Genomic DNA, 135,614 nt, shown 5'->3' on the forward strand with positions numbered 1-135,614 from the left:
TATTCTTTGAAATCCTGTACTGCAAATAAAATTTTCTTTATATTAATTCCTATAACTTTTTTTCTTGATATCCAGAATATCTGTCCCTTTAGGAAGCCTTCAATTTACTCTAGGAATGTCTCATTTTTGAGATGAGAACAGATGAATGATTCACTTCCACTTCAGCAATCCATATCTCCTACCTCTGCCATCTGGAGGCCTCTCCACTGCAGATTTGCTGGCACTCCCTTTGTGGGTTAAAAATAAGGGCTGAAGCTTTGGGTCTGCTCCTGTCTTCCACACTGCAAAAAGGCATGCATCTGTATTCTTTACAGAGGAAGTATGATATAGTGGTTGGAAGAGGTGACTGGGTCACTGACTGGTCCTGGAGTCTATTTCCAAGTCTGTAACGGAGTTGACATGGGGAATTCTCTTCACCTATGTGTCCTCCTGCTCTTCTGTAGCATGAGCATAACAAAACATACATGCTTCCCAGGTGTATTGGGAGTCTTTTTAATTAATATCCCAGTGCTTGGAAATGCTCAGAAGAAAGCACCTAGAGAATTGCCAAGTATTCATACTGAAAAGGGGTATAAAACTGTCAATGACTTTTAAAGCTCTTTATTGGCATTGCTGATGTGCATGTTGGACCAGTTATCAGGGCTCTTCTATAATAGTCACACGCACCCAGGAGCTAGATCTCAAGAGCTAATGAATGTTGCAATGGAGCAATGATTTAAACCTTAACCAGGGTGCCAGAAGTGTTTCATAGGGCTCCTATATATACAAATATAGATTCTCTTCTCATTTACACATATGTTAATTTGTGGACTCCACTCTTTGGTTGGGGTAAACTGTCCTTATTCTGTTTAAAAGCATGGTCTTCAGGCCATGACTCCTGACTTAAGCAATGTAAATAAGAAGAGAATCAAGCCCCTACCCATCTTTACTAATTTGTTTGATATTGTACTGCATTTTATCTCTTTAGGATAAAAGCCTTTTTCAAATCCATTTTCTTCCATGCTTCCTATATAAAACTTTGATTTTTATTTTAGTAGTACCTGATGTCATGATCCCTGCCCCAAGGAGCTGGCAATCTAGCTAGTGTCTGCAGTCCCACTCAGAAACGTGGAGAAATAAAGCCACAGTAAAATAAATGTACCTTCATCTCACTTCAATGTGCTATTCTCAGCTGGTCACTTAACAATCACTTCTCTAGATGAAGGATCTTTTTACTTGCTTCAGTATTCTGGACTACATGGTATACAGTCTTTGCAACCCAGCAGGGGATGGAAAGCACTACATAGCCAAGCAGTTACAACAGAGGACTGAAAGAGACTTTCCTAAGTGCCTTTTGCTAATGAGCTCCTGTGGAGCTAATGCAAGGAACAGAGGCCCTCCTGAAATGTTGACCTATGGTTGCCAGGCTCCAATCTTAAGTAGTTGAATTAAGTACATAGTCCTGAACAAATGAATAAAATAAAATCCTTAAAGGAAGTCATTGCAGAATCAGTGAATTCTTCAAGCACATGCAGTGACAGGAATCTGGAATTCTTTTTTGCTGCATACCGTGTATGTCCTTTGAAGAACAGATGGGTTTGCTGTCCCCAGTTTTCAAGAACAACCAATATGTGCATGTACTAGAAATCGTGGAAGAAAAAAACCCTCCAGTCTTCTTCCTTTAAGATTGGCAACTTGCATAACTATTCCTGAAGAAAAACATCATGACACAAGTTCTAAATTGAATTGTTGCTTTTCTTCATTTTTGTGTGTGTATTTAAAATTTGGATTCCTTCTGCAGTATGCTGTTAAGCAACATTCCTGCCCTGGTTGCCTTCCTGCATCTTTGAAGCACAGCTGACTTTAGCCCTTAGAGGGAGCCACAGACTTGACTATGGCTGTTTGAAGTAAAAATAGGGTTGAATAACCAGTCTATCCATAATTAAGGAGGAAAAAATTGTTCAGGACTGTCTCTTTCCATTTTTCTAATTGACAGTGATGTCTGTGCACATCAGACACAGCAATGGTTTGTTTTGGTGAGTGCTCTAATCCACTTCCTTCTCCTGATGAGAATATTTTGTGAAGAACGCCTTGAACAAAATGTGAATTTTAGCTCTTTCTTTCACATTTTCACCCTCACCAATCACCCCCCCAAATCATTTTATTCTAGATTCCACTAAATTGCTCTGATTCTGACGAGCAGTTACACTCCAGGACTTGCCAAATTATAAACACTGTACATACCACTGCCCACCCCTTCAACCCCACCTGGGGGCGAGAGGGTTAGGCTGTCGAGTTCACTGCATGGAGAAACATTCATGAATGCCTGGTTTTATGTTTGCTCTGTCATTCTTTTCTCTGACCCCCTATTGCTAGGGGAAGGGTTATTTGCTATCTTTGTTTACCATCTGTGGATTATAACCAAACATTTATGTAAATTACATGACTGAGGTAGGTTTATATGGGTATGTCATAAAAACTGACTGGCAATCCTATTCTGCCGCATCAGCACTTGTCCTGTCAGAATGCTAGTCAGCTCTGGGGCTGGGACAGTGCACACTTCATAAAGAAAATGGATGAGGAAACAAGCATGACTTATCCAGTTAAACACATTCTAAAACCCCCACCCTACACCAGCTTTGTGTCAATTTAGTATTCTCAAAAGGTGCTGAAGTGACAGCGCCATGGACTCACATTCTCTCTTTAGCCACATGACATCTACAGCTTAAGGAGGCAGCAGCAGCCTGACACATCCATGCTGCCACGCAGAGGGACACCTTTAGGGATAAAAGGGTACTTCAGTCTCCAATCAGCCCCAGTTTTGGGACTGCCAATTAGTGGTGGCAGTTTCTTGATAAGAACAGCTGTCTGCTAGACACCGGTATAATATTATTCGCTCTGCATGGGCAAGGAAGTAGGGGTCTGACGGTAATGACTTTCAGCCATGACTCTAGCTTGATTTGAACTCGTAAACTAAGTGTATGTCTACACTGCAATAAAACACCAACCCAGGTCCGCTGACTTGGGCTGCAGGGCTATACAACTGTGGTGTAAATGTTCAGGCTCAGGCAGGAGCTTGGGATCTGGGACCCTTCCCCCTCATTGGGTATCAGAGCCTGGGCTCCAGCCTGACCTCAAATGTCTACATACAACATCCCTCTTCTCTCCTAGTCCTGGCTTTGATGGGGAACTCCTCTTTACAAAGGAAGGAGAGCCGTGCTTGCCCATGGTCCCCTGTTTCTCTTCTGAATTATTCTCCTGCTCAGTAGATGTTCTATTCCAGCATAGGGATGTGGCTGGAATCCAGTATTGGCAAACACAAGCATTCAAAAATCATGACTCAGGCCCTAAAAATCATATTTTTAAAAATAATAATAATTTGGAGTTCTTTTTATTTGCCTTCTGGCTTTTGAACCTTTATGGGTCATGTTTTCAAGCTTTTCTCCATAACCATTAAGATTAGAAACTTTTCTTTTCTCTTTTTTTTTTAAATGAAAGCACAGAATCTATTGTAGTTGCATGATGCCAGGGTCCAGGGCACTAAGAAAAACATCAACTATAGTGAGATTGATGACAAAATTGCAAGAATTGGCAACACTGAGAATCCATTTTGGGGATTTTGTCAGAGGTTTGCTTGGACAGCATTGGGAGCACTTTATGTACTGTCCGCAGAATGACTTTGATGGCATAACTAAGAGATGTGCAATACTTCTGTCTCCTTCTCAATGTCACATCCTTCATGATGTCGGCCCATGCTCTATTAGGTTGGTCCCTTTATCACAGCATAAACAAGGAAACCCTCCTAATGCCACTGCTGGAGAAAGCAGCTGACCAGATAAGTCTAGTTAGGAACAATTCTTAGCTATGCAAGGAAGTCAGTTACTTCTCCTCATTCATTTTGACTTAAAGCATGATGGGTTTAGATCAGTTTAATTGACTTCTCCAAACATTTAGCTGCTAGCTGTCACTTTCACATCAGTGTCTGTCAATTCTTTTCTGAATTTGTTATATAGTCTTTATAGAAGACTGTATTCTTGTGGCCCAATGAAGGGAGAGGACAGTGTGTGTGTGTGTGTGTGTGTGTATGTGTACATGTATATATCTATATCTATATCTATCTATTTAAACATCTCTGTTGGCACAACTTCATTATAGCATAAGGCAGTGTAGCCAAGTTAACATATTCCTGATGCTCCATTGTGCATTTGTGGCTTAAACATACATGTAAAACTAAATATCAAGTGTGAGCGAAGCATTATTATCCAAAAGGATGTTTCCTATAAGAAACAGAAGCAATGTGTGAAGCCTAGTGCTTTTTCTAAAATTATCCTCCCCCAGCTGGACTAGGGTGACCAGATAGTAAGTATGAAAAATCGGGACGGGGGTGGGGGATAATAGGTACCTATATAAGACAAAGCCCCAAATATCGCGACTGTCCCTATAAAATCAGGACATCTGGTCACCCTAGGCTGAACAAAGAATTATAACTATGCAGGAAGGTTTTTGCATTTGACCTGCCAACTGAGGAAATCGGTGTCTGAGGAAAGTGCATCTGAGAGGGTAGCAAAGCGAAAGGGGAAGCTTTGTGTGAACTGGCCTGGCAAAGAGAGCTGGCATACAGAGGTGGAGGGAAAACTTTCCTACACTCCAGCTTCCATATGATGCTTATTACTACATGGTAGAACAATTAAAATCTGATAGTCAGATCTCCTCATCCTTGCTGGAAAAATTAGCAGTGGAGGAACTAGATCATTCCTCAGGGTGACAGCTATAATAATGTGACACACTGGAGCACTGGTAAGAGATTGAACTTCACTGCCTGGCCTGAGTCACATGCCCTGACTCAAGGCTACAAAAGTTTATACTCCTGCCACATGACTGGTCAGTGGCTAATGTTATATCACCCATCCTTAGCACTGCTAGTTTGGTGTGTGGAAGGGAGCTGCTCTTTCATTCCTAGTAATACAAGCCTTTGTCCTGCAATACTCCCTGGAAGAGAAGGCTGGGTCCCATTGACTCCTATGGAAGTCATTAGGGTTTGGAGTACCGAGTTCCCTTCAGGAGGTACTCAGGTTTGGATCCGCAAAATGTCACTGGGCCAGAGAGAGAGTAAGAATGTCTTGGTAGCCTGGTAGTTAGGGCACCCACATGGAGACTCAGGGTCCGGTACCGTGCTCCAATTACTCTGATTATTCACAGTGGAACAGCTTCAACATGAGAGATTGAGGGAACCTCACACCAGAAAACCCCATAGCTCAGTGGTTAGCGCGCGCTCTTGTGAGTGGTGAGAGATCCCCTAGTCAATTTTTTTTCTCTCCCTATACATGAGGGGGAGGAGTGAACCTAGGTCTTCCACTTCCCAGGAGAGTGCTCTAACCACTAGGCTAAAAATCATAATGTGGACAACAAACAACCTCTTCCCCCAATTCTGAATAGAACCCAATCTGATAGGCGGCCTCTCCACTTGCCTGCCGAATCTACCCTGCATGTTAGTTAGGTGGCTCAACACCTAAGGCTCTGGTGGGAGGTGCCTGCATGCCTACAGCAAGGCAGCAGTGCATTTGCTCGGAGGCAGAAACTTAAGCACTGAGGGGAATTTTTACCCGAAAATTTAGTCACTGATAGAGGTTAGGTGCCTACAGGCTATAGTGGGAGTTATGAGGATTGCAATGGAGTCTAAAACAGTGACTTAAATACTTCACAGGCCTATATTCTTCAAAGGTTCTGTCTTTTTGGGAGTTGCATCCAAATCCAAACCCTTGCTGGTAGGCTGGGCCTTATCAGGATATCCAGAAGCACTTCCACTGTTACCCAAAAGAACAGAAAATCTCAGTCAGATAGGTATCCTGGATCCTACAACTAGGTGGGTGGGGAAAAGTTGTGAATGGAATGTCACTGAACAACAGAAAGCTAAGGCTGGTGAAAGCAACTTCCACCTCCTACTAGTCCTTCTGGGTTACCCTGTGCCATCCCTTCCATAAACAAACATGCAACCCTGCAGAACAAACCAACCAGTTCCCATGTTCCAGCTGGCAGTAAAAGCATATTGGAGGGTTGGAAAGTTGAAAACAATACATCAAGAGGGAGCTGGAAGAACTGCTACCTAAAGTACACCGTCATTACCTGGACAAGAAAGCCAATGGCAAGTTCGATATTGTCTCATTACTTTTGTCAGATGCTGTTGTTTGACTTATACTTCAGAGGACTGTTGTTCTCTTCCATCCCTCTCATTTTTTAAGGTGTTTTACGCTTCAAATCTTAAGAAAAGGCAGCTAAAAGAGAGCGGATCAAACACTTTGTTGTGAATAATATTTGTTACAAATGTAATCTTTTGCTGTCTTCTTCCCCATCCCAAATAACAAACCAATCTTGATTCATCATTTGTTTCTAGGGTGACCAGATGTCTTGATTTTATAGGGACAGTCGCAATATTTGGGGCTTTTTTTTATATGGGCTCCTATTACCCCTGACCCCATCCTGACTTTTCTCTCTTGCTATCTGGTCACTCTATTTGTTTCTCAAATAGTTTGGATGAATGATTTTCAGGCCATGAACTATTTGTTTCAACTCTTCACTACTCATTTTTCTTACTATGTCACTGGTCATCCAAGAGACCTGGCATTTTCAGGAATACTTAGTGATTGTCTCAATACTTGGGTATATATTGCCTTGTACTTCGGTTCATCTTCCTGCAAAATACCTGGAGCTTTTCCAGCAGTTGGATGTATTATGCAACTCAGAGATGCCTCTCTCTCCTTATCACACTTAAATGCACATACTCCTTGATGAAGAGTTTGTTCTTCACATTGTGGTAGCTTGTGATAAGGATTTGACTTCTGGTCTGTGAAGTCAAATAAAATCAAATCAAATAAAAAATATGAAGCCTGGGAACAGCAGAAAAATCACCTGCCCTGAAGCCTTTGCAAGCGTGAGTCTCTTTCACTTAGAACCAAAATGTGAAGCCATAATTGTAATATAAGTGAGTAAAACCAGAGAAACTAAGACCAGATCCACCAGGGTTTCTCCTTCAATACACGAGCAAGTAACAGAGGAGAAAGAAGTGGCAATATATTCCTCTTTCCCCTAGGTGCTTCCTTGCCAAACTGCATTTTTCTTTCTCCCCACTCCTTTCCCCCAAAAACATTGTTTTATGAGACAAAATTCCTATATTGCAACATAAGAGAGGCTCTGAACTGCAAATCATGGGGGTGGTTCTGAACTTCTGCAAAGCTCCGGTCCTTTGGGACTTGGGGTTTTGGTTTGATCCAGAGAGAGGTGGCTATAGCTACTCAAGTTCAGATATGAATCTGTATCCAGATCCAAACTCCCATCTGCTTGAGATAGTCTGTTTTGATTCTGGGTTTTGGTTCAGGCTCATCTCTAAAAATGAGAGTACAGATGTTTTCTGTTTAGCTGTAATCTATTATTCACTCAGAAGCAATAGATTCCTTTTAAATTGAAGAGTGGGTGTTTATGCTTTTATATGAAAGAAGGCTGGTCCCTGTGAATAGGGTTCTAGCCTGATACTTGAGAAACCAGATTAAACTCACTTAGTCTGTCTCTAGGCCTCAGTTCCTCATACCTCAATTTCCTGTCTGTAAAATGGGGATAATAGCACTTTGCTACTTCAGATGGGTTTTTTGAGGGTAAATATACCTTAAAATGTTCAGCTACTATGGTAATGATGAGCCATATCAGTACCTACGCTATGTCCTTCAAGGCCAGAATCCTGTGGAAAAAATAGTAGGTGGCTATGTAATTAAAGACATCATCATAATACTGACATACCAAGGGGGCAGAATTAACATTGCACAGGCAATTATAAATCTGGAATTTCCTAACTTTCAAGTGCTTGACTTTGCAACCTAACGAATGTTCTTTTAACAAAGTTTTTTGTATTTAATTCCTTAGATCCTTTTTTAAAGGAAAAAAGTGAAGAAAATTCTATTAGGTGCAGTAACAGCCTCCCTCTTCCCAATCATGCATCACCAGCCGGGTCTGCCCCTTGAGAATTATAGCTCAATGTTAGCAGTCCATGATACAGAACTAACTAAATCAGCAGGCACTAGGAGAAACTGGTTATCTCAGAAGTGGGAGTGAGCCTCTGGAGCCGTGTTTGTGTGATTGGGGAGCATGGCCTGGTGCTCCCTCTATCTCTCCCAGAAAGTGGAAGGACCACACAGTCCTGGGAGGGGAGGAGAACTATCAATGCAACCCAGCTCATTGGGGGACTGGGGGTGGGGGCTGGGTGGGAGGGAGGAATATTAGAGGGGAAGGAGAGGGACAATAAATGTGGGGAGCTCCAGTCCCATGTGGTGGCCCCAAACTGGGGAAGGAAGAAGTGGGTTGTTGGAACCAGGAGCTGAGGTCCAGGGATATTAGGGACAGTCCTGGCAAGTATAAGGCATCTTGCCTGACATGTATTCCTGCAGTTTGGCCTGTATGTCGTGTCTCGCTCAGCTGCACTTCCTCCTGTAGCTGCTAGAGCCTGCTGGGGAGCCTGACTCAAATCAGTCAGGCTGAGTTTCTGCTTCTCCAATGGCCTGTGTGCATTCAGCCCTATTTTTAGACTGACGAGTGCTAAAACAGAGGCCTGTGAAATACACGCAAAGTGAGGGGAAACAGCGCAAAATGTGAGTTTATTTGCCTTTTGCTACAAAATGCAGAAATGGCCGTATTTTGGTTTTGCTCAAAAAAAGGCCTCTTTTCAACTAAAAATGAACTAGTTCCCCAGAGAAAATAGGCACACTCAAAGGAAAATTGGCTTTGGAATTTGATTGGATTTAAAAATAAAAAAATAAAAAAATGAAAACATTAAACTGCTGTTGGACCGATTGCTAAAATACTAGTGTTTTATTGAGATCAGTGAAGTGATTTTTACTATGTAATAGCATAACTTGCTTGATCAGTAAACATATCTTTCTCCAGTCAAAGTGGACAAATGAATTAACACGAGTGTTGCATAGGCTACCTGAACTGTGGAGAACTGCCTCTTGTCTAGTCAATATTAATTCGCTACTTATAAAGTGATAAGAATCTCATGGCTTCTGTTGCCTCTATTTTCCCTTTAAATCCTCTATAGTCAGTTTGCTGAATCCTCATGTCTGTTGGCTCTAAATAAACATGAGAGGCGATGATGATGATGATAATAGGGGTGGCACACCCTACTGAGACTGGTTAGGGAGATTATACTAGGAAATATAGTGCAAACTAGTTTTCTCTCTTATCGGAGATCAATTCCCCAAGGGAGCTGGAATGACATAGATAGTGCCAGTGTAACTGTTACTTTTAGCCATGACATCGATCTGAACCCAACAACACTACACCACTGCTGCAGAATGGGAACCGGTTCAGCAGAAATAGTGCTGTAACCTGTGCCTCCCTTTGCACTGAGGTTTCTCTGCTTATTCATGCCCATTCTGGAATTTGCTGTTGTGTTTTGTTTTTTATCTTTTTGCAGTAAAGTTCACACAAGTGGCCTCTCATTGTTCACCTGCCTTGTCATTCCCCCCACCTTTCTTCACTTGACACCTGTTGCTGTCTTCAGTGGGTGAGATGCCCAGGGAATTCTGTCATCATTCAGGGAAGGAGAGGAGAGCATGTGTATGAAAGAGGGACAGAAGAAGAATTGGAATCTCCCCCGGGGAAGGCAGCCGTTGGAAGAGTTCTCTTGGTTTGGGTTACTTTGTGGAGTGCTGCAGGTGTGATTTTGGGGGGCTGTCGCGAGTGCTGTGGGAGGTTTTGTGAATCGCCATGCTGCAACAAATTTTGCATGATATGTACATTGACCCTGAGCTCCTAGCAGAACTGAATGACGAGCAGAAGCACATCCTGTTCTACAAAATGAGGGAAGAGCAGCTGAGGCGTTGGAGGGAAAGGGAGGAAAAAGAACAAAGAGAGGAAGCTGCGCTGAAAAGGACAGCGAGATTCAAGCAAAGTAAGCTTTTGTGGATGTGGGCTGAGATGGGCTTATGTGATATAGAGGAATAAGATGGGATGTAAGGCACCCTGTAGATGGACGAGACCACTTGGGGTAGTGTTGCCAAGTGGCTAAAGCAGGGGAATGGGTGGAAGCTTGGCTCCAATGCTCTGCCCTCCGTTCACTGACCAGAGAACCAGCACTACCCTAGGGTGGGTAGTCCTATTGCTGCTATAAACCAACAGTAATTTACTAATCCGGAAAGGCAGAACCAATGGAGGAAATTTCCATTTAGATGCTGCCCTGAAGCACAAAGCCTCCCAGTGCTATTGCCATGGCAGGGCAGTTTAAGCACTACCCGCTGTGTGGTGCCTATAGTCATAACCTAGCCTTTAATGTCTGCCCAAAATTTTCAGAAGTTCCTAATGATGATTGGATGTCTGGTTTCCAGAAACTGATGGGTGTTGAGAGAATTCATGTTTGTAACCTTAGATGGAAAATGTTATAGGATTGCAGAATCCTGGACTTACCCCCAAAAGTTCTTGTGTGTGGAGCCAAAGGATACAGCATTGTCATTTCTGTGCAAAGGTGTGATCGAGGGTTACATGTAATTTTTTCAATGTGCATGAACAATGATCATTTGCTGAGCTCAATCTTTTTCTCCACAACCCCTTGCTAGTATGGCAGGTTTATCCATCATTTCAGGGATTCAGAAAATATGTTAAGGCTCACAATTAATTGGACAAAGCCAAAGCTCAGAATAAGTCTTTTCTTCAGTCACTAATTAGCCAGCTCTGTGCTTTGCTATTGCAGAATTCCAAGATGAGCATATATGTGCTGCTTACATTAAGACGCAACTGGGGTACAAATCTTGGTTCTGGGTACTAGATATAAGTGTAGGTTTCAGGGCTTAACTGAGCGTGTTTGTGCTTTAAGTAGTGTATGGCCTGTTCTTGCACGGTGCTGAGTACATCCCTATGGATGTTTTACACCTTTCAGGCTGCGTCTTTACCCTGATTGTATGCTTTACTCGTAACTGATCCTGTAGACTCATTGAAACAATTGCAGGATCAGGCCCTCTAAAAATGACAGGATGTTAATGTACAAAGGTATTCTTAAAGCAAAATCCAGTGGGGAGTGCAGATACACAAATATCCTATGGATTAGCAGCAAATAGGTTAAAATTGTCCCTACACTGTTATCAACATGAGGGCCTGGAGGATCCTATTTTACTTAATTTTCTATTTGCCTGCCGAACATGTTCTTAAACACACTGTAAAGGGGCTTCTCCTACAAAAGATCACCTCTATACTGCTTCTTTCATATGGTACACAAAGCTTGTTTACTTTGATTTGTAGCTGAGGAAAAAATTAGAAATGCAATTCAGACCCACAGACCAAAACAATATTATAGTGTCAAGATAATCTGCATTACACTCATTCTCTGAGGAAGACAGATGCAGAAAAATCTAACGGCAAAACTATTTATATGACAATTTGTCAAGCTGACATCTAAATTTTCATATATAAAGTATATATTAATCCTATTCAGCATTGTAGTGCAGTGTAGTGTAGTTTCTATGTAACTAATTTTCTTATTTACAAAGAAAGAGGGAGAAAAGCAACAAGGAACCTATAGATCATGTCTGTGCATGGGTGTGCACATGCACATACAGAGTAAAGCAATACAGTGACCCAGCTCCATTTTACACGCCTTGTCCCAAATTACCCCTATAAGATATCCTGACGGTTTTCCAGAAAATGTTCTTTCACCTTTCGTTCAACTCCTATTCCACTGGCCAATCAGTTTTGCTAGTTCCTTGAGTATTGTAATAAATGTCTGGCATGCAGGAGTGCTGGACTTTCAAAAGGAAGGAAGGAAGGAAGGGGAATGAGACTGAATGGGAGGTAGGTGCTTAACTCCCTTAAATTCCTCTGAAAATGTGTGTGTGGGGGGTTGTTTTTTGTTTTTTTGCCTCAGTCAGCTGATATAGGTAAGGACTACAAAAAGTTTGTAGTCCTTGAATATGCTAGTCTCTCTGTTAACTGTTCAACCTCACATGAATTGGGTTTATTAGGAGGCAGTGCAAACTAGAGTCTAGGGCTCTGGAGACCTGGATTTTATTCCTGGCTCTGCTGCTGGTTGACCTTGGGCAGGTCATTTTCTCTAAGCCTTATTTTCCCTATCTGTAAAATGGGGATAATAATACAGACCTGCTTGGAGGTTTTTGGATTAAAAAGCGCTAAGTAGTAGTATTATGCAGATCTGTAATATAATGTCAATGGTCTCTCCTAGAAGCTGGCTTCCTGCAAGGAAAAAGTGTTGCAGTTCAACCAGAAACGATGGACCTGATGCAGGAATTACTGGGTGGAATTCTATAGTCTGTGTTTATGCAGGAGCTCAGACTAGTGGTCCTTTCTGGCCTTAAAATCTATGCATGTATGAATCTTTCCCAACACGCATTCTGGAACATATTGAACTCTTTGGATCACATTGCGTAGCAATTTGAAGTCCTCTTCATGCTCCCGATGGAATGTAAAGGAGGTTTCCTATGCTTGGGACCTGCTCCATATAGTAGTATGAGGGATTTCTCCCTTTTTGAACAGCTTCTAGGAAACTTGGAAGTGCCAGACCACCTCCTGGGTGGCTTCATCTGCTTCCTTTGCCAAAAGTCTGATTCTCTATACTATGACACTGGTTTTATGCTGGTGTTAATCTGTTGAAGTCAGCGGCACTATACTGGTATAAAGCCAGTGTAACAGAGCTGAGAATCAAGCCCTAGCTTTTCTCAGATGCCATGTAGTTAGTTTGACACCTAGAAGAGATGTGAGAAATAGGTCTTGAATTCCCTGGCCTTTTGGCCTGACATGAGTCAGGATTACAAAGGTTTACACTGTACACACATTAAAACCATGTAGGAACAAAATTAGAAAGGCCAAAGCAGAAACAAGATTAAACTAACCAGGGACCTAAAGGGTATCAGGAAAACATTTTAGATACATTAGAAGCAAGAGGAAGACCAACAAGAAGGTTGGTCAATAGCTCAATGAGGAGGGAAAGACAATAACAGAAAATATAGAAACAGATGAAGTGTTTTTGTTTCAGTTTTTTATTTGTTTTCACCGAAAAGGTTAGCAGTGATTGGAGGACAAACCTAGTAGTGAACATTAGTGTAAATGGCGTAGGATCAGAGACAAAAGTAGGGAAAGAACAAGTTAATAATTACTTAGACGAGTTAGATGTTTTCAAGTTGGCAGGGCCTGACCTAAATACAGCCTAGAATACTTAAGGAGCTGGCTGAAGAGATCTGTGAGCCATTAGTGATTCTCTTTGAGATCTCGTAAAACACAGGAGAGATCACAGAGGACTGGAAAAGGGCAAATATGGTACCTGCCTATAAAAGGGGAATAAGGACAACCCAGGGAATTATAGACTAGTCAGTTTAATTTTGGCACCTAAAAAGGTAATGGAGCATATAATCAAACAATCAATTTGAAAACACATAGAGGATAACAAGGTGTTAGTAAATCGGCACCAATTTGTCAAGAATAAATCATATCAAACCAACCTAACAGCCTTCTTTGAATTAGAATTCAAAATGATCTTGACCAACTGGAGAAATGGTCTGAAATAAATACCCCAGGAAGTTGTGGAATCTCCATTATTCAAGATTTTTAAGAACAATTAGCTAGACAAACTCTTGTCAGGGATGGTTTAGATCAGGCCTGCACAACATACAGCCCGCGGCCCGCATGCCGCCCGCGAAGCCTCACTGTGCGGCCCACGGGAGAATTCTAAATCCCGCACACACACGGTGCTCTGCAGGCAGCCTAGAGCCCTTTTAAATCTCAGCCGCTGCAGTGATTCAAAGGGCTCTGGGCTGCCCGCTGAGACCAGAGCCCAGAGCTCTTTTAAATCTCAGCCGCAGCCGGGATTCAGAAGGCTCTGGGCTGCCCGCCGTGGCGAGGAGCCGAGAGTCCTTTAAATCTCAGCTGCAGCCGGGATTCAAAGGAGATCCCATGGGGAGCCCAGAGCCCTTTAAATCTCAGCCATGGCCGGGAATCAAAGGGCTCTGGGCTGCCCCCAACCTCTTGAGCTGGAAGCCCCTGGTTGATTTAAAATCAAGTATCACCTCCCCACCCCCAACCTTCCTTTTTGGCCCACAGCTGTTTTGGTGGGGCGGTGCTGGGGAAGGAGGGTTTGTTTCTGCAAGGCCGGGAGGTGCTGGGGGGGATGCTTCCGTGGGGCTGGGGGATTTCAGCCCTCAGCTGTTTTCTTTGGAGTAATGTGGCCCTTGCCACTTTACGAGTTGTGCAGGCCTGGTCTAGATAACATTTAGGTTCACCTCTGTGGAGAACTGGCCTAGATGACTTATCAAGATCCCTTCCAGGCCTACATTTCTATGCTTTCTGTAAGTATTTTTAGCTGTATTACCAATACAGAAGCTAATCCTGGCATTTTTTTACAATTTGGATTGTTATTTAGGAACTCAGTTTCTTGATAACTATCTAATGGTGGGGGAAGGGAGGGAAAGATGAAATATATAAACACAAGCTAGCCTTAGCTAGCGGCATTACATCGTTGGGCTGGAAAGTTGTAAGAGATTGTAGGACAAACAAGCTTGGGCCTATTAATCAGTGCCTATACTGAAAGCAGCACCCCAGAATGTGCTCTTGGTGACTTGTGGGCTTGTACCTTCTAAGCTAAGCAACCAGACACTTGGGAAATAGTTCACTGTAGTAATTCAGAGCCCTCCCCATCTAGTGTCCCTTCTCTCGCCATTGGAGATATTTGCTAATAGCAGTTGCAGATGGGCCATATGCCATTGTAGGCAACTTCTTCATACCATCCCCCCCATAAACTTATCATGCACAGTCCTAAAATAAGATAAGGTGTTGGGTTGTGTGGGTTTTTTTTTGCCCCTACTGCTCCTCTGGAAAGCTGTTCCAGAGCTTCGCTTCCCTGTGGTTAAAAATCTTAGTGTAATTTCAAATCTAAACTTATTGAAGTTTATAGCCATTTGTTCTTGTGCCAACATTGGCACTTAACTTAAATAACTCCACTCCCTCTCTGATGTTTATCCTTCTGACCTATTTACAGAGCAAAATACTATCTCCCCGCAGCCTTAATTTGATTAGGTGAAACAAGCCAAGCTCTTTAAGTCTCCTCTCATAAGGTAGGTTCTCTATTCCTCTGATCATCCTGGTAGTTCTTCTCTGCACCTGTTCCAGTTTGAATTAATCTTTCTTAACCATGGGAGATCAGAATTGCATGCAGTGTTCCTGATAAGGTCTTGCCAGTACCTTGAATAATGGTAATAATGCTTCACTACCTGTACTGGAAATATCTCATCTGATGCATCCTAGGATTGCATTAGACTTTTTCGTGGTTCCATCACTTTGGCAACTCATCGTCATCCTGTGATAGATCTGACTATATTGGTCATTCTCCTCTTCTGTTGCTTCCAACTGATATGTCCCCAGCTTCTAGCAAATATTCTTGTGGTTAGTCCTGAAGTTCATGACTTTTTAGATTTCATCCCATTTCTGTAGCTCTACTTCTCAAGGTTGTCCAGATTTTCTTGTGTGATATCAAATCACCAACTAAGAAACCCAGGTTTTATGCAGTTCCCTCAAAGCTTGAAAGAAACTGTCTCCACTTCTAGGAGCCATAATTACAGAATTACAAAAGAAAAATACATTCAATATCAAGGAATAGGAAATGATTTTTCTCTAAAAACATCCACTGGTGTATGGAAAATGGCTAAGTTACAGCTTTTCCACAACAAAAAATGTTGAATTTGTTAGAGAACCAGAGTGGCTTTTTCTTGAAGTTTTAGTGTAGTGTTGAATGCAGTTTGGACCATCTGATCTCCACTTGGTACAATGGACAAAGCCAACTGGATGGTCTGTTAAATGATGTTTTTAAAGGTAAAAAAAGGGGTACAATGCTTAGGCCACCAAGCAACCTGACTGACTGGCTTAATTGTCTTATATGCTTTCTAATGAATGTTATAGGATTTTCTGTAGGGCTGGAGGAGATTATATTAGTTATCTTTAGTAGCTATAACAGGACTACTCTAATACTCTGATGGCTTCCGTCTTAGCAGTCTTTGCTCAAGGAAGTCCCAAGACTGCAATAGCAGGGTACATTACAGTGCAGGATTGCAGTATTTCTAGCTGTGTGACTGAAGCTTGCACTATGCCAGTCACAACTGTGCCTGATGCAGGCCAGCATCAGGCACTTTCCTTTCATGGGCACTACATTCATGAACTAGCTGATATTTATTTTAAATATAATTCTGTATAATATGTATTTTATTAGGTGAGTGATGGATGGCATGGACTTCTAATGAGAGGTCTTCTAATAAGAATGTAGCCATTTTCTGAGAGGTTAATGTTCTGGATCCAATTTATTTACAAACTACTCCTTGGGTGGTTCCTGCAGGGGCATCTTTCCTTCCATTGCAATATACAAAGCGTACAGTGCCAGGTTTCCTTTTTGCTGAGTGCTAATAGCACTAAAAGAAGTCACCTTGAAACTTCAAGATCCCTTTGGGATTTGCTCAGGTCGACTGACAGCTGTGCCATTTGCACCAGAAACATATTTATTTGATTAGGCAGTAGTCCTTTAACCATCTTGTCTGAACTGGGACTAAGTGAAGGACCCTGCCACTTTTGATGTAGACTTCTCTGCAGTATCCAGAATCAAGGTGGCTTGGAGCTGTCTGAATACCAGCAATGAGATTTCAAAAACTCTTGAATTAAGCAGCTGAAGGACAGGCTTGTGGGAGAGGAGAGAATATTGGTTTGCTGCTACTTTATTCTGATATTTATTTGTTGTGAGCTGCAATTCATGAGGGTCAGTCAAGAATGGTTTGTAACAGCTGCATTGCTATTCTCCTAGCCTTAACCAGTATAGCTGGGAATAGATTAGCTGGGCTTATTACAGTATGGATGGAAAATAACTCCTTTATCTAAAAGCTATTAATGTTAGAAAGTCATTGGATGATGGATGAAAGCTCTTCACAGTAAACAAAAATCCCTAGTATTGCAAGCTGGTAGTTGGAGGATACAACATCGTAACTGGTGTGTATGTGTGTGTGTGTGTATGTGTAAGAGAGAGAGTGTTAGCAGTACTCCCTTCTACTTCCCAATGATTGCTATAGAAAATACCTCGGACACTACATTATGCACTGAACTCTCGTTTATCTGTATGCACCTAACTCCCATCTTTGAGGATCCTCGCTGAAGAGCCTGATTTTCATTTTACTAAGGCTGCTTTGTATAAACTACTTAGGCTACTTTGGAAGTGTAAAGGGGCTTGAAAGTGTCATACATGTAATGATCTAAGATCAGATCTACCAGTAAGGCAACTGCTTTGAATTAAAGATCAGACTTGAGCCCTTTCAAATTTTTTAGCAGCATTCAGAACCAAAGTCAGCCGAGAACGATTTCAATTTTCAGTTGAGATACAACAGAAATTTCACTACATTTCTCAATAGGAACCAGTTCCAACCCACATTGAAGTCAATGGCAAGACTTCCTTTGGCTTCAATGGAAGTTGGATCAGCCCTTAGATTTCCATCATAAGGGGTTGAAATCTCATGAGACTAGTTTGAGATTTTGATGCAGTCAGATTTTAACCTGAACACTTATTCACCCTTGAATTCAAATCCTTATCTGAACCTAACTCCAATCCTGAACTGAACCGTTATGTCTTAGCATGTATTTAATACATGCATGCCATAGATACTAACTTGTTGCAAAACACACAACTTGTTAAATACATAAGAAATTAAATTCAAATCTCTTCAGCAATGTCAAAAACAAAGAACTTGCTGAGGTCAGGCTTGCTTTAAGAAGAAATAAGCCCATCCGAGTTCACAGTACTACTGAATTATTGGGTTGCTAATTGATGTTCAGTGATTGCTGGGTATTTGTCATGCATTTAACATAAGGCATTTCTAGAGCTGGGTTTTAATTTAGCCTTTAACCCCAAAAGATTGGCTGCCGTTCATAGAATAAATGTATCCTCGGATATTTACCAGCATGTGATATTATGGATTTTTGTACTTTGGAGACATAATCTCAGTGCAGCTGTGAGTTGGGAAGGGATTAAAGAGAGGCTTTTAAAAACATCTTTTGACTTCTCTGATCCTGTGATCACCAGGATCTATAGTAGCCTACAATAGAACCTAGATATGTGTCAGCTGGAGCAGTTCCACAGGGACTGCTCTGGCAGCCAAGGATCAGCCAAAATACTGTGCTCCTCGGTCTCAACCCTTCCTTCCCAACATGTCCACAGCGCAGAGTGGGAGTGACCTAGTGCCAGCTGCACTGCCTTTATTCCACCAGAGGATTCTCCTACATCTGGGGAATCCTTAGTCGTCCCTTTCTCTGAAGCATCTGACATTGGCTGCTGTCAGAAACAGGATTTTGCACTAGATGAACCATGGTTATGTTTATGGAAATTGGTATGTACTCGTGTCTCTGTTTGCTGCAGTCTGTTGCTAGGACTAACTGGACACTGCAATGTTCAGGCAGGTTTTCTTATAAATGTGAACAATCTGGCTATTAACACTCTGGAAACAAGATGAGGCTATAACTGTCTGAGCTCATGAATACTTGATGTGGAAAGAGAACAATACTGCAACCAAGCACAGAATTTACTAAAGCAAATTCTGTATTTCTCCCTGATTTTTTCCTTTTCTTATATAAATGACTATTTATGGCCTGAAAGGGACTGCATTTAGTTACAAAAGGATTCTAGGGGTTAGTAGGTATGGAGAAGCTGTGTTCATTAGTGTAAATTATCCAGCATCAAATCGGATAGGTAAGATCTTTGATACCTTCTGATGGCTCCAAGTCACAAACCGCCTCATTCTGTCATTCATTTTCCATAGGGGCAGCTTCTACTCACCTTCAAAGAGGGGTGGAATTGGGACCAGAAACCACATTGGTATTTATTTATTTATTTTTAAGAAGATGAAAGTGAAGGATCAACTGGATAATACTTGTTATGGATGAATTCACAACAATCCACTTTGTACTTTCAAATATTCTTAAATGACTTCTACCGACAGGTCCAAATATAGTGGATGGACAAACTAATTTCTTTCTAAAGCACAGGCATTAAGTTCTGGATATAATCTCCCAGTTGAAAGTATATGTGTAACTAATGTGAAAATGATATTACAATGAACCACAGCCAGAGCGCAAGTAAGATGTCTGAGTCACGTTGGAGACCAAATTAAAAATACTATGCACTTTCTGTGTTTCCTTCAGAGAGTATATTTGTAGTGTAGAAAACATGAAAATGTGTCATGTGAACAACCTTCCCACCCCCTTTTTGCCTTTTTGTGTGCATTATATACCTACTTTACAGTAAAGTAGCAAACACTCTAACTCATCTCATTTGATCCTGCAGGGATGTACCACAGCATAATTATTTCCATGGTAACAGGCAGTAATTCCATAAATAAAGGATTATGAGTTCATTACATGATCAGGACACAGCAGAAGAATCTGAGCTATAAAGATCTGAGAGACAATAATTCCACTGATGTATTAATATGACACATTTAAATTCCCTCCTTTTTCAAAAAAGAAGCAAAACTGCACAGCACTGAATGGGAGTTAGAATTTTTTTCCTGTTAAGTTGATTTTCAAAAAGCCTGTGTTTGAAGCTGCTCCAAGCTTTGGAATGTAATCTTGGCAGAGATGGATTAATTAATGGTCAGCATGCAGGTGTGGAAGACAAGTGGAATTTATCCCAGTGGCTCCATAATTTATTGCATGGCTATGTTTTTTCACAAGAATATTGCAGTCAGATAATTAGGTTGTACATTTTAACAGAAGCAACTGCTGGAATTCATGTTGTAAAAGTGTTTCCATATCACTCCCTCAGTCACTCAGAACTGTCTGTCTAAAAGTGAATGTTGCCGACAACGTTTTCTAGGTGTATTTCCTCCTTGAGAGTTCGCCAGCTCCTGAGAGGCTGGTCTGAGCCTACAAGAGCTAAAACAGTAATGGCTCCAGAGCCTCTGGGTATCATTTCCCAGCCTGCTTAGAGCCTGGGCTGGGACAGACTAGAAGGAAACTCCTGCAAAAGCCAATAGGGAAACTTCTGATGGGGTGATTTATACAGACAGTTTGCTGGCCCAGTGATGAACCAGAACTGTTCACGCGCTTTCTCATGTACTCACAAACACTAGTGGGAGGGGACAACCTGACCCATTTACAAAGCGGCTAGGTTTAGTTTCACTTTTGCAGCTTCTGAGTTTGGGAGGTGAGAGCATAGGTGAACAGCCCAGGGAGTCTCTGCTTAGCTCCCAATTTCCACAAAAAGAGACTTTTAGAACTTCTGTGAGATCTAATACCCGGGTCAGGTAGCTCCAGCTATGCAAACACCAGTGGTTGGAAAGGCAGAAAACCAACCTGGTGCTAGCTACCTAAAGCCAGCCAGTACCTCCACAGGACTCTGGACCAGGGGGACGGGAAAGGACCCTGTCCTACCCATGGATGAAAACACTCTAAGGGAGTCCCCTTATGTTTTTTTTCAAGCCAATGAATGTTTGCAGTGTTGCTATACCATTCTCCAGACTCATCCTAGGCAATCCATCTTCCTGGGAAGGAGTCGGGGAACAAGCTGGGTGCCGGGGTGTACTTGTGACTATTGGGAGATGGGGAATTTGTTATATTGTTGATGTGTTAGCTTTTTAGTTACGCTTCACCCTTTCCTTCTCTGGAGCCTTTTCCTTCTCCTGTCCCCAGTAAAGTCCCCCTTTGTATACTATTGTTTTTGGGTGTGGCATTTCATTGGCTGGGCTTTATTATTGTATTCCATTTCTTGAGTACTGGGTTATACTCCTCGGGGAAAATAACTAATACCACTAACAAGGGACAGCACCCCTTGTGTCCCAGGTACAGGGAAGAGTCACCTTAGGTGGAGGCACCGGGCGTCACAACGCAGGACCCAACATATGTGAGGGGGATAGTTGCCCTGTTATTTTCATTCCCTTTGGAGTGTCTGGCACTGGCCACTGGACTAGATGAACTGTTGGTCTGATGCAGTATGGCCGTTATATTATATTAAGATGATGTTGCATGTGTCTCAGGAGCAAACTTAGTTGTGTCCTTCAAAAAGTACTGATATTTATTGGCTATAAAAAGAGCTCTGGAGTCACTAAGGTGCATGGTTCCTTCCAGTGGTAAATGGCCAAATTGGTTCACACTGAATTTAATTCAGTTGCATGTACCACTTCAATTCTACCCCCTTGTGCACAGGCATTGTAATAAAGCCTTCAATTATAGATCACATATTTTGTTGCCTTACTTGAGATGCACACGCTATTCCCCCCCCCCCTCCATATTAGAAACAAGATAGGCTATAACCATATTAAAAACACTTTGAGACACTTATAGGTAGAGGTGGGTGAATAATATTCACTGAAGTGCCTTTTTCATAACCAAAAACCCAAAGTCTAATAATGTATACCTGCTCAGTTCTAGTTATAAGCCCTAGTATGGCGCGGGACTAAGAGAATGCAAAACAACCTGGCTAGCAAAAATATTTTCACTCTTGGACAGATTTGTAAAAATATAGAAGCCCTATATCTACTTGATTAAAATAAGTGAGGAAATGAAAAGTGAGAAAATTCTCTTTATTCCTTCTCCGTGTTCCACTTACATCCTCTCAACCTTTGTGGACAAACCATGCCTATTTGCTTGTGTTTATAGTGTTATTGAAAGTTGTCTGTTAATCTGAATGTATAAGCAGTTAAGAAAAATGCTTATAATCAGCTGTGTTGCAATTCTTTGTGGAAGCTGAGCTTCTTTCTTTCTTTCTTTCTCCCCCACCAACTGGAATAATTACTTTGAGTTGTGGCCTATAGATTAAACCCATGCTATTAAACAAAACATTACATGGTGCCAATAAATTAGAGCACTTTAGGCTACATCTGTGCTACACACCACCAATGATGGCAGGTAGAGTACGTGTAGCTACATGGCTAAGTGAAGAGCAGGCTGCAGCGATGTTGTGGCATGTAGCTATACGTGTCTGTGACAGGCTCTGGTAGTGGGGAAAGACTTCAACAGCAGGGAGCTGGCAGAGACTTTTCCTGTAGCAGGAGCCTTTCCTTGCTGTGGGGGAAGGACTCCAGTAGCAGGACACTACACTGCTAAAAATAGCAATGTAGGTTGGGAGGCATGCCTTGGGTGAGTAGAGAGCCATGTAGGTGTAACCTCCTTTCCTTCCTGGTTACTTGGGAGCAGGCAACACTCACCTATGTGTGTGGGCACCTGATATTGTTGACACGAAAGGGGATCCTGGGGATCCCAGTGATGATGTTGGATAGGTGGGAATACCCCTCTGATGCCGTCCCTTTACTCCTAAAGGAATTTAAAATTGGTGGTGCCTCCACCTAGCTGGCCCCTGTACACATTCAATAGCATGCCTTGGGAACCTCCAGGAATACACCTATTCTAATAATAATCTGTGGCAGGGGGTCTAACTCAAAAATACCAGTTACAGATAATATACATCCAATATGCTTAAATTAAATTAGTTAACATACCTTTACTTAACAACTTAAAGAAACAGGTATAACAGACTAAGGTTAATTGTCACTACTAATTTAATTCCACAGGGGCAGCTGAATAAAATCAATTAACAAATATAGTATACAGTAATAAATGAAACGTATCTAACTGGTATTTACACTGTCATCATTTACTCCAGCCTAGAGAGTACACTTCTCTGGATTTCTTAGTCCTAGGTACTTGCTTGCATGGGTGCGCTTGAAGATGTGAAGCTGGAGAGAGCACTCTGTTGGTTCTGTGTATCAGTCCAGCCAAGGCAACAAACTGCACAACCCTTGGCAATTGGAGCTGGCTCCACCAAATGTCAGCAACTCTGGGTTCTAGTTCAATGGGAAGATCACCCTGCCTCTCCTCAGACAAGGCCTGGTCTACACTACAGAGTTAGATCGACGGAAGCTGCCTTAAGTCAACCTATTAATGTATATGTCTACACTACTGGGTCCTTTATGTTGACCTAAGCTGCCTCCGATGTCGACTTCTGTAATCCACCTCTGCGAGAGGCATAGTGCTTAGTTTGATTTTCATGGGCTGACTGCGAGGTAGTACAGATGCAGCTTTATGTAATTCAACTTAATTGGCCTCCATGTGGTGTCCCACAATGGTCATCTGTGACCACTCTGGAGATCATTCTCAACTCTGCTGCACTGCATCCAGGTACACAGGAAATAGCCCCTTCCCTGCTAAAGCCCTGGGAACTTTTGAATTCCCATTTTCTGTTTGATCAGCATTGATAGCATGCCAGCTTGAGCACAGCTGATCATGGAGACTACATGCTCCAAATGTGCTCCAGCCTGGAAGTGGTGGATCTCGTTGTACAGGGAGAAATGTCTGTGCAGGCAGAGTTCTGATCCAGCAGAAGAAACTCTAACATTTATGCAAAGATCACTCATGGAATGCGGGAGAAGGGCTACACGAAGGACACACAGCAGTGCCATATAAAAATAAGAAGGCAAGGGAGGTGAATAGTCATTCTGATGTTGAACTCCACACATGCCAGTATGACAACGAGCTGCATGTGACTCTTGGGTGGTGACCCTACCAGCACCCCCACAAGCAATGTGGACACCTCACAGGTGTGTGAGTCTAGGGCCAACAAGGAGGATTATATGGTGGATGGGAAGGAGGATAATGGGAAGCAGATGAGTGGTGGATCCTTTCTCCCCAAGAACCAGGAAATATTTTTAACCCTGGAGCCCTGTGGATCACAGGACATCACGGTGGCCAACTGTGATGCTGGGGAAGGCACCTCTGGTGAGTATACAGTTAAAATGAAAGTCCAGTTAAACTTTAGTGGGCACACACGTTTGGTGATATTGCATATTTACTGTGAGAAAAAGTGAGGTGCTGTGGCTCTCTGCTTACAAGAGGCTGCTCCAGCTATGCAGAGGGTGGCCCATGGAAAAACTGTTTATGTGAACTGGAATAGCCTGGTAATCCTCCATGGATATCACTAGGAAACTGTCAGGGAGGTACTGCGCAATTCTTTGCAGAAGGTTTCTGGGCAGGGCAGTCTTATTTCTTCCACCATGGCAGGACACTTTCCCATACAACTCTTGAATTAATTCAGAATTAATTCATCATTGTGGTTCACAGCATAGCAGCACAAAGACAAGGCCTATACCCAGACCCTTTCAGCATCTCCTTCCTTTCTGACTCTATTACCCCCAGGAGACTGATATCAGATAGGGACACCTAAGAGAAACAGGGGAAATTCTCATTAAAAGAAAGGGGGGAAGGGCATGTAGACTCCCCCCGCCCCAGCCCCTCACATTCCAGATTGTCAAACCATGCAGCCGCTAAGGTGCCTTTACGGTGCTCAGCATGGGTGGGCAAATAGTTTTAAAGTGGCTGATAGGGGACTGGGACCCCACATCAGAGAGTTCACAATTTGGGAGTGAAAACGTTCCCCCTTTCCCCCTCCGGTCCCATTCATAAACAGCTATGGAGAAAGGCCATTGTTCAACTAGCTACCTGTGCTCCTGACATAAGCCTGCCATAAGCTTTATTAAAGGTGCGGTCAACCATGACTCCGGGGGGCCTACTCATCATAGCTGGAGCAGCAAAACAACAGTAAATGGTTATGGATTCTGATTATGTTATGGCTTGCACCTAGTGTAAACATTTTATTCATGTACAATGGCTCCTTTATTTTTTATTTTTTCCCCTGACTGACAGCTGGAAATGTGTCCTGCAGCGGGTGATTAGGAGCAGGAGAAAGAGAGAACGTGGGAGGACATGTTCACTGAGATAATGAACGCCTCTGGGACAGCTGACACGGAGCTGAGAGCAAGGAGGATTTCCACTGTCCGAGAGCGTACGGTGCAGGATGAGATGCTTTGGATTATGAGGGACTAAGCAGACATATTGAGGCTGCTTGAACTGCAGGAACAGAAGCAGGAAGGTAGAGTCTCTCTGCAGCCAGCCATGCAGAATCATCCTCCCCAAAGTGTTCCATGAGGTGTGGGCGAAAAGTCCATTATCCCTTTCACTTAACTTGAGGGAGAGGGTACAAGGAACAGAAGGCACCCGTTCCCAGACCTTTAATGGTCTGGAATGAGGTGTTATGTTACATAGCTGAAAATGTTTCTCCCATTCCAACTGTATAACCCTGTTTCCCCAAGGTTACTTTTTTTCTGTTCTCCCTCTTTACTTATGTTTTTTAAATAAAGTAAATGGATTTGAGAAATAAATGTTCTTTGAGTAGAAGCGATGGACTTGGGCAGGGGGTTGGCTTTACAAGGACAGTGGTACAAGCCAGGTGAAGGTTTGGGAAAGCATAATGCAGACAAGCTGCTCACATTAGTGTGACTCATTATTGAAATGTCTTTTCAAAGCCTCGTGGATATGCAGTGCCCATTGCTGAGCACTTCTTATTGCCCTGGTGTCTGGCTACTCAAAAATGGCTGACATAAGATCTGTCTCAACTGCCCATCCCTGCAGAAAATTTCCCCCCTTTTTTCCACAGATATTATGGAGCACACAACAGGCAGCTATGACCATGGGGATGTTCTCCTCACTAAGGTCCAACTTTCTTAGTAGACTTCTCTAGTGCCCTTTCAAATAACCAAAGGCACATTCAACCACCATTCTACACTTGATGAGCCTATAGCTGAACGGTTCCTAACTGCTGTCCAGATGGCCGGTGTATGGCTTCATGAGCCATGGGAGCAAGGGGTAGGCTGGGTCTCCCAGGATAAATATAGGCATCTAAACATCGTCAATGTTAATTTTGTGATCTGGAAAGAAAGTCCCAGATTGAAGCAGTTTGAACAGACCCGAGTTCCTAAAGATGCGTGTCATGAACTTTTTCCAACCATCCTACGTTGATGTCAGTGAAACGTACCCTGTGATCCACCAGTGCTTGCAACACTATTGAAAAGTATCCATTTTAGTTTATATACTCTTTGGCAAGGTGAACTGGTGCCAAGATGGGGATATGTGTGCCATCTATCTCCTCACCACAATTAGGGAACCACATCGCATCAAAGCCATCCAGTATGTCCTGCATATTTCCCAGACTCACTACCCTTCAGAGCAGAAGTTGATTAATGGCCCTGAACACAGCACAGCACAGCAGTTCCCACAGTTGATTTACCTACTCTAAATTGATTCCCCACTGACCGGTAACTGTCTGCTGTTGCAAGCTTCCAAACAGTGATTGTCACTCACTTCTCCATTTTCAGAGCAGCTCTCATTTTTGTGTTGCTCAGCTGCAGGGGAGGGGAGAGCTCTGCACAAAGTTCCTGGAAGGTGGCCTTCTGCATTCAAAAGTTCTGCAGCCACTGCTCATCATCCCATACCTACAAACCAATGCAGTCCCACCAGTCAGTCTTTGTTTCATGGGACCAGAAATGGTGCTCAACAGAATGCGGCTGCTCTGTGACTGCCATCAGTAACTGTGAAATTCCCCCCACTCCCTATTGGCTTGCAGCAGGACTGCTTGCAGGACATCTCTCTGTTCCATGTGGCAGTCCCTACTTTGGCTCTGGAAATACTGCAGGAGAAGGCATGAGGTGTTTGAGATGCTCACAGCAAAAGTGCACAGCTAAGCAGGTGCCATGCTTCTGGGGTTAAGTCGTATGCACGGTGGTTTTAAGGTGCGAAAACCACCAGGTTGTTTGCCACTGATGTGAGGAGGGAGCACAGTGCATCATGGGATGCCGAGACAATGTTCCCATTCTCTCCAGCGACAATGTTTTGGTCCTATGAGACCCTGCACAAACTTCCCAAAACTTTGGGATAGCTACCCACGATGCACTACTTTGCGCATTGAAGCAGGTGCTGCTAGTGAGGACGCACTTCATCAAGACAATGAGCATGGTGTGGCCATGCACAATCAACTTTGTTAATTCAGGGGCTCAAGGTCAAATTAAAGTCAACTTAATTTTGTAGCGTACACGTTCCTCAGACTCTTTGCTGCCCCTTCCCTTGCAAGTACTTTCCCAAACAACAGTGGGGGGTTACTTGCATTGCCTTCACTGCAGGCCCAGTCTTTGCCCTGGTTCCAGCAGCTCTCAGCAGCAGCTTCTGGCTTCCAAGCAGCAGCTCCTGGTATGGGCAGAGCTCCACACCAGCCATCTCACTTCTTTTCCCAAAATGGAGTCCACTGCCTCCTCTCCCTGCACTGCCTGGAAAGCAAGTCTCTCACTCTTCCCCAAGGCATCATGGGAGTTGTAGTCTCTAAGGCTAGATTGCAGCACACAGGATCTTCCCAACTGGAACTCTCCCAATAAAGTTCAGAGGCCCCTCTAGCAAAGGGTGCCTACATAGGGTATGTAATCTGGTGTACCCACCCTTCAGAGGTGACTTTACTCGCCTAAGCCATGGCCCGCTATCTACATTGCTTTTTATACTCATGCAAGGGGGGGCTATGCATGTATGTACATGCTGCCAAAAGATGCATTTATCCTGGGGTGTGCGTGGCAGCTCATGTAGGTGTAACAGTGCTAGCTGTACTCTAGCTAGCTTGCTAAAAATAGAAGTAAGAATGGGTGTGACAGGGTGCTCAGCAGGAACAGCTGAGCCAGCCCTCTGTCACTCCAGCTCCAATTAAAGGAGATAAATAGTGGCTGGTTTGGTGATCCTGTGGCTGATTGGCAAAGGAGAAACAGTTGCCAGCCTGATGAGCTTGGGGCTATACACAGGCCCTGAGAGAGGAGGTAAAAGGGGGAAGCCAGGGAAGGGAAGGGAAAGAAAGGAAGGAAGGAGTAGAGTAGAGCAGAGTAGAGCAGAGCAGAGTAGAGTAGTGTAGTGTAGTGTAGTGCTGCCTTCCTGGCCCCAGAGACTAAGAAGTCCTCAAGGCTGGAACACCCAAGCTTTATTAGTGCCATCCCACCACCTTCTCACCATGTCAATAAACTACCTTAGAGGATCTTTATTGTCCTGCTCAAGTACACTTCAGTTAATAGCTTGTGCAATGAACTTGGAGGGTGGGTATATAAGGGAGTGAGTCCAACCCACAATTCCCTGCATCTTTATTTCTGTCCTAAAACCTTATTCCGTGTGTGTGCTGGGCAGAACTGCAACCAGTGAAATTTGGAATGGAATACCATTTACCCAGCAGATTTTTGATATCCAAGCAGAAACCTTTGAAGAAGATGTAAAAGTCATTAGTTCTGAACAGAGTGTGGTGATTAAATCTTATGGAAAACGCAGACTGTGCTTTAAAATATATCACGTATCTAAATTCAGAAGGAACAAAAACAATCCCCCAGAAGCTATAGTATGTTTTGAAACTACAAAGGGAAATCAGGCTGTTTGGCCCTATGCTAGAGAGCTGAATGCTGCTACAGTCTGTTTCAAATGCTGAATAGGTTTCAGGAGAATTTAACTTCCTCACAGTAACTATAGACAAGAGAGGGGGTGTCATAAACAGATGGTTAAGGGTTAATGCCTCTTTTACCTGTAAAGGATTAAAAAGTTCACCTAGCCTAGCTAACACCTGACCAGAGGAACCAATGGGGGAACAAGATGTTTCAAAAGGAAGGAGGGAAGTTTTTCCTTTGTTGAGAGTTTCAGTTTCTGTCCGAGTGAAAAAGATCAAGGAACCAGCCTCTTAACAAGTAAGTTTTAGAAAGGAATAAATAGGTTTATGTTTATTTCTTTGTAACCTGTCTTATGCAATTAGAGGTAGAATCAAATTGGGTATTTTTTTGTGTAACTAAATTTGTGCCTAAGGGAACATCCTCTGTGTTTTGAATCTGTTGTCTGTGAGAGTAGCTGGTATGCTAATCTCTCCCAGAGGGTTTTCTTTTACCTTTCTTTTCTTTAATTAAAAGCCTTTCTCTTAATACCTGATTGATTTTTCCTTGTTTTTAGATCCAAAGGGATAGGATCTGAACTCACCAGGGATTGGTGGGAGAAAGGAGGGGGGATGGTTAATTTCTCCTTGTTTTAAGATCCAAGGGATTGGATCTGGACTCACCAGGGAATTGATGAAGGAGTCTCTCAAGGCTACCCAGGGAGGGGAAGGTTTTAGGGGGAAAGGGAGTGATCCAGACACTGAAAATACTGGATGGTGGCAGCGATACCAAATCTAAGCTGGTAATTAAGCTTAGAAGTGTCCATGCAGGTCCCCACATCTGTACACTAAAGTTCAGAGTGGGGAAGGAACCTTGACAGGGTGGAAAAGAAAAGAAATACTTTATGCAGAGATGAGGGCCATAGAGTGGTTTTATGAACACAAGGCTTCCAAATGGCAAAAGAGGGGGAGTTATTTTGCTGTTGTGTGACATCTGCAGCCATCCAGGGTAGGAATGGTGGTAGGAAGCCAAACCACAAAGAAGTTAGACTTTGTCAGTGGAAACACAGGGCTTTATTTTAAAAGGTTATTAAGCAGAGTTTAAATTTCATTTCATGTGTCCGGGATTCTAAATCAGAGGTGCTCTAACATTTTAAAACTATAATTTTAATTAGTCTGTTGCACTCCATGTAATACAAGGCAGCAGGGTTACGTGCACGCTCCTGCTTTCTTTGCTAGGCGAAGCACGTGGCTTGTGGCTCATGAGTAACAGCATAGCTGGGAGACTTGACTCCAAAGCAGGCTTTGAATGAACTTTGGCTTAGGTCCCTCACAAAAACTGGAGATAGATAACAAATGGGAATTGTCAGGGATGCCATAATTGTTAGAACAATGATAAATGAGCCTGCATAAAGGAAGCTGACTCCAGCAATATTCCATCAACTGCTGCCTCTGTTTTAAACTGCCTTTAATTAGCAGCACAAATGCAAATGAATCCAGATTATAAACCAGAACTTCTATAAAAAGAAAACTAAGCTTCTGCCCACCTGTCCTACTTACTAGAGACAGTGTAAGACTATTATTTTTCATATATTTCAGTGCATGCTAAATCTTATTTGCAGTGTGAATGTTATAGCTGTCTTAAAATTTAAGACAGATATCTCTTTCTTTGCAAATCAGGTTGCCTCCCTCCCAATACTTTTCAAATGGTGCTTATGTTTTTCTTGTAGGGAAACTGATAGGAAATATGGAAACTTCTATCACTACTCAGCCATAATATTGTCTCTCATCTGCCATAGGGATACCCAAATAACAGTTTGAAGGCCAAGTGCAGCCTACAGTAGCCGAAAAAGCACACAATGGCTGTCCGCTAGCGTTGTGTGTGTGTGTGTGTGTGTGTGTGTGTGTGTGTGTGTATGTATGTGTATATATAAATATATGGCAGCATGGTCAATGGAGATTGACTTTTATACACAAGAGCCTTGTTCTCTAGGGCCTTGTTTTGTGTTTTCCTTGCTGTGAACTCAACCCAGAAACAGACTCTGTTAATTTATCACACAAACTACTGCATAAGCACAAGCAAACACTATCATTCAAAATGACATGATTCTGTATGTTTGTGATCAGTGTATATATATATTTCCCATGCATATTAAGTGTAGTCTTGTATCTCCTGGAAATTTACCGTGGTGCTGCAAATTTTGGATGCTGGTGTGCTATGCCAAGAGCTGCTAGGAAAAATTTCACTGCCCTGTAAGCAGTTTAGATCTTGCAGTAGGTGGAGGGCTGAACTCCATGAACGATACTCCTTCATAGATCTGCTGCAAGTAGAGAACTGTACATCAGTAGACACAATTTTGCTTTACAGCTGTTTTTTGGGGTGCTATGATAAGAATGGTTGCCTTAAATGAACAACCAGTAGAAGACTAACTTTGTTTAAATCAAAGCGTCTAAAAGCCAGAGATGGAATAAACCTATAAGTTATCCAGTCCTCTTCCCTTCTCATGCAGGTTTGTTTCTAATAGTATATTTATTTCAAGTGTTCTGTCAAGACTAATTTATATGCGTTAAGCAATAGGGTTCCCCCACCTCCTCCTGTGGCGGATGAAGAGTGGGTTTACTTTGTTGTTAAGGTAGTAGACTGGGACTCAGACTTGAGTTGAATTCCTGATTCTTCCCCAGAATTCCTATATGAATTTGGGCTAGTCCTTTAATGTCTCTGTGCCTTAGATCCACAGCTGTAAAATAAGAATAGTAATACTCCCCCTTTCAGTCATTCTCTATTGTGTTGGTTTAGATTTTGAGCTCTTTTAGATAGGGACTCTCTTTTGCTGGTTGAAAATTTTCAACTGAAAAATTCTCATGTGAAAAAAAGGGGATTTGTTGAAAACAATTTTTTTGGTGGGGGGCAGGAAAAGTGTCCTAACTGATGGGAAATCTCAAAACAAAAATTAAAAAAAAAATCATTTATTTTTTTTGAACTATAACCAGACCTTACAGGCAACTATTTCTTGATTGCCAAAGCAGGCAAACTCAGCCTGTGTAGGTAAAGTAGTGAAGGAAATTTCTCTTCTGGAATCCCTGTTCAGTTCTTAAGTTCTTACATGGCCCCTCTGTCGTATCTGAGCACCTCCTCACAGTGTCTAATGTAGTTTACATCACAAGAGTGTTGTGAAATTAGGAAGAACTTAATTTATCTGACTCTGTTCCCCATCTGTTAAATAGAAGGTAAAGTGACTTCGCCAGGATCACACAGGAGAGTGGACCAAGGAATTGAACCCAGTCCTGAGAGCCTCACCATTGGCCAAGCTTTCCTCTCTTGGTCTTAGAATTGATCTTATTTTTGGGTCTAAAAGACAGCAGCCTTCTCTTAACTTGACTTGCAGGCTGCAAGTACTTTGAGGCAAGAATTCCATTTTCATAGTGTCAGGCTTTCTGAGTTACTTATTTCTTTTGCTGCCCACTCATCACATTGTCTTTTTGGATGCTGCTCTTGGAGAAACTACAAAGCTTTCTGATCAGATTGCACGGTGAAACCCATCTCCAGCTTTATGAAGAGTATTACTGATGTTGGTTTGGGGCAGATTTGCAGGGGAGGCACTTCTACCTACAGTCTAAATTTTACCTCTAGAAGTGAAAAAGCTGTATTGCTTGTTATAAAGAAAAAATAAACTAAAGGCATATGGTGTTCAAGCTGAATTGGCTTAAAATTGGACATGCTGTGGAGGGGCTGTCCAGCTATTGCTGATGCATAAAACTGTGAAATTGGTAGATTATGCTATAGTCTTTCAGCCTGATAGATGGATGTGTGTACCATTATTAGTGCTGCGCCAACTGATAAATTATACTGATCTGTTTGAGAGAGTTTAAATATCTGGTGCGTGTGGGGCTGGAAAAGACCTACAGCTTTGAAAAAAGAGAGCAATTTCTAAAGACATCCTCTAGAGATGAAGATTTTGATTCATATGGCTGTGTATTAAAGTTGTGCCTATGAGAAATATATCAATAGGCCAGAGACGCAGGAAGAGTATGCACACTCCAAAGGGGTCTATTTTGTGCTGTGAACCTGCTAAATTCACAAATAAGCAGCATTAGTCTCAGAACAGCAGTGAGATTTGACTTCTCCCAGCTACCACACTAATTAGGTGCTAGGTTACTAATCAGGATGGTGCCAGTTTACAACATTTTTTTAAATGAGGTTACCTTTTATTTGCTCTCACAGATGTATGAGATTGATAGCACTGTTGAAAGCCAGGTATAATGCACGCAGCCTACCCCTATTTATCATCACAGCTCTGTCAGGAAAGCCTCCATCATGCTCTGCAACATTCTACAACAAATCACACAGTGATTCTGGGATTATTTCTATTACATTAGCATCTAGAGGCACAAACTGAGCACTATAGAAAATGCTATCCCTGCCGCATAATACATACAGTAGAGCATGCCAAGTATGAGGGCTCAGTCCTACCTTTTAGCTCTCCTTTACTTTGTGGGTTTAACTTTCTAGCACAGTTTCATCTATATTGGTTTCTGAACCTGAGCAAGTTGCTTAATAAGCCCTTTCCATGTTTGTTTTGGTGGCTATTACAGGTAATGACAGACGTGTGCAGTGGCTGCATGGAAGTGATGGTGAGATCTGGGTCTGGATTATGGGAGACTCTCCAGGTGACAAGCCATATGAACAGATTTCTGAGGAACTAATGGCAGAACGAGCCAGGCAACAAGCACAGAAGGAGGCAGAAGAACTATGGTGAGATTTTATGACTCAGCATTGATGGCCCATTTGACATAACTACTGGAAAAACCAAATTAAAAAAATCCATATTTTTTTCATTCATTTTGAATTCTTTAGTGAAAAATGCCCCTTTCAAACCAATGTCAACTACTTCTGGTGGTAGGAATGATGTTGAGATTAGGCTGGGTCTAATCATGGTCTAAACTATTTACCTGCTCAGTTGGCTTATTTTATTTGTTTGCAATCTGCTTTTGGATGACAAATCAGAAATAGCAGCTGTAGTCAGGGATACAAATTTCTGACTGAAGTTTGGCACATAAAGCCTATTACTGAGTGGCTTATTTGCATGTTAGTATAATTGACCCAAGAAAGTGCCATTAACTGTATTTCCAATGGCGCCTATGACAGCTTTGGAATTGGTCAGAGGGTGTGCTGGTGCCCAATGGCATTGAGAGATGAGGCTCCATGCAGATCTTGCTCTGTGGTAATACTCTGAACAGAGATTGGACCAATGTGATGGTGTTTCATATTTATTGTTTTCATTAGATTTTCTTAGTTAAAGTCAAAATATGCTGCTTCTGAATGTGGATGCTGCATATTTAACTTGGGATTCAAACATCAATCTGTGCTCGGCCTGTTGCATTGTCACCAGTAATAAAGATTTTGGCACTGGAATATACCAGATAGCTTTGTTGATGTGTGAGACAGAATAGATTTCAGATCACTATCTCATTGCTGCTTTGGCTTTGCATTGCTGACAAGAAATATGTGGTTTTCATCAGAAAAGGAAATAGCTATGGTCTGAACTAAAGACAGCCAATGACCAAATTTCAGATTTTAGAAGGTGCTATTTTAAGTCACTTTCCAAGACTGAAAATGTCTGTCCTTTGGGTGTATGCTTGGAATTAGGCTTATTGTACTTTACTTGTTAAATACATTTTAAATTATTTTTCCGTTAGTATTTTCCTAGACTCTTACATGAACCAGTTATTATCACTGATAGTAATAAGAATTTAGGCTTGTTTACTCAATAATAATTTTTTCTCACTTCCTAGAGACCAGTCTCTAACTTTTTTGTTTTTTTCAAATTCTTTTCTGAAGGAAGCAAAAAGAGGCTGAAATTACAAAGAAGTTCCGGGATGCTATGGCTAAGGAGAAAGCCAAAATAGTGGCAGAAAAATGGAAATTAGAAATAGAAGATCGAAAAGCAGCCAAACTGATGGAGGGAAAAATTCAGGAGGAATTAAAGGTTTGCATGCAATCATCTTTAGCCTTCATATTCACTTTTCCCATATAGATTCACAACTCCTATCACCTATAAGCATTACAATCTTTTCTATTGGAATGTATAAGTAGAACCATTGTATTCATTAGAACAGATGGGTGAATAACTTTAAACATGTTACATGTGACATCTATGAATGTGATAACAGTGATTGCATAGCGTATTCAACTAACACATTTACGGAATTGGTTTATAAACGCTGGATGAATAATAATAATAGGAGGGGAAAAACATACTTGCATAACTTTTTTTTGAAGATGTTAAAATTTGTTAAAAAACATTCTGTGAATATTTGACAAGTAATTGATGTATCTATTTAATCTAAAAATGCTTTCACTATTTTTTTCTTTAATATTGTGAGGAGCTGATCCTGCTCCAATTAAATTAATGGGGAAAACTGCAATTGATTCTGATTAGAGAAGGCTGTTTGGCTAATTTTAGTTGTATTTTTTCTATAACATCTTCCACATGGTAAGTTCTTAATGGTCATTTAACTCTTAGGGCACATCTGCGCTGCAGCTATGCTACTACAATGCTATAGTATAGATTCATCAAAGCAGCGGGAGTTCTGTTGATCAAGTTAATTCATCTCTCTGAGAGGTGGTAAGTCAGGTCAAGAGAAGATGTAGCTGTGTCTACACCGAGAATTAGATTATCCCAGTGGTTCCCAAACTGGGGTTCGAGAACCCCTGGGGGTTCATAAAATGTTACAGGGGGTTCTTGGAAAAAAGTTCCCTAATGGCGGACAGAGCTGTCCCTAGGAACTCTGGGCAGCGTGGGGCCAGCAGCCTGGAGCCCCTGGACTTCCAAGAGCTAAGAGGATCAAAGCAAGCATATCTATCACACTGAGGAGATTTAAACTTCAAGACTCCTTATAAGAGATGGAAAGGGAAGTGGATATTTTTTGCTGTTTTTAAAATTAAATAAGCAACTAGTATTGCTTTTAAAATTATGATGATGAACAAGTTTAAACTTTGTTGTAACGTGCGTTGTTTGTGTGGATTGCTCAAGACCTGAATGCTTGTGTAGGAGGAACTCTTTGAGCTGGCTTCTTAAATACCTTCATGCTGTTTCACATCTGATACTCCTTGATGAAACATAGGAGCATTGTCTTATAACAGGCTTATTCAAAGTGATACAACCTACAAAATTTAGATCTTGGAAGACTGTTGCCATTTTCGTAATGTAATAAAAATACTGTAATGATAAATAAGAAAATAAGAATGGCCCTACTGGGTCAGACCAAGGGTCCATCTAGCCCAGTATCCTGTCTTCTGACAGTGGCCAGTGCCAGGTGCCCCAGAGGGAATGAACAGAACAGGTAATCATCAAGTGATCCATCTCCTTTCGCTCATTCCCAGCTTCTGGCAAACAGAGGCCAGGGACACTTAATAATAATTAGTGTGTAATAAGCATGTCATAAAAACAAAGTTTATATTTCCAAGATCACTGCTTTTATAATATATACTCAGGTAAATGAGAAAATCCCTGGAAATATTCATTTTTAGGAAGGGGTTTGTGAGACTTGACATTTTAGTGAAAGGGGTTCACAGGTTGTCAAAGTTTGGGAACCACTGGATTATCCTAACTACAGTGGTTGGAACATGAAATTTTTCATAGCCCTGAGCAACATAGCTAGGTTGATCTAATTTTTAAGCATACATGAGGTTTTAGTCTTTATCTCCTATTTTGTATTTATTTAATGTAGTTTTTTTCTTTGATCTCATTTCTCACAAAAAAACCTTACATCCTCACTCATTCATAAGTAAACATGCTAGAGAAGGACTTGGTTGAAAATATACTTGGCTTTTGCCTGCAGATAAATTCAGCACATTCATTCCATCTGAAGGGATTTTGTTGAAAATTAAACAAAGCAAAATTACTTTAAACCAGAAATCTACTTCAAAAGAAAAGGAGATAGGGCTGATGTGTGTATTGTGAGAGTGCAGGGGTGGCAGGTAATATGGTCTGCTTGAGGATACACAAGGAAACCCTTTGGATCTCAGGAGATCTGCGTACAGCAGCTGCCTGACACATGGCTCTCATCTCCTGTTAGCATTGACACCTTGGTTATGCTCTCCCCCTCCCTGGGACTGTCCACAAGTCCCCATCTCCTCTAGTGTGTAGAAACCACTGAAAGAGTTAGTGCTCCTCACTATGCTACTCAATGCTGGTCCTAGGGCCAAAACATTCAGCTTTAACTCACGCAGTGATTTTTCTCATCAGTTATGGTCCTTTCCATAGAGGAACATTTGATGTAAATTGATGGTACCAAGACTCCTCTACTCATTGCCAGGCCAGATCACTAATTTCAGCTGGTCAGTGTTGGGTGGGGGAGCCACTAGTGGGTATGTGGAGTGTATCCTGTAGCCTCTTTTGCACAAGGTCACTGATAATTTGGGTACAATTATCTTGAATTTACGCCTGTACTTACCTTGAAAGAGGAGAGACTTGGGCCCTTGGATCTTATGTCAGTATTTCATAATGAAACTATAACTTTCAGGTGGCTTTATTAAAGCATGTACTGTAAGCAGAATAACTCTTTGTGCAGCTCCACCTCTGCGTCTCAAAAAGCAAAGCCCTATTGAACTAAGACCCACGTGGCCTTGGCCATGTCACAAGTTGCCACTCAAGCTACACTGGCAGCTTCTAGAATAGTACTGCACTTTGCTCAGATATATTCGAATGAAGTTCTTCAAACTTAGCGCTGCTCTTATATATCAAAGAGGCCTGTTGCAAAGCAGGATAACAAGTAGCCTCATGATAGTTTCACTGGTCAGCCAACATAGCTACATGCATTTAGGGAAAGTTAATTATCCTATTAGAAGATTTTGGTACAATTTTAAAGTAATAGTGCCAGATTCTGCTCTCACTTAAATTGATATAAATCTGAAGGCAGTGAGATGATTGGCCCTTGCTCCCACAATTCTTCTGGGAGCTGTGGGGTATCCCACACTCTGTAGCAACAATTGTGCAGCATGCTATGAGGCTGGAAGCACTGCAAGACTTACACTGGAGTAACTAGGACCAGAACTTGCCCCTTTTGCCTTTAACTTACAGTGGAGAAAGTGTGTTTGCTTTTATTTACTGTCCCATAACTCAAAAACATCTGAAGAGATTTTGTTGAAAATTAAACAAAGCAAAATATCAGAAGGGTAGCCATGTTAGTTTGAATCTGTAAAAGCAGCAAAGAGTCCTGTGGTACCTTATAGACTAACAGACGTTTTGGAGCATAAGCTTTCGTGGGTGAACACCCACTTCGTTGGACCGGAAACCTACTTTAAAAGAAAATGTTCAGCCCCAAAGGTGAATACTTCAGTTTGTGAAGACATGAGGTTATGGATGAAAATGCTTTTGCAATAGTAGCTTATGGGAGGTGCTACTAGCACCAACTATAAGTTACAGCCTGTTGTTCTATTAACTTGAGGCCCCAATCTTGCAGTCAGATGTGTATCTTGCTAACATTGGCAGGTGAATTAACTTCAGTGGGCTCTGCATTGGCACAGTGTTCGGCCTGCATGGATCTGATTGCAGGATTGGCAACCTGTAATATAACAAATTGTTGCTCCCTAGACATTTATAAAGCATCTCATCAATCCCTAATATGATTTTCTTTTAAGAGGAACACTTATGTCTAGTTTTGTAGATTTGATTAAAAACAATAAAGACACTGAAATGACTCTACTGCCTCACCAGATGGCAATCCTGGTCAGTTGTTAAGCTTTATATTCTCTGGAATGTCCAGATCTTAACTTCCACTCCATTTATTCCTTTTGCAACCACCAAATTCAATATTTACATGAAGTCCATTTAGCAATAATAAAACTGAAAAGTGGGAAAGTGGCACTTAGCATTAAAAAAATATTGCTTTACTTACCTCTAACTAAATGAAGCAAATAATAATAATAATAAAAAAACGGGCTGTAGAGAAAAAGGTGAATTGGTTAATAATCATAGAATATTAGGGTTGGAAGAGACCTCAAGAGGTCATCTAGTCCAATCCCCTGCTCAAACCAGGACCAACACCAACTAAATCATCACAGCCAGGCCTTAAAAACTTCTAAGGATGCAGAGTCCACCACCTCCCTCGGTAACCCATTCCAGTGCTTCACCACCCTCCTAGTGAAATAGTGTTTCCTAATATCCAACCTAGATCTCCCTCACTGCAACTTGAGACCATTGCTTCTTGTTCTGTCATCTTTCACCACTGAAGACAGCCGAGCTCCATCCTCTTTGGAACCTTCCTTTAGGTAGTTGAAGGCTGCTATCAAATCCCTCCTCACTCTTGTCTTCTGCAGACTAAATAACCCCAGTTCCCTCAGCCTCTCCTCATAAGTCATGTGCCACAGCCCCCTAATCATTTTTGTTGCCCTTTGCTGGACTCTCTTCAATTTGTCCACATCCCTTCTGTAGTGGGGGGACCAAAACTGGACACAGTAGTCCAGGTGTGGCTTCACCAATGCCAAATAGAGGGGAATCATCGCTTCCCTCGATCTGCTGGCACTGCTCCTACTAATACAGCCCAATATGCCATTGGCCTTCTTGGCAACAAGGGCACACTTCTGACTCATATCCAGCTTCTCATCCACTGTAATCCCCAGGTCCTTTTTTGCAGAACTGCTGCTTAGCCAGTCGGTCCCCAGCCTGCAGCAGTGCATGGGATTCTTCCTTCCTAATGCAGGACTCTGTACTTATCTGTGTTGAATCTCATCAGATTTATTTTGGCCTAATCCTCCAATTTGTCTAGGTCACTGTGGACCCTATCCCTACCCCCTAGCATATCTACCTCTCTCCCCTCCCCCGCCCAGTTTAGTGTCATCTGTGAACTTGCTGAGGGTGCAATTCATCCCATCAACCAGATCATAAATAAATCTATTCATCTTTGACTGTAATCAGTGAAATCCTGAAGAAATGTGCCTTTCATGAATGATTCAGGGGATGGAATGAGATGCAGATTGGTTAACAAGCCTACTTTAACAAGTTTAAAATATTTAACACCTCATTAATCATCCTCCTGTGATGATGACCAGACCATATTTAAAACAGTCTCTGAAAAGAAGAATAAAAACCTGAATGCCATTAAAGTTCCATCATCGTGAAGCATTTTGATTTGGGAAATTAAAGCTTCCAGTCTGTTTTGCTGATGTGTTTAATTTCAAACCATCTTGCATCACAATTGCCCCTTTTCAGTTAGCTTTTATTCCTCTTGGCATATCATGGGACTCTAAAGTTGGCTGGACTAGATAAATTAGATTTTCTCTTATCACAGTGAATGATGATCCCTGTTTTCCTTTTGCCGATACTAATCTTGCCTTTCTTGGTGCTGCTTGAGCAGAGATGCATTTAATTTATGATGCCAGAGTCTAAGAGTTGACTTCTTTTTTTTTTGCAACTTAACAACAGCTACTCTTTTATGCATCTTTTGCAATGGATAAATAAGCGGGCCAATTACTGGCATTAATCTTATGCTAATTCACAAAGCTATGAGAGCATGGGCACCATTTTTTTTTGACTGTGATCAGTTGCTGCTGCTGTTTTTTTGTTTTTGAAGAAGGTTGCATAACAAGCGCATTGGCCCAAATGAAAGATGTGAGTTTCGGCCATCCAGATGAGAGCAGAATTCTTCAGCTACACTTTAGAGATAATAGAGGTATGATTCTTTTAATGATGTCATCTGCTTCCCATTCCACAAGGAAATCTTAAGTTGTCATGCAGCCAGTTCATTCCCATTGAGGTGCCTGCCAGGAAGAATATCAACACAGCTGACTACAAAGCTAGATTGGTTTTTTTGTTATGAAATGTTTGCAAAATGAAATGCATATTAACCAAAAATGTCAACGTTTTTTAAAAAGCATTTAAAAACAGGTGGGTGGTGGAACTTTAAAATTTGTGGGATGAGTTTGATGCTGAAGAGCTAGGTATTCTGTGAGATTGTCATACTTGGATCTGCTGAACAACTCAGGTGCTTGTCTGTATAAGTTCATACAAGTCTGGGGCTGGGTGCTAAAAGTTCCCTAATGCGCTTTGATTTACTCCACTTTGAAACAGGAGTAGATCAGAGCACACTAGAGAGTTTCTAGTGTGTAGCAGCAGAGTCCGCGTGGCCAGTTAATGTGTGGCATGCTAGTACAAGGTAAACTTACACCGCAGTTCACTGCTCACTAACTGTTTGTATAGACAAGCCCTAACTTGTGATTTGAACCAAAACTATTCAGGGAAGAAGAGAAAGTTAATTAAGGCCTCCATTCAGGAAAGCATCTCTACTCAGGACAGCATTTAGAGTAAGGCATGTGCTTAAATAACATTGAAATCAGTGGGATGTGAAGCATGTGCCTAAGTTCTTTCCTGAATTAGGACCTGACATACTATGGACATGATTCTGCAGATCCTGACTACCAGCCACAGAGTTTAGCAATGGGTAATCCCATTGAATTGTATGTCACTATTCATGATACAGTCACTATGGGTGCAATACTGTAAGGGGTTAAGCACTCTCTGATCCGATCCAGTGAAGCACTTAAACTAACTCTTACTTTGAAGCATGAGAAGAGGTCCCACTGATTGGATGTGGGCTACTCACTTTTTTAAAGTTAAGAACATGCTCAAGGGCTTTGCTGGGTCAGGCCAGAGTGCTCAGTGCCTGCAGCATTAAGCTCTATACCCAGTAATTATCATACGTAGATGTGATGCTGGCAGACTAGGTGCTAGCTCATGCCAAGGCTCCAGGCCTCAGTGAACACTTACAAAGGCACAGCTGGAAACCAGTCTTGTTTACCTGTGTGTTAGCGTCATCAGGATAGACACTAGATGTTAAGCTGATCAGAGTATGTTTAGTGTTTAGACTTTATAAAATGTTTGTAGGATGCTGCATGTATTGGTCTCAGTTATTATCTCTGTAGCCAACGGTATAAAGTTATATTGAGTGTTTGCATTATAATTGTGTAACTCATCAAACAGGAAAAAAAGCATTGATTGAGGCGTAATGCTTGTCCAGCACCCAAAATAATCCACTGAAGTCAAATGACGTATTTGTGCAACATCAAAGGACAGAGACTTTATTGATTGCACTCCTAAATCCCTCCAGGAAGGAGAGACCTGCACATGAATTCATCCCATTAGTTTTAGATTCCAGAGTGGAGGGGATAAAAATCCCTGACAAGGAGAAACACAATCTCTTTCATGCTACCTGAACTCTCAGGGGCAAGGATTCCTAAACATATGCATAGAGATCCCCATGTTGCTTGGCATGGGTTAGCCCTGAAAGACATTCCGTGCTGACAGATTATACATCTGTTACCTTTTGAAACCATCTGGAAAAAGGCATAAACAGTGACATGGCAAAATTTGCAGATGATATAAAACTACTCAAGATAGTTAAGTCCCAGGCAGACTGCGAAGAGCTACAACAGGCTCTCTCAAAACTGGGTGACTGGCAGGGCCGGCTTCAGGCCACAGCGTGCCAAGCGCGTGCTTGGGGCGACACGCCGCAGGGGGCGCTCTGTTGGTTGCTGGGAGGGTGGCAGGCGGCTCTGGTGGAGCTGCCGCAGGGGTGACTGCGGACAGTCCGCTGGTCCCGCTGCTCCGGTGGACCTCCCGCAGACACGCCTGCGGCAGCTCCACTGGAGCTGCGGGAGCAGCTGACCGTCCGCAGAAATGCCTGCAGGAGGTCCACTGGAGCCGCGGGACCGGTGAGCGGCAGAGCGCCCCCCCGTGGCATGCCGCCGTGCTTGGGGCGGCAAAATTGCTAGAGCCGGCCCTGGTGACAGGGCAACAAAATGGCAGATGAAATTTAATGTTCATAAATGCAAAGTAATGCACGTTGGAAAACATAATCCTAACTATACATATACAATGATGGGGTCTAAATTAGCTGTTAACACTCAAGAAAGAGATCTTGGAGTCATTGTGAATAGTTCTCTGAAATCATCTGCTCAGTGTGCAGCGCCAGTTAAAAAGACGAACAGAATGTTGGGAATCATCAAGAAAGGGATAAATAATAAGACAGAAAATATCATATTGCCTCTATATAAATCCCTGATACGCCCACACCTTGAATACTGCGTTCATATGTAGTCACCTCATCTCAAAAAAGAGATATTGGAATTGGAAAAGTTTCAGAAAAGGGCAACAAAAATGATTAGGGATATAGAATGGCTTCCGTATGAGAAGCGATTAATAAGACTGGGACTTTTCAGCTTGGAAAAGAGGCGTCTACAGTGGGATATGATACAGGTCTACAAAATCATGACTGGTATAGAGAAAGTTAACAAGGAAGTGTTATTTACTCCTCATAATATAAGAACAAGGGGCCACCAAATGAAATTAATAGCTAGCAGGTTTAAAACAAACACAAGAAAGTATTTTTTCACGCAACTCACTGTCAGTCTCTGGAACTCCTTACCAGAGGGTGTTGTGAAGGCCAAGAATATAACGAGGTTCAAAAGGGACCTAGATAGATTCATGGAAGATAGGTCCATCAATGGCTATTAGCCAGGATGGGAAGGAATGGTGTCCCTAGTTTCTGTTTGCCAGATGCTGGGATTGGGTGACAGGGCATGGATTACTTGATGATAACTAGTATGTTCATTCCCTTTGGGGTACCTTCCATTGGGCACTGTCAGAGGACAGGATACTAGGCTTGATGGACCTTTGGTCTGACCCAGTATGGCCATTCTTATGTTATGTTCACAGACTGAACTCACTTGTTATGTTGCCTGCTTTAATCTGTAAATAACTTTCATTCCTTTTTCCTAACTAATAAATCTTTAATAGTTTTATTACAGGATTGGCTACCAGAGTTGTCTTTGGTGTGAGATCTAAGGTACACATTGATCTGTGGTAAGTGCCTGGTCTCTTGGGACTGGGAGCAATCTGAATATTTTGTGATTTTTGGAGTACGTGACCATTTATCACTAAGTCTAGTTTGCCTGGGTGGCAAGATAAACTGGAGTTTAACCATCTAAGGGGATGGTTTATGACTCCATTATAAGACTAAATTGTGACTTTCAAAGTATTACATTTGTTACTGGGTTGGTGAAACATACAGCCAGTTTGGGTGTCTTCCTAATTTTTTGACTGTCTGCCCTGAGGTTGGCACTCTGAGTCATGAACCACTGCAGACAGTGTGACAGTAGGATTCTGGCATATGACAAGTAACTTGTTGCTGGGGCCAGGGATCAAATTTATCCATGATGTAACTCTGTTGAATTCAGTGGGTTCACCAAGGATGAGTTTGGTGTGCTATCTCTTAATCACAGTAATATAGTAATACCTACCTAATAGTTCTGATCAATAACTCTGAGCACAAAGAGAGGAGAATCTTAGTGCTTTTTTGTTCTTTAAGGAAGACCTTTTTCATCCAACTGCCTTTTTAGCTGTGACAAGAGTTAGAGAGCTGTCTAGTTTCTGCTGAGCAACACTGAGGGTATCCCTATCCTGTATTTGGGAAAGTTTTTGATATTTCATCGTTAGAAAGTAATATTTTCCTCATTTAGCCCAATAATGTTTGTGCTAACTGGTTATCTTTATTTAGGATATTTGCCAAGAAGTAGCATCTAGGTCTGATATTTTCCACAAGCAAGTAGATTTGCAGGACACATTTGAGCCACTAATGAAAAGAATAACTTGCATTTCATATAGCTCCTTACATGCTGAAGGAATCCCAGTATACAAGGATAACTATCACCAGTGGTATTTAGTCACTTCTTGGGTGAAACACAGCAGACTAGCTTCTCAGCTGCTGTAAATCTGAGGATTTAAAGATCACGATCAGCCTTATAATATGGAACAGACTGCCTCGGGAGGTTGTAGAAGCCCCTTCACTGGAGGTTTTCAAAAGGAGGTTGGACAGCCATCTGTCTTGGATAGTTTATGCACAACAAATCCTGCATCTTGGCCCTTGTGGTCCCTTCTAATCCTGTGATTCCAGCAATTGTAAACAGTTCATAGGAACGTTACCCCACCATTTAGAACATGAAGCAAACTACTGTCTCCAGTGAAACTTGAGATCCTCTTTAGAGTAGAGCAGGACTTCAGTGCACCATAACACCATGCTGGAGCACCAACTTTGTTGACACAGAGACTGTCTGCACTAGAGCATTTATACCACGTGTAATTAAAACAATAGACCATGTGTAACTGGCACACTCTGGCACATCTGCATAAGCAATCCTGCTTCACTTGCTTTTATCCCCTCATACACATACCACAGGATAATACAATAATGAAAGCACCCTGCTCCCTTTGCGACCATGGTGGAGGAGCAATGGTAACTTGAGCTACTTTGCAAGTGCTTCTCATCTGCGTTCGCACTATAACATTAGAAACTGACCTGAACTAAGAATGAATATTATTTAGACTTGGTTGCAGCAAGGCTAACATCATCATTGCAAAACAGTTTTACAGTTTAGGAAGTTTGTCTCTTGGGTTGCTAGCATTATTTAGTACACACATTTTCCAGTAGAGAGGAGGCCAGGTCAAATATGCTACCTACTGAATTACCAGCATAATTTGTTGCAGCACATGAGTGTTTCTTGGCTATTTGCAACCAAGTACTACTCAAATATTGACTCAGCACCTTCCTGGTTAGCTTTTCAGTTATGGAGGGATCACCGCAGAAGGTGCTGTTTTTACCATTCATCAGCCAGTGACATATGGGTAGTGTGGATTATTACAGCTGCTTGTAACTTCCACCTCTGACAAACAGAACAAAGTTTCTTCCATGCTTGAAAAGGGTGATCTTTGTTTGTTGATTTGTTTTTGAAAGTAACTTTATCACCAGGCAAGATTTTCCCCAGTACTCAAAGTTCTGCCCTGGAGTCTACTGTTTTCTTAGCTACTTTGATCTCTTTCCAAACAGCATCAACAACAAGCAAATCCCCTCCCAAAAATTCCCGGGCTGTTTGGAGGATCTGTTTGTCCTTTGCACATGGAGCTGTTTGGGATGTTAAATGGGGATAATACTTACATCCCATGGCTACCTTGCTCAGTGGAAGGCTGGCAGTGTATTTATTGGCCTTATTGAAAGTCCGGGAGCCAGGTGGGCACAAGTCTTCCCGTGGCTAAAGGCCCCTCCCCCAGGCTTGCAGGAGGTACCACTGGACCTGATTCCAACTAAACATGGGGTACAACTAAAAAATAACAGAGCAAGGAATGGAGGTCACAGGTTCAGAACTAGGGATCCAGAGCGGGACACCAAGCAGAAAACCCCGGACAGCACTCACTACTCCTCAAAACCATTTAGGGAGACAGTGGATACTGACCACAGGAACTTTTCCCAGATGCGTGAGACCAGGGAGGAACAGAAATAGGCCCCACAGTCGCAGAGCCCCCACCCATCCAGCATCCTCCTCCTGTATTGTAGATGGCCACTTTGGACAGGGCCAGGAGGAGGTTGACGAGGAGGTCTCATGACTTTGTGGGGCCACAGACAGGGTGTGAATATATGAAGAGGTGTGGGAAAAGTGCAGCCAGAAGGTTCTGGAGGAGCAGAAAAAAGGGCTGAAACCTGGTGCATTTGAGATAGGCATACAACAGTGTCTCTCTCACCCCAGAAAAGGAGCAGGCATCGGGGATAGGAGTGAATCAAGTCATGTACATGCCTGTGCTCATGGCTCCACGAAGGAGCTGCTAACCAATATCCCAGCAGGCTATAGGACCAAGGTGGAATAGAGGCTGGCCCACCGGGGTTCCTCACTCTCTACAGATGATAGATAGTCCTACCACTTGTTAGCAAGGCAGGACACAAGGATGAGAAAATGAAGCGTATGGAGCATGAGCTTGTAAAGTTGTTCCCTTGGCGCGGTTTGAAAGCGAACTGGCTGCAGGAGACACAGCCGGCTCAGGTTATGGAAGGGAAGGGTCTGGGGGGCTCACAGAACAGGGGCCCAGTGAAAAGGTACAGAAGACCTGGGGTGAGGGGTGGACCCACTCAAGGAAAACCCAAGAACATTGTGTCTGACAGAGTAGGTGGGAGAGAAAGACAGTTCATTGCAGAGACTGCAGTAAGAGGGGTGGGGTTAGAAATGAATAGATTCTCTATTATTAACATAGTAAATGTATTATAAAAGTGTAGTGCCAATTTGGCTGCAGTAGCTCATGAGTGTGAGCGCCAACCTCAGGGAAGCTTGTCAAGAAGCAGGACATAAATCCCAAGTTGGCAGTTAGAGTTCACCAACCAAATAATGAGCTTCTCTAGCACTATAGCAGCCTAACCATGGACTCATAGACAGTCCTTTTGGGTACTCCCATCTATCTTTTCACCCAGGCAAATTTGCCTTTGTTATAGATGGTCCCATACCTCAAGAATCATAACCATATTCAAGTTACTCCCTGTCCCAAAGGACCAGTCACTTACCCCAGGTCAAGTGCACCTAATATCTCACACCAAAGACAAGGTTTGTAGCCAATCCTGTAATAAACTAACTAAAGATTTATTAACTAAAAATAGAAATGAATTATTTATCAGGTTAAAACTGCTAAACATACCCAGAAAAATGAGTTACAGTCTTAGGTTCCAAAATGTAATAAAAGTTGCTGCAATATGCAATATTTCTGTGCCCTTTAGAGCTACACAGATTGGGGATACCTTGCTTACGCTCGCTAATATTGCCTTCTCCAAAGTCCAAGCATCATAGTGATAACGTCTTCTCAATGGGGATTTTTATTGCCTTCAAGCTGTGATGGGATGAGTGCTTGTGCATGTCCCCTCTTTGTGGGCATGAGGGAAGCAATCAGCTAAGTCTTTTGTTCACTGATGTTCCATAATGGATTGTCTGGTGTGTATGGGTCTTCTTCTGTTGGGGATAAGTAGATTCCTCTTGTGGTAAAGTAGTATTTCATACTTGGTAATGCTTCTCTCCTCCTTGTGCGGGTTTACAGTTTTAGCAAACACTTTTATAGTTACAGAGAAAACACTTAGGCTATGTGTACCCTACATCATTTATGCTTCTGGTGAAGGTGCTTTAAGCCTATAAAAGAGAGCTCGCCCATCTGTTTAATATCTACTGCCTCCATGAGAGGCAGTAGCTGTGTTGCTGTCTACACAAGCACTTAGGTAAATATAATTTATGTTTCTCAGGAGTGTGGATTATTCACACATCTGATTGACATAAGTTATACCGATGTAATTTATAGTGTAGACAGTATTTGAAGCTCTATCTTATAACATGGGATAAAGATATTATAAGTAAGATTAATACCTATGGTAAGCTTAATAGTGTCACCTGTAGTATAGAACTTTCCTTTTTTAAGGAGTTCTAGGAGTGGTCTATTTGTTGCTCCTATATGTGGTGGTTTTGGTGTTGTTATGTGCTTCATAGGCACATCATTATTAACATCCATGATTTCAGCAGGGAGGACTTCAGTTTTGGTTCATTATGAACAACAAGCCTTTAAAAATAAAAGGCTAAATCCTCGGTATGGTTCCATTGACAGTGTTGTCAGATGTTGCTAGATGTTCTGCTGCGTGTCTGTGTTGTCCCTGTGTGCTGTCCCAGCTCTGCGCAGACAGTTGGCACAGCAGACCTCTAGCAAACTGCCCAATGACCACAAGATCCATTAAGGTACAAAGGCACCTAGCTAGGTTTATTGTCAATGAGGCATGGTCCTAGTATCCCACAGACTCTACAGGACCACTAACACCTGTATGCCCATTACAATGGACAAAGCTCAGTAAATGGCGGGACTTTCCATTCTCCCCCAACCCCAGGTCAGCCAAGGACACTCCCTCTGAGACTCTATTTTATACATTGATGGAAACAAGTTGTGTACTGCTCCTCTGATATAGTTATTTGACACCTTCTGACATAGCCAGTTACCACCATCACCTGGTACGTCTCTATCCATCACACTGTCATTCTGACCTTATTTGTAGGATGGGTCAGTGTGTTCCTGTTATCTTTAGGGAATGTGTTGGTATTAAGGTGTTCTGGTGCTTCCCTTCTGGAGTGTGTTTGCAAGAGTGCTCTGTGCCTAGCACCTCTTAGGAATGTGTGATTCTGCAATATCAGCCCTGTTGTTGCTAGACTCTGTGAGCTTGCAAACTGGCAGAGTCTGACTTCTGCTCACTTTGCTTCTTTGCTTTATATCAGCAAAGCTTGATCACTACTTTAGTTCAGGCTTACATCTCACAACAGGCCTCTGATACAAGGCCTTATATTTCAGGCTCTCTTTCTACTACAGACAGCAATGGGGATGCCTTGACTTACACCACCTGAGAATCTGACCCATCAAAAGTTTTCAGACCACCTGCAAAAGTGCCTGAGTTGTTGCAGAAGGTAGAGACTTGTATCTGCTCCACTTTTCCATCCCCTGAGGATAATTGCTTTCAATTAGTAAATTGCTTACTTTTTTCAATCACTTTGAAATGTCAATGGACATAAACCCTTATTCAGCCAGCTGACAGAGCTCTACCACTAAGCAAACCATTCCTGAAAACCCAAGACACCTGGCCTTGTTTATTCACACTTGGCAAACTAATACTGTTGTTTCTCCATCTTTTCTAATAAAAGCATCATTTTTCCTTAAGTATACCTTTTAGTGTGTTCCATAGCTCAGAACAACAAGCAGCCTGCTCTCTGTGACTTCTTCTGACCCTCACTGAGATTTGAAAGGTCACAAACGGCACACTAATACTGCTTGCTTTGAAGAGTCTCCTTTGGGGGAAAAAAAATCAATTCCTCAGATCTTAGTGGCAAAAATACTCCCCTACTCACAACAGTTTATAAGGTGGCAAAGGAAGGGAGTAAGAAAAGTTGCTCTGAGGTGGGAAAGCAATGTAATCCCTGGAAACAAGGTTGTTTTACATGCCTCAAAGGAAGCCCCCTCCAGTCAGCTACTACTCCTCTTATGGGTGGCAAGCCATGCAATGACCTGTCGCTGAGAGACCAACACTTATGGAATGGCTACAGCAGCTGTTTGCCTGACTCTCTCCTGCCTGGAAGGAGAAAAGATAGGACAGCAACCTTCTTAGGAATCAGATTAGATGTGTGAATAACTGGTCTTTTTTTCAGTTGTATTTATGGAACAGTGGATGAATGAATAAATAACACCTGGTACTTGTATATCACCTTTCAACCAAGGATCAGATGGTTAAATTATGACAGAAGTGACAAAACTATGACTAAGACATCTTCAGTCCAGATCTTGCAGACATTTCTGCTTACTTGTTATCCATGAGTAGTACCATTGAGCATTGTCTGGGCCTGCTCTCAGATATAAAATTAAGCATGTTTGTGTTTGTAGGATTGGATGCTTATCAAAGCCCACACAGCAAATCAGTGCTAAACTCAGGAGCTGAAGCAGGAAGTCCAGTATCCCAATCTCACATTCTAACCAGGAATCACAGTTAAATTGATATACATTGAGTAAATCCATTTATTTAGATGGAGTTATTATCAAATTTCACCAGTATGACTAAGATCAGAATCTGGCTTTTCTGCCTTTCTGCATGTTCTCTACTCTCAACATAATAAACTTTTAATGGCAGGGACCACCGCTACCTGTATGGTAGTACAGTGTGTGGCTCAATGGAGCTCTAAACCCGACCGAGGCCTCCAGCTGATACCGTAATAGGATAATCTGAAGGGAATTTCACATTGCATATTGAGCTCTTTTAGTTTATCTAGCTAAATCCATTTAAACAAATCATCAGATTTTTTTTCTTCTTGTGGCAGTATATCATCAGGCAATGCACTGTATTTTACTGTTGGTTTGAACTGGGGCCAAATATGCAGCACATACTTAGTCTCTAGGACTCCAGCACTATGAGGCTGGTCTGGAGGATGGCTTTGGTTTCTGACACTCCTGTGCAAAACAAAGAACTTCACCTTTTCCTTCATCTAATATAGTGTGCTCAAAGCAGCAAAGGCTTAATTTATTACTGCACCATTTGTGACTCAGCAGACAGTATCTGAATTTCCATTGAAAAGAAAAGTGGTTATTTTCAGTGCAATGCTTTGAAGAAATTAGTGAGCAAATTAATACTAAAACTCCATTGCACGGCCAAAATACAAATAAATGATGAAAATGGTCCCCTTTTTGTGGTGCCAGCTGGCCTACTCAAGATAGCTCTGAGATACAGAAGCGTAGCAGCGCTGTCTTAAGATTTCTCAGCATGTGTTCTGACAATATGTATGGCTCATTTTCTTAGGCAACCTCTCCCTTCCACCCACCTGATGAAAAAATTTGCACATAACCCCACAAAGGGAACCTTACAGTGATTTCTCCCTTAGCCATCTCCTTCAGGTTTTAGCACATGAACGGACAATAGCAAACTGCAAACACTGAAATTTGCTGGCAGGAAAGGTATTTAAAACTAACTGCTAAAACTAACAGGCATCAGAAGATGATCATGACTAGTAACAAATACTTAGCATGAGGGCAGTCAGTCTGACTTGTTCTGGGATCCTGTTTGATTTCTCACACAAACTATGGTAGGCCCAAGTTGGGTTGGATGAGAGACCTCTAAGTTGCTAAACTAATATCTCAGCATGGGAGCTCTGCATCTGCAGTGGGGATGACCAGAGTATGGACATGGAAGCTCTGAGTTTTTAGAGAACACCATCCCTCTGTTTATCGTCCCAACTCTAACAGCTCTCCATTCACTTATATATATGTATAGTTTTTAATTAATAGTCTGTGGATTGTTCTGGTTATGTCATATGTCCTGCTGTGATTAAAATTGCCTAGATATACAATGAATTGCTTTGATTTTCAAATTTATAAGCTATATCTTTCTACAAAGTTCAGAGTGTATGAATATATCCTAAAAACACACAATCTTATCCAAAAATCACTTCCCTTCTCCACTCCACCCCACTCCAAACATCCTTAAGCCTTGGACAAGCACAGTCCATTAAAGGAAATTATGAAAAGCCTAATTTAAATGGAAAAATCCAATATAAACACTTAAAAAGAAATCACTGGATGTTCTTCACCTTGATATGCTATTACCCATGCATTTTATGATGGGTCCATTTTATGTGATGTAGGATGCACTGCTGAATGAATTGTGACAAAGTTGTTGAAATGTTTATATTGCCCCCAAAGGAAATATCATTTGTTTCATTACAACACAAATTGCTGGCAGGGGCGGCTCCAAGCACCAGTGCAGCAAGCATGTGCCTGGGGCGGCAAGCCGCGGAGCGGGGGGGGTCTGCAGGTCCTGTGGTTTTGGCAGCAATTCGGCGGCAGGTGCGCCAAAGATGGGACCGGCAGACCTCTCGCAGGCACTCTGCCAAAAGCAGCCTGACTGCTGTGCTTGGGATGGCAAAATACATAGAGCCGCCCCGATTGCTGGGATGTCCCTTGTCCGCTTTTCGTTTTGGAATGGTCTCTTATTGTATGAGTGAGCAATTGTATTGATGTCTGTGGGATCAATTCTCTTCTGCCTCAAAGCTTGCTCTGCACAATGGAGGGGAGAGTGCCATCAGGAAACTGAAGACTAGAAAACATGGTCTCTTTGTCAGTCATGGCATACTAGTATTGTATTTTGTTCAGGGATGCAAAACCAATAAAAGCAGTGAAGTGATTAGAGCAGGTTTAATGCATTCTGCTGATCCTACAATAGAACAAATGACTTATCTCTAGGATTAAAGCTGTGCCATCAGTGGGGATACACGTGGTATGGAAACAATAGCACAATTTGCAGATATACCACTTGTAGCATGCCGTTGGTAGAGGTATCACATGACACAGCAAGTGTTCAGTATAAACATCAAGATCTAGCTATTGTAGGTGCTTCTGTGTTCCCCGTTAATGTAGTATCAGAACACTCACAATTTTTCATGTATTTATCCTCTTGATAACCCCTGACAGGTAAGAAAGTGCTGTTATTCCCATTATATAGATGGGGAAGTGAGTCACAGAGACTAAATCACTTGCCGAAGGTCACACAGGAAGTTTGTGAAGGAAGAAAAAATTGAACCAATGTTCTAATGACTGGACTATACTTACTCTCTAATGAATTTTTTCCTTTTCCTGTTTCTTTTTTTTTTAAGAAAAGAGAGGAAGAAGAGAGGCAGAGAGGTGAAGAACAGATACGACAGCAAGAAGAACTTAGAGCAAAAGAGTTGTACTTGAGCCTCAAGCAAGCTCAACAGCACAGCCAACACAGTGAACACGAGGACCAGGAGTGGAAAGAACAGTGTGAGTAAACTTAATCGATGAATGAATATGAAATATGCACAAATCTTACCTAAGCATGTGCAAAGTACCATGGGGAACCATAGAACCCACAAGAAACAGTTATACGAGTGGGGAAGCTGCTCTTTACACAACCATGGAAAGAAGCATTTCTTTCTAGACAAATTTGTCTTTTATGAGGTAGATTCTACATCCAGCTTTCCAAAATGCCTCAAGTAAAAAAAAATGCATTCGTGATTTTTTTACCTTGTGCAGTACAAGATTGCACACAATTTTGCTGCAAGCAGCCAATTTGTCCTTATGTTGCAAATTTCAGTCACTTTGCCAATTTCATATTTCTTTCTGCATAAAGTTGCATCATCATTCATTTTCTGCAGTGGAAGCTATCTTGTGCAGACAACACCATAGAAAGCAATTTGATTTTTTTTGTAAAGTCTGATGAAAAAAAATTCTGGCCATCTGTATTTGGACATCTTATACTAGAGGATTCAGCTTTGAATAGACAAAAGTTGTTGTCTGCATATTTATTCTAATATGGCTATTTTAAGAATTTCTTACAAGCTGGTAGGGCAAAATGCTGATGTCCTTACTCTGGCAAATTTCCATTGACTTCAATGAATTGTTTTAAATGGCAGTTTTGAGCATGATCTAGAATAGATCTTTATGATGTTGCATTCATAGCTGTATTTTTCATTGTGGTTCCTAGCCATGCTGAAGTCTTTTATAAATATCATGTGACTGACAAAAATTTAGAAACACAGGAGTAGCTTGTGTTCAGCTATAGCCATGTAGAGGGCACATCCATATGTGACTGTACATACTGTATATAAGGTTCCCAGTAGTTTTGTATAGGGGTGGTCTTAACAGGTTTCAGGGAATAAAATATGGTTAGCTGTCCCTTTTATATAGTAATAACTCTGAGATATTAAATGTGCGATCTTCCTGTTAATGAGAAAAATTACACATTTGTATCGAGCAAAGAATGTACTTTATACCCGCTGACCTACATTGATTTGATTACTTAACAGAAAAAGAGGAAGAAATATTTAGAAGGTTTTAGCTTGAACAGTGACATTGAGCTAATTGTGTATAACACAAAGATTAATAAAGTAAGCACTTAAAATGACATTTATCTGGGTCAAAGATAAGCGTGTGTTGTATGAGATAATTCAGTAACTCATGAAGTAGGGAAAGCAAAGCTACAGAGGTAGTGTGCTGTAATATTGCTAATTTATATATGTTAACAGTAAAGGAAAACCAACAACAGTAAAAGAAATACCTCAAAATATGTGAAGAATGTTTCTGGCTTTTTTGTTTGTTTTTTGTTTTGTATTTTATTCATTCATTGCAGGAGTTCTTGGAGACTGATTACCAAAGTTCTGTTTCCTGCTATTCATATGAGATGAAGTTATTAAGTACAAAATTAATTTTATATTTAAGGTACACTTCTGGCATTATCCAATATGGTACCTGGCTACCATCTATTTTGACAGAATAAATACTCTATAGATTAAATTTTCAATGAAAAAATAATTCCCTGTGAAATTATTTAAATCCAAGATTCTGTTCATTTGAAAAGGTAAAAGTTGTCCTTTTGTACTCCAGGCCTCTAAGGTATTTGGTGAGGAACAGGGAGAGAGCATTTCACTTTTGAAATGAACAGGACTTTTCCAGGTTACGCCAGCTGACAGTCTAGCGTTGCCAACTTTCTAACTTCAGAAAACTGAACACCCTTGCCCTACCCCTTCTCCAAGGTCCACCTCCACTCCCTTCCTTGCTGTCCCCCACCCTTGCCCACTTGCTCATTTTCACTGGGCTAGGGCAGGGGGTTGGTGGTGCAGGAGGGGGCTCCAGGCTGCGGCCCAGAGGTTCAGAGTGTGGAAGGCGGCTCTGGGCTGGGGCAGGAGTGTGAGATGGGTGAGGGCTCTGGCTGGAGGTGTGTGGGCTCTGGGGTGGGGCCAGGGATAAGGGGTTTTGGGTGCAGGAGGGGGCTTTGGGCTGTGGTCAAGGGGTTCGGAGTGCGGGAGGGGGTTCTGAGTTGGGGTAGAGGGTTGGGACACGGAAGGGGGCATGGGCTCGGGGCGACGCTGATCTCAAGCAGCTCCCAGGAAGCAGCAATATGTCCTTCTGGCTCCTGTGTGGAAGGTTGGCCAGGGGACTCCACACTCCCACCCCTGCCTGCAGGCGCCACCACCCTGCAGCTCCAATTGGCTATGATTCCCAGCCAACGGGAGCTGTGAAGCCACCCCGGCCACCCCTGCCCCTAGTACCTGGAGGGATATGCCCACCGCTTCCTGGGAGCTGCACGGAGCCGGGCTTGGAGTGTGCCTGCCCTGTTGGTGCTGTGGCCAACGACATTTTTAGTGGCCTGTCAATGGGGCTGACTGGAGTCGACAGGGTCCCTTTTCGACTGGGGGTTCTGGTAGAAAACCGGATGCCTGGCAACCCTATGCCAGTCTGGCCTAGAGGATAGTATTTCAGCAGCCCACTCAGATGGTGGATACAGAAACAGAGGAAATTTGTAAGATTGGTATCAAAAGAAAAATATTGCATATGGAAATTGGCAACATAACAAAATACTACAAATTTTACTGTGTTTAGTTTGTTCTGTTTTTAAAGTAATAAAAAAAAACTGGATAGTTTTTTGGAATGAATGCTGCAGCATAGGGACTGTGGTAGGAGAAGAGGGAAAATGGGGAATGGGGAAAAGAGAGAGCAGTTTTCAGCCAGGGTTTCCAAAATGGTTCTGAACACAGGTTTTCCTAGTGTGCACTTAGATTGTGGCCAATCAACACTGCTTTGATTGCATCATTTTCTGATGTACATTGTCTGCAAGAGTTTATTTTTGTAGCACAGGCGAGTCTTTGGAGGGAGTCTAAATTAGAGTAACTTGCTTTGTCTTCCCTTATCCTGAAACTGTACGCTCACAAATTTGGATCCCATAGACTGTCTTCAATTTACTTAGCATCACGACCACATGCCAATGAGTAACTTATACCCATACCTGTCATTTAAGTTCTAAGTTTGTCCCTCTGGGCTTGATTTACCTCACACACCAGTTTCATGTTGGTGTAAATCCATTAAAGTCAATGAGGTTACTCCTTTTTTATACTGGTGTTATTGATAGGAAAATCAGATCCACTGAGTCAAAACAAGTCTAAGTTAGTGTAACTCACGTGGGGAGGGCTGGAAGAGGGGAGCATAGCAAGAAAAGTAACTAATAGGAGCATTTAGAATGCATATGTGAAACTAGGTCTAAGGAAATCTAAAGGAGTGTAATGCCACCATGCATTCAAATTCAAAATTTGTTTCTGAATGCCTCTCTCCACTTTTGAGGTGGTTCTTTCTGTTCAGGCTTTAGGCTCCCCATTGCAACATTGTGGCAAAAGTTTACAGTACTTTAGGCTTGCAGTAATTGTGTTTGGCCTTTGTCCTAAATACCAAATAAATAAATAAGCAAGCACATGCCTACGCAAAGGAGGCACTGTCAGATGCAGCATTAGCATCTTTGCCATTCTGCACCTGCTGTTGAAGGCACATTACCCATTAGGAGCTGGGCCAGGTTCTTCTTGAAGTCAGCCCCCTGCACTCAGCAGCAGCAGGGGTCACAGCTGAAGAGGAGCAGCAGTGCTAGGGCATCTGTTGTGGAGGGCAAATGTAGCAATGATATTGCTGACACTACTAATTTATTTAGTAGATGGAATTTAGAAAGGAATGAGGATTCATCGCTCATCATCAGATTATTTCTCAGCTGTTTATTGCCAAAGCAATAGGCATAGACGAAGTGTTGCTAATTTTAGTTTCTGTTGTTCACTTCAGTTCACTTGATTGTGCCAAATAACAATAAAAGCCCTTAGAACTGCTGTAGTGTCACTTTGCTATAGTTAATTGAAATACATATTTTTAGTGCTTTTTAATAGACTAAATGTCTAGTGTGGAATATCTTGAGTAATTGCCGCTATAAAAACAATTGATGTTATAAATGTAATTATACATTTAGATTTCACGTGCTGGACATATGATAGGAATGCCTTGGAGAACAGTTGTGAGTTGATACAAGTATAGAAGGGTACAAGAGTATTAGCAGAATAGTGTATTAATGAAATAATGTGAATAAGATTAGTGAAAAAGAGTGAACCAAGAAGTCCATATTTCAGTGTGCTTGTAATGACTAATAATAGCATGAGACTAAGAAGAAGTGGAGTGAATTTGGGAGATAGACAATGTATAGATACTGTTCAACTTTGTTCCTAATCATAATAAAATCCATGTCACAGATTCTCAAAGCATTCATGAGTAGTATTATGTTCCAGACTCTGTAGTGATCTGTGCTTGTTGCACAGTTGCAAACAAAGGACTTATAAAATACCACTGGAAAAATTGTTTAACACTTAGAAAAATACTATTTGTGGAATAAATTATTTGATGGAAAACAGGAAAATTTACTGAGTACTATGTTAATCAAACACTGTTTGACCAGTTCTATTAATCTCCAATGTGAACAGTATTACAGTATTATTAATGAGAGCAGAGTGACTACTGCAAAAAAGTCTGTACATTTTTGTTTGAATTTTTAAGGGAATTCGCTTAGATTGTGTGAACACAACTTCTTTGTGTTTGCTTTCCATAAAAATTCAAGTGAACATGTTTACTGGCAGGAATGTTTGCTAAAATGCTTTTTAAGCAAATAGGCTCCTATTCAGCAATGCATTTAAGCACATGCTTAATTTTAAATATATGCTTGAGGCTCATTGCTTTCAATTGTTGACCAGGAGCCATACTGCAGAATATTTATAGGAAGTAAATTTCCAACAGGGGAACTGAAACACACCATGTGACATATACATCTACTCAAAATGTTGAATTTTGAATTTGAATATTAAATAGTCATTATGAAGTACTCATAAACAAGCTACAGACTAAGAATTATTAACAAGGGCACAGCTGAAGCAAAAGCTTTTAAAATTGGGATGCATATTCATGGCACATTTTTTGCAGAATTCACCCTGCTCCAGCTGTGACTCATAGTGCTTCAAAAGCACAAAATAGACCATAAAAATGGAGAGCTCCTAATCTTTCACAAATGATGTAACTCACTCAAGTTCAGTCCCAGCACTGCATGAATTAATTCACATCTGTATTAAAAGATCTAGTGTTAGAGTCCTGTCAGAGGGGTTTTACCGAGTCTACATGGAAATACAAAAGTCAGTGCTCTATTTTCAGTAAAAAGATAACTTTGGTATGTTTAGAAAATTGTAGGGAAAATTGTAAAGTGATCTGGAATAACTAAGGCCAAATCAAATCTCAGCCCAGATTCAAAAGCTCCACTGTTCCAAGGTTCCAAGCTAGTTGGTCTCACTCTTACAAACTGTGCAGATTAGGGTTACCATAAGCCTGGGTTTTCCTGACATAACCTCTTTTTTTTTTTTTTTGGATCCTCCACCCTCCATCCGGGTGGATTTTTCAAATAAGAGGAAATGTTGGGGATTTTTGCAGAGCAGATGGTGCAGTTCAGAAAGAGCCATCTCCACACCTCGACTGGTCCTTTCCCTGCATCCACAACTGCTGGCAGAGCCGTCCCTTGGGTATGGCAAATTGCGTGACCGCCCAGGGCACCAGCTTTGGGGGACCCCGCAGGCAGGGAGGTGAAGTGGGATGCGGGTGGGTGAGTGGGGTGAGGAGCCGAATGGGGAGACAAGTGGCAGGTGGACGGGGGGGCAAGGAGGAGCTCCCCTACCAGAACCTCCCCCTCCCACGAGCACCTCCCGCCGTGTGGTGGGTCCCACTGATCAGTGCCCTCCCCCCACATGCAGTACCTGTCACAGATTAGATGTTTTGTGGTGTCAGGAGATGCTGGCGGGGAGGGGAGAGGAGCGAGGGTGAAACGTGCTTGGAGAGAGTTGCGGAACTGGGCAGGGAAGAAGTGGAGCAGGGGTGGGAAGAGGCGGGGTGGCAGTGGAGCTTTCGGGGAAAGGGAGCAGTGGGGACAGGTCCTGGGTGAAGCCGGGGGGGAGCCCCCTCAGCAGAATAGAAACTTGGAGCCTATATCCTGCCCTCCCCCCCCGCAAGGATGCCCCTGACTGCCAGATCCCAGCCACCCTGTCGGCACCTGTCGGCCAGGCAGCCCATCCTGGCACAGGGCCTCAAAGCCCGGCTAGGAGGGGTGACAGGGCCAAATCCCAGCTCCCCACCCTGTGATGGTGGAGAGGCCTTCAGGAAGGACTGACTGACGGGCTGGCACTGTGTCCCTGGACTGTGCCAGCTTCCCTGCCACTGTGACAGGGAGTGTGATACTGCTCCCCATCTTGAGTGTGAGGTACTCCCTCCAACCCCACCAAATCTGCACCCAATAGACCCCCCCAGCACCTCCCAACTGTAGCCCCTCCAAACACCCCTTTCCAGTACACATGCTCTCCTTCAACTCCCCAACTCCTTCCCCACCATCCCCTGGCAGTGTCCTCTGTTTGGTAACTTGAAATATGGTAACCCTAGAGCAGAGTCTTCTCTTTTGTCCATCACACCTGGGTTGAAGGAGAACGTGCCCTCCATTGCTTCTGGCAAGACTGTAACCTAAAAGGAAAGACAAGGATAGGATGGTGAACTTGGACTCAGACTCTAGAGACCAGGGTTTGATTCTTGGCTCAGCCACCTGTTCATGTATGACCTTAGAAAATCTACCCTGTTGCCTCAGTTCCCAGTTTGTAAAATAGGGATAATATTTCCCTGCTTCACAGGGAAGATATGAGGATACTGTCCATTAATAATGGAGAGGGGCTAGGTACTATGGTGATGAGGGTCTGTCACAGGCTGGCTGGCCCTTTAAAGCAAGCCATGCTCAGCCTTGCCTGTAGCCAGACAGCTATCCTCCAGCTGTGTGTGATGGAGATATAATTATAATGTCTGACCCCAGCTGCAGGAGATCAGACAGAGGATTATTTAAACAGGGCTCAGGCTAGGAGGAGACCCAGGAGAGACAAGCAAGGGGGAGTTCTATCTCTGGGAAGAGTCTGTGGAAAGTAGGCTGGAAGAGACCCAGAGGGAGGCAGCTGGCTATGGCAGGGGGACTGAGAGAGGGCCTGTAAGTAGCAGGAAGATCCCTAAGGGAAGCCGCCAGAGTCCCCAAGGAGGGGAGACACTAGGGAAAACCTGCTGGGAGAAAGCTGCATCAGAGAAGCTCTGTAGGGCTCAGGAGTAGGGGCTAAGAAGCAGAAGGCTTCATGCAGTCCAAGAAGGGTAGAAGAATTTTTGGTTTAGATATTTATTTGGATGTACAGTTGAGCATTTTGTTACCCAGGAAGAGATTTGTGCTACCTGCTTCTCAGCTGGAAGGCTGAGTCATGTATGAAGACTGATCGTCTGCAGGGCTGCTGGAGGAGAAAAGCCTTGCACAATTGCACCACAACACAAGGGGGTGCACTGATGATGTGTGCGCATCTTCACAGGGTTAGGGGCGTACTTAGAGAGAGGCCAACCTATGCTGATGATTCAGAGACTTTAAGGCCAGAAGAGACTATTAGACTCTTTAGTCTGACCTTGGATGATTTTATGCTCAGTGGCAGAGTGGTGTTAAAAATACATAACCTGTAGCACGGAGTATCTTCAGGCAGTCAAACAGGAAAAATAATTCATTCATACAATGAATAATACTAGATGTCCAAGCTCCTTTTGCCTTCCTATCGACAGGGTGGGAGATGGAAGGCTACAATGTGTTCTGAAAGATAACAAGTGGTGCAGAGATTGTAGCTGCTGCATGTATAGGCATTCAGCATGACAATATCTGCATTGGTCTTGACCCCAGCATAAAGAGCTGGAGAAGAGACAGAATCAGGTAGGGCACTGAGAATAAGGATGTAGTTACCCAGCTGTATGCAAAGGATGAGGAAACAAGAAGTATTAGAGATACAGGGCCAAATGCACCCTTATGCTTCCACGAGTAGCATTCTGAGTGCACAGAAAAGCACAGCAAGGTGAGGACCAACCCCATGACTTGCATGGTCCTGCTGATTGCCTTGAGTCAGCTAGCTATGGGGAGAGTGGGACCGCAGATGGCCTCTCCCCACCCTTTCATTTCCCCTTACTGGCCCTGGGTATTCCAGGAATAAATTTAATGCCACTGACCTTGAATCATTAGCTCCTGTGAGTTCCCTCTCCCACTTGGAGGATTCCCTAGAAGGAGGTCAATGGAAGCTGGGGACAACGTGACAGCACAGCTCCTGGAACAATTATAAAGACAGAGCCTCTGTCAGCTTTTTCAGTGATCTGTAGGGGTTGGGAGGCTTAAATCCTGTCTTGCTCTGAGAAATGAGACAGAGAAAACTGTCCCTTTTTCTTACTGACAGAGTGTTCAGTAAGAGGCCCTGCAAATCCATGTGTATTGTTATATAGTTTTTCTGTTACTTCTGTTAAGAAATCTGTAGTGAGGACAATTGTAAAACATAAAAAGACAGAATTCAGCCCAGGTGTCACTATGAATATATGCGATAAAATATAAGAGAGAGGAAGGGCTGTCAGTAGGAGACCTAGGTTTCTCTGGAAAAGATGTGTGAATGTTAATGTTAGACCGTTCCAAACAGTGCCACTCTGCCTAAGAATGCCACTCTTCATACAAAGGACAACTCCCTAGATGGTAAAAGTGTCACAAATCTTTATATGAACAGGAAAATGTAGTATAGGTTACTGGCCTCTACTGATACACAAGCATTAGCCAAAGTAAGGATTGTAGACACCTGGCCATGTCTCTGTTGAAGTACTTGTCTATGGCTGAGTGAAATGGAGCATGTAGATGCTTTTGCTTTTTTTCTTGCCATTCTCCCCCCTTCTTAGATATAGGCAGTCTATCCAGGGAAGTCCAATATATCTATACCAGTGGACCCTAGAGAACTCAAGATTCTTTACTGTATTCAGAACTCTGGTTCTAGCTGTGATACAGCTGTGACAAATGATGACTGCTCTCTTCCATTATTTACTTACCATGCAGCATTGCACTTAAGACTTATCTTCATTGCTACTGGTGGCATTATTACAAAGACAATGACCATATTTAAAGCAACCAGTGTTTTGTGCCTCATATTCTGAAAGATAAAACAGAAAAGCTTTCCAAGTAATACTGTTGTCCCACTCAAATTACATATAGGAATCACTTCTCCTATAGGGTGAACAGTGAAAACTGTTTCTCTGTTTTCCATATTATGCAGTAGTTCAGTACTCCACCCAGCTGAAAATTCAGGGTGAATTTTTAGATAGACTCAAAGTATTTACCCAAATTGTAACTCTACCAAGTGTACAGATGAAAGCACCAGACTGAAACTGGATAACTTTTCTTGGACCACTTATTAAATCCAATCTCTTTATTTGCTTCCACTCCAGATCACCCCTTAGCTTTTGATGTTACTAAACCTCCAAAGTTTGTGGACATTCGTTGGTCCCTTGTTTGCTTATAGATTTTCTTGTAAGGTCTGCTCTTTCTTTTATTATTTCCTGGCTCCATTGAGTGTTTCCATAAGTCACATAAATCAATATATACTTATGCTTATTTCACCTCAAGAGTGAAAACCAGAAGCAGGCAAGCAGCCTCATGAAATGTGGCTGTCTAGCAGAATACCTGCATGTATGCATTGCCCGTCACAGGTATCACTGCAGAGGGAGAGAGGTAGTGTATGTGCTGCATTCACAACTATGTACTACACATGCAGAGCCTTCCTTGCTTTTCAAAAATCTTGTATGCGTTAAGAACTGCACAGTGAGTATTCATTTATCAACTCCCTTTTTTTTCTAGTGCCTCGAGCCCCATTTTGCTGGTTTTTGAGACATAAATATCTTTAGGCAGACAAATTATTCCAGTACAGAACAAATCCTTAACATCCAGCGAAGCAAATATTAAAGAATCAAGCTATTGCCTCAAGTAGCAATTATCAATCCTGCCGTGAGTATCCTGGCTTAGAAGAGGGCTCTTGGAGTTAGAAAAAATATGCATATACTGTGCATTGCAGTGGCTGAAAGGGTATTACTCTTAAGAAAAAGTGTTCCTCCATCAACGAGTAGAGGAGCAAGTGAACAATGTGTTGCGGACAATAGGGCTAGCAACCACTGGAAAGTACTATAAGAGAAAGGTGTGATAAGAATAAAAATATTTAGACTTATAGTGGACACAGTTAATATCCTCTATTGTTATGGTAACAAAACCATTTTCATTATGGCCTTTTGTTTCTAGGCTTTCATAATGTTAGGAAACATTCTCATTTTGCACAGGTAACTGATTTAACCTCACACTAGTGATGGTGGTAATAGCTTCTGGTTTATGGGACTGTCCCAGTTGTAAAACGGTGATGAAACAGCTGTGAGATTCTTAACTCTGACCTTTTGAACACACAAGTTCAAAATGAAGAGTGCTCAGGAGGCCTCAGTCATGGATGTCTTGCCTCTGGTGGCCTCAGTCAAGGATAGCAGCCCTGTCATTTTGCAGTGTGGGTGCAGATCAAGCTGCTAGGCCCAGGTCAGAAGGTCTGCATAGTGCAGTATGGATGCAATAGCATGGTTGAGACCTGGGTCCAGCAACTGTAAATCAAGTTTTACTATGCTGGGTGGATGCTCAGGCGTAGGCTTGGAAATACCAAGTCTGCAAGCCCAGGTGCCACAAATCCAGTTGTACAATGCAGTGTAGACATACCCTTACAACCCCTACTACAGAGCTTGGTTCTTGAGTTGTTGAGACTCAAATTTTACACTGCCTTACCAAAGCATAAAGTGTCCTTTGTCCCTTCTGTCGCTTTTAACCCATTTTCTATATTTAAAAAGTGGTGGTGGCGGCGGGGGGGAGTGAGAAAGAGGAAAAACAGCCAAACAAAAAGCCCACAATTGGAAGTGTTCTTTATGCCAAATTTAGTTATCCCCAAGTGTGTTGAAAGTGACTGGCAGCTGGGACTCACACAGATGGTGAAAGGGCTGCATAGCACTTGGGACTGGAGAAGGGATCAAAGTAGCCCAGGGAACTTATTTTTTAAAAAGAAAAACATTAATATACAGTAGGGAAAGGACATTCATAAACTTTAGCCTAGTATTCTCTGTGATCCTTCTCCTAGGAACTGCTTTCCATAGTGGAAAGATAGCCCACATGTATTCCACAAATTATTTTTATATTATTCTAAAGAATATTTCAATTTAAGGAGCCGTAATCGAAGAGCATTAAGTTTCACCGTGGTATGCTGTTGTGCTCTGATCCAGTGAAGCACTTAATCATGTGTTTAACCAGGTGAATAATCCCACTGAATTCAGCTACTCGTGCTGAAATTAAGCATGTGCTTCAGTGTTTTGCTTGAACAGGGCACTGGTGGCTGAAGTAACGAAGCCAAAGACTGAGTTTCTCATAATTCAGCCCAAGCAGGCATCAAATGCATACCTCATAATGGTTTATTGCTATTAACCTTTACTCGACCCATTCTCAAAAGATTGACCATTGAGATTGGACCACTTGTGTCTCTGTGTCCAAGCCTGGTATGCTTTCCCCAAATGGGGGTCCTCACCTGATACCTCAGAGGCATGCATCCCTATGACATGCTGTGACAAAGTGGGGTTTTATTCATCTTGTTATGTTGCATGTGAGTCTTACTGTCCTATACTAATACTGTGTGTACCTCCATTTCCCTGTGTACTGCAGCAATATTTTTGTGGTGGGAATTGGGTGTCTGATTTTTGCTGAGGCTCTCAGGGCAGGTGAGGCTGCCAAGCTGTCTGCACATATGTAACCTGAGATCCAGGATGGAGGTGTGACCAGGTGACACCTTTTGCCCGGGAAGCAGTACAAAGAGAAGGAGGAGGAGCAGGGCTGGCTCCAGGGTTTTTGCCGCCCCAAGTGGTGGGAAAAAAAAAGCAAAAAAAAAAAAGCCGCGATCGGCAGCAGCTTCAGCACACCACTTTCTTCTTCTGTGGCAATTTGGCTGCAGGTCCTTCCCTCCGAGAGGGATTGAGGGACCAGCCGCCGAATTGCCACTGAAGAGCCCAACATGCCACCCCTTCCCCTTGGCCATCCCAAGCACCTGCTGGCTGGACTGGTGCCTGGAGCCCTCCCTGAGGAGGTGCCACAGGTGGGGTGTCGGAGGTCGGATCACTGGTAGTAGTCTGCTTGGCGGGACTGGAAGAGGGGGAGTCCAGGCTGTCTGGCTCAGGAGTCCCCAAGATGAACTTGGATGAAGGTACTGATTTCTGTGATAGCAAACTCTGTTCTACGCTGTGTTCCTGTCAACTAAAAAACCCTTCTCTTCTACACACTGGCTGGGAGTCACTGCTGACTGAGGAGTTGGGGTGCAGGGCCCTCTGGCTTCTTCAGGAGCTCCACCCAGGCAGACTTGCTGCGGGAAGTGCACGGTGTGGAAGGGAATGTTGAATGCTCTGAGGTCAGACCCAGGGAGGTCAAAGCTGTGTAAGGTTACTGCTTTGGAGTCAGTATGCTCAGAGAGAGGAGGCATGCTACACCAGAGTCCTGACTGGCTTTGTATGGAGTAGTTCCAGAGCATGGGCCCAGTGACTCCATGACACCTGCCTAATATAGTATGGAGCGTTGGAATTTAGAGTATTAATTCCTACTCAGCCCTGGCCGTGGTGAATTTATGACCTGAAATAAGAGTTTAGATTTTCTTTATTTTACACAACTTCAAAGGACATTAGCCAAACCATTATTCAATCCTTTGGTGGTATTTTGTGTGTTGGAATCTGAATATTTTTAAAATCAGGTAATAGAGAGGAATGAATGTAGATAATTGTTCTATAAAGAAAAGGGTAAAGAGTCATGTCTATATTTCTAAAACACAAATGACTTTGTTCCCCACCCAGTGCGCCGCTCAAAGGCTGCAGATGAGGAAAGGAGCCACAAAGCACGCAGGGCCCGGGATGAATATCAACGGCAATCCTTACGAGCCATCCAGAGAGGAAAAGTGGCTGGCTTGAGTAACCTGTTCAAGGGGACCAGCCTGAGTAATGAGCCAGAGATAAAGCTGAACAGCAACAATCCTAGCCCACTAATGACGCTCACTACACCAGTCAGGTTCGTTCGTATTGTAGGTGATTCAAAAAATTAATCCTCCATTCATGGGCTTTTACTTCCATTTTAACAAGTGCTTCTTTTATTTTTTTTATTTTTAATTTAATTTTGTTTTATTTGAGATTCTCCACAGTGTTGCTCTTGACCCTAAATAGAAAGAGAATGTTTTAAAAAGATCAAAATGCACTGAGTGCATAATGTCAATTAAATGATGTTTGTTTTTAAAAAGGACCTTTTAGCATCTACAGAAAGATGGGTCTTTCAAAAGTCAGTGATTTGATAAGAATGCAAGGCTGGGATAGAGAGAGAATCAAACAAATTCTCAAGCAAACCTTAGCCCTGCAGCCTAGAAATAACTGCTGCTCAAGTGCTCTTTGACACACTTTATAGAGGGGGCAGCCTCCTAAATTTCAGTTGAGTTTTCTGCTGGCAAAATCAAAGGTCTTCTGAGTTTTTTTTGCTTTTATTTTAAACCTATTGATCCATCATCTGTCTCTTTCATAAACAACATGGATTCCAGAAGTGAAAAACAATCCAACACAGCACCCCATCTGCTGTGAAATTTATCAGTTGCTCCTTGTGGGTTTATATGTTACCATCTGACATTATTAATTAGGCCTGATAAGATGAACAAGATAATGTGAACTGGGCAAGGTGGTAAAGTAAAAAAAAAAAAGCATATTCAGGGGAAAAACAGAAATTCAACTTTTATTTTCCCTTTTATTGCCAAGTCTTGCGATTACCAGTCAATGTGCTTGTGATGTCTGACAGCCTGGCGGCACCAAAAGGACTTCAGTCCCTTCCTGCTTGGGATTTGTGTTCTGTTTTGACAAGTAATCTCTTTATCTTATATGAGATACGGAAACTCACTGAAGATGAGTTGTTTAAATTCCCAGTTTGAGGAATCAAAATTGCTCTGTCTGAAATGTGGTGGGATCTCTATACCCGCCATCAAGCCACTTGTCAAAACAATCTTCTCATTATTTTTATTTTCCCAAACCACTTACATCAAAGAGTCTTCTCTGAAATAAAGTAATAAACACACTAATAAAGATAGTAAATTTAGAAAATTAGTGGCTATAATTCAGCCTGTAGTTCTCCATTTTCTAAATGGAGTTATTTATTACAGAATTGGGCATTGTTTGGTGTGAATTACTTACAAGTAGAGCTGAGAAAAAGTTTGGATCCTTATCCAGTCCTTTTCCAAAGCTGTTTATTCACCTCCAAGTCACATCTGTGTTTAAAATTTGATATTGTTTGTTTTTCTTATTTCTTAAGGCATCTTTTTGTCATTGTGTATGACTAGATTGTGACTCAGACTACATACCTGCTGAAGGGAATCAGAGGAGTAAGAACTCTCTTTAAACTCATATACAGGCTACCCGGATCTTGGATCTGCATGCATAGGAATAACAACTACTTTGTATGTGTGTACTCCCCATATGGGGGCGGGGCAGGTGGGTGAACAGAGAGAGAGAAGGGGCAAAGTCAAAGTATTGTTCCTCCAGTGAGGTGGCCAGGTCAGCTAAGCAGGTATGGGGTGTGTTGTAATCTGCTACTGGTGTGGACATCAGCAGATTACTGCCTCCTGGAGCAAGGGAAAGGGAGTTAGCACAGTATCTCTAGGGGGTGAGTGTGGGTCACAGTGCTTCCTGAGGGTAATCCTGGGTGGTTGCAAATTTGTGCACTGCCCTTTCAGTTCAGGGCTGACTAAAGTCACAGTAAAATGATGTTATTTCTGTGTGAGATTCCTATTTCTTTCACCTTCTATGTTCTTTGGAAAGCTTGTCTGGATTTTTATTTCCTCCCTTTGTCCGTCTTTCCTGTCTATTTTTCCCTGCTGATTTTCTCTGTGTTGAAGTGTTTTGTACCTTTTACTCATCATAGTTTGTCTCTATCTGTCTAGTTGTGTTTAATTTTTTTCTTCCTGCCCTTCCCATGCTCACTTTGTCTACTGTAGTTGTGTAGAAATCAACTGGGAGCAATTTCATGATTTGGCCCTAGGCAGAAAATTGCTATAAAACCAGCCCTCTTAATTCATGCTCAAACAGTTCCCACAAGGCTGTTTGGAGTCCTTAAACAGAATCAGAGAGAAGTGAGCTCTGGACTTTATAATCCAGGAGTGGGTAAGCTGTCTAGGCCATCCATATAAAATCTTTAAATGCAGAAATATCTAGGAGAATTAACTGTGCCTCCATGTGTAGTTTGCTTTCTTCTCTGTGTGGATAGCATGCATTCTCTCTGTTATCATAATGTCAGAGCAGCCTTTCCATTTACTTAATTTGAACACTCTGGTATTGGTTTGCGTATATTTCTGTGTTTGCACTGTTTTTATTTTCCTTTTTTTCTGCCTACAAAAATAGGTATTTGGGAATAATTTTTGGTTGCTTATTGTGTTCTTTTAGCAAAGATTTATCTAGTTGTGCAAGTTGCATGCTCTTAAAACAAACCAGATGTTACAAAAGATGTTTAGAGGCCACTCTAAGAGCGGAGAAGAGGGATCCAAAAGGAAGAAATTCTGGGGCTCTGAGAAGAAAGCATGCATAAATGGACATCAGTATATTTCATCTACCGGAGTTCTCTTTCATAGAATCATAGACTTTAAGGTCAGAAGGTATCCTTCACTTTCCTCACTGTGTTCCATCTTTTGGTTCAGGTGGGTCAGGCTCAGTTAGGTGTGGAAGAGCTCTTAATCCTCTGTGGGCTCTGCAACATCCACATCCCCCTCCTAAACAAGCTGACTGTCATGTTGCAGTTCTGTGGTGCCTTTCTCCAGATGTTGTGAGGTGTCTACTGTCATTTGTGCGGTGGTGATGGAGTCAGCACTCAGTACGGTGTCTAGCTCTACATATTAGTGGCAGTTCTTGAGGACGGCACCAGACTTTTTGTCCCCTCCTGTCTTTTGGTAGGACAGATGCAGTTCCTCTCTCTTTGCCAGACAGTGCTAATTGTCCCTGTTGTACCTCTGGCCTTTGCAATATCCAGATAAACATCTTTATTTCTGCAGCAGTTCCACATCTGGGCTTGCACTACCCCTTTACTCTCACATGCTGATGAAATCCAGGAATTCTTTCCTGGACCAGGCAGCATCATGAGGTTTACCTGAGCTTTTTTTAGCTACAGCTTTACCAGGAAGAATACCTATATTCTAGTATACCAAAGGTGGGCTAGCAGGATGAGAGGGATTTCCAAACATATTGGGTATTTTAAGGGGTGGGGAAGCTTCCCCTAAGCAGCAGAGTTAAAAAATATGACAAAAGCAGTCACTGCTGTGGGGCAAGGAGCCTTGTGGTTATTTTGTAGGAGGACAGTTTGTACCGGTACAAGTTATGCAGCATCCTCACGGGTATTGTACTGGTGGAACGGCACTGGTACAGGATTTATGCCATTTGGGGAGGTGGTTTAGCTGGAATGGGTTTTGTTGGCAGGACTCAAAAATGAGAATGGATGCATGCAATGATGTGCCAACGGAAGGCAAGTTTTACTGGTAAAACCTTGTGGCGTAGACCAAGCCTTAGGGCATATCCGACTGATATTCTGACCTAGGTCTCTGTCTTGCCACTTGAACTGAGAATCCTTGGGGTCAATCCTAGGTGTTCTGCCATTTACACTAAAGGCCTAATTCTGCTTCTGTTGAAAGCAGCAGCCAAACTGCCACTGACTTCAGTAGAAGCAGGACCCAGACCCCGAGGAGGATATCCATCAGATGTCCAGAGCACCCAGTATTCTCTTGCACAGTCTCCAATCACTAGAGGGCAAGCTCATCATTATTGAGTATTATAGGATCTAGTTTGCTTTGTTGGTTCTTGGTTGTCTGGTAGGTTATAGTAGTGCTTCTCTATGACTGCCCAGTTGATATCCTGATTTTGAAAGAGTTGTAATTCCAAACAATACTAGTTTCAGCACTTACTCAGGATGCCTGCAAATATGGATCATTAAATGATAGCTCCGTTGTAGGCAGAGCACAAGATGCGGGAGCTAGAAAAATGCAGTGAGCCAAACAGAAACTGAGGACTTACAAGATGTATAAGTAGGGACATAGGACCTGTGGAGCAATAGTAGAAGTAGGGGGAAGGGGAAGCACCTCAGAGAGACACTCCAGAGAAATGTTTTCTCTCCATGTTTTCCTGTGGTCAAGGCATGCCAGCCACAGTGGCTGAATTTGGCTTAACATACAGGGGATTCACACAAAAGGTAAAAAGTAGTTTTTTGCCTGCAAATAATAATCTTTTGTTTATGAAAAATTAAAAGAAATCAGAGTGAATAATAGAGCAGGTTGAATATTTTCCATTAAATCTTATTGTCAGAAAACAGCTATTGGACAAAACTGACGTTTTAATGATAGAATTTCTTTTGTCAAAAATGTTTGGATTTTTATGGGAAAACAAATCCCCACCTCCCCTACCCACAAGAAATCTGGTTATTCAATGAAATAAAAAAATTCCCAGTGGACTGTAGTGATTAGCCCCTGTTCCCCCTACTCTTATGAACATGGTGCAAGTTATTTTTTGTCCTACAGCTGCATGACATCTATCTCCCATTGTTTGTATTTTAAATGTAGGAAAGCTTGGGAGTGTCCTTCTAGACCCATTTCCAGAGAAATCCTCATTCGCTGGTTCAAGGAGGAGCAGCTTCCACGACGTGCTGGGTTTGAGAGGAACACTTGTGCAGTAGCGCCCTGGTTTCATGGTAATCCAGTTATCTTTATTTTTTCATATAATTGAGCCTAAAGGACGTTCTGGGTTGAAGCCGTCGGTTACAAAATATCTTTGTTTTTTTGCAAGGAACACAATAGGCACATTCAGTCGCGCCTCTGGTTGGGAGTAATCTTGTTCACTTTCCTCACAAAGGTTTGTATAAAATGGGTTGCTGTCTGACCATTAATGTCTATCCATTATTTTTATCATAGACAGACTATTCTTCCCATTTTCTTTTCCTCTGTTTTGTAGTCCAATTTGTGACACATGCCAGATGTCCTCCTATTTCTTAGTATTATCAGAGCCTGAACTGCACAAATGAATGTCTGGAATAACATTTGGGAGAGGTGTGTGTGTGTGTGTGTGTGTGTGAGCGTGTGTGTAATGCCGACAGACCCCGGTCATTGATGGGCGGGATTGAACCTGGGATCTCTGGAGCTTAGTACATGAGCCTCTAAAGCATGAGCTAAAAGCCAACTGGCTGTTAGCGAAGGCTGTAAAACAAACTCATTAATCTCTCTCAAAGTGATCTTGGTACTGGTAGCTGGGACAGAACACCATACCCCAAAGGTGTGTGGATTACACATGTGCACACGCAAATCTCATTTTTATCCTGCATTACAAACATCGTTGATATTTGCTGTAACTATATAGGTAGGAACCAAGCATTCTGGCCATTAGTATAAAGCATAGCTGACACAAAGACTTTTATTTATGAGCCTGAATGTATTTTAGGTCCAAGTTACAATACTCTTTTCCTCTGAATGTTAGGAATTAGAGCATTATAGTAGGTGTGGTGGGCCTGACCTTTTTCTGACCCCAACTGTCATTTCTTTTTATGGGGTTGTGTTTTTAGAGAATCCCTCACATTTCTTGAGAGCTCTTTGACAGGTGAGCCTCCCTCACTCCCTGCCTATCAAGGCATAAATAAGTTAAATGTGCCTAAGGAGAATCATGTCTCAACTAATCATCTGTTACAAGCAAGAAATGAAGAAATACAATTATGGACAGCTCTTGTCTCTCTCCAGGTTGTGATTCGAAATCCTTCTCACTATACATAAGTTTTTACTTAAAACATTTTAGAACACATCAGCTAGCTACTGGCTTGGTGTGTCAAACAAAAAGAAAGAAGTAGATAGCTTGTAAATATACATTTCCATTTTTTATGAGCAGTGATGCAGATGAAAGATAGGCCTGTATATACACATATTTGATATGGGATCTCTCTAAGAGTTAGTTAATGTAATAGTTGTATTTTTTAGCTTACAGTATATGGAAAAGGAGCAAACATTCAACTCAATGGTTTATTTCCTGATTTGTAGAGCTGGTTGAACTCTGCAAGAAAGCATCTGTGAACATTCATAGGAACAAAGTTATTTGAGATCAGTTCAACTGTATTCATGCCCCCCACTTATTTGCTATTTGCAAACAATCTGATGGGCAAGGTTTTCCCCCCAGTCTTTGAGGGAAGCTCATTCACATGAATATGCATGTGCAGATGCAAACATGTATTTGTGCAAGTCATCTAGGTCTTGATGCAAAGCCCAGTGAAGTCAATGGGAGTCAAGTATCAGAGGGGTAGCTGTGTTAGTCTGGATCTGTAAAAAGCAACAAAGGGTCCATCAATGGGAGTGTGACTTTATGTACTGAAAGCTAACAAAACTCATCATGAGAATAAGTTTCTTCTTGCTTCTCCACCCAACAAAGATAATGAAGTTATATTTAGAGCTGTGCAAAGCACAGCAATTTTGTGATTGTCTTTTTGTTCTGTGTTTCTATAGCACAATAGAGTCCTGATCTATGATTGAGACTCCTAGGTGCTATGATAATATAAACAATAATTTGCTGGGGTTCATGAAGATATTGTTTTGGTACCTTTTCATTTGAATGTGAACAAGCTCATATTGTCCAAAGTGAAACTCAATCAAAATCCTCAAATTTCATCTAGTTTCACATGAAAATCCCCACCCTATTTCATGTGATTGTGATGCAGAAGCTAAAATCGGGCCTGGTGTGCTCAGATGTTTTGTGAATCTTTTAGCAAACTTCGTTTGAGTTCCAAATTTTGTAACAAACTTTGGGAACCAAACGAGTACTCTGTTGCTGGGTAACGTAGTGAACATTGTGTCCAGGTCCAGCTGACTCCCACAACACACCTCATCAGAGTGAAGAGTTTAATGGCATTATCTTGGAATGGTGGAAGCTAAACATCAACATGTTATGGTAAAAGGTCTAAAGGAATTTTGAATGTTACTCTGAAACGAAGCAGAGAAAGAGAGCTACTTTGGCACAGAGCCCACTGTGGAGTCACACTTTGCAATTCTGAGGCAAGGAAATTCTTTGCTGTTTGTTTCCATTGTGTTCTGGGATACAGGACTTTGTGCACATTTTTCGTGTGTAAATGAGAGTACATCAAAGCGTGTGCCTAAATCATATTACTGATTTCTGATTTAAATGGAAACAATCATGCAAGGCTCTGAAATTTGTCTAATGGCTCTGGCCATAGAGCAACAACTTGTTCATCATCTGCTTAAATGGATGAGGGCATGGAAAGCAATGTTGTCAAGTATTTAGGCCAGAGGTTAGAAGGCATAACTCCTGCATTGCATTTTGGGTTCTACTACTGAATCAGGGCTGGAACCTGCCAAGTGCTCTTGAGAGTGCTACCACTGACTATAATGACAGCAGAGAGTCCCTAGAACTTGTAGGATCAGATCCTTGACAACCTTGAGTGAGTCCCTGAACTTCCCATTCCTCATTTTCCCTATCTGTAAAATGGAATAATACTTTGCAAGGGTAATGTGAAACTTCAGTAAAAGATCTGAAGTGCTTTGAGATCCTTGGATGAAGTGGGCTAAAGAAGGGTAAAATGTCATGGAGTATGATCATCTGGTAGATCAATGCTGAAAGTAGAAGCTCAGATAGTGTAAAATGATGTAATTCCACTCAAGTAAATGGAGCTATCCTGATCTACATCAGCTGAGGAAGTCACCCTTAGTCTCTTAGCCAAGATAAAACTTCAGTCCAGTCAATATCTTTAAATTTTGATTTAAAGGTAACATTTTTTTTTATTGGTGCTAACTAGAAAATGAAGGCTCCTTCACACTAAAAATAAAATCACAAACCCAAATCTTATAAAGATCAGCGGTCTTCACACTGGAATCCTGCACATATACCACCTTTTGTAATTATGCTGAGCCGAGTGCTCATGCAAGTTCTAATTCCTCCAAAGGGTTTTCATGGGGTATGAAAGGGTGCAGCGTAATGGGGCATTCTGTCTATCTAAAATTCCCCCACCAGTTTCATTTGAAAGCTGGGCCAGATCCTTGGTGATCCTAAGTCACCTTTTTGCCATTCCAGCACTGAAAGAGGGAGATAAAGGTGATAAAATACTGCGGCAGAGGGAACTATAGTATACTGGATGAAGCTCAGGGCTAAGCAGTCACATGCTGTATTCCCAGATCAGCCACTAACTAGCTGGCTGACCTTAAGCAAGTCATCCTATGTTTTTCTCCATCTCACTTTTCATCCTCCTCTAAAATAGATACAGTAAACACTTTGCATGTTCTGTACACTCTTCAGATAAAAAATGCTATAAATATACAAAGGGTTATTAGTTAGATTTACCATAGGGCAACATCTGGAGTAAATGGGAAAAACCTTTTCTAAGGTCTCTAGTGAGTCTTTCTTTGCTCACTCCCAAAAGTAACTGTGAGAAAACATCAGTTTCAGCTCCAAGAGTCTCTTTCCTTTTCCATGGGGTAGAAATATCATTAATCTAATCCCCCCAACAAATGGGAAATTTGTTTAAGGTAACATTGATCATGGTAACATTAATCTTTCCAGTTTGTGTTCAAGAAGTTGCAGTGAGTTCTTGCAAAATTATTTTTAACATGGAGATGCCAGGTGTGGATCCATAGTTCAGGTTGTGTTATGTTTTGTACTGAAAGCAGAGATTCAGCTTTTCTTTGTCTGTAGAATACATTCTGTCCTTTCCCAAAATTACAGCACTTCCTCTTTTGGAGACAGAACATTTTAGAAAGAAATCTGTTATTTAGAGTGAGTTAAAATTAGCTGTAAAAAGTATCCTTAAAAAATCTCAGCTCAGACATTATCTGACAACAGAAATTGGCAGGGAAATTAATCTTGAGTAGATATGGTGCTGTGCGCATTTGTGTTGTAAAGAAATGTTTAGGATTCAGGGCCGCTCCACGCTATTATTCTCCTTCAGGAGAGGCAGAAAAATATTGTCCTCCAGAGAATATCGCACAAACTGCCCTCTTTCAAAATGGCTGCCATCTCCCATTGTTATCAATAGACTGAAGCCGTGGCCTGACTTGAGTAAAGATGTTCATTGCCTCCATTCACCTGCTCCTCCCTGCCGCCTGACAGCATATAAAGCCACTTAATAAGTACTTCCCAGTGGAATTGAAGCTATCAACTGGCATATGATTCCTCAGGTCCCTCAACTAGCTGGAGCTGCTTGAATATCAAGGAGCCAGAACCAACTTCTTGGCTATCCCAACCATATCTTGGTTCAAGTGATAATCTGGGCTAACTCTCATTTGTACAACACCATGTACAATAGTCTTAAAGTAGCTGTAAAAATTGCTTAAATTATTTGAATACTTAAACCCAGAAAATTAACGATTCTGAGTTCCATAATTAGCAATTGATATCATACCAACTAATCAGTGAATGTGAGCTCTGAGCACACAATATAATGATCCCTTCTTGGACTCAATTCTAGAGATTCAAGAAACTTGTTATGAATTTGCAGTTCTGGCTGAACTTTGCCAATATGAGTGAATCTTGGTTTTTAGGGAAGATTTGAATGGGATTTATGATTTCAGATGGAAAGCTGTTTTATATGGGTTACAGCTGGAGACAAGTAAAACTGGGCTGTTTTGGCTGAGTTTTGCTTTGATTTGGGGGTTTTCAAACCTCACTGCAACCCATGCCAAAGTAAAATGAAAAAGTTTATCAGCCTTTTCCCATCTATTGCCAAGTATTACCAAACTCTATCACATACATCAATGTTTGTTGTCAGTTAGCTGCAAATATATGGAATAGGCCAGAAATATAATTCTTTTTGGCAACAAAAACATGGGCCTCTACCTTCCTTAACTGTCCTGTGCTGTAACGAGGGATTCTGATTGCTGAAAATATACTAATACTTTGCCCTTTGTCTGAAGTATTGTCTTGTTTTTTCCTTCCTTCTGTTTAAACTCCATTTAGGCATTCAGCTTTTCCTATGAAAATTGGCTTTTCACTTGTTATTTCTGGGAAAGTTAAGATGTGGCAAACTCTCAGACTCTACATTTTGTCTCATGCAGAGTTTGACTCCTGAATATAGAAGATTTTCTCAAATCATTCAAGTGTCACTTAGCAAACAAGAACCAGATTCTAAAATGATCCCATCCTTAGTTAACATTTGGAAGTCCTTGACAGCTTGTTCAGATCTACCTACCTTATGTCAATGGACGTTCTCGCAAGTGTAGAAGGGACATGTCCTAGTCATCACTATTATCAACACATTATTGTCTTATATCTATTACATGCCATTAGTGAAGGAGCTAAGCTGAAGGAGCTGTCCAGTCAATTGGTGTTTGAAAGGGAATCTTCTTTAGGTTGTGAGAGTTGGTGAAGAGACCCAAAAGTATGGTGTTCCCTCTGATTTCAGATCAAGAATTCCTTCTCTAATGGCTTTCATCTCCCATGTTGTTTGTGGGAAGAAACACTGACAGATGTCAGTAGACAGGATGGTTCTGCAGACTGGATTTCTTCAGTATGGGATCTCTAACATTTTTGAGCATTTGTATTTTCTTTTGAGAGTAACACTGCCACAGTTCCCCCTGCCGCAGTATTTTATCACCTTTATCTCCCTCTTTCAGTGCTGGAATCTCTAGGATGCAACAGCAAGATTTCTTGTAGCTTCTATTGAAATGAGCTTTTTCTGAGACACACAAGTAATTTAGCTGTTTGATTTGATCAAGACCTTATGCATCAATAAATACAGTATGCTCATTTGTTCATAAAACACACTTTCTGGTTCTCTAAGGGAGGGAAACTTAAGTAACAGAACATGTTAGGATGAGATGAAGTAAACCCCAGTGGAGATATGTCATTTTTTATGTGAATTATCTATTTTCCTATCTGTTACTTCATCTGCTTTTTGCCTGTTTGATTTGCTATTTTGAGAATACAGAGGTGGTGTGACGTTGCACTCCATATGCTTCATGAAAATATGCTTGTGAATGTGAATATGATGTAACTGGAATATGCTTTATTCAAAAGGTCTCTTGTAAGGTATCATTACAAAGCTTGTAATCTACTGAGTGTGTTCATCCTATTTGTTTGCGTGTATTATGTCTATGTCTGGAGTTGGGGGAATAAGATTGCATTGTATTACTAATGTAAACATATTCAGTGGAAGCCATTAAGGGTGCTTCAGAATCAATGAACTGTAAACTGCTCTGTTTATTTGTAAACCTCCTCTGTATGTGTGGGCCAGCCCAGGAAGAATGGAGGCTGGGGTCTCACAGGACATGTGACCATGTCACATGATACTGAAATCCATCTTAAATCTGGTACTCTTCCATTTAGAAGGAGGAGTAGGGACTCAGAGAGACAAAAGATTCCTGCCTTATGCCAAAGTGATAAAAGGGGGTGGAGCAGGACAAGGAGGGCCAGTCATGAGAAAACCCCTAGTTCCACCTGAGATGTCTGCTGGAACTACCAAGGGCTATACCAAAAGAAAGGATTGGACCCAGACTAGTAAGGAGTCTAGTCTGTGAAAGAAACTTATTGGAACATCTGAGGGTGAGATATTACCTGTCATCAGTTTCTTAATGTATTAGACTTAGACTTGTGTGTTTTTGCTTTATTTTGCTCTATAACTTACTTTATTCTATTTGTTATTACTTGGAACCACTTAAATCTTACTTTTTAGACTTAATAAAATCACTTTTGTAAGTAAGTGGTTAATACCTTGGGGAGCAAACAGTGTTATAGAGGGCGAATTATTTATGAGTTTACCCTCTATAAGCTTTATACAGAATAAAACGGATTTATTTGGGGTTTAGATCCCATTGAGAGCTGGTGTCTGCGTGCTGGAACCAGGAAACCTGCAGAGCTGTTTTCACTTAAAACCTGCAGCTTTAGGGGCATGACTGAACCCTGGGTCTGTGTTGCAGCAGGCTAGTATGTCTAGGTCAACAAGACAGGTTCTGGTAGTCCCAAGCTGGCAGGGAAAACAGGCTCAGAGGTAATTCCAGCACATCAGGTGTCACTCCCAAGGGGGTCTCTGTGGCCAAACCCGTCACAGATGGATCCTCAGAAATGAAGTTAAGGAGCACGTGATGAAACAAAGGAGAATAGGGCCTTATCCAAAGCCTATTGAAGTCAATAGGCATCTTTCCCAGGGACTTGTTGGGTCAGGTCTCTGTGAATGGGACACACTCTACCTGGGAGGATGATTGTTCAGTGTGGTTGTTCAGTGTCAAAATCCAGTTCCAAGTGTCCCAAAAATCATTATTGCAATTAGTACTAAATGGCACCCTTGCTGGCAATCTTAGCACACAGACCACAGATTGAATCAGTCTGGAGACTGAATCTCTCTCTTGTCCCTCCAGGGGCTCCCTCTTGAACAGAGTTGAGGTGTATTGTCATGGACGGATGGGGAAGAATGTATTGCTGTTGCCTTATATTGTCCATTTTCCGTAGATAAACAGGGCACTTCAGGACTGACAATTCAGCACTTTTCATTATTGCTGAATCCAGAATAGAGGAATGAATGTACATTTTTGCCATGCTAGGGCAGGGTGAATAACTCCCCCCCGCCCATGTATTATAAACGGACTGCTGTACACAGAAATGGGACATGTCAGGTTGGGAGAATTTATGTGGCTAGTATTTGGTGGAGATATTGATGGGGAATTCCTGGGGACCAGTACATTTTTGTGTCAAACCCTTGAAATGGTAATCCTCAAGCATGAGACTATTATGTTAAGTATCTTTAAAAGAGATACTATGCCCCTGGAAAGTTATGTATTTGTGGACCATGAGTGGATTCACTATATAATGATAGTGATGTGATTCCAGCTCTGTATTCACTGGGAGATGGCCTACAGTTTTGGCATCACCATATCAATCCCAGCCGTCTAACTAAAATATGAGGTACTAGCTCATACAGACTATTTTTCAAGGACAGCAGAGTGTGTGGTGAATATGTGCTAAATCTTTGGATTCCTTGAGGGCTACCAGTAGCTGATGATGAATGTTTCAAGCCTGGTTAGTCTCCAGTAACATATGACAAGAAAACCTGACAACTTCATCAACTCTGATTCAGTTCTCAACTTTTCACTCTGGAAACCAGAGGTGTTTTTGATTGGCTCTCAGAAATGAGAACTTCTGGCGGTATGTCACTCCACTTAGCTCTTGATAATAGTTTTAGCCTATCAGTCCTTTGAAGGCTTTGAGATTGTTTTTTCTAGTGCCATTATGATTCCAAAGTGTCAGCACAGAGAAGTTCTTGGCAAACATAAGAAATGTTTTAGACCCATGGTCCCCCTTACAGGAGAGCTGAGTTTCAAAGTGAGGTAACAGGAGCTGCGGCATGCAGCAGGGAGAGAGGAAACACAAAAGAGCAGCTAAGCTATTGCTCTGAAATGAGAGAGTGAGGTAACTGAATAATTCATGTGAATAGGCTAATTGCTAATGTAAAAATAGGCTTCCCTGTCCTTTAACAATAGGTAATCGTCCTTGCTTTCTGTTTCACTGAGACTCAAGTGCTATCTACCAAAGTAGTAGATGGTGGTTAGAAAGAGATTACTTTACTGGACAGATGTTGGATGTTAAAAATAAGTGATTACATAAATGTAACAACAAATGTAGAGAGACGTTTGCCTGGTGGGGCGTGTTCAAAGTTTAGGAGACAAACAGGTTAGGTGTACTAAGTAGCAACTGCCTTAGTATAGGAAAGGGTTTTTTTTTTAAACTAATCTGTGTCATTCCAAGGTTTAGATGGCATCAAACTTTTTTTTTTCCCACTTGGTAATGGTGGGTATCCTGCTCTGGACCCTTTTTTTTTTAACATGAAGCAAAGCAAAAAGAAGAAAGAACAAAAGTAATTTGAAACTGACTATATATGTTCTGCTGTCATGTTTGGAAATAATGTGCAAACTAATCAGTACATTACAAGAGGGTCATTTATTTAGAGTAAATCAAATATAAGGACTTCATTCATTCATTTTTGAGAAAGGAAAAAAGATAAAAAGCAAGGACAAAGCTCTAACACATACTCCAGGAGAAGAAAACTTGATAGACGTTTCTTACAACCATTGGACATATAGTATGACAAGGGTGCCATTTTTACACTAAAACAAACTGATACAAAAATAATTGCTTATAAACATCTAGACTGCCTTCTCTTGATATGCATATACCTGTCTATTCCATCTGTATCACAGTAATCATTTACTAATTCTTTATAAGCTATTTACAAATTGACTCAATATAAAATGTGACTGAACCATCAGTATTTAACCCCAAAATAGTTACACTTTGCCTATTTCCCATTTGAAGCACAGCAAACATTGTAGTAAAATCAAAACCCAGAGACTGTAGTCAGCTTTCTTGCAGGTGGTCTGCTGACTGGCCCTTTCCCCTTACTCCACAAAGCATTGTGATGACAGCCCTATTGATCCAGCCTCCAAGCCAAAGCTGTGCAGTTATCCGTCTGACAGCTCCTGTGGAATGATGGCTTTTGAATCTTGCTAAGCCAAAATTACTCTCTCAAACAGGCTCTCAGTGGGATCACTTGTGCTCTGTGACACCCAGAGAAAAGGCACATGACTGGGCAGAAATAGGATGGTGGTTTGGCTTTCCAACCGTAGTTTGCTCAGGTAGCAGTTGGTTGTGACCCTTAACCTGTGATCACCACAAGAGCTAGATGCTGGGAGATGATTTGAAAACAAAGGGAAGATACTTCAGTGAGTTTGCTGACTGCTAACCTGGATATGCAGCTTCTTTCTGCGTGTGTGTTTGTGATGGCCAGGAGTTAGAGAAAGGGGTTTGTGTGTGTGTGTGGAGAGGAGCACACCATTCCCTCCTCTATTAAAGGCAAAGGGGGTGTTCCCCTTCCTTTCCTTGATGGAGCCTTGGGAAAGGTCAGTTCCCTTCCTCCTGCCTCTTCTAGGACTAGTGCGCTCATAATTTTTTATAAGTTCAGAAAAACATAGAGGACCAGATCTACAGCTGGTACAAATCAGTATAACTTCATTTGAATCAACAGGGCTATACAGATTACCATCCAGCAGCTGAGGACCTGGCCCACTGTGTCCTCCATATCTTATGTCAGAATCAGTATGTATCTTTGTGAATCAGTCTGTAACTTTACTGAACATTCTGGCCCTGAGGTTAATCACCCTTTTGCCCACTAAAATTTGCATGCATCTTTCTGGGACTATACACTACTATTATAAAACAGGCCCAGAATATTTGATTATAAATGGAGCAGTATGCAATTGTGTATCTGCCTCCTTGAAGATTTCTTTTGGGTTAAAATTATGCTGTAGACACATCTGAGCATTTAAGTTCAAACTGAAAAGTAGCAATAACTCATGAGACTGAGAGTACATCTTTCGCCTCAGTTTCCCCAACAACCGTGCTAAGAACTCCTTTGCAAAGTGGGCATTGCATCTGCAGCAGAATCTATACATGATTATGCAGCCAAATGAATCTCCATTCTCACATTCAAGGGCCTGGATCCTCATCTCCTGTAATCTGTCATAGATCCATTGACTTAATTTTAGGCATAGGCGTCCTTAATTCTTGAACCTGTGTTAGCAGCTCAGCCCTATAAGAATTCTCATTTGTTTAGGCTGATATTTGTAGTTTGCCAGATCCTTAGTGGCTGTAATCTGAAGTAGCTCCATTGAAGTCATTTCCACCTACTGAAATCTGGGTTCATCTTAGATTTAAGGCCCCTAAATTAGGATTAAAGCGGTGTGAATAATAGCACACACTGAAGGGCTAACAGATTACATTAATACAAATTTAGACACCTTTTAATTCATGCCTGCAGTCAGCGGCGGCTCCAGGCACCAGCACTCCAAGCATGTGCCTGGTGCGGCAAGCCGCGGGGGGCGCCCTGCCGGTCCCTGCAAGGGTGGCAGTCAGGCAGCTTTCAGCAGCTTGCCTGCGGGAGGTCCCCAGTCCTGCAGATTCGGCGGCAATTCAGCAATTCAGCGGCGGGTACGCCAAATCCGTGGGATCAGCGGACCTCCCGCAGGAAAGCTGCTGAATCTGCAGGACCGGGGACCTCCTGCAGGCAAGCCGCCGAAGGCACCCTGACTGCCGTGCTTGGGGCAGCAAAAAAGCTAGAGCTGCCCCTGCCTGCAGTCTCCACACAGGGGAGTGACAGTGGAGAACTTTGGTGAGCAGTGCTGTGTCCGAACTGTGGGGCAGTGTAGCCATAGCCGTAGAGCATACTGCAGTGAGCTTCATTCTAGCTCCTAGTTATTTGTTCCTCATTCTAGTGATTCCACTGACTTCATGAGCTTTGGATCAAGCCCCAACACTGAAATACCATAAACAATGTACTTTAGAGTTACAGTACTTCTGCTCAGAGGTTTGAGCAGCTTTTACAGTGCCTACCAGCACTCTGGCTTGACTTATGCTAGTGCTACAGTATCCCATTGTCACTTTCATGAGCACTTAAAGTCAAACCTTGGTCTAGGACTCGGTAAACAAAAATCATAAGTATGTTTTATGCAAGTAGACAAACAATATCTTTGTTAATTACAAACTTCTCTGTCTTGCCAAGCACTTTAGAAGAAAAATTAGTAGCTCAAATTCCTTATATAGGTTCTAAAGTATTTACCAAAAAACCCACACTCAAAGTGTTTTTTAAAAATCTATTTAGAATTTCTGTTGGTTTGAATAGAGGGGAAAAAATCCATGTACAATATGACAAATTTATATATATTTTATACTATGCATATAAAGTCTGATCCAAAGCCAGCAAAGACAATGAAAAGTCTCCCACGGACTTTAGATCAGGCTAGTATTGTATATGGTAAATGTGTGCATCCATATTTTAAGTGGGTGGTACAGACAAAGCAAACAACCAACCAACCATTTTTCACCTGTGGAAATATATGGACAACTAAAATCACAGTATGTTTTCTTCTTAGTTAACTATTATGAGTCCAGTTATACAATTAGATTTCTGGGGTCCAGGTTAACTGTGGCATTTATCTGTTTCCTTACTCAGTGAGCTCTCCAGACACTGATTTACAGTGACAATCATCACTGAGTTTGCAGAAGGGATGGTATCCTGACAGCTTCTTGATGATCTATAAGACGTGATGTTCAGTGTAAGTTGTTAGCCTGGGGAGTTTTTGAAGTCCACCATGGATATGTCTATGTAATTGTAAAGTCTGTTGTCTTTCTGGAAACATTCATTTCTTTATAAAGTGTATATTTTTGATGGGAGGGTGCATTTTTTTTCTTTGAAGATCTTTACTGCTAAATGGCTTACCTTTTAGATTGTTTAAAACAATCTCTTGTATCATAATTCACTACAGCAAAGCACAGTTAGGGTATTTCATTTCTAACATTTGGAAATATGTGCATCAGCCATTGCCAAGCCATCACTTTTTGACAAGCTAGGATGTGGCTAGAAATTTTTTTTTGCCTTTAATGGCTGTGTCCTAAACAGATAGTTAAGGGTTAATGTCTCTTTTACCTGTAAAAGGTTAAGAAGCTCAGTGAACCTGGCTGACACCTGACCAGAGGACCAATGGGGGGACAAGATACTTTCAAATCTTGGTGGAGGGAAGTCTTTGTTTGTGCTGTTTGTTTTGTTCGTTGTTCACTCTTGGGGCTAAGAGGGACCAGACATACACCCAGGTTTTCTCTAATCTTTCTGAATCAGTCTCTCATGTTTCAAAATAGCAAGTAATAGCCAGAAAAGGCGGATTAATCTTATGTTTGTTTTTTTAACTTGTAAATGTATCTTTTGCTGGAAGGATTTTTACCTTTGTTTGCTGTAACTTTAAATCTCAGGCTAAGAGGGGCGAGTCCCTCTAGGCTATATGAATCTGAATACCCTGTAAAGCATTTTACATCCTGATTTTACAGAGATAATTTTAACTTTTTCTTTCTTTTATTAAAAGCTTTCTTTTTTAAGAACCTGAGTAATATTCTCCCTTGTTTTAAGACCCAAGGGGATTGGGTCTGAACTCACCAGGGATTGGTGGGGGGAAAAGGAGGCAGGGAATGGTAAATTCCTCTTTGTTTTAAGATTCAAGGAGTTTGGATCTGTATAGCTTCCCAAGGCAACCCAGGGAGGGGAAAGTCTGGGGGGGGGGAAAGAAGGGGGATGGTTTATTTCTCCTTGTTTTAAGACCCAAGGAGTTTGCGTCTTGGGTTCCCCAGGGAAGGTTTTGAGGGAACAGGAAGTGTGCCAAACACTATATTTTTGGCTGGTGTCAGTGTTATCAGATCTAAGCTAGGAATTAAGCTTAGAAGGGTCCATGTAGGTCCCCACTTTTTGGACGTTAAAGTTCAAAGTGGGGAAAAAACCTTGACAGGCTGACACGTAGAGTTTTCTGCCCACTTAATCACAAGTAGTTGTGATGTTTGCAGTGCAAGCTGTGCTGGCCATCTAGCTGTCATAGTGCTGTGTGTCTTAGGCCAGGTCTACACTGCGACTTTAAATCGGTTTAATGGCCGATATACCGATTTAACGCTGTATCCGTTCACACGACGTCGTCATTAATATCGAGTTAAACGGCTCCTTAAATCGATTTCGGAACTCCTCCCAAACGAGAGGAGTAGCGCTAAATTCGATAGTGATAACTCGGATTAGGGTTCGTGTGGACGGAAATCGACGTTATTGGCCTCCGGGCGGCATCCCAGAGTGCAGCACTGACCGCTCTGGACAGCAATCTGAACTCGGATGCAGCGGGCAGGTAAACAGGAAAAGCCCTGCGAACTTTTGAATTACATTTCCTGCTTGCCCAGCGTGGAGCTCTGATCAGCACGGCTGGCGATGCAGTTTGAAATCGAAAAAGAGCTCCAGCATAGACCGTACGGGAGATACTAGGTCTGATCGCTGTATGGGGAGACAAATCTGTTGTATCCAGCTCCGTTACAGAACACGAAATGCCAAAGCGTTTGAATAAAAAACTCCAGGATACACAGCGCTGCGTGACAAGCGTAACGGGAAGCCAGAGACTCAAATGGACGCTCATGAAGGGAGGGAGGGGGTACTGAGGACTCCAGCTATCCCACAGTCCACAGCAGTCTCTGAAAATTATTTGCATTCTTGGCTGAGCTCCCAATGTCTGTAGGTTCAAACACAGTGTCTGGCGTGGTTCAGGGAACAGCTCCTCAGTTTATTTCCCCCCTCCACCACTTGAAAAAAAAAGGGAAAGATTGCTGTGCTATGGCGTTTGCTCAATGCACTCCGCGAAAAAGGCGCCAAAGGGTTGTCTGCTGCCTTCACAAAGGGAGGGGTGAGGCTGTACCCAGCACCACCCGGGGCAGTGTTTTCTGCCCCATCAGGCACTGTGCTCTCAACACGGAAGTGGGAACTATGGGATAGCTGAGGAACAGCTACCCACAGTGCACCGCTCCTGAAATCGATGGTAGCTTTGGACCATGGACGCAAACAATCGATTTCGGGATCCCACTGTGGATGCGCTAAACCGATTTTATTAGATCTGTTTTGTAATATCGGTTTAAGCTAATTCGAAATAATCGTGCAGTGTAGACGTACCCTTATTCAACAGATTCCCACTGGTTTCATGTGCCAGTTTAGCTATAAATTATGGACTGGATCCTCTGCTGCAACCTAGCCACTTTGGGTATGTCCACACTGTGATAAAACCCCACAGCACCAAGTCTCAGTATGTGGGTCAGCTCTTTCGGGCTCGCAGGGCTCTAAAATTGTAGTATAAGATGTTCAGGCTTGGCTGGAGCCCAAGTGTCCCAGAGCCCAGACTCAAGCCTTAGCCCATATGTCTACACTGCAATTTTATATCCCTGCACCTGAGCCCCAGGAGCCCAAGCCAGCTGACCCTGGCTCTCAGAGTCAGTGCCACAAGTTTTTTATCGCATTATAGACATATCCTTTAGACTGCCTGTAGCAGCCAGTTCTCCCTGGTAAGCATGGGGTGTCTGCTATGGCATGGGGTGCATAGGAGAATGGCAGGGGCAGGGAGCAGGTAGAACTTCCTGTTGCCCCCTGGTGATTGAACTCCCCTTATTATCTAACTGGTATAGATTAAAATAAGCCCCAAGGCTGCTCTGATTTTAGCCAGCTCTGGCATAGCCATGATTACAGAATCAGAAAGCCACCACTGGTTCCTTGAGGCTTCCCCCTAGCTGCTGAGCCCAGCTCCAATTTTGGATCTATAATTGGACCTATATTTCATTATTTTCAAGTAATTGTAACTTTCTTTTAAAACAGCTTGGGTACAATTCAGTACAAATCAACATAAACACAAAGCAATAAGGAGACAAAATGGATAACATCAGCCGCTCTAGTAAATTAGTGACTTGTCAATGACTGTAATAAAATATTTTGCCTACTACCATACTATCCAATTAACCTTTAGACATTTCAGTGTCCAATATTGGACCAACAATATTACTGTTTAGATCATTGCACTAGTGAACTTATCTCTCTCAAGCATTTCCTTTGTTTTGACTGGCAAATCATACTAAAGGTGAAAACAAAGCAATTCTAAATAATATACCGGGGGATGGGTAGAGAAGAGAAAACAAAAGACACTGAACGTACTGCAGTTCAGTTAGTAAAACTGCAAAACCTTTCCTGCATGACATTGCCCTTTTGATAAACCCATCCTGTATAATTTGTACAAAATGGTACTTCAGAGAAGTTTCTGACATATCTGTACGATAGTCACTAATTACAGGTTATGTCTTAGAAATTTATTTCTGGTTTCATGTATAAGCAGACCTCGATTCATATCCCTTATGGGCCCTAAATTGAGCAAAACCTTACTTGTCTGTTTCACAGTGAAGTGAGGCTTAGTGTTGGTGAAGTGCTTTCCGAGTCTCATACAGAACTTCAGATTATTATTGTTGCCTTTATGGTAAGAACTTTTATTAGTTACAGGAATTTATACAGTGTTATGTCTGTTGCAGAAGCTTATTATGAAGAATTTGGGGCCTGAAAGGTATTTTAAATTCCAAACTTTATCAGTGACATCTCCTAACCTATCCCAACACTACCTAATATTGGCAGGACCAAAAGGTGTGTGTCGTATCTCTATCAGGGGTCAATTTAATCCCAATCAAATGTTCTTAGATATGCTGTTATCCAATACATTCCCCTTTATAGAGCCTGTCAGAGGTAGGGTGGGTCCCTGACAGCATCAAAAGGCCAGCTACCCTCAGACAGGGCCTTTTTATGAATGAAGGTTGTATTGATATGCGATGAGGTGGTATCAATACTCAGTCATCTTGAGTCAGTAAATGTGGATGTAGCACCATCAAGTTTTAATGCAGTGTCAGTTTGGTGAAATAGACTTACAACACAGAATCATAATGCTTTTCTGTCCCAACGGATGAATATTGGAAGGTGCAATGCTACTTCTACCAGAGGCTTGACTGAGTGGGCTGTTTTTTCTTCCTGATTTTATTGAATGGTTCCTGGAGATGCTCCGTGATAAAGGCAGGAGCTCATTATGAAATGTATTGTATAAGTAAATCCAGTTTGTTTTTTCTTGATTTTTTTTAATAGTTAAGATCTGCATCAGTCAGCCCAATGATCATTAACATTTCTTTTTATTGTTCATTTTGCTGCTTGTCTTCTGGCTTGACAAAATCTGCCAGTGGCTTCCTATTATACAGATTAGTGTGATTATTTTCTATTTATTTAATGAGTCTGACAGTGGTGGTGGTGGGTCTGTCTCATAAGTATTTAAAATATTGGTGGTAGGGAAACTGAGCTAAGGATTACTATTGGAACATCTTAGCTGTTCATTTCTAGGTTAGATCCAGACCACATCACAAGTCTCTCAAAAGTTATCCTTTCCACTTGAAGGCTGTTTAATATCCTGTGTGAGGAGGCGGTCTCAATCCAGTATTATCAACCATGGGCCTGATTCTCTATTGCCCTGCCCCTTGTGCAACATGCATATAATACACAATCCGAATGGCAGTGTGTTATGCCCATTTTGCACTGGGATAAATGACTACACAAGGCACAGAGCAACAGAGAATCAGGCCCTGACTATCAACATCACAAAAGCTCTCTCTACTAAAGTTCAGATCATTGATTGCAATCTCAGCTCAGAGATCAAGGATTTCTTTGGAATTTAAACCCATGTTCATTTCTAGAAGTGATTCCTTCATATCAGAGCTGAGGCATAATGGTGGTGGGATAAGGTGTAGCATAAGGTAAGCTTGCATTGTTGGTGCCTGTAACAAGTCCTCTGCCCACCCTTCTTCCTGGGACCCACTGACTGCCCCAATAAATCTCAAAGAGGCTTCTAGTTCTTCAGCACCCATGGCTTTATTTACACCAGGTTCTCCCACCACCAGTGATATACTATATACAGCTTGCAGGCCTTACAATCTCCTCTCCTACACAGAGTCTACCCTCAGCCTGGAGACTGACCTTCCCCTAGCCATTCTCCTATTCTTCTGGCTGCCAGCCAGCCTTTATAGCCCTTGAACCCTCTGGCCCGCAGGTGCAGCCAGTTCTAAAGGCCAGGCACCAGACTTCTCCCCAGCCCCAATCTATTTCTCCTGACTGAGGCTGGCTGAGCAGGGGCTAATTAGGTGCTTTTGCACCAGCACCCTCCAACAGTGCCTATGGTGTACCTCTCAGTTTTACAGGGCACATTGTTTATATAAGGGACTGAGTTTGTATTGCAATTGTTTGCAGCCATCCAAACAGATGAATTAGTTACCTAACTACCTGTATACTCACACAAGGATCCAAAAATGTAGTGATTAATATTTTACAGGCCAATATTGAACTAATACATCACATGTTTCTGCTTATTTCATTTTTATTACATCAAAATGATTTAAGAGCAGGCTTTGCCACTCTTACTCACGCTTGAGTAGTGTCTTACTCTTCAAGTGTAATGAATTCAATGAATGAATCAGTGTGACTGTGTGTGGCAAAATCTGACACTTAAATTAAACAATTGTATAATGGACATTTTCAGACATCAGTATTTTATTTTTAAACCAGTGTACTTTAAGGATTACTGTGGCACCTTATAGATTAACAGATGTTTTGGAGCATGAGTTTTCGTGGGTGAATACCCACTTCGTCGGATGACATGCATCCGATGAAGTGGGTATTCACCCACGAAAGCTCATGCTCCAATATGTCTGCTAGTCTATAAGGTGCCACAGGACTCTTTGCTGCTTTTACAGATCAAGACTAACATGGCTATCCCTCTGATATTTAAGGATTATGTAATTTTTAAAGTATTTGTCAAGCCGTGTCAGCATTTTTAGAGCTAGTAGAATATATTGCTTTATTTAGTTTCTCTTCATAGTCAGAATTTTTGTTTGACTTGTGTTTCTTGTCAAGCTGAAGTGCCTGTTGTTTTGCAAGTATTTCTTTTGGGACTGATTTTCAAAGGCAAGTTTGATGTTTAGATGTATGTATGTAGATTATTAAAGGGAAAAATAGCAAGTGGATAGAAATCAGTTTGTGCCAAACTAGCAGAAATCTCTTCAGGAAGATTGAGGAATAAGAATATCTGGAAATAAAATGGCAGATATTCCACTGTACGGCTTAATTAACGTGAACAAGGCCTTCGACATCTGAACACAAAATGTAATGAGGCAGCATCACAAATGAGATATTATCTTTATTGGCATATATAATAACACAGGACACAAATGTTTTACACAACAGGGCACAAATGTTTTACACATCAGGGCACAAATTTTTAGGTCAATAGCTATTTTCACACTTCGGAAAGAGCTCTGAAATGAAGCACAACATTGGTGGCTAGTTTTACATATTGCTCTAAATATATCAGCAAACGAATCTTTCTGTTTTGTAGCATTCATTTCCTTTAATTAGTTTTGGTTAGGCTATCCCCTAAATTTCATGCTCAGCTCTGTATGCTTTAATGTTTCCAACCTTTGCTTATCTCCTCCTCCACTGCCGCCCTGGGTGCTTGACGTTACTTAGTTGGAGCATGGATTGCAATTATACAACTCACATGTATAGTGAGCACAAGCACGTTTCTGCCCCTGCAGAATATGCTGAAGAGGCTGCCAGGCTCCTTTCCAGAGATTTTCTTACTCTTATGAAGTATTTCAGACCTGTTCTTACATACAAAATGTCCTCACACTTTAAATACCTGTTTGCTTCAATACTTCAGAAAGATAAAATATCATAAGCTCTAAATATAAAGAGAGTCTTTCAAAAGTACTTACCTTCTGCTTCTGAGATACCTCAACACCTAATTATATATATGGGTATGCAAACGCTTTTACAATAGGTTTTTCTGTTCTGACAGAAATGGGGGGAGGGATGGCTCAGTGGTTTGAGCACTGGTCTGCTTTGTGAGTTCAATCCTTGAGGGGGCCACTTAGGGATCGGGGGCAAAAATCAGTATTTGGTCCTGCTAGTGAAGGCAGGGGCCTGGACTCAATGACCTTTCAAGGTCCCTTCCAGTTCTAGGAGATTGGTATATCTCTTATTTAATAAAAGAAAAGACATTATTATTTTTTACTTATTGTAAAAGGTTATGAGCCCAATTTTTTCCTGGTTTTATATTTATGTAACACCATTGATTTAAGTGGAATCAAGTCAATGGGACTTCCATTACGTGAAGGCAGAACACTGATGGATACTTCTTGATTGGTTAGTTACGTATGACATCTAATCAGATAAACAAATTTATATCAAGTGACTTACGTAACAAACTAAAAACAATCCAAGTTTAAAAGTGTGAATAGTTTCACAAATAGTTCACTGTGATATGTATATAAAATATTGTGAAGAAATTCATGAATAATTTTGCATAATAAATGCATTCAAGAACTTCAACCTGCTCGCAGATATTCCACAAACGGGAAAAAAGAGTTAAATTCAGTTAATTATGTTTTATTAATTATTTGCTCATCCCCTCTCTTTCTGAGGAAAACAGTGGGATCCAGTGACTGTGACACTGTGTGATGTGTCTTAAAGTTATCCTGTGCTGGCAGTACTGTGATTTAGCACATCTCTGTGACAGTGGCATGTTAATAGCTATGGAATGAGGCGAGATAGTTTCTTTTGTGGTGTTGTTGCTTTAGGAAGCGTAGGCATACTGGCTGTGATTCACTGCAAAGTGCTTTCAGAAGTGAGCTATTGCAAACAATATTTTAGCAAAAGGTATATACAGTTAATTCAGTGAAATTAGACAACCTTATGTGGAATTAGTTGTACAAAATTCCCCTTTCTATTGACTGTGGAGAAAATATTTGAGAAATCCACTAAAAATTATTATTATAACAACAGTAGCACCCATAATGCACTAGTAGTTTTAAACACCCACACAGGCAGCCAGATTGCATTCTGTGGAGCAGCACTAACATCAAATCGTAAGGATATGTGGGTACATATTTCATAAGTGCCAAAGGAGCCCAAGTCCCACTTCCAATAGCACAGAAGTGTCATTGACAGTCAGTAGGACAGGAGTTCCTAAGGCATTTTTTAAGAGACCTTAGGCTCTTAAATCACTTAGGCACTTTTGAATTTTTTCCCCTTAAAATAACCAGTTCATTGCACAATGACTCAAGCTATAGAGGTGTGCAGTAAGGTGTTCTCACTCCCCGTGGCAGCAGGAATTGGCATGGGGAGTGGGATCTGGCCAGCAGCAGTATGGAGCAAGTGTCAGGATCCAGCAAGCAGACAGTCAGCAGCCTGGTAGCAATCATGGCCTGGCCCTGGGGAAAGAGGGGGCTTCAGGAGGGTGCAGGGCTGCGGGGAGCTAAGGAGGAGGTTCGGGGGCTGTGCCAAGCTGGGGAGGGGAAGGGGGCAGCAGAGGACCAGTAATGTGGGAATTGGGGTTGGAGGGCATGGGATGAGAGGCAGGATCAGGGACATTGGACAGGTGGAATAGAGGTAATGGTTGGCCCCCCTGGGATACTTCCTAGGGATACCAGGCCTGGAAGGCACCTAGTTACCATCTGCCCTTAGCGTGAGAAAACCTTGTCTGTGCCTGCCATGAGTCAGCTCCCCAACACCACTTGCCTCAGGAAACGCACTCCCCTCTAGTTCCACACAGACTTGTCAGGTTAGCGATAGGCACACAGCAACCTGTGAGCTGTCTGAGTATCTCCTTGAAGTGCCCACACCCTGGTCCACCGGATACTTGCAGTATTCACTGCTTCCCAAGAAACAGTACACCGCTGCTTACAAGTTACACCTCAGCTAATTGCTCTGCTTAACTCACAGCGCTTAGATTTGTGTATAGTGAAATCAACGATGTGTTTAGTTAGAGCATAGAGATTCAAGTCATAGCAAGAAGAAGAACTGGAAACAAAAGGTTACATATAAAACTAGTGCATGCTTTCTAGATACTCGACTTAATTAACAAGATACTCTCATGTCTAACCAAGTACTGCTCAACCAAAATCTGTGCAGCGTTTTACAGCCAGGCTGGCTATGGCCCCTTCTAAGGGCAAATGTGTAGGGGGAAGAGGCATGCAGGATTATGTGGCCCTCCCAGATTTCTGCGAGGATGGGGGTCAGGCTGAGTGTGGATGTGGGGGATGTGCCTGGGAAAGGCACGAGCACTTCTGAGCTCTGCTAGGAGGCACCCAGAGCAGGGAAGAGAGACTGGTCTAGCAGCACAGCTCTGCCAGAGGGCAGAGACGGGGGTTGAATATTCCCAGGCAAATTGGAAAGTTGGCACCTGTACACCTGGCACCTGTGTCTGTACATATTTTTTGCAATGATTATAATGACTGGTCGGCTTTTGGCTCTCAGTAGAGACCTGACAAAGCACCATTTGGTGAACTATAATGCAGATATCTGACCTAGGGGTTCCCTATAAAATTGTATGTATCCCTTCTGCCCTCTGCCAGTTTGCACCCTGGGTCACATCCTCCGAAAGACAAAATGCAGTTGGAGGGTTGCCTTAGTAAAAAGTTGTGAATCATTCCAGTAAGGTTCCAATGTAACTGTAGAGTTTATGAAACAGTATCTTCACATGGAGTCTAAGCTTCAATAAAGAGAAGTGGAACAGAGAGGTTATTTTGATCTTTCCTGGTATCAGCATAGGGTTTGCCCTTAGGTAGTGAATTAAACCGAGATTAGTGTATATATTTCCTGCTCTGGTTTCCTTCTGCGGTTCACTATATCGATCATGCTATAACCTTTAGACTTGCCTATATTCATATCCAAATTGCAATTCTATATTTCTTATAACCAGCATATGATTGTTGATTATTGCTTGCGGTTTTCATTTCACGGTGGGTGAAACAATAAGCACTGAGCAAACACAGTGTTCAGCAAACACAGCATTGAAACAAAGATATAAGTGGTGGTATTTTGGTTCCTAACAACCCTTGTTTATTTTTCATTTAGCACATAAAGGCTTTTTTATACATCTACTTCTTCGGAGCCAATGTGACAACCATATTTACCTCAATAAGATGCTGCTCTGAACTTGTGCTGTATTATGCTAATAAGATTCTGTGTAAATTGACTTACACGATGTGCCAATTTTCTATAAATAAAGAACATCTGAAATTATCACCATTACTTTCTGAAAGCAGGTAGCTCAGAAATGAGTAGAAGCCAATTGTTTTTGTTACAATTTTACAAAGATCTCCATTTATTTTCTCTTTCTAATATTTACACATAGATGTGTATTCAGTATCAGATATGAAAGACTTTAGATCGTTTAATGGTGCCACTACAGCTGCAGTTGTTTTATGTTTAGACTGAGTCATAAAGTCATAGACTTTAAGGTCAGAAGGGACCATTATGATCGTTTAGTCTGACCTCCTGCACAATGCTGGCCACAGAATCTCATCCACCCACTCCTGTAACAGATCCCTAACCTATGTTTGAGCCACTGAAGTCCTCAAATCATGGTTTAAAGACTTAAGGTGCAGAGAATTCTCCAGCAAGTGACCCGTGCCTCATGCAGCAGAAGAAGGTGAAAACCCCCCAGGGCCTCTGCCAATCTGCCCTGGAGGAAAATTCCTTCCTGACCCCAAATATGGTGATCAACTAAACCCTGAGCATGTGGGCAAGACTCACCAGCCAGATACCCAGGAAAGAATTATCTGTAGTAAGTCAGATTCCACCCCATCTAACATCCCATCACAGGCCATTGGGCATATTTACCGCTAATAGTCAAAGATCAATTAATTGCCAAAATTAGGCTATCCCATCATACCATCAGCTCCATAAACTTATTAAGCTTAGTCTTGAAGCCAGATATGTCTTTTGCCCCCACTGCTCCCCTTGGAAGGCTGTTCCAGAACTTCACTCCTCTGATGGTTAGAAACCTTCGTTTAATTCCAAGTCTAAACTTCCTGATGGCCAGTTTATATCCATTTGTTCTTGTGTCCACATTGGTACTGAGCTTAAATAATTCCTCTCCCTCCCTAGTATTTATCCCTCTGATATATTTATAGAGAGCAATCATATCTCCCCTCAGCCTTCTTTTGGTTAGGCTAAACAAGACGAGCTCTTTGAGTCTCCTTTTATAAGACAGGTTTTCCATTCCTTGGATCATCCTAGTAGCCCTTCTCTGAACCTGTTCCAGTTTGAATTCATCCTTTTTAAACATGGGAAACCAGAACTGCACGCAGTGTTCCAGATGAGGTCTCAGCAGTGCCTTGTATAATGGTACTAACACCTCCTTATCTTTGCTGGAAATACCTTACCTGATGCATCCCAAGACGGCATTAGCTTTTTTCACAGCCATATCACATCATCCTGCCATTATCCCTAAGCTCCTCATTAGCCTCATTAAAGACTGAGGCAAAGTATTTGTTTAGATATTGGGCCATGCCTGGATTATCCTTAACCTCCACTCCATCCTCAGTGTTTAGCGGTCCTACTTCTTTCTTTGTTTTCTTCTTATTTATATGGCTATAGAACCTTTTACTATTGGTTTTAATTCTCTTTGCAAGGTCAACTCTACATGGCTTTTGGCCTTTCTCACTTTATCCCTTACATTCTAACCTCAATAAGGTAGCTTTCCTTGCTGAGCCCTCTCATCTTCCATTCCTTGTAGGCTTTCTGCTTTTTCTTAATCACCTCTCTGAGATGCTTGCTCATCCATTTTTTCCCCCTTTCTGATAGTTTCTGCAACTTTGACTTGAAGTAATTCCAGGCCTCCTCTACCTTTAGATTCACAAGTTCTTCAGTACAATCCACTTCCCTAATTAATTTCCTTAATTTTTTAAAGTTAGCCCTTTTGAAATAAAAAATCTTAGTCACAGATCTATTTTTGTTTATCCTTCCATTTAGTTTGAACTGAACTAGCTCATGATTGCTTAAAGCAAGGTTGTCCCCTACAACTATTTCTTCTATGAGGTCTTCACTACTCACCAAAACCAAATCTAAAATGGCATCCCCTCTTGTTGGTTCAGCAACTACTTGGTGAAGGAATCCATCAGCTATCGCATCCAGAAAAATCTGAGCCCTATTATTATTACTAGCACTTGTCCTCCAGTCTATATCTGGAAAGTTAAAGTTTCCCATGATCACACAATTCCCATTAGTATTTACTTCATTAAAAACATTAAAGAGGTCTATATCCAAATCAGATCCCGGTGGTCTATATCACACCCCAAGCAATATTCCAGGGGAGGCTCTACTAGTTTTCTTCTCCAATGTGATTTTTGCCCAGATTCTGTCTTATCCATTCTATCCCTTCTTATTTCTTTACAGTCTACCTCATCATTGATATACAATGCTACTCCACCGCCTTTGCCTTTATTTCTGTCTTTCCTAAACAGCACATACCCTTCAATACCTGTACTCCAGTCATGACTACTATTCCATCATGTTTCTGTTATCCCTATAATATCTGGTTTCACTTCCTGCACCAGTAACTCTAGTTCCTCCATTTTGTTACCTAGGCTTCTCGCATTGGTGTACAAACATCTTAATTTTTGCCATTTGGCTTTGCTCACATTCTTTATCCGATTAGGCATAGATGTTCTACCATCAGTATCACTTATTAGACTGGTATCTACACTACCCTTCCTCCTTATGCCCATTCTCCTGCTCACATCTGTATCCTTTCTTGCTTTGTTTTCTTCCCTCTCAATTTTAAAATCTGGCATGCAGATTACCTGGCATCTCCCAACCATCTCCCCCAAATTCCTAGTTTAAATCTCTCTTAATCAGTTGTGCCAGCCTCCATCCTAGAAGGCTATGTCCCTCCCTACTCAGGAGAAGTCCATCCCGAGAGACCAGTCCTCTGTCCATGAATGCCTCCCAGTGGCCATACATCCCAAAGCCCTTCTTATAGTGCTAATGACTGAGTTATCTGTTGATCATCATAATCTTGTCACACCTTTGTTGCCCTTCTCTAGGAACAGGAAGAATCGCACTGAAGATCACCTGAGCCTCGATTTCCTTGAGTGTCTTCCCCAGCCTGGCATAGTCTCCCTTGATATGTTCCAGCGGGTCTCAGTTGTCCCAGTCAGGTTTGGGAGGGCACCGTACTGGGAGTGAAATAAACACATACTGAAACAGAGTCCCCTATCCTTCAGACACAGCATACAATTAGAGCTAGGCCAGAATTTTCAAATGAAACTATTTTTCACTGAAAAATGCAGATTTGGGTCATCTGAAACATTTTATGAATTTGTGTAGAGTTTGCAAAATGGTTTTGTTTGGGGAAAAAATTTGAAAAATCTAAATGTTTCATTTTGATGTTTTCAGAAAGAAACATTTCCATTTTTATTCAAAATTACTGTTGGTTTCAAAATTTGCTTTAAAATATATCTAAACCATCAAAAATGAAATTACATGTTTCATTTTGGATCACATTGTTTTGTTCAACCCCAAAAGTTTTTTTTTTTTTAACATTTTGGTTCACCAAAAAATTAGAAAAAAATCATTTGATGCCTATCCAAAATGATTGTTGTTGTTTTTCAGATTGGCCGGTGAACCAAAATATCAGACATCATAAATCAGAAATCCAGTTTTGACACTTGCTATTTCACTATTCCTGCTCACTTTACAATCACGCACAGTCCCATTGGGGTAAATTAGAGTATTTGCTTGTATAAGGCAAGCAGGATTTAGCTCATGTCGCTGCTAAATGGTGTGGGTCTCTCTGCAGAACCTTGTAAAATGAGAGTTATAATACTTCATAGGACTGTCAGGAGGATTATTGTATTTTATGCACTGATCTATAAACTCCTGATGTGTTTGTATGATCAAAAATATAGAATACAAATTACTAGTCAATATTTGCAAAATGCTTTGAAGAGGAAGAGCACTGTGTGACTACTAGAGGCCAGATCCTTAACTGGTGTAAATCAGCATCATTGCATTAGTGTATATATATATATAAAACCATGCAAAGTTGCACTAGTTGAGAATCTGGTCCTATGTATTTGTATTTTTATTATTGTTTTTTCCCCTTTTAATCTAAGATCAAAAGTTGCCGGCATCTGATGGCTGTTTAGTGATCTTAGTTGATTTCCTATTGGATAATGCTATGCAATAATAATAATTAATAATAATGAATAATAATAAAATAAGAACAAACCAAAAATTCCTCTCTAGAGTAAGCATTAATTGACGGAGCTGAACGAATAATTCATAATGAATAATTTGACAAGATTCCCTATTTTTTCTATTTGTGAATTATCCAGGATGAGATAATTTTGTAAAGTTCATCATTGTGGGTACAATTTTAAGTTCTTAAGGGGGACTTTGATCCACGGGCCTTGTGCTAGCCTTCTCCATGAAGATAATTTTACCCTATTTAGATTTATTTCCTGAATGATTTCTGTGAATAATTCTGTTTGCAGTTTATTGCAGATACTAGTTATTTAAAATATGACCTATGCTGGCTAATTTTAACTGGACTAACAGGTTCCATGATGTGTTGTTGTTTCCTGTTGGCTGATTATTCGAGGTGATCAAGAGTTTTCCAATGAAACATTTTATTGGCAAATGCTGATTAATCCAAACTAAAACTTCACAGGAGAGGGTCAGTTTTGACTAAGCTCCCAAATTAAAAAGTGTTTGAACAAAACCAGATTTTAAAGTGGTTAAAGACTCATATTTTGCGATTTTGAAATGTTTGAAAAGTTTCATTTTCTGGATCAAACTGACATTCATTTAGTAATTTTAATTAATTTATACTAAATGTCAAAATGGAAACTACGAACATTATTAAAACTACTGAAATGACTGAAACAAAACGTTTCAATTGACCTAATCCAAAAATTTTGGGGATTATCAATTCATGAAAAATTTGGAGATTGACTCTTTGTCCCAGTTTGGAGCAGTGAAAAAAGTCCTTTGAAAATAAGGCTTCATATATGCAAAGTCTCTCCAGTGAGAAGTGTAGAATCATTAATCATTTCAAAAAGTGAAAACATCTTTACATTAACGGTAGATTAGATACAAAAAAAGAATTCACTTAATTGAAGAATAATTGTTCTAAATTTTCTGTGTTTACACTTGGATGCCTAAATAGGTTTTAAAATAACTAATATTTTTTCTTCTCAGATTTTGACAGAACCCTAATGGGTTAGACAGAGACTGTACCTTCCATAAATTCTAATTTTGAATCCCAACCTGATCTGACTTTTATTTTTAAATGTGATCTTCACCGTGATTGGTAGTTCTCATTGTGGGACACTTTTCTTACTCAAGGTGGAAAGAGCTGGCTCATAGATAAAATGTAAGAGAACTTTATGATTTTGGTGTCTTAGTTTGTCTGTGCTTAACAGATCTTTTATCCTACAATAAAAGTCCTCAGTATTTACTGTTGTAGCATTAATCTGTTATGCACAAACTGTTCACCATGCTATGCTCTTACAGAACCTGTATTTGACGGAGCAATAGTTATTTGTCTACTTTATCTAATGTAGATGTATTAAGAGCTGAAACAGTTTATCTGAACCCCCTCAGACTTTGAACATTGCATTCTATGATTCCAATCTTGCAAAGCACTTAAGTAGATGCTTAATTTTAAATCAATAGGACTTCACATGCTTAAAGTTAAGCATATGCTTAACTTTGCTGGATCGAGACCCTATGTGAATGATATGCCCAACAGGTGAAGGAGAAAATGTATCCCTTTGACTAGGGGACTGTGGGGAGTGGCTGTAGAACAGCGTCTCTCCATAAGCCTGCAGCATCTATCTCAGCTTAGGGGTTGGTCTAGCAGTCATGGCTCCTTGTGCTATTTGTTGTCAGGTCCACTGGAGCCCCATATCTGCAGATTCAGTGGTCTCAACACCAGCCTGCCCTCAGAACTGCTCTGTACATTGTTGTTTTTGGACTCAGAGGAGCTCCCCTCTGCCAAGCATTAGGAGATGCAGTGCTGAGGGGCTAGTAGAGAGGGCCATATACAGATTAAGTCTAACTAATTCTGAGCCCTACTGAACCTTTTTATACAAAACCAGAGAGGGGGAAAAAAAGATTTTTGAAATTGGTTCAGTGAAAACTCAGCCTGCCAAGAGATTTCTCACAGAACATGCCATGCGTAACATATGCAGGAGGACTGAAAAGGATTTATGATGGCTGGAGTTATGAGAAAGTAAACAATTCCCAGGAGGGATTTTGCTTTCTCATTCTTGCCTCTCTCAGAGATCAGATTTCTCCTCTTTCTCCTCAATTTAGATTTCATTTACATACCAACAGCTTTTCTCTCTAGTTTCCAAAATAGCAAAATTAAGAGGACTTAAATGCAAGATAATAAGTTGAGAAATTGATACAAGTGAGATGATTAAGAGAAAGAGCTTGGGAGTGACATTCACAAGATAGAATTTCTTTTCTCTTTTCCTGAGATGTCTGCAAAACCCTCAGTAAACAACACAAATTATTTAGTTTGAAGAATGGACTGAGGATACTGACGACTAAACTTAAAAAGAAATGGAAAAGGTTTGGCCACTAAACTCTTACTTGAAAGACCATTTTCAAACTGAAAGGAGTATCCAAAAATCACTATGCAAGAACTGGTATATTTCTTTCCAATTAGTGGACCAGGATTGATCCTTAGAAAAGCTTCCTGATTCTTCATATATTTGTATTTATCCTCTGGTGTGATCTTATCCATCTCAGGTTGCAAAATAGTGGACATTCATTGGGGTGTCATTTAGCATCCGGTTTGTAGATGTGCTGACCATCCCAAACTCCTGTTGAAGGCACTGGGAAGTATGGGTACTCAGCCCTTCTGAAGATTGGACCCCTTATGTATTAACACATTGTCAACCTTTATTTATTACATTTTACTATTTAAACATCAGAAATGTCTCAAAACTTGGAGGCAAATTAATATTTTTGCATCCCATTGTCACTCATCACTCCCAGTAATGACTTAAGTGTTGGAGGCCCATGCTTTTTTCTGTCACAAGCAGCTCCTGTCCTGTTTCCACATTAAAGAAGTGTAACTATGACTGCTCCTAAAGCTGTGTTAGAGAGACACTATACGTTTCCCAAGGAGAATGGAAGAAACAAATTCAGTCATGTCCCACAGATGTCTACTGAAGATAATACACGAAGACATCAATACAGGGAGGTAGCTGTGGAAGGAACAAATTGCTAGACTTTGCTGTTGAAGAGACAATGAAAGTTGACTTTACCCATGTTGGTTGGTGGTCAGGGGTCTGGGCTGGCATAAAGGGAACTCTCTGACTGAGTATTGGAGCACAGTGATTACTAATTGTTGTTGTTATTCTGATACTCATTTTTCTTTCCCTCACCTCCTAACTACAATTCTGTGTCATTTTTAGCTACATTTTAATGAAGCCCACAGAGGAAAAAGATTAAGGACCAGATCCTCAGTTAGTATAGCACAGCTGATTTCAGTTGGGCTATGCTGATTTACACCACCTGACGATCCAGATCTAATGTTTTATTCATGGTTGCATTCTTTATCCCTTATGCATATTTCAGTGCCACAGGAGACACAGTAAGGATTTACTATCTAGTTTATGTATATATCACATGCTGTTAGATATGCAGTTATTTCATAACTTGAATACCTTGTCCACACATAATACAAACAAAAATCCACACTTTATGTATGCATCGAGAACTGTTCATATCCTGAAAAAATAGTGTTTGCAGCCTCTTTATTGGACTATGGAACAGCTGTTTTTTTTCAAAGCATGTTTGTTCCTTTTTCTAATGCCGTTTGTAGCCATAGCTGTGAATGTGTTTCTATCTGCATAAATTTTTGCAAATGGTGGTTATTCATACAGATACCCATATTTGCATAGGATCAAGAATATGCATACATAAACAAGAGTATTCACTGTTCATTATTTGTTTTACTCCCATTTATAAAGTTTCAGTCATCCCAGAGGGCAGAAAAAACAAACTAACCATGTATCATAGATGACCAATCACACACATACAGTTTGCAAACATCTCATAAGCTGGAATCTGTGTTCATAAACTATTCAGTGAATATTTATTATTTACTAATTTACTAAATTACATATTTACTTATTAACTAATTTATTTCCAAATTGGGATTGGTTCTTGAATGATCCACAGACCTAAAGAAGGCCAAAGTTCACTGGGTACATTATTTTCTACGAATCATTTGACCAACCCAATATTCAACCATGCATTCTTCTGTGCTTACCATTGGTAATGTCTCATATCTGATTGTAAATAAAAGGAATGGGCATGCAATACTAAATCTGGGTGACTTCTGAAAGATTTGAGACATTACTGAAAATGGGAAGGCTAACAATTCCTTTAATAGTTACTTTAAGGAACTAGTTTTGAGAAGCTGTTGAGATAAGAAGAGAAAAGACACAAAAATGAATGAGAAATAGCAAAGACATAATGAAGAAATTTCAGACCAAAGAGGCCCATCACCAGTGAAAGACTTGAGAAATATGTATGTGGAATAAATCGAGACATAAAAAGCAAAAAATCTTGTCTGTGCTGCCTGTATTTCACTTTTAGGCAATGAGTAATAAAGTAGGAATATTTAGAGATCTTTCCTTCTATCGTGGCATAACGCTGTCTGTACGCTGAACTGAAGGGGGAGGTTGTGGGGGAACCTACAGTATACTTTGAGAAGACCTTAACAGACAAATGTATAGCTCCATTATACCAGCAGTGTGTTGAGACAAGTAATGCAAGTGCCTTTATGTGCTGCACTGCTTGTTAGTGAATACAGTCTAAATATTTTGACAGCGAATATAAAGTGGTTTACAGTATTTGGTAGTCAGGGTAAAGAATGAACTTGGAAGAGACAGTTAAGAGGTATGTTTCCAGTAATGTGCCTAGGGAATTAACCATGCTCCATGCTAGCAATATGGGGTATAGCACACCTAATTCTCATTAAACCTGATAGAAAATATATTATTTAGCTGCAGTACTCATTTAGGCAGGGATTTCCAAAGATGCCTAAGGGAGTTAGGTGCCCAATGCATTTTAATGGGATTTGGACAATTTTTAAGGAATTTCAGTCTTTGGGCATTCAGAATAAAATGCCTTTTCAGAGCCTGATTCTCTCTCACAATAAAGTCCCTTCGCACTGCCTGAATGGTCTAAAGGAACCCTAGTATAAATAAGAATCAGATTTGTACTATTTGTATACCTTTTGCTTATCTTGGGTGATATTTTCCCCTCTAGAAAGGCCCTATACAGGGTCTATGCACCATGTAAGCTCCCATTGCTGTACCACCTTGGCCTGGGGGATACTAACCGTTGGACATAAACTATATGGGCTTAGTTCTCCATACAGTGATGTACAGAGCCCAGGTGCAGTGCAGAGAGAGGACTGCCAGAGAGCTGATAATGAAACCCTGATTCTGTGCTGTCCAGCCAAGGTTTAAGTTAAAAGTTGGATAGTTTACAGGGTGGCAGCTCTATCTTTCTTTCTTCAGCCTGGAATGGGACACAAATGAAGCTTTGCTCCACCACACCTGCTCCCCTTCTTCCCTTGATGCTGATCTTTGGCAAACAAGACAGCAGTAGTGGGTAATGGAACTGGAGCAGGAAAGAGTTCTTAAGGGGGCTGTTTGGCCAGTGTAAGTCCACTTTGCAGTACTAATGCTGCCCGAAATGAACTCTGTAAACTGAAGAATTGTTGTTAATGAGCACTGCATATTCAGACAAGAGGGGCAGAATATGAAAGGGTCATTGTTCTATAGACACATGCTATTCCCACCAGGGATACCTATGTCCAAACTTGTTTCTCTTATTGCTGTTTAGTACAACTGGGAGTTTGGACTTTGTTGCCATTTCCATTTCAGTAACTCCTTTTGGTACCCTATTACCAACTACAAGTTCTTCCTTTGTTCCAGCAATGGGAGAGTCTCTGGCACTGCTACTTATTAGTGACTCTGGGACAGGTTTTCAAAAGCACCAAGGACTAGGCAGAGCCGGCTTTAGCAAGTGTGGGGCCCGATTCCTGGGGGGTGCCAAGCTTGTACTCATCTGGGGGCACTCCCAGTCTTAGGCAGCACTTCGGATTGCTGGCGGGGAGAGTGGGGCCACAGGGCTGCCGCGCTCTGGCCAAAGCTTCAGCCGGGGTCGCAGGGCTGCCACGCTCCGGCCAGCAGAGCAGGGTCGCAGGGCTGCCATGCTCCAGCTGGAGCTTCAGCCAGGAGAGCGGGGCTGCTGAAGACCCTGGCAAAGCTGACCACCACCAGGGTGAGTAAAAAAATTAAAAAGGCACCTAAGGCATGGGATCCTCTTAGGCGCAGGGTCTGATTCCGGGGAATTGAACGAATCGACCTAAAGCTGGCCCTGGGACTAGACTTTCAAGGGGTCAGCAGTCTCAACCTGAGGGGACCAGATTTTTAAAAGGAATTCAGCTGCTCATAGCTTCCATTTTTACAGTTATGGCCAGATTTTGAAAAGAGTTCAGCATGCTAGCTACTGAGCATTTTTTAATATCTTCCCGCTTATTTTGGTGCCTGATTAGGCATGCAGAGATGTGTGGAAAATCTAGTCCTATGTGAGTTCAGCTTGCATTACCCACTGATGGTTAATTGCTGCAGCAGTTTTGTTTCCATTACCACCTGTCTTTGATTTACTTTTGCGTTGCTTTTCGTTCTGTATTGCTTCCATTTTGCAATGGCAGAGACAGAGCTATTGTTATCTCCCAGCCATGACTATGCTGTGATATTGATCTCTTCTTTCACTATTTGTTCTTCCGCCTATTCAAGAAAAGTAGTGCACTGTAAAAAAAAAAAATTAAAAATATTGCCATTATAATAGGATGGCAGACTCTAAAGCTGTGATCCTGTAAACACTTCCTAGACCATTCTGCTCAGAGAGGGGACACAGTTCTGATCAGCTAACCAGGGGCCTGCTTAGCAACATAGTGTCATGATATATGAAATTGAGGAGCACTGCGCCTTCTGGTGTGGCCTCAATGTCTTGTATTGTGGAAGCTTTTCTTCTTAGGAACATAGAATGGCAATTGGTATGATTCTCACACTAAAGAAAGCAGTCATCCAGCAACCTTCACTTCTCTCTCCGTTCATAGTTCTTACATTTCTGGCTGGGGGAGCTGGCTACTAACCACCTTCCCTCCAAATATTTGTAACGCTGGAGATTGATGTTAATAGACTGATAGACTTTAAGGTCAGAAGGGACCATTATGATCATCTAGTCTGACCTCCTGCACATTGCAGGCCACAGAATCTCACCCATCCACTTCTATAACAAACCCCTAATCTATGTCTGAGTTATTGAAGTCCTCAAATTGTTGCCACTATTTGTTTCACCATTCCCTTCTGCCTTGCTGTGAGGTGGACAAATTGTGAGCATTGCTTGCAGATGCTGGCTCAGCAGGTTCAGATTTATCCTGGTTTATCCAGGTTTATCCATTTGCTTTTTACTCCAAAATGTGCACTCTCCCTCATTCTGGGGTCAAAAAATCCACTGGGATTTCCCAGCTTCTACTATTCATTGTACTAGCTAGGTATTGGTGTTTTTTTCATTTCATTATGTGGTTTTGAACTCCTCCAGCACATCTGTCTGCTCTTGCATTTTCTGTATGACATTGCATTGCATATGACTACAAATGCATGTAGTATTGCAATTCAACCATTCTAACTAGTGAGACAGGGAACTTCATCCAGTCTGGCCTCTCCTCTTGGGAGGTATGGAGCTCCTTGAACACCTAAGGTTCAAACCTGGGAGGCGTGAATAGCATAATTCCAATATAGGTTCCAGGTAACCTGAGAAGAGGGAATATCTGTGCCATTTTTGTGAAGACCTTTTGGTTTCCTCTTTGGATTAAACTATATGTGGTGCTCACATGCTGACAGTGTCCAAGAACTGAAAGAAGGGAGTTTGAGTTATTTTTTAATCTTTACACTTTGTGATGTGATGACTGCATTCTTCCATTGCTACATTTTAACCTGGTAGTAGAATTTAGTGCTTTAACTTTGATACAATGACAGTTTGCTTTATGATTTTGTATTCCCTTTTTAACACTCACTGCAGACTCAAGTACTGGATCATATTTCCCTTTTACTATTGCATATTAAAGTACATTGGTGATTTTTATGATATTCCGATGTATTAGGGTTATATTTTTTTGGCATTTGATCACTCCTATCATTTTTAGCTTCATGAAAGGGAAAGGGCTATTAGTCTGTTGCTCTGAGTATTAGGATACTTTCCCCCTTTATCTTTGCCTGCTGTGTTGTGCTGTTTCCTGGCGGGGATGCCTCTCCAACATTCACATTAAAGAAAAACTGCTGCAGTTTTTTATAATGCTTTAGATAAAAACATGAATACTTGCTAAATAAAGGCTAGTGCTTACAAATGCCTCTGGCCCAGTCCCCAGTGGCTTCATTTGCTTTGGGTAGCCCAAAGTATGTGTAGCTTGGAAAATAGATTTTCAGAACTTTTTTTTTAAGTATTTGTCAGTGTATATCTACCTCCTGAACAACAAATGGTTTCTTAATGGAAGTTGCCATCTTATTGGTGCTTCCTACCAATCAGATGGTGTAGTATGGGCCTCAGAACATGCAGCTACCATTTGAATACACAGGAAAGCAGGTACTTTCCCAACCCGAGTAAGTTAAGTTCTGTGTCTACCAGTGTGTGTTTGTACAGTGCCTAGCACAATGGACTCCTGCGGGCACTTCTGTGATAAACATGGTTCATAACTAAGGTTGCCAACTTTCTATCTGCAAAAAACTGAACACCCCCACCCCGCCCTTTGAGGCCATGTCCCTGCCCTAACCCTTCTCTGAGGCTCCGCCCCTGCTCACTTCATCACCCCTCCCTCTGTAGCTCGCTCTCCCCCACCTTCTCTCACTCTCATTTTCACTGGGCTGGGGCAGAGTGTTGCAAGGAGAGGGGAGAGCTCTGTCTGGGAGTGCAGGCTCTTGGATGGGGCTGTAGATGATAGGTTTGGGGTGCAGTAAGGGACTTCAGGCTGGGAGTTGGCGCCAAGGGGTTCGGAGTGTGGGAGGAGGCATCAGGCTGGGATTGGGGTGTGGGAGGAGGTATGGGCTCTGGGATATGGATGCAGGCTCTGGGGTGGGGCCAGAAATGAAGGGTGTGGGAGAGGGCTTTGGGCTGGGATAGGTGGCAAAATTTCCCTCTGGCTCCTAGGTAGAGGCACGGCCAGGTGGCTCTGTGTTCTGCCTCTGCCTGCATTCGCCACCCCGGCAGCTCTCATTGGCCAAGGTTCCTGGCCAATGGGAGCTGCGGAACTGTCACTCAGGGGAGAGGCAGCGCACAGATCCTCCCACCACCCGCGGCCATTCCTCAACCTAGGACCTGGAAAGACATGCTGACCACTTCCCGAGAGCTGCGTGGAGCTGGGCAGGTACCCTGCCTGCCTTGTTACAGGCAGCCAACTGGACTTTTAATGGCCTGGTCAGCAGTGCTGACCAGAGTTGCCAAGGTCCCTTTTTGACCAGATGTTCCAGTTGAAAACTAGATGCCTGGCAACCCTGTTCATAACAATAATGTAGTTTTTATTAACAATACTGAAAGTTCCAGTTTTCTCTCAGATTCAAAGAAAAGCTGCACTTTTAAGTCCTTTTTAAATCAGAGTGCCAAGCTTTTGTTTATTAAGACCATTAATTTCATGGCATGTGATTTATACTTTGAAATTAGGCCCTTGATTCAGCAAAACACTTGACCACATGTTCCATTTTAATTGCACACAGATATGGATAAGAACTAAACAATCTGCTTAAAAGCCTGGCTAAACTGAGGCCTAGATTCAGATAAAGTATATTTTATATTGAATGTAATGAGAGAAAAGTAAAGGGGAGTTGGCTACCTAAATTGCTTTTGAAAGTCCCCATCTACTACTCTGATATTTTTATTATAGATATTGGTAAAATATGTTTGATGCTGTGTTTCTTTGGAATTAGAGTTATGTGAAAACACTGATCTTTAGCTAAAATATCAACTTTCAGTCACAATGTTCAAAAATTGGATCAAGACAATGTTCTGATGATTCTACCATTGAAGTGAGCCTTTCACTGTGAAATCATGATCATATAATGTGTTAAACACAAAAACCTTCACAATAACAATAAAGCAATAAGAGAGAATCTTTGACCTCAGGAGCATTGAAAATCATCTGAAATTCATGTACAATAGTTTTACTAACAAACTTTTCATTTTTTCATCGAATAGGAGCATAAGACTACAGGAGTGAGGAGACTGTTTTGTTCTTCAAGCATCTGTCCCATTCAAACTTATATTATATGTTTATGTACATTATTGTTTTTCTCCTTCTCCCCAAAAGAATAGAACTAATTAACCCTTATATTCCCATTTTAAACACTATTGGCTACAGTATCTGACTTAACCCTTCTCCAGAATTTTTGCATATTCCCCTCCTGAATTCTTTCATGAATACTTGTTTCTACCTATGTTTCTACCTATGTTTCTTCTTATGGGTAATCCAACCATCAATTTGGTAAAATAATATATAATAACGAAAAGATCTTGCTAGAATTGTTTAGTAGCTAACTTCCTCTTTCTTCTCAGTTCAGGACTTCATGAGGGATGTTTGTTTGAATGTCTGTTTGTTACATTTCTTTTTAGGTTTTTATAGTCCTTTAAACTAAAGTTGTGTCAGTTCTGATAAAATAAGAAGTGATGGAAATCTTTGTTCCAAATGCAAACTAAACCCCATGTGAACCTTTTAACTGGTTTGGAAAGGTTTGAAAGCATGTATTAATCATTACATAGTTTAATTGCCTGATTATTTCCCAATCTCTTCTGAGGTTCTTGTGGTAAACAATATACAGCCCAGTTGTCTAAACTCCAAAAGGTATGGATTGCCATTAGGTGCTTAGCAAACTGAATCAGGCAAACACCTGAGCTGCTCCTATCACTATTTTTCAATAGACTAGAAATTTGAGCTGGGTGAACCTGTTCACACAGGGGCTAATTTCACAAACATGTCCTTTACACTGTTTTGGAATTATGATGAGAAATTTGAGGATCTGTACGTGTTACTATTATTCACGATTATTCACAGGATAATTTGTATAAACATATTTTATCCTGTAAAATGTTCACACAATGGTTGCTAAATTGGAGTATTATTTTATTTGTCCAGGTTCTGATCCTAAGTCCAAAGAGACTCTTGTTCATTTCTCCATGTTTTGGATCTAGCCCCTAAGTTTGAATGGTTATACACATCACAAGTTATTGGCCCTGGTTAAATGGTCTAAGTTTTATAAGCAGGACAAAATTAGAAAAGCCAAGGCACAAAACAAGATCAAACTAGCTAGGGAATAAAAGGAAACAAGAAAACCATTTTACAAATACATTAGAAGCAAGAGGAAGACCAAGAACAGAATAGGCTTGTTACTCAATGAGAGGGGAAAGACAATGGGCTTAAATTGCAGCAAGGGCAGTTTAGGTTGGACATTAGGAAAAACTTCCTAACTGTCAGAGTGGTTAAGCTCTGGAAGAAATTGCCAAGGGAGGTTGTAGAATCTCCATTATTGGGGATTTTTAAGATCAGGTTGGACAAACACCTGTCAGGGATGGTCTAGATAATACTTAGTCTTGCCTTGAGTGCAGGGGCCTGGACCAGTTCTGTGATTCTATGAAAAGTCTCTTTTCTGTTCATTATCTGTGAACATTCATAATTGTTCAACCAATCAATTGTGCAAGTAATAGAATGCTTTTCATAGTGGCCATGAGAGCACTTCCAGCATGAATATTCTTAATAGTATTTATTCATGCTAGTATTCATGATACTTTTACTTTTACTCTCTGCAAATACAGCTTTGTGGATAAGCTAATGAAAAAGGGGTGGCAAACATCAGCAAAGCAAGTAAGTTTTATTCTGACGAATGCACCTGAATACTTTTTGGCTGTGTTCAGCCTGATCTCACACAAATCTGTCTAATATTTCCTTGTAAATTACACCATTGAAAAGCAAAATAATGCTTGTGAACTCCCTGCGATAGTGTGCCTCTAATTCCAGTCAAATTCTTGCTATACATTAAAAAAAATTACAACAACTCTGGTTTGCAAATACACGACAGCCAATATATTCATAAGTCTCACCCTGTCTTTTATGTGTTGCCATTGTGCCTATATTGTGGTTCAAGTGGTGTATTAGATGCACACTGTTTGCAGATCACAGCAATGTAGTCAACTTGATGATGAAGTCATAGAGTTAAAGACAGAACAGTTGTTTTATACCATCCAGTCTTGCTTTACTGCTTTATCCTCTTGCTTTACCACTTAAATTTCTTGGCTTTTCTAGTTTAAATTCATATCTTTTATACTATTATATTAACATGTCTTTATGTATTACCTATGCTCAATTTTAAACAATTGTGCAAAAAAGGAAGGAAAATCTCCAGCATGCAACTGGAATCCTACTTCCTAGTATTTCAAAGAATTCCTCTCATTACCATCAAGTGGGAGCCATTATAAACTCAGTGACTGTGTCAAGATTTTGAGATGTACCCACTAAATATGTAATGGGTCCTTCTGTTGTTACAGGATTCCATTATACTCTAAATATTACAATTCTCTTCTTTTCAAATGACATGCAACATTCAAAATGACAAAATTACAAGGAAAATCTTTAAGATACTCCTATCATCTGTAAATTACTGGAAGTATCACACCAACATAGACCACGGCATTTAAAAAGTCAATCCTTAATCAGTAATGGATTAAATGATAGTGTATCACTAGCTTTTCTACTGTTAGAAATAACTAGAGTTTTCAATCGATATTTTCAGCCTACATCCATAGACAGGTACACAAAAATATTTAACTCTTCTGTGCACTCAGGTACTAGAATGTTTAAAGTGCCCATGCAGATATTTGCACCTATAAATTATGGGTGCATATATGTATGTGTAAAATTGTATATGAACAAGTTGACCTTGAGGGTTAAAAATCAAGCCATTTGTCCACATTGCACTTCATAGGTTTTTTTCATATTCAAGAAGTATTAGATAAAATCATGCAGTCCTTTCTCAGCAACTCTCACATTAATAACCTTTAGTAGGACTGAAGGCTATGGCCAATAGTTCTGATGCAGCCTGAACCACAGCAGACAGCAGCAGTATATATTCACTGACACTTATTGTCATAATTGACATAGCAGGTGGCAGATGTATGGAGCTGATTAAGTGAGTTTGCTCTAGACTCAGTTTGGTAAGGAGCTGATATCCTGAAGAGTTAAAATGAATGAACTAGTTCTGAGTTTAATAGTAATGTTATTATTTTAAATGATCTAATTGGAAAAGCTGATCTTATTTGAAATTATTACTGATTTTGATACTAGAGGCTATATCCTCCCCTGGCATAAAATCAGCATAGCTTTGCAGTAGCTCGATGTCAATGGAGCTGTGCTGTTGAGGATCTGGTCTTATTTTTTTTAAAGAGATTAACAGGAATTACAAAGAGAGAGAGAAAATAATTTCAAAGCATCAGAGGTTTCTTTTCCAGATAATATTTCTAATTAATATTGTAATCAGCACAAAGAAAAGCGTTGGTGATTCTACACCTCTTACCAGGGCCTTGGGAAACCAAAGTTTCTTGACTTTAGTTGCAAGAATTTTAAATGTTCATGTAGGATTTTCACAGATGTTGTTTATTTCTCAACAGCCGTCTCAAGAGCAACTGGTGCCACTCTTTTTCTTGTTGCCATGAGAATAGTATAACATTTTGAAAGGATGGAGGGAAATTTTCATTGCTTTAATTACCACCCGCTGAAGAACTGAACTGTAGAAAAATAAAATAAAATTGGGGAGAGAGAAAAAAAGAGATGATGTTCCCAGGAGCCATTAACAGTATCAGGAGAGAGAAAGCGAAGAATGCAGCTGGCTGATAATTTATTACATCGTCTTTAGGAAAAAAGAGAATTAAAACAAAAAGAACTGGGCTGTAAGCAATGTAGCATTTCTCACCTACCAACCAGCACTGATGCCTGAGAACAAAAGCAATCTCTGGCAAGGAAGATAGTGTTGTGTGAAAGCCTGCAGTGTTTTAACTGTGGGAGTTGGGAGCAGGTGAACAGATTATTTTGAATTAAATGAACTGAGATTAAACATGTTTGGTGGTGTATGCCTGATAGTGATGGTCATTCAGACCCTGAAATATCCTCAGCTCAGTGTTCTCCAAATTATGTATGTCCCTCTCTTCTTTTATTCCCCTCCTTTAAAGCTGTTGGATTGCACACTTCCTGTCACTCCCAAGCAGGGCCCCAGGACAATTCTGTTACTGTAAGAAGAAAGAGTGTAATCACAACCTCCCCTGCCACACACTTGTGTCATCAGCAGGATTTAAACCTGGGAACTGCAGCATCACAGCACAGACCTTGACCATCTGAATTAATGGAGGAACTCCATTAACTGATAGCAGAAGTGGGCTTTTGTCCATCAGTAGGACAGCCTTTGGAAGGAGATGCAACATACACAATATGAGATTGTTATAAGAGTGCCTTATCTGTGTTTTTTCTAGTAGAGGTAACTGTTCTTTATAAGAGAAACAGGCTCTAATCACCTTTAAATCCTTTTGTTTCTATATTCAAATTAGGGCAATATGATCGAGGATTGGATCATTGCCTCAAAAAATAGTTTGATTTCAGAACTAATTTCTGTGTCATTCTTGGCACATAGCATCTTATATTAGGATCTAATGATGCAGCTTCACGTAATATATGTCACATAGACCCACAGTGGCACTATTCTTTCTTTGAACTGTTCAACAAGAGTAATTATTAATAATTCAGATCCGAACACTTCTCTTTTCCTCCCTGACAACATTCTTTTGATTTTTGTGAAATGGATTAATTGATTTGTTAGGCTGATCATTTGCATGTCATTTCTAAACAGATGCATATGTCTACCTGGTTTGCATGTTTAGTGATAGGAGAATACAGTGCTTTCCAGAAAGGAGGCTAGTGCTCTCATATTGTAGCCCTCATTTAGCCAAGCACGTAAGCATGTTCTTACTATTACGACATACTAGAGTAAAATCTATAAGGCCCACTTAGAATGGGGCCCCATTGGGTTAGGCAAAATACCAACACAATAAGAGATTATCCCTGCCCCAAAGAGCATGCAGTCTAAATAGGCAAAAGGTGAAGGAAAAAAAGGGGTAAAATGGCTTGTCTAAGGCAACACAGCAGGTCAGTGGCAGAGCTGGGAATAGAGCCCGGGTTTTCTGAGTCTTAGTCATAAGAACATAAAAATGGCCGTGCTGGGTCAGACCAATGGACTGTCTAGCCCCATATCCTATCTTCTGACAGTGGTTGATGCCAGATGCTTCAGAGGGAATGAACAGAAAAGGGCAATTACTGAGTGATCTACCCCCTGTCATCCAGTCCCAGCATCTGGCAGTCAGAGCATTAGGGACACCCAGAGTGTGTGGTTGCATCCCTGACCATCTTGGCTAATAGCCCTTGATAGACCTATGCTCCATGAATTCATCTAATTCCTTTTTGAACCCACTTATACTTTTGGCCTTTACAACATCCCCTGGATGAGTTCCACAGGTTGACTGTGCATTATGTGAAGAAGTACTCCCTTTTATTTGTTTTAAACCTGATGCATCTTAATTTCATTGGGTGACCCTTGATTCTTGTGTCATGTAAAGGCATAAAAAACACTTCCTTATTCACTTTCTTCACACCCTTGCTGATTTTGTAGACCTTTATCATGTCCCGCCTTTGTCGTTGCTTTGCCAGCTGAACATTCTCAGTCTTTTTAATATTTTCTCATATAGCATCAGGTCCATACCTTTCTTTGTACATTTTCTAATTCTAATATATCTTTTTGAGACCAAGAAACCAGAACTGCATGCAGAATTTAAGGTGTAGACATAGCATGGATTTATATAGTAGCATTTTGATATTTTCTGTCTTATTATCTATCCCTTCCTAATGGTTCCTAACATTCTGTTTGCTTTTTTGACTGACACTGTACTTTGAGTGGATGTTTTCAGAGAACTATCCAGAATGACACTAAAATCTTTTGAGTGGTAACAGCTAATTTAGACCTCTCACATTTATCAACATTGAATTTCATCTGCCATTTTGTTGTCCAGTCACCCAGTTTAGTGAGATTTCTTTGTAACTTCACAGTCTGCTTTGGACTTAACTATCTTGTAGTTTTATGTCATCTGCAAACATTTCACTATTTACCCCTTTTTCCAGATCATTTTTGAATACATTGAACACACTGGTGCCCATACAGATCCTTAGGGGATGCTGCTATTCACCTCTCTTCACTGTGAAAGCTGACCATTTATTCCTACCCTTTGTTTCCTATCTTTAACCAGTTACTGATCCATGAGAGGAGGTCCTCTTATAACATCACTGTTTACTTTGCTTAAGAGCCTTTGGTGAGGGACCTTGTCAAAGGTTTCCTGAAAGTCCAACTATACACTTACACTATATCCACTGGATGACCCTTGTCTACATATTTGTGGACCCCCCTCAAAGAATTTTAAATGATTGGTGAGGCATGATTTTCCCTTTACACTATAGCTATAGTGACTCTTCCCAAACAAATTGTATTCATCAAGATGTCTGATAATTCTGTTCTTTACTATAGTTTCAACCAGTTTGCCTGGTACTGAAGTTAGGCTTACCGGCCTGTATTTACCAAGGTTGCCTCTGGAGCCTTTTTTAAAAATCAGTGTTGCATTAATTATTCTCCAGTCATTTGGTACAGAGGCTGATTTAAGAAATAGGTTACTTAGCATAGTTAGTAGTTCTGCAATTTCACATCTGAGTTCCTTCAGAACTCTTGGGTGAATACCATCTGGTCCTGGTGACTTATTACTGTTTAGTTTATCAATTTGTTCCAAAACCTTCTCTAATGACTCCTCAATCTGAGACAGTTCCTCACGTTTCTCACCAAAAAAAGAATGGCTCAGGTTTGGGAATCTCCCTCAGATCTTCTGCAGTGAAGATGGATGCAAATAATTCATTTAGCTTCTCTGCAAAAGCCTTATCTTCCTCGAGTGCTCCTTTAGCACCTCAGTCATCCAGTAACTGTCTGGCAGACTTCCTGCTTCTGAGGTACTTACATTTTTTTTGCTGTTAGTTTTTGTGTGTCTTGCTACTTGCTCATCACATTCTGTTTTGGCCTGCCTAATTATACTTTTATACTTAACTTGCCAGAGTTTATGCTCCTTTCTATTTTCCTCAGTAGGATTTGACTTCCAATTTTTAAAGGATGCCTTTTTGCCTCTAACCACCTTTTTTTAGTTCAGAGTTCTATAGGCACTGCCTCTCTTTAAGTGCCAAATCTGGGCCTGTGTATATAGGGAATCTATCATGAGACACTTCTGCTCCTCCACCCTACCCCTGACTCAAACTTGAGCTCTGGCTTAATTCCTGACTTGGACTTCAACTCTTGGCTGGAATCCCGACTCAGGCTTTGACCACTAGACTTAACTGCCTTACAATAGTGTGCCAAAAGTGGTAGCATGGGTTAGCTCTGCTAGGTAAAAATGTGGCTGAATCCGGTGGGCATGTATTCGACATGGCTGGCCTGTTCTGCTATTCTCTGTTCTACCCCAAATACATTATAGGTTGATGAAAACTAGCACAAATATGTCTATGTGAGCAGGCATCATGCCCATAGCTCATAATGTAGCTATAGCTATAGACTATAATTTGATAGATTTATCATACATTGATTAGTGCAAGTTTAGAATATTATACGCAAAGAAGAGAGTTGCATGATCCACGTACATTAATTTTCTACTTTTGTCATGTGCTTATCCAGAACTGATGTAAAAAAAAAAGAGAAGACATTAGTAGAGATGGGCTGGAGCTGTTGTTAAAATCCTATCCTGTTTCCTAGAAGACAAAACCAGACATATGTACACAAAAGAGGAAAGAAAAGAACAGCAAAGATTAAAAATGCAGCTTCTCTCTCTGGTGTTGACTCTTACTTGCAACCTCACTGCTGGAAAACACACAGGCATGACACTTGGTCTTATTAGCCACTCTGAGACCTGGCAAATTCATGCCACCATTAGGCAGTTTAGGGCATTTAATTTAGTTGCTCTCTCTGATCCCAAGCTCAAGCAGTGTTGCAAAATATGCAGTCTTGATCTGCTAAGACAGACTTGTAAGACAGAAGGAAAAAGAAGACAGAGGAAAGAGAAGAAATAAGGCAGGGAAGGAAAAGGATACCTGGGGTGAAGTGTGGGGACGAAGTCTCACAGCCCAAGTGGCATTTGGGATCTAGCCAAAGCTGGTGGAGGCATCAATGTCATTTGTCTGCCTCTCTCTCTAGTCAGAAAATCTTTCAGGATTAGGATGAAGAAGGTCTAGAGTCCCAGGAGGTGGTAGGGTTGGAAGTCATGATGGTGAAGCTTGCTTTTTCCCCTTCTCTCACTTTTCAGTCAGTCAGTATCACACTCCATTAGATTTTCCCAAAAAAGTCTCTCTTTGAGGTACCTCAAAGGGAGTGAAGGGTGGAATAGCCCATCCCCTCATTATTTTGTGCACCAGTTAAGCCTGACTGCCAACACATCAATTTTGGTTCATTGATTTCTGATCCCACACTTGTTTTGTTTACTAGGCATGATCTTAACACAGTCTTGAGTTATATCAGCAGTCCCTTTTGATTGGACTAACTCAGTATTTCTGTCTCCTTTTTGCACCTTTTCCCATCAGCATTTATTATAGGTTATTATGATACTTTATGAGCCTTCATTCAACTTTTCATAGTTGAGCTCACAATTAGAATAAATTTGCAGGCCCAGTTATTATGACAGGGCATAGCCCAGTTATGTGGACATTTGACTGTACCTTTCATTGGGTATGTTAGGGTCCTATATTATTCTCTGTCTACATTCAGAACTCTCAACAATGTCAGTTTTGAGTCCCTGATTGAGATAACATATGGCCCTTGTCCTCTAAAGAAAGTTAAGGTCTTTCTAAACTAAAAGAAACTAAATATTTCCAGAACTTCCCCATTGGGGGTGAGATTTTCAAAGTTACCAGGGAGAACTGGACACTTATTTTCCATTAACTTAGAGCTGATCCCCCAAGTGGCTTTGAAAATCTAGGCCTTGATCTTTCTTGAATCTTCTGAATAAGTTAGCAGTCATTAGCTAGCAAAGAGACTTCTACTAGCTGTGAGCCAATTACTCAATAAGGGAGGGGGAGAAGACAAAGATATAACCTCATTCCCCTTCATATTGGCCTTTGGAATGAGCCAGCCCACAGAGGAGATCAGTCTGCATAATGGTACTGAATGGTGCAGTATGTAACCCTCCTGAATACCAAGCAGCTCCAGGGAGATTGCATATCCTGGGACACAATCTTTTCCCCTGTCTTCTGAAGGGCACTGCAACCCTTCAGGAGTCTGGAAGTGGTGTTTGTAGAGTCAGAGATCCCACAACAACAAGGGGCCATTGTGATCATCCAATCTGACCTCCTATGTAACACAGGCCATAGAATTCCCCCAAATAATTTCTAAAGCAGATTTTTTAGAAGAACCTCCCATCTTGATTTAAAAATGGGCAGTGGTGGACAATTCACCATGACCCTAGGTAAATTGTTCCAATGGTTAATTACTCTCACTGTTAAAAATTTATGCCTTATTTCCAGACTGAATTAGTCTAGCTTCAACTTCCAGCCACTGGATCGCATTATACCTTTCTCTGCTAGATTGAAGATTGCCTTAATTATTAACTGCAAAACATTTGGAGATGATCAGATCAGAGGTACTATATTACCTGATGAAAAGTATAATTATAATTGCCAATAGCCCCTGAGCACCCATGATACAGAAACTGCAACCCCTGGACGTTCCAGTGCTCTATCTATTCTGATATCTCCTTTCTTTCAGTGACTTAGAGTGTGGATACTGAATCCAGAGACTAAATGACCTTTTCTATTTAATTCATTTCTCTATGAGTTTTATTTTATGCACATCTTTAGGAGAACTGTGAGGACAGTGGGGATGTGGTAAAACAAGTGGAAATAATTATTAATAATCACATAAGTAACAAATTAAGCATGCAGAATTCCATCAAAGACAAGTAATAATTACCAAGTCCCCAGAGCTGTAACCTCCTAGCACAATCACATTCCACTATAAGTGCTTGAACACTTGAGAGGCCTTGCACATTTCAGCTTCACCTCCACCCTTTAATACATGTCTGTTTCATTTTAATTACTACGTTCTTCAGGGCCCATTATGTGATGACTGTGGCCTCTTTCTTCTTGCCAGGTATTATTAGCCGCCAGGAGGCAGAAGAGCTGCTAATGAACAAGTCTGAAGGAGCATTCCTGGTGCGGGTCAGTGAGAAAATCTGGGGCTACGCCTTGTCTTATCGCCAACAGAGTGGGTTCAAACACTTTTTGGTGGATGCTTCAGGGGATTTCTACAGCTTCTTGGGCGTGGATCCCAACCGGCATGTGACACTCACGGATCTTATTGATTTTCACAAGGTATCACTTATTGTGGAAAGATCAATCACTGAACTCAGCAGATTAATAAATTAAAGGGAACCATGTAATTTGAAACCAACCTAGAAAGTGGAAATAACCATCGTGAAAAGTTAAACTACTGTACAGTGGCTCTAGTCAGAATATACAAATTAAACTTCATACACCTGAAGTTTTGTTTCTCTGCTGAAGTGACCCAGTGATTTTTTTTCCACTTTCAAAATCTTCAGTATCCATTTGTGTCCCTTTCTAACCAGCTTTGTATGCAGTGCCTGCTTTGAAGGACCAAAAGATGCACTAATAGGGACTGACAGAGCTAACACTTTCTGAGCTTCTTTGGTCTGGAAAAATGCAAAACTGGATTGGAAATATTACAAGAAAAGGGCTTTTGATGGTATTTCAGCACTGTAGCCTCTATCCTGGAGCCACAAAATGCAAAAGTACACACAATTAGGAGAGTGAGGATCAAACAAATTGAAGAATAGTCTGGGTTCAGTTTTAGGAATGGACTAAGGCTAATTTCTTATGTTATCCAAATCTCTCTTCCCAGAATAGTTTACCATGAGCCTTTGACAACTCTACATCACCAGGAATTGGCTCTCTGGGAAGTTGTGCTTCTTATGGTCCAGTTTATGACTAAAAAGCAGCATGATTTCTGGTGGAACAGGTTATTTTTACCTTCTCATGTGTTTCATCTCAATTGATTGGCCTCTTCCAGTTGGTATGCGTACTTCCACCTTTTCATGTTCTCTGTATGTATAAATATCTTCTGTCTGTGTGTTCCGTTCTATGCATCCAAAGAAGTGAGCTGTAACCCATGAAAGCCTATGCTGAAATAAATTTGTTAGTCTCTAAGGTGCCACAAGTGCTCCTGTTCTTCTCATGTATGTCTCTCCATCAATTTTTCTTCTGTTTTTCTCTTTCTCCTCACCTGTATTGTTCCCTCTCCTCTTTTCTTTTCTTTGTTTCACTCTCATTCCAGTGGATTTTTTCTCCTCTACAACTATTTCCATATCCCATTTCTCCTTAGACATCATGTAAGGAGTTTTCCTTTTCTTCCCCTAATTTCCCTTCTGCTCCCAATTTCCCTTCCCTCTCCTCTAAGCTCTAAGCCTTTCTTAAGGTGCCATGAACTTCAGTTTGAAGCATCTTTGCATGCTCTCTCCACACCTACACACATTCTATTCCTTCCCCCAAATGAACCTCTTATTAGTACTTATAATACTGAGCAACAGAGGGAAATTCTGCTCTGTGACACTGTGGTAAATCTGGAATAATTCACTAGATTTATATCAGTTTAATGGAGATGAGAAGTTTCACCCACGAGTGAGGTCACCGCAAAACATGACAGTCCCTGCCTCAAGGAATTTACATTGCAAGAAGAAACAGACCATGCAGTCAGAGCAGAGTGTAATATTCTACATAAATAGGTTGGGACAGGTTCCTGGCCTCTCTCAAGAAATGGCACAAGAAGAGGTCATAAAACTGCCTTAATGCAGAAGCTGAGAATCTAACTAGCATAGGAGAGATGTGAGCCTGGCACACAACCTCTATTTGCCCACTCCAAGGAGGGGTGGGGCCAGAGTGCAATGTGGTACAGTGATCCTGGCTAGAGGAACAACTCCTCAAGATCATTATCCCCTGGCACAAAGTAGAGCAGCCCTAAGCTGGCTCTGACTTCAGTTTGTGTCACAGGGGAGGGGGGAACAAGGAAGGGATGTCGGGGGGGTTTATAAAGGTGGCACAGTACTCCCTATGCTGTGGATCTAGCCCGTTATACATAGAACACAAACCCCCCACTATAAGCGGGAGGAAAGCTGAATCTAGGCACCTCCATTTTATTTTATATATTTGAAGAAGCCTTCATTCTGGCTGTCTTTTTAAAGTCAGTGCATCTCTTTGTACTGCCTCCTACAGAAACAAGCATCACCTAGATCGGTATATTGGAAGAGGGACTCTCAGGATCCTTCTGTCCGGGAATAAAAGAGTGCATCTACAGTTGCACAGCTGGCACTTAAACACTGCAAGCTGAAACTGTGGTGGAACTCAGTCCCTGAGGCAGGTGTTCTGGCAGCCATGTGTTTCCTCCTCTTTTGGGGGGGCAATCAAGACTGACAAAATTTCCTGTATTTCCCTTGTTTTCTCCTTGCCTATCATAGGCAATAACCACATAAGACACCCCATCCATCTGCAAAGAGAACAAGGGCACCTGTCAGAAGCAAAATGTCTATTAAGCCCAGACAATAAGGAAAAAAATATTTCTGTGTGGGGGAGAGCTTCACGGATGATAAAACTGACAGGTGTGATTATGACAGTCTCATTAGATAGAGAAGCTGCTCTTCTTCTAAAGTGACCATCCAGTTCTTTTTTAATTGTCTGGCTTAGTGGACATATGTAAAACTGGTCAGTTTTCTCCTGAGTGTCAGTTCCCTGTCTTCCGTATCATTGTCTCTGAAACTTTTCTGTCTTTCCTTACCTCTGAAGTGTGCTCTCAAGCCCTCCACAGCCTTTTAATGGCCAGGTACACAATGCCAGAGGATGTGAAAGCAGCACAATGGAAATTAACATTTTCTCTTCCAGATCCTGCCCAAGTTCTGTTTTAGATGAAACTCTTTCAGGAAGGTTCCTGGTCTTTTGTCATGGTTAAGATGAACTGTAGGTGGATTCCAATTATCTTCAGAGCTCAAAGTTTACTGTGATCCCAAAGACCACAGCAAAAGCTGTAAGAATTCAGACCCAGCCACTAAAACTAAAGGGGCTAGGAAATAACAATAATACAGAGCTTGACCTTCTTTCCTCTTCTTTGCCTGATTCTAGTCTTCATTTGGAGAAACCGGTTAATGTGGCTGTTGGGAGATTGTCAGGTCAAGTAACTACTACCCAGCTTTACAGCCACAAAAGACCATGTGGCACTAGCCAGTCTAATGTTTATATGAGTTTTTACAACCACTAGGGTTTATTTTTGCATATAAATATAGTGTTGAAAGCAGCAAACATTATAATTAAGTTGAGAGTGGCTTTCCCTACTAAACCCCTGTCTCTGCTTGCTCATAACTTTCCTACGATGTTTCTGTTTGGATAGGAAATTTCCATACTTATTTTCAACCCAACATAGTGATTGGGCATGGACCAAGATTGGGATTTTCAATGGGGCCTAAAGGAGTTAGGCACTCAAATTCCCATTGAGTTTCACTGAGAAATGAACATCTTTGAAAATCCAAGCCCAATAACTCAGATCTAAATTTAGATTCAGCTGCATTCCTAACTTTGGGATGTTCTGATCTATGGTTTTGCCCCATATCTAACCCCCAAGTCATTTTTAATGGACTCATTAAAATTGTTTCAGTCATTTTTAATGAATAACAAAACAGAATTCCCTTGATTTATGTAACTCTTATTTTCCCACTCAATTTTTATTGTATTCTAAAGTGCCACTTTAAATAATGAATAACAGTCTCTATGCTAACTATGGAAAATGGTTTAATCTTTTATTCCATTCTCTTTATATTGGCATACAGTTATCAACTGTGCATGTGCAGAGGGTGGCATAGATTATGCAGAGCACTAAGAAGGATGTGGAACTAGCATGATCCATTCCACTGACTGTGTGGAAGATGGAATATCAGTCCCTGTACAAAGCAGAGGTGAAGAACGAGCTGGTTTTTGTATGGGCAGCTTCACCCCTGGGAGAGAGAATAGGAGCTCCTGCTATCCCAGTGTACATTTTATCAGATGCACATTTGTGTATCATATTAGAATTGCAGATAATCATTTTTTAAGATGTGTAGTTGGGCAATAGCAGCCAGTTTCTCATCTCACCAAAGGCTTGGTCCTTACTGGAATTGAGTGAGGATCTTCTTTTTTGCCATGGTTTTGTTTCTTGAGGGGACAGGAGAAGGCGGAAGCACCTTTGAATGATACTCTGTATGTCCTTTTATCTTTTCAGGAAGAAATTATCACATCCTCAGGTGGGGAGTTACTACTGGAACCATGTGGACAGAGGAAGAATCCACCTGACTACAATTCCTTATTTGAATGACTGTTTTCTGTCTTTAGGACTAGAATGAAAACCCTCAAATAGTATGTTAATTATCAAATCTTCAGTCACTAGCTGTTTGGCCAACAAACTACCACCACTAACAGGTCCTAGAAGCAACCATTTGATACCTGATTTGTGGTAATTATTTATATCACCAAGAGTTTAAAGATGGGAGAATACTGACTGACTACAGGTGAAGACAATTCCCAGTAGTGCTTCTAAGAGATGTGGTCAACTGGCACTGGCACTCAAGGTCATTTTAATTTTTCAGCTGATGTCCAGGGTTGAAAATGCTAACTGACATGACTTTAAGAAGGAAGGTGAACTACTGTATATCTTCATAAGGCATTGTATGAAGTACTAATACACCTCTACCCCGATATAATGCGATCGAATATAACATGAATTTGGATATAACGTGGTAAAGCAGTGCTCCAAGGGGGCAGGGCTGCATGCTCCAGTGGGTCAAAGCAAGTTCAATATAGCGCAGTTTCACCTATAATGCGGTAAGATTTTTTGGCTCCCAAGGACAGCATTATATCAAGGTAGAGGTGTATGTTGAATTAGGTTCTTTCCTCTGACATCAGATTTGCTAGTTTCCAATGGCAAGCTCATCAGTCAATCTTGCAGTTTTGCAAATGGACTTTAAAAACTTGTGTAATTTGTGATATCTTATTGTTTACTTTCAAATTCAGGCCTATAAAGTGAAGTTTCCCTCTGAGTAGACATTCCCCATAAGACCCTGTGCACTATTAAAGACTTTATGGGTACAGCAGCATTGGAAAGATTTTCAACTGTTCTGCAGAAGATGGTCAATTTTTCTGCACTATATAGCTAATCACTGTTTCCAACAGGAAAAAAAAAACTACACAATTTAAAAGACACAAATCACTTCATGTTGGGAATGTAATTTTGAAACTTGAAGTAGTGAATTAATTAAGGATGGGGAAATCACTCTGGATAAAATATGAAATGACTTGAATCCTCACCCAAAACTCTAGCCAATCCCTGACATATCTCTACTTTCAATGATGCCCAAGCCGCATCTTGCAGTTTCCTGGCTTCACAATTTTTATAGTTCCAGACACTCCCTTACCAGTTCTGCTTGCAAGGGAGTTAGACAGATCCATGTATAAGGCATGACATATTTATTAGATATCGTGCCTGTTCACCTTTACATATGAGGCAGAGAGTTCTTAAAGCATTTGTTACAGCCACATACTAAATATCAGAACATATCTAAAGAAACAGGTATACTGAAGAGAGTAACATAGGCTAGCTGCTTAGACTTACTTGACTGATAAGTTGGAGATCATTCCATTAGACAAGTTATGAAGTATTTAGAAGATTTTTAAAGAACTCTCACTAGCCTTCTGGTTTGCTCCCAGGCCCCTTTGCAAGAAGCTGGCAGTTGGACTCAGCTGGGGTATACAGTTGTTTCCCCTTTCAGTTCCTCAGATCCTATTCCTCCCTTCCCCAGGATGGCATCATTTCAGAATTGTCTGACCACTCTGAAGGTTTGTTTACAATATATAGCATAATGTAGTTGATCTGAGTCATTCTCAGTAGAGGGATGTAACTGAAATGGCCACGTGACTCCTTAAGCGGGTAGTTTCTCCATCCTTTTCAGATACTTAAGACCCTTTTGAATAATGAGACTTTGCCCACAGCTACATCTCACATCTCATTTCCTCTGTCTGCTCCTTGAAATTCTTCCCAGTACTCTCTTAACTCCAGCCTTTGTGCCTCTCTCTCACTTTCAGCTTTGTACCTTACTTCATGATATTCTTATGCTTGGAACAGCCTCACAATTCATATGTGCCACTCTCCCATATCTCCTTAAAACCTTTTTCTTATTGTTGAACCCCTTCCTCCTTAGAGGGTACTCCATTTGCTTGTACCCTTGAATGGGTATCCTGTGTATTGTATCTGTCAGAATTAGACTGTAAGGTGATCTTCAGGGGAAGGGACCTTGTCCTTACGTGTTTGTTAAGCATCATGTACACTTATGTTGTTACACACATAATAAATGCTCTTCATAATGACAGTGGCTTTCCTCATTATTGCCTCTTCCAGTCCTTGTTGAAATCAGAAAATTCAGACATGTCTTGCAATATCACATAGGATATTTTTCTTTTGTTAATGTTAGCTTTTTGTGAGATTAAATCCATCCATGTTTGTGACCTGTGAGGGAGAATTTCAATTAGCTTTCCACAGAGGGAAATTTAGTTGAACAGTTTCTGTGTGATACGCACTGGCCACATTGGCCCAGGTTTCTGTAAAAACCTCATAACAAAAGGTTGTCTAAGAAGTTAGGGTTCAGTCTAAATTGTAATCAGGGCTCACTAGTGTATTGTTCACTTTCTGGATCAGCCATTCTCATCATAGGGTACTCTGATGTGAATGCAGCTAAGATTTTTTCACCAAATATTTTTGGAAAATTAGGATACTCTTTTCTGCAGCTGATATCTTGGGAAGCAATGTGACTTAGTAGTTTGAGTGGGTGACTGGGAGTCGAGAGATCTGTGCTGTTTTCAGAACTTGGCCAATGGCTCAACAGTTGAACTCTTGCAAGTCACTCAGTCTTTGAGCTTCGATTTACCATCCTGGAAAAAGGGGATAATAATATGGATGCCCCCGCTTGTGTAAACTATTTTCAGATCCTCTGATAAAAGGTTATTATGTATGCTTAAAGTAGGACACATTGTTTTCTGATTCTTTTGAGGTTTACCTCCCTGCAGTATTCAGCATCTACAATTATGGGAATGGTTGTGTACATAAAGTTGAAGCAGCCTTGTTCTGTATAAAGAATTCATATTCATAAGATGTTGGCAATAACATAATTATTCCTTTCTAAATGATACATTTCCCAGGAACTGTCTACATTTTTGGATACAGGACAAGAAAACTTGAAAGTTTGGATCTTTAGCTTACCTGTTCTGTCCTAATTAACATGTATGAGACAACCACACAGTTTTCAATTCATGATATATTTCCTACTTTTTTTGGGTCTGCATTCCATGCATGTCTCATATTTTAGGTTTTACCTGGCTTTAAAATAAATCCCTTGTAAGTTCTCCTGCAAATGAAATTACTGTCTGGAAAACCACAATTTTATCTTGAGAGTTTTATTATGTTAATAAATGTCAGGATTCTCAAATAAAGGAATTGCTTTTTTTCCAGAGCCCCACAGAAATAATGAAGAACATCTAGCCAACTCATAGAGAACTGCGGAGTAAAACTTTACAATATATAACCAGAAATATTGGAAATAAAATATAGTGCAACTTAACTGAAGATAAAATTCAAAGAAAACAAAAGGACATCATAGTAGACAAAAATTAAAAAGAACAGAAGCTTTCCTAGGTAAAGATGTGCAGCAGCTGCTAATATACTGGAGGGTAGTGAGGGAAATACAAGAGTAGAGATATTTTTTGAGCTAACAAATGCTTGTTGCTGCCTTCCAGAAAACAAATGGACTATGAAAAGGTAACTAGTGAGTGGGAGGCATAGAAAAGGGGAAAGCAATTTAGAAAATGAAGAGAGAATTAAAACAATGAGACAAATGTGTTTATCCTATTGTTTTTAAAAATTTTACTATATTTTTGAAGTCCTTGGAGGAAACTGAAGGTTGCTTTCTTCCCCAAATCACAATGCTTAAAATGCAAGTGGAGCCTGAGCCACAACATTCAGAACTGCATTTCAAATTCCCAAAGTCTGGAGACATTGGCTTAGCCCAACAGAGATTCCAAACTGTGGATTCTTGCCAGGATCTGCATTCAGACTCCAAGCCCTGCCTTGCTTCCTCTACATTCAGTGTTGTTTGGTTCTGTCTGTTTCTCTACAGTCTTTTGAGATGGTGGAGGTTTCAATTTCCTGTTTGTCCAGGTTTATGATATTATAGCAGTGACCCCCAAATCTTGGTTGTGATTTATTTTTCCTGGGGTAGCTAGTGTTGAGTCAAGGGAGCTGCATGTGCAGAATTCCATTTTAAGGCTTCCTGTCAATATTTCCTGTCACTGTAGCCTCTGGAATTGATGGTAAGTCCACTTTGATAGGGACACAGACTTCAGTAATAAGGAAAACTTTTACATTCTTAAATGAATCTGACTTTCTTTTATATCTCTATCATAGCAATAAAAATGCACTTTATAGGTTCACAAGTATTTATACATATTTTTTGGACAGACTCTCCAATGCATTCATTACCTTGGCTTTCTGGGATCCCTGTTACATCTGGAATTTTTGATTTTTGTCTGAATACTAGGGCCGTGTACAAATTTTGTCAGTTTAATGGCACTGGCTATTGTATGGAAAAACAAAAACACCTCAAACAAACTCTACTACAGGGATATGATTTTGAAACCCACCTAATGTATTTGGATGCTCACTTCCAGTGTATTATCTCTGCTTTAGGTATTGCAATGGAATTAATATACAGTTTAAGAGTATTTAAAATTATCGAATCTTTGCATTAAAGCAGCACCTCAAAACCCCATTTAGTATCAGGACTGCATCGTACTGAACAAACACTGAGTAAAAAACTATCCCTGCCTCAGAGAGATGTCCATTTAAAGATTTTTGGTAAAACAGATGGACTATATATGGTGTTCATATTTACTGAATCTGGGCTGGACCCAGAGACCATTGAGACCATGTGAGACTGCATTAATTTCAACTGATTTTGCTGAGCTGTATGAATCAGAACTCCACTGATGTGAAGCAAGATAGCTCCATTGACTACAGTGAATCTACTGAGATTTCCACTGGCTGAGGATCCACCTCCATGAGTACACACAATCCCCCTTGTCTTTCACAATTTGCTTTAAATACACACAAGGCTATTTATATTATTATCTGACAGTGATGTCTATGTGTACCACAGTGGTTTGAAGTCTAATTCATAAATTCTTGTCTTCCAGTTTTTATAAAGCCACAGCACAAATTTGCTCTAAGGTGAAAAATGATATCTCTTATCCTGGGAGCAATTTTCTTTCTCTCTTATATATATAAAATCTGCATCATTTACATGCTGTAGCTTATTTTTTCACAAGTTTCTAAAGATTTACATTTTGTTTTTGTTATGTCTCTTCTTTTAGATTCCCAGAGGCTCATGTTAGTGAACTGAAGTACTAATATGCCCCGGCTGGGCTGTCAATTGCGGGAGGTATTTGCATTTGAGCTGTGGTTTGTATTTCCTGGACTGATCCTTGTTCCTTGGGTATATTTTAGATTGCTTGATGATAATGGTGCATAATTGATTTCTGTAGCTAATTTATTGCAGTGCAAGTATTCTGAAACTGCCTCTACAAATATTTGTTTAGTGCTAGTGACTTACCCCTGCAGTTTGTGTATTTACCTTATGGCGTGTTCCAATGCAAATTTTCTACTAGGCTGGAACTAGTTGCTGGTGGTGTTGGGCTCTCATGGAAGTTCTTCCAGTATCTTAAGTTAAGGTTACATCCTTGTATTATAGGTTTAGTTATTATATACTAAACATGGATTATAAGCAATTTCTCTATGGTGGTGAAACAGCTTCATAAGAGATGGCTCTGTTTCAACTCTGACTGTGTCCCTTCGATCTGTGCATGATGGAAGCTCTCTGTTTGCAGATCTCTTGCCCTTCCTGAATGCAAGGGTCTTAGCTGCCTCTGTGGCAACATTTACTTGCCCTGTTCTCAGACTTCACAGATCTGCATGTGAGAAAGGAACGTTCAATGGCATTGAGGGCAGAGGGGGAGGGCGAACGGACATATCTAGTCCTGTGGAGTTGCCCATCCAGCGAGCAAAGTGTTTGGGGCTGAGTGGTAACATACTCACTGTGTTGCTCATTAACCAGTAGCAGGCAGAGGGTGCATCAGGATGACTAAAGTGTGTGCAGGACATGTGTAGTCTGGTGGAGATGACTGGTTAGTCTACCAGTACCTCAGGAGTGGCACAAAAGTGGACTTCTACAAAGAATACCTGAGGAGTAGCCACAATTATCAGCATGAAGGAGTTGGCCCTGAGTAATATATGGACATATATTTTGAATATTCCTGAATGCCACATGTAAGAATTTAGAAGCATGTTTTCATATACCCTGAAGGTAGTGTGTTTTGTTGAAAATGCATGGAGGTACTTTTTAAATCTCCATTTTTCTGATCCCAGAAATGGTGCAGGTGCTGTTTCCTTATTCTAGTTGCATAAAGACTTTGCTTCAGTGCATTCTCAGTAACTCAAGCAAGCTGGTATTTTGGAAATCCTGTATGCTCCTTACATTTTTTTTTTAAAATTGCCTTATTGATTAATTCATCGGCTAGTGTTTCCTCTATTACAAACCCATCTGAAAAAGGTTTTCTTCAAACAACTTTCACATTTTAAAAAAAGAGAGATAATTAAGATACTAGATTGTAAAAGTTATTTGGGCCAGAAAACTTATTGTGTGTAAATAGTCATGCCCACCAGTAGCACGATATAAATAAAGGAAGTGAACCTTGCTGACCACATGAACCATGATTCAAACCTGCAACAGAGCTCTTATATCAAAAGTAAACAAAGGACACAGCCATGGGTGTGTAGTCTGCTCTTTCAGCAGAAGTGCCAATGAGGCTTCCAAAGAAACTTCCTGAACTTCTTTTGGAAGTCATATAAAAACCCAAGCTTAACAAAGAACTCTAAGGCTATACCAAGTTAATTGAAAGAAGTATAGCCTGGAGACCCACTGGTGATACTGTGAACACAAAACACTCCCATTGCCCTTAGAGTGTGTTTGCATGCTTCACTGGGACTGCAAGCCATTGTTTCTTATTGGCTCTTGGCTATCACAAGCCACTGTAAGTTCTCATGCTGAGTACTCAGATCACTGAGGTCATCAGTGCTGGAAAAGGTGGTATTGCATCTGCAAATGTACTTTCACCGTACATAAATGTTCCTTTCTCCTAGGGATTCCCTGAAATGATAAAAGTATCTAACTGGGCTGACTAGACAAATAAAATGTTTGATTTGTAGATGACACTCACAGCCTACTAAAGATTCGATAGTTACAAACTCAAGCAAATTATGTACTGTACTAAAGTTTTGCTGAAAAATTGTTCCATTTCAGATCTTCCATTTTTTAAATTAAAATTATCCCCCTCCCCGGTTTTAGAAATGGAAAACTGAAAAATATTAACTGAAAAACTAATATGTTTTTGCAGGAAAGAAATGATTTGTTAAAGTGTACCACTCTTTTCTCTAAACTCTCAAGACAGTACAGATGTTCAATCATTTTGACATTCTGAATGTAATTATTTCATTAGGTATACTCTCTCTCCCTTAACACTAGTTTGCTGTTTCAGGGAGAAGGTAGATACCTGGTGGAATAATTATTCAAAATGTCAAAACCATTAAATATCTGGATTGGTAACTGAAATAAAATGAAGAAGATTTAAATAATCCCCTAGATAGTGTTTTTTCAGCAAAAATCAAACTCTAAAAATGGACAAATTCTGGAAAAAATCAATGAATATTTGCTACAATTTTGTTATGAATTTTCTTTGAGTGTTTGCAGCATTTGTGTTTGATTTCCATAAATATTATAGTAAACAAGTTTTGTGGCAAACATGTTCACAGAAATAACTAAATTAAAGCAAATACTGTAAAATGTATAGGTCAGTTAAGGCCTCGATTTCAATTTCCCTGCAAAATAATTGATTTGAATGTGATTGGTCTCACGAGGAAAGATAAGCAGAGGCATAAACATTTGCAGGATCAGGGTCTAAATTTCCAACTCGTACTCATGATGGAAACCTGATTCTGAGCTAAGATGGTCCAATCAGGGAACAGAAACATACCATGTAACCAAGGTATTTAGTTAATACAGGTCAATTTTCAAATACTAAATAGAAAATATTTGCAATAAACTGCTTGAAAATGAGATCCCTGACCTATAAGTATAAGCAAAAATTATTTCAAGAATTCTATATAAAAATAAATTTGAAAAATATTGTCTTGTTAGGAGACCATTCGCAGAGATCAAGGCAACATCTGGGCCATCACTGCAACCACTTTACTCCCTTTGGTGAGTAGTTACACATGTAGACTTATTGAAGGCAATGGAACTAATCTTGGGAATAAGGATTTTACAATCTGGGCCTTGGATTTTCACTCAGTTCTCCTGAACTCTACATACAGGTCTAAAGTGTTATCCATTTGGTCTCTGAAGTTGTTCAAAATCCAATGGACTAAAAATATTCCCTCTGCCAAGGAGACAGTCAAGCTGGAAAGACTTGGTTACACTTTTTTTTGGCCACAGTCTGCAGATAAATGGAGACATCCATCCCTCCTTCCCTCGTCCCCACACCTATTCACAATAATCAAGGAGAAATCTGACTGATAGCTAATATTCTAAATGTAATACAGTCCACTGCCCACAGTTCTAAAACTCCTTTCAAGTTACACTTCAATTCTTTTGCTGTAATTGATGATCAGTTGTATATCCCTTTGTAAAGCTTTTATTTTTAATCAATGTCTTTGGTGGTTCATTTTATATCGGCAGCAAATCAATGCCATTTTAATAGAACAGAGTGCTTAACTTCAAACTGAATTAATGTTGACTTATCTATTTCAATATCAAATGAAGTTTTCAAAGTCTAGAAGAGCAATTTTTTTGCCTTTAGAACCATCCCATTTGTCTCCACACAATGGTGACATCCTTGTAATCAGGTGTAGTAAAATTACCTGTGTTAATGAAATTGGTTTAAACTGTGGCAATGCCTTTTCAGTACAATAGAAAGAAATGGGAGTTGAGGCTGATAACTGGATGAATGGTTCAATAGAATGCAAATATCCACATAAAAAGTCTCTCTCTCTCTCTCCCCTTCTTCCATCTTTTGAGAAAAATATACAAAATCACTTAGAAATGAGTGTGTGCGCAAACATGAGCACATCCGTGTGTGTATGTATCAGGGAATTCTCAGTGGGAAGGCTGTGGATGGACTAAGAGCTGCCAGAAAAGCTCTTGTTAAGAGCACTTAACCATATATCAAAGTGTGTTTTGCGGGGAAAAACATAACTAGAATATATTTTATCCGCTTGTACACTTTCTTCAGCATTAAATGAAGATACAAAGCTTGAGGGCCCTGAGGTTTTGCAGCCTTATTGAAGGAAACCCTCCCATTAATTTTAATTGGCCAAAGTTTTATCTGAGATCCCTAACTGAATCAGGGCCCTACTACCTGCAAAACCCATTGACTTCCACAGGATTTAAGCATGCACTTAATTTTAGACACAGGCTTAGACACTTAGCTGAATAAGGATAGACTTGAGCACATGCTGAAATTTAAAAATATACTTTACATAGTAGTTAAAAATATTAACAAATCATAGTAGCTCATCTAGGATACAGAAACTTACATGCATGGCATTGTTGGCATGGAAAAGACCCATAGAACTCTCCACACAGTAATATTCTATCTGGGAGTATTACTAATGTGGTCTATAGTGAGATTTAAAGTGAAAACACTCCCATTAAAGTCAGTGGCAAATCTTCCATTGGTTTCAACATGAGCAAAATGTGGGTCTCATGTATTTCTTTCAGGTAGCCCCAGACAGAATTATATTTTATCAAACTGTGTCTACCAGCTAGAGTCAGTTTGAACTGCATGAGCCATTTAATCAGCCTGAGTGAGAGGCTGAAATAAGCTGCTTTTCTGCAAGTTCTGGCTATTGAGGACCATTTCAGGACCATGCTGACCCAAGACATACAGCCTTGGAAATTTGCATACCAAATTCCAATGACTTTCAAATTTATGACAGGAGAACAGAATGAGAGAGAGGATGACATGCTGTTGCTCACCTCTCCAGCATTTGCTTTGATTCATTAGCCCAGCCTTGAAGAGACTTCAGGGGTCTAATAAAACCTGTTCATGATCTTGTTCTGAAAGAAAGGTAAGAAAAGAGACTGACACATGTCTTTAATATTTTGCTATAACTTTTCCCATTTCTCTTGAGAGAGAAACTGATGTCTAATTCTCCTTCCCCATCTTTCATTGAAGACTAGATTTAATGGGCTATTGAACGGTATTTAGTCAAGTATGGATATTTCCTACAATGTGACCTGCAGTATTAATCATTTTAGGACAGTCTTTCAATAGGCAAGATAGTCTTGTAATGACTTTCTTAGGTAGATAACAACAATAGGCCCAATTTTCCTGTAGGCAGTGGCTCAAGAGTAGGAAATCTCCGTGAGGTTTTCATAGTGTAGTTTTATATCTGATCTTTGCCTCCCTTCCCCACTATGTAAAAGTTCTGCTTCTCCCAGGGGCTGTGGGATTATTAATCTGCCAATAAAGTTTTTGTTGTGCTCAAAACATTTTACTGAGACTCTAGCATCGAGAATGCTGGAACTTGAAATATATGAGTATAGGTAAAGGTTCTGCTTAAAGTAGCCCAAAAGTGCAATTTCAGGCAGACCAATGGGGGAAACTTGTCTGTCTTCTCCTTTCCACGGTATTAAACTGCTTAATATGTATATAATAAAGCCATGGAACCTTTCCTTTGAACTATTTAATGGAGCCAGAGTATTTGTTAGATGTTTAATTTTAGCCCAGGAAAGTCCCTTGGATATGAATCCTATTGCTGGCATTAAAAAAAAAAAAAAAGCCTGATATGGCTGCTGCTGTCACATGTCTTATAGAAGCATTAGTACTATGAATTCTGTAACAGCTCTGCTGGTATAACTGAAAAACTATGCCTTGAGTGCTGAGAAGTATATAAGAAAAAATGATGCAGTCCAATTCTAACTACAGCATACAAAGGAAACGATCAGTCATTATTGACAGGAAGAAAATGAATAAATATTGTTACAGATGACACATATATATCCTTCAACTCAATGTATTTATATTAGCATCTGAGTGATGACTTCTCTCAGGAAGACCAGTAGAGCAGTTCTATTAGCTTTCTTGATGGATATCATTCTTTTCAGGGTCAATGAACTTCTGATGTAAAACTATTGTTTTTCTTACTTATTCCTTGGGGGTATACACTTTCTCTCACATTGGGTTATATCAAAAATTCAAACCAGCGTCCCTAAAGTTTGGCTCCTAAATCCATATTTAGGCATCTAAATGAAAGTGGCCTGATTTCTACATATCCCATAGAAGTTAACCCAAAATGAAGGTGCTTGACACTTTTTTTGGGGGGGAGGAGGTAAGAGCCTTACATTTGCGTGACTAAATGCAGCTGCTGGAGCCTAACTTTAGGCACACAGGTTTGAAAATTTAGTCAATGACATTAAAAGATGTTTTCTGTTTGGTACAAAATGGTTTTAAATTGTTTATCATGTTAAAGCCAGGAAAAAAGTGACCAGATAAAGAAGTTAGTTATAAAAAGGAGGTAAGAAGAAACCTGGCTAGATGACCACTAAGTGGAGGTTCAGTTCAGTTAGTCAACCCAGAAACCTTTTTGACATTTGAAGATTATTGGTTAGCCACTCACCCAGCTTCCCATTTTATGTCATTTCAGTTCCTGGTTCTCACTAACCCCTGAACTGGAAGTACAGAAATACTGTAATAAAAGGCCCAGATCCAAAGATAATTGAAGTCAATGGAAAGTCTCCTGCTAATTTCACTGGGTTTAGGATTGTGCCCTAACTTTTCTCATGCTGTTTCTAATACAACAGGAAATGTGAAGTACTAGAATTCTCACAACAAACCTTTTTCGTTAGATCTCCAGAGTAATTTTGCTAGACCCAAGAGCATGTAATTTTTTCAATGTTTCAGATAAATATGTGAACTGTTGTGTTCATACTTGAACTGTGCAACTTTCTGAGAGTGACCAGTCACTAATAAAAATGTCATCCATATTTTTTAATCTGCCCTGGCAGAAGTGCTGCTTTTGATGCTAAATCCTTTACTAACTCTTGAGAATATATCAAAATGTTATGTTGTGCAGTACACCTACTTTTTTACCCCCGGACTGTAGCTGAACAAAATGAATGCTATACAGAAGGAGATCGTTTTACATCACATAACTGCTTTTCCAAATACCAATGGTAAATAGTCAGCAAATCAATAAAATGGCACTGATGTATAGTCAAAAGTTACTTATGATGCTTTCAAATCCATATCATCACGTGCCTTTTTATTGCATCCCCTCTGAACCAACCAAAACATAATCTAGTACAAAAGAGATCTTTGATTTGAATGGCTGGCAAAAGTGCATAAAGATTTTGGGAAAACCTTTTGTACAGTGAGGTTTGATTTTAATTGTGTTTAAATGAAACATTTTGGAGCTGTTTTCCTCCCTTATCTTTGAAGGAAACATTATAAAACCTTTTGGTATATGCTGAAATACCATCCATTTTATGAAAAAGAGGTCCATTAATGTTTATGGCACTGTTCCCTTCCTTTGAATACTAAAGGACAGTCAAGAGTTATCGCTTGAATGTCACTGAATTAATCTTGCTGAGGGTTTGGATCATATCACTTACTTGTGTTAAGTTACCTCATTCATTCATACCTGTTCCTTTGAAGATATTCATCTTGTGTGAATTAAAAGCAACAGAACTCTACTGTTACATTTTCCAAGACAGTAACTCTATATTCCCAAAGACTGATAGTGTTTCCCTTGAAGCCAATGGTGAAATTCCCATTGACTTCATAGGTAGTGGAATTAGATCACATATGAGTGGCACAGCAGAGAGGTAAGTAAGTGGAGCAAATATAATGAATGTGCTGTGCCTCCAGAAAGAACACAGTCATGAGGGTCAAGACAAGCGTAAACTTCTGATGGTGCCGAACAGACAGTGAGAAAAGCTGACATCCCTCATTTATTCTCAGGACAGGTAAAGCAACTGCAGCACCACTGAAAGATGTTCCATACATTGTCACCCACCCACATCTTCCATGATCAGCAGGGCTCACTTTAAGGGCAGAGAAGACAGTTAAGGCTCTATGCTCTGGGCCTCTCTGTTGAGGCTGCCAGTAAAAGAAAGGTTTTAGGATTAACTATGAAGTGGATAGCTGTGTGCTAGGAATCACATTATGACTGCCAGCACGTTTTACATTAGCTCCTGAGAGCCCTCAAACTGAGTGGAGCTGCATTTGAACCAGTGACCTAGAAGGACAAGTCTGAGTCATCAGATGCCCGTTGCTAACCAGCCATTCATATCTGAAGTGTCAGGGGAGCCTTTTAAAAAAAATACCACTCATAAGAAATAATATAATAATCTGGTGTTGTCATAAATTTCTCTAGTCCCTCTTGCCCACAGAATATAGTTGTATGAAAGACACTTGCTCCACCTTTAAGTACTTCTGGGAGAGAAACATTCCTTTTATTTCAGTAACATACGATACCTAGGACTAAATGTGAAAGATTTTGAAATCAAATACTTCTGAATAAAAGCCTGGCTGAACTTGGCTTCCAAATAAGAAATTGTGCTGTGATGGCATGTTTCTCCCACACAGGCTCTGAAAGGGTTAATGTGTGCCTGAGAGTCCAATCAATCCAGCTGGTTACACTTGGCCCAATTAAAGATGAGTCCCTGTGGGTGATTAGTATAAAGGAAGAAAGTCTGAAGCAGAAAGAGTCTACAATCACTCTCTGGGATTACAGAGTAGGGAGACTGGATGGGAGAAGTAGGAAGCCTAGGAGGAGTGTAAACACTGGCATTCTTGTTAAAGAAGGCTGGTAAGTAGTCAGGAGAGGCATAGAGCAGCTTCTGGGCTGGAAAAGGCTCTGGTAATATACCCTGAAAGAAAGACAGAGATTGGATTTCTTGGGAGAAGGCCCTGGAAGGTGTTCAACCACGGAACAGAACAGAGAAAATTTAAGAGCGATGAAAAGTTAAGCCTGAGGAGGGTGGAAGTTGAGTTTATATTTGTATTTGTTAGTGTGTTATTTTCTGATGGATTCCAGTGGAGGCCCTGTGAGTCCTGGACCTGAGAGAAGGGTGAACCTGGAGAGGTGATGGAGCAAGGGCCTTAAAAAGAAGCTGTGATAGGAAGAAGTCCAGGGAGAGAGCAGCAAGGAGTCTGAAAAAGCAGGCCTTGGTTGTCAGTTATAGGGCTCTTGGACTGGAACCCAGAGTAGTGGGAGGGCCTGGGTTCCCCTGCCAGCCACTGGCATGGTGGCTTAAAGCCCCTGATAAGGGAATAAGGATGACAGAGCCCTGAGAGAAAGGTATAAAGACCATGAATCCCAAAATTATGACTGAAGACCTTTTGTGAGGACACTTGGACTTCTACGTGTTGGGCTTTGTTACCCCAAAAGGGATGGCACTAAATTGTGACGTGGCCAAAGGGCCAAGTAAGTAATGTTTCTTTTACCTGTAAAGGGTTAACAAAGGGAACCAAACACCTGACCAGAGGACCAATCAGGAAACC

At 41.1% G+C, this 135,614-nt stretch overlaps 1 protein-coding gene across 2 annotated transcripts; it reads left to right on the forward strand.

Moving 5' to 3' along the window:
- Positions 1-9,732: 9,732 nt before the first annotated feature.
- On the forward strand, positions 9,733-121,266 carry SH2D4B (SH2 domain containing 4B). Of its 2 annotated transcripts, XM_032786315.1 has the most exons (9): positions 9,733-9,916; positions 32,837-32,996; positions 34,083-34,230; positions 52,266-52,413; positions 65,236-65,446; positions 65,964-65,965; positions 70,010-70,132; positions 117,010-117,230; positions 121,174-121,266. In XM_032786315.1, the coding sequence occupies exons 1-9, from the start codon at positions 9,733-9,735 to the stop codon at positions 121,264-121,266; spliced, it is 1,290 nt and encodes a 429-aa protein (XP_032642206.1). The 2 variants fall into 2 exon arrangements, with proteins under 2 accessions (XP_032642206.1, XP_032642205.1); XM_032786314.1 differs by lacking the exon at positions 65,964-65,965 and having other exon boundaries at positions 70,005-70,132.
- The last annotated feature ends 14,348 nt before the right edge of the window (positions 121,267-135,614 follow it).

The sequence above is a fragment of the Chelonoidis abingdonii genome, chromosome 15 (assembly GCF_003597395.2).
Source record: "Chelonoidis abingdonii isolate Lonesome George chromosome 15, CheloAbing_2.0, whole genome shotgun sequence".
Classification (NCBI taxonomy): domain Eukaryota; kingdom Metazoa; phylum Chordata; order Testudines; family Testudinidae; genus Chelonoidis; species Chelonoidis abingdonii.

Excerpts from the sequence above, each read along its gene's own strand:
- SH2D4B (XM_032786314.1), top strand. The coding sequence starts at position 9,733 with ATGCTGCAACAAATTTTGCATGATATGTACATTGACCCTGAGCTCCTA. Across the intron at positions 32,997-34,082 it reads AAGGAGGCAGAAGAACTATG|GAAGCAAAAAGAGGCTGAAA; the intron begins GTGAGATTTTAT and ends TCTTTTCTGAAG. Across the intron at positions 117,231-121,173 it reads ATCTTATTGATTTTCACAAG|GAAGAAATTATCACATCCTC; the intron begins GTATCACTTATT and ends TTATCTTTTCAG.